The 144,179-nt window shown below is 40.9% G+C and overlaps 3 protein-coding genes across 27 annotated transcripts in view; 2 read left to right on the top strand and 1 right to left on the bottom strand.

Moving 5' to 3' along the window:
- psme4b (proteasome activator subunit 4b) overlaps nt 1-29,092 on the top strand; it is a 47,935-nt gene extending 18,843 nt beyond the window's left edge. Inside the window, exons 19-47 of one of the 2 annotated variants that reach the window (XM_026178405.2) lie at nt 1-127; nt 4,067-4,224; nt 4,496-4,591; nt 4,756-4,811; nt 4,946-5,002; nt 5,084-5,139; nt 5,242-5,340; nt 5,433-5,495; nt 5,775-5,870; nt 6,302-6,433; nt 8,324-8,533; nt 8,628-8,764; nt 9,382-9,435; nt 10,230-10,359; nt 12,940-13,021; nt 13,304-13,457; nt 13,931-13,997; nt 14,090-14,215; nt 14,463-14,615; nt 14,733-14,837; nt 15,796-15,887; nt 16,059-16,190; nt 16,386-16,588; nt 18,330-18,415; nt 18,588-18,716; nt 23,496-23,651; nt 24,582-24,720; nt 24,889-25,022; nt 27,833-29,092. The exon at nt 1-127 is cut by the window's left edge and continues 77 nt beyond it. In XM_026178405.2, coding sequence (XP_026034190.2) covers nt 1-127; nt 4,067-4,224; nt 4,496-4,591; nt 4,756-4,811; nt 4,946-5,002; nt 5,084-5,139; nt 5,242-5,340; nt 5,433-5,495; nt 5,775-5,870; nt 6,302-6,433; nt 8,324-8,533; nt 8,628-8,764; nt 9,382-9,435; nt 10,230-10,359; nt 12,940-13,021; nt 13,304-13,457; nt 13,931-13,997; nt 14,090-14,215; nt 14,463-14,615; nt 14,733-14,837; nt 15,796-15,887; nt 16,059-16,190; nt 16,386-16,588; nt 18,330-18,415; nt 18,588-18,716; nt 23,496-23,651; nt 24,582-24,720; nt 24,889-25,022; nt 27,833-27,967 — 3,364 coding nt within the window. In that variant the 3' untranslated portion in view covers nt 27,968-29,092. The remainder of the gene's footprint in view (nt 128-4,066; nt 4,225-4,495; nt 4,592-4,755; nt 4,812-4,945; nt 5,003-5,083; nt 5,140-5,241; nt 5,341-5,432; nt 5,496-5,774; nt 5,871-6,301; nt 6,434-8,323; nt 8,534-8,627; nt 8,765-9,381; nt 9,436-10,229; nt 10,360-12,939; nt 13,022-13,303; nt 13,458-13,930; nt 13,998-14,089; nt 14,216-14,462; nt 14,616-14,732; nt 14,838-15,795; nt 15,888-16,058; nt 16,191-16,385; nt 16,589-18,329; nt 18,416-18,587; nt 18,717-23,495; nt 23,652-24,581; nt 24,721-24,888; nt 25,023-27,832) is intronic. The other variant, XM_080305049.1, reaches the window with a different exon arrangement.
- A 1,877-nt stretch (nt 29,093-30,969) lies between these two features.
- Nucleotides 30,970-36,668, bottom strand: chac2 (ChaC, cation transport regulator homolog 2 (E. coli)). The gene is made up of 3 exons (XM_026178403.2): nt 36,305-36,668; nt 34,974-35,009; nt 30,970-32,854 (listed from the first exon to the last, which is right to left on the bottom strand). The coding sequence occupies exons 1-3, from the start codon at nt 36,437-36,439 to the stop codon at nt 32,456-32,458; spliced, it is 570 nt and encodes a 189-aa protein (XP_026034188.1). The 5' UTR covers nt 36,440-36,668; the 3' UTR covers nt 30,970-32,455.
- Nucleotides 36,669-68,302: 31,634 nt separating this feature from the next.
- On the top strand, nt 68,303-136,550 carry nrxn1a (neurexin 1a). Of its 24 annotated transcripts, XM_026178387.2 has the most exons (26): nt 68,303-68,673; nt 69,757-71,211; nt 78,816-78,833; nt 79,615-79,644; nt 95,131-95,432; nt 96,614-96,637; nt 98,521-98,682; nt 100,392-100,463; nt 100,720-100,944; nt 101,760-101,907; nt 104,182-104,312; nt 106,337-106,589; nt 109,973-110,176; nt 113,283-113,309; nt 116,170-116,292; nt 116,616-116,997; nt 117,391-117,581; nt 118,549-118,722; nt 119,012-119,038; nt 119,946-120,065; nt 120,920-121,101; nt 123,330-123,501; nt 124,427-124,516; nt 125,564-125,874; nt 132,953-133,031; nt 133,842-136,550. In XM_026178387.2, exons 2-26 carry the CDS (start codon nt 70,479-70,481, stop codon nt 134,141-134,143), a joined length of 4,482 nt encoding a protein of 1,493 aa, XP_026034172.1. In that variant the 5' UTR covers nt 68,303-68,673; nt 69,757-70,478; the 3' UTR covers nt 134,144-136,550. The 24 variants fall into 24 exon arrangements, with proteins under 24 accessions (XP_026034172.1, XP_080161164.1, XP_026034173.1 ...); XM_080305038.1 differs by lacking the exon at nt 78,816-78,833; XM_026178388.2 differs by lacking the exon at nt 96,614-96,637.
- Nucleotides 136,551-144,179: the final 7,629 nt, after the last annotated feature.

Here is a 144,179-nt window from a genome sequence, read left to right as displayed (position 1 = left end):
GCGCTGCAAACGGGCGTACACACTCGCCTGCAGTCTTCTGGAGCACACACTCCGATCGTTTTCCCTCATCTATCCCACTGAGTACCGCAGCACCTCTGGCAGCTTTGATACTGACCTCCCTATTTGGGTAAACACACACACACACGCACGCACACACACACACAATATGGCACAAAGAGATAGGAAAGAAAACATCGGCCGCCATTATTTAATCCTATAAAGTGATGCTGAAGTTAAAGTCAGCTCCTTGCCTCTAGTTCCACATGTTGTATGGTTATTGTTGAAATAATATAATATTAAATCTGTCGCTGGAAAACTTTGCCACTAGTTGGACTTTTCCAATTCTAACATGACAATCTGAAAGCCTTCATTAAATTTAAAGTAAATACACCGCTGGATTATACTGACTAATGCTGCTCCCTCTTCAGTCAGACAGCTGCTCACAGGTAGACATACGAGTGATGGAGGGGTTGAAACATCAGCCAAAAACCTAAAAAGCCAAAGAAATAGATGGGAAATTTTGCAGCATAAATAGACCACTAAATTGGGAAAGTATGTGACGTGAGGCGTGTATGATGTGAGCAGAGTGAGCCATTTTACCTGCCTATGCAGTTCCTTGACTCTAATTGCTTAGTTTCACCTTATGCCATATTCACTAACACCCGCGCAGGCGAACTGGCTGTTTTCACAGACATTAAAGTATTTAGTGAGTCACAGGAAATGATTAAATCTTCTAGGAAATGTAAAAGGCCGCAAGCTGAACCATTACAGCTGCTCTGTATTGTCCTTTAATTTATAATGCTATCTTACAGGTTTAATTATTGCAATGCAATTTCCTTTTGCATTTATAAAGCCTAGTTCACATTTAAATTAAATGGCTACACTTCTGGGCCATATTCTGGCCAATACTGCCCGTACTCTGGCATGAAAAATAACCACATCTGTGTTGTTCAAGGAAATTAAAAACATAGTTTCCCAAAGCTGGAAGTCACAAAAGCAAGAAATCCAAGGGGATCACGTAATTTTTCTTTCCACAATAACTTCTAATATTTGTTTTTTTGTGCAGTATTGAAACGTTACCTATTTATTTATAAAACAAATCCCTCAATACCAACATTTTGTGATTGAAAAATCCACAGTGGATGAGCCACATACCTCTCACGGATAGATCTATATATTTTTAGAAAGGAATAAACAAAGAAAAAACAGTTCTTCATGAAATAGGAAGCTGTGGTTTTGTAAAGGTCAATGCAATTTTATGCAATTTTTTGCTCAACTCCTCAAATTAAAGCTCAGTGCCACAGTGGATCATGTGCATCCATCTCCCCCTGTCCCTAGCAGCCTCCTCTGTAACACCAACCCTAAATCCATAAATGAACTGTAACTTGAATATGTTCTGTTAGAAAACTAAAAATAATAAAATAACAGTGTCCAAAAATGTGAAAAAGTGGAATAAGTTCAGATTCCATGAGCCCAAAAAAGCTGCAGAGTACACACTATGAAGTGCTAACACTCACTAATTTAATTCAGCCTGTCACTGATGACAGTGGGTTTACATTTAGAGGAAGGATTGTGGATATATTGGACAAATTATGTTGAATGTGGAGCTGTCAGGCAGGAAGAAAAGAGGCAGACCACAGGGAAGATTCATGCATGCAGTGAGAGAGGACATGCAGAGTGTTGGTGTGACACAAGAGGATGCTGGGGATAAGGTGAGACGGAGGATGATGATCTGCTGTGGAGACTCCCTAAAGGGAGCAGCCAAAAGAATATTATGATGAATCTGCTAGGTAAAAATATTTATTTAGTGTTAATCTGGACTCTAGGTAATACAGATAAATATGACAGTGGTATTTAGATATTTTGACTTAGCAGCCAGTAGTTAGCAGTAGTACTAAATTTTCAGCCCTGTGTTGGGTTTTGCTTTTTGTAGTTTGTGGCAGATTATAAAATTATTTTATCAGTGGTAATCTTTTATTGTGAAGCTGCATAAGCTATGATAAAGTAAAAGGACAATGAGGAACACTAAATAAATAAAGAATCGTTTGAAAGTTGGCAAAGTGGCTCAGTTACACAGTTTAGCTCTGTATATACAATGTATCTGTGTTTGTTATTCAGTTTATGAACTGAACAATGCATTTCTAAATTCTGAACACATTATCAATGACTGCTAAATGACTGTGATTTTTCCTTTCCACAATTAGTTCATACAACAAATCACACATTTCAGTTTTTCAAGCGTTCGGGTCAACTTCTGTTCTTTGAATGTGCAATGGGCTATAAATAAAATAACAAAATGACATTCAAAATTAAAAAGGCTCAAACTATTTTGCAGTTTCCCAAATTATAATTTATTTAACAGTATTCAGTGGGTTACATACTGAACTGAGGATAGAAACAAAGCATCAGTCCTATAGCGCTGGTATCGATCCACTACCAATACCAGCGTTGGTATCAATACTATGGATATTTGGGTCAATCTGCTCACCTCTAGCAATCAGGCTGAGCTATCTCATGAAGGTGATTATAAATCTAAAAAGTGAATACAGGGTTAACACAAGGTTTTCCAAATAAGCCACAAGTGTTGGATCTGACTGATTTTACAAATAAGATATAACTATACGATTTGGAAATATAAGGAGCTTACACACATAGTACAGACTGAAAGCAACACAGCTGCTTCTGACAATTTAGTGGTATAAGTGTCTTTAAAAAGTGTCTTTAAAAGTTTTTCCAAGGGTGGAAAACATGCACTATACTCATAAAATCTGTCCTATTTGCGGCCAGGAAGGAAAATCGGCAAAAATGCTGAGTGTGTAAATTAACAGGGTATCAATGCTCCCTGTTAATACTCAGTTGTAATTCCATTAACATTTAGAGGTGCGTGAGACAGTTTTAGTTTTTATTTGTTCATCTGCAGTTCCAGTGTCTGAGAGTAAAGATTAAATATTAAAGATTTAATTGTAATTTGCGCATTCGATCAACAAGTCAATTGTCAACAGGTTTTAAGATCATATATTAATGCTTATAGAGTAATGAAATTGTTTGTAGCCAACAGGAAAATGCAGCACTAAAGTTGCATCTAAGAATCTATATTTATTACTGATGCTCATCTGGGAAATGCTTTAGACGCTATTATGAAAGCAGATCCTCTTACAGTCTGTACACAGAGGTCTGAGGCATCATCACAGATTGGTGATGCTATATTCCAGATTATTAAGTGGTTAGTAGGCAGTGACTTCATACCTGTTGATCTTAAATCTTAATCTTAATCTTTTAATCTTGAAGATGGCATGAAGTTGTTATGGTAATGTTACCAGCTGAGAAGTGAATCGCCTTCATAACACTGAAAACCCAGGGTTAAATATGACGATACCTGGATAAGTCCAAGTCCTCTTTTTGTGCTGAAGTTTTCTCTTTAAAAGTTACGGAAAATTCCTGTAAGGCAACAAAATTACTACATTTTAATGCAAGGTCTGAAATGTCCTTTATACCTTATGACAGCTGGAGATTTGCTGAGCTCCTTCTCCTTCACTGTTTATTTCATTCCCCGAGGGAAAAAAAAATATGTCTGGATTACTCTTTTTTTCTTTAAAAAAAAAATCTTGATGATATTTTGGCGCAGGAGTGCTGGGCTCTTGTGTTTGTTTTGATGACTTGATGGCAGTAATTACAGCTATGTTCCTCTGTTGTTTTTCACTGCTTTACTTTCTTTTTTCATTTCTAATACCAACCTCTTTTCATTTGCAGTTCACGGTCACGGATTCTGTACTTTAAGATTCATTCTCCTTGAATTTCTGCTTAATTTCATTTCAGTGCTTCGCTAGTTGGATTCAGCTGCTTTCATATGATAGTAGACCAGTCTCTTGCGTCATTTTTTTCCTATTTTCCATTGAGTTTTGACCTTATGCTTAACGTGTTTAAGCATTTAAATACCAGTTGATGACACAAATTTGTGGTTTTGAGGCTGACTGGTTGTGCTGGTTTAACTGACAGTTCTTCCAGTGGAAAAACTGGCAGCCACCCTCTACAACTATCTGACAAAATGTTCTGCCTGACTTTCCAGGACTGGGGCAGACCAGGAGATGTGGCAGCGTTGGGTGTGTGTTGGCACGTGCCTGGACCGGAGGAGGAAAGCTTTGTTTTCCATCTTTTGTCCCACCTCCTGCACCCTGAGCTGCAACGAATCAAGGGCCACGTCTCTGGAGAGCAGCCAATGAGCAGGTGTACTGTCATTTCTCTCAGTTTTAAGTATTCAGACGCAATTAGGCAAACTCACAAAGATAACAAATAAAGGTGTAGCCTGTCATTAGTGATAAATGAGCTTTGCCTGCTTCCATAAATTACATGACTTCAGTCTTAAATATCTGTATTTTTTTAAGCCTAATTAGGGGTAAAGAAGGGGAATGTTAAATTCAGCTGCCAAGAAATTCAGAAATTCCTTGAACATATAAACACACGCGCTCAGTGAGCTCATGTGTTGCCTGATTCCCAGAGAGGAGTTGTTGCAGAGTCTCGCTATTGTGCAGCACTGCCTTCTTGGAGCTGGAAATCTGCTTCCCCCACTGGATGGACCACACGCATCCGACCTGTGAGCCCTATACCTGCATACACACATGGACACACACCCCCTACACACGCACACACACACACACACACACATGCGCACACACACACATATATATATGTATATATGAAACAAAAACATCATGCAATCTTGTCACGTTTTGCTCCTTACACTTTGCTTCTTGTCAGAGTTTCTTCCATGGTGAATCTTGGGGAGGTCAAGCTGTATATAGGTGTTGACTACGGTATGAAAACAGCCACATAACACATATTTACAAACACTCAATCTCCCATTAGTTTCTGTTGGCAATGCGGCCACTCATCCTGTATTCTGTGCCCATACGGGGCTTCTGTATTTCTTCTATCCCTCCCCCTCCAGATGCTTCACGGGAGAACTACCGAGAGTCTATCTGCCAAACCATGAGACTGCTGCTACGTGAGTGAAGATTTTAACTTCACCACAATCCAGTTGAAATGTCTTTGCATAATTTACCTGTATCCACTTCTCTTAATCCAGATCACATCTTAGAGCACTCAGAGGATGATACAAAGTCACTGTTTGTCATTATTAAGGTATCCTTCTCTTTTTATTCTTTATATGAAATGTTGTTAGTTTATCCTGCAGCAGGCCTGCAAAGGTCTCACAGCACCCTTTGTCTGTCTGCCTGACTGCAGATCATCAGTGACCTCATGTTTTTCCGAGGCACTCAGAAGAAGGAGTTTGACTCACGCTGGAAAAGCTTCACTCTCGTCAAGAAGTCCATGGAAAACAGGGTGAGTTGGAAAAGTACACAAACTTACTGGTTGTTTGTTTCAATGAGTCATTTACAAGGTGATTTCAATACTTTGCTTTTTTACTTTTGCAGCTTCTCGGGAAGAAGCAGCACATTAGAGCTCTACTCATTGACCGGATTTTGCTCCAGCATGAGGTTTGTTTAATAAAAACACTGCCTGGTCATGAAAAAAATATTGGTGGGTTTTTGAAAGGGTACACATTACCGGTGTAAACATAACTTTCCACTCATGATTCACCAAAACAACACAGTAATAATTTGACTGAGAACACTATTTTCTTCACATTTTTTTAATAGATATTTCAGTATATTATCATATTTTTTTACTTAACCACTGAAAGTCTGATGTCAAAAAAAGTCATAATTGACATGCAATCTAGAATTTAAATGAAGATTGTATTTTTGTGTGAATAGATGAGAAAGATGGTTGTGGAGGGGAGTGAATATAAAGTGGTTCATCAGGATCTGCTCTGTGATCTGCTGCTGCTTTCTACCAGCACGTATAGCCAGGTAAAAAAATAATAAAGTAAAACACACATTAAAAAAATCATGTAACAATAACATCATACGTCCTTCCTTATACACCATGCAAGAACTGAGTCTCTGGATCTGGACTAGTGTGTGATTTTTTTTTATATTATATTTTAATATTTGTTAATATTAAAATGTCCCATCTAACAATGATGACAAAATCTTCCAAATCGTCCCAATTCAGTTTTGGATCACCTCCAAAATGTGTCTGTCTGTAACTGCTTGTGCAGGCCTGCTAACCACAAATAAACAAAACAAATCACGTAACTTGACAAAGTTAATTAAATAGTTAATGAAGAACTGATCTGCTGACTTCTATATTCATGATGGCACTTTTGATATTAGCGAAAAAGTGTGAGAATGCATGCATGTGCATCTGTAAAACTATGTGTGCGTGTTCGTCCTTGCAGGTACGCAGCAGGGCACAGAATGTGCTTATGGCTGCCTTGGGAACCTATAGTTTCTCTTACAGAGACCTCATTCCCCGAATCCTACAACTGTTGTCGCCACAACACACTGGTGTCACGCAGCAGCAGTTTAAGGTACTGTGCATGCAAACACATAGGAATGCATCACTTGTTTGCCATACTGGTCACTCTCTGTGGTGCTGAAACGTCATCTGTAGTGCTAAATTTTGTCCTCAGTAGGTGGCCTCATTGTCCTGCACTGGTCACTGCTTTGGAAGCTTTACTGCTTCCTTTTTGGCAAGTAGGCCTTGACCCATCCTACATCGTTGCCTCTTTCTTTCTGATATCTTCTTATATCTCAAAAAGAAAATGTTTCAGTATAGGAGTCATTATTAACCTTATACAGCCATTTTTTTAATGAAACAGTGGGTCCTCTGTGCAATGTACTTAGAAAATAGCAATGGCAATGCGAACAACTCCTAGACAAAAAGTCACTATTATCACCAGCTGTGGTTTGTATACACGGGAGAAGCTTTGCAGTTTCTGTATTACAGCACTGGCCTGTGTAAGCCTGGTATTCTAAGCAAAAAAATGTGATTTAAACCATTTTCACACATTCACTGCAGCCCTGAACTTTTCTTGAACTTACCCAACAGGGGTGCGTATGAAGATAAAAATTTGACACTGTCAGATCGCAGATTAGCCGGTCTTTATCCTGCAAGCTCCCTCATACAAAACCTGTGACAGATTTCACTGTTGTACAATACGCTGGATGATTCACAGCTACCATATGTCATCCTGCGCACTTTTTCCACACTTTCACCACATGTATGAGTAATTCTAGTAATGTGACAAAGGACAAATGCAGCCTTATCCTGATATATTCATGTGTGAAAATGGTTTACGTTGCTGTTTCATTCTATTGTTTCCCATTCATTTGTGTAATTGGGCAAAAATAACTGTACTAGCAACATAATCATATTGTTTATAGTATTTGACAGAATATGTGGTTTTAAGCAAGATGCTTGACCTGAAATTCTGTCAAAATTGCATATATAAGGAAAAAACAAAAAACAAAAACAATTTAAAGACACTGTTCGAGGATTGAACAGTGCCCCTGGTTGCTCTGCTTCCACGTCTGCAATGTTGTTGTTTCGAATTGCTGTTTCTGTGGCTGTGATCAGATCCATCAGTGGGATTTGTCACAGTGCCACAGCAAAGTTCAACCGTTTTGCAAGGATGTTTTTCTCTGCTTGGGTGAGTTGTCTGTCAGACAAATTTTTCACCCACTTGTCCACATCAATTGTCATTGATCAATGGTCATTAATCAGTGGTTGTTGATCAATGGTCATGACAATTTGCATATTAATGATCAAGAAACGGACCTCACGGCCCATTATTTGTCAGTGGTGCTAGTTTCAGTCATTGTGGAGATGCACTGTTTATATTACTGGGGAAACCTGCAGTCAGCAGTCTCAGATGTTTCTCCCACTACATCCAGATGATAAGAATGAACTTTTTGTCAATTATCTAAAAGATTAACGAATTTAATTTAGTTTCAATAAATATGGGGTAACTATGTTACATGAAGCAGGTGACACACAGCAGCATTTTTTGGCTGAGGTAGTTTGTGATGCTGGTTTCTAGTGCCTTTAAAACACAATAAAATTAATAGTAATAATTCCACATGTTAATAACCCATACAGAGAATAACTGTTTAACCAAATAAAGATTTACATAGAGACGCCTTGAACCCAGAACTGTGAAGAACCACAAAATCACTCAGCACTTGCGGAGCCCAATGTAAACACGTAAATATTAGATTTAACATGTTTAGCTTCTTAAGCACATTGCAAAAGTGCACACTTACAGTTATCATCATCATAACTTATAGTATCATTACATAATATCACAAGAATGTTCTAAATATTTAAAAAACATGACCATCATTTGCAAATTTTTGAAGCTGCAAAGATACACCTAGTATCTCTTTTAATGTTTGTACACATGTGCATTTTTTCACAGGGTGCTCTGTACTGCCTTCTGGGTATGTACAGTGGTATTCCTATGGCCAGTGCAAGGGACTGGGAATGGGTTGGGCAGGTGTGGCCCGCTCTGGTCCGCTGCGGCTTATCACCCACAATGAGCCTGGAAAAACCCTCAATCGGTCGTCTGCTTGATGACATCACTGACAGGATCCTTCGCCAGCATGACACTATCGGAGTCAACTTCACTGTGAGCAAAGTGATCATTAACCATCAAAATGCTACCATCACCTGATACTTTTTGTAACTGTGTGCTGCTCCCCTTTGCCCACTTCTACCTCTAGGTGTCTGAGGGATGTGTAGAAGTAGCCATTCAGATTGCACAATCGAAAAATCCCACACCTTGTTTAGAAGCACCATCCAAAGAGGAGATAAAAGAAGGGCTTCAGCGTCAGCGAATTAGAAATGTGGTTGCTGCACGGTAGGGATAACAAGTAGATTTCTCTTGTTCATTGAAAGTCTTTTTGAAGTTTTTCGCATGATATCCCATGAAGATTCTATATTTTTGTCATATTGAACATGACACAGCCACCACTGGCTGCTAGGCCAAAATGTGTATTCCCTAACAGGTTGGCAGTGGCTTGTGGAGGTTGCTGGGAGAAATGGTTTGGTTTGCTGGTGGGTTGCCACATTTACCTGTAGTTTTTTTTTTTTTTTTTTTTTGGGGGGGGGGGGTAAATTTTTCTGCAAATACTTGCTAATTACTTGAAAATATATGAAGCAAACTGGAAATGCAGAAGGTTTGTGCCTCAGCGCCATAGCCAGTCTGGGAATACTTTCCCCCTCTACACCAGTGGTTCCAGGCTCTAAGTCTGTGTGACTGGGCCCTAATGCAGTTGATCACTTGATTGATGTTGGCACCATGATTGTCACATTTTGAAAATGGCAGACAAGTTAACATTACGTGATTAGTGGTCATGTGTCTGCAAAACCCGAATATTCCTATAATATATTATTAGGTTTGTAATATATAAAATTTTGGTAGTTTAGTAGCCGGGGGTGGTACTACTAACCAACACCTGTTTTTATTTTGTACAGGAAATATGAAAAGTTAGTCAATGACCTCTTGGACTGCCTTGAAGACAGAGACTTGTAGGTTTTCTCTCCAACTGTTTATGTGTTTTGAGATGTTAGAATACACTAAAGCTGTTTTCACACATAAACTTCCATTTCTGTTTACGCTACAGAGGTGCACAAAGAGCCAAATATCCAATACAGTCGGATTTGACATTGATCCGTCTTTGACCTGCCAAGTCCCTAGTACAAAGTCTAAGTGATGTTGAATTCCGCCATAAAAAATACATTGAATGTCATGTGTGCTACCTCCTGCAAGCTTTATCGAGCCATCTCTCTTGCCTAAACCAAGGAAGTATTTCCAGTAGTGCAAACATGTTTGAAACTGACTATTTCCTTCTGTGTGCTACATGTGAAACCTGGAAAATATCCAAACCAAGTCTCCAGAAAACTGTCCAAAGATTCTGTGTGAAAACAGCATGAGTAAGCTACATAGTACTGTAGGTCATCCAGAGTTGAGGGGACCAGAGTTGAGGGGACCTGCTAGTAAAAGCACAAGCACCTTTAGATTTAAGCTTTGAGTTTGGAGTAGCCCTAAGGGAACCACCTGAGGATCTAAAGCTGCAGACTGGCTTATACGGAGTCAACATTTCTGCTAGGGAGCTTGGGGCCAGGCCCAGACAAGCTTTAAAAGTGATTAGTAGAATCTTAAAATCAATTTGAAAATGTAGAGCCAATGGAAAGAAGCCAGGATGTGACGCTGTCTGCTTGTGCTGCTTGTAATGCTTGGCAGTAGAAAATAGAGCTGAGACATAGAACTGCATTTCTATTATTACCAACTCTTTATTTTTTTATATATGCCTGTGATTCAGACCCTGGAAGTTTGAGCACATGGCCACAGACTGGCTATCTCTCTTGTTGAGGGAAGATCACCCACTTCCCCCTGACGCTGTCCTCTACTTCACACAGAGCCTCGTGCATGATTCCATCAGCATACGCAAGGTCTGTGTGTATGTGTATATCTGTATGAGCTTTGGTTCATGTGAAGTTTCCAGTACACTGTATGTTCCAGACAAGCCAGGGTCAGATAGCAGGGAATCCGAGCATTTTATAGTAAAGCTGAACTATAATGAAAACCCAGATCATTATCAGAGTCATTATGGTTGAATTAATAGTAATTTTAGCTCATATGACTGAAGAACCAGTGAGCTCCTACCATTGCAAGGCATATTAGGCAGATTTTAGTAAGCTTGGAAGTAAATTTATTTATATAGTGCCTTTCACAAATCACATACAAACAAATATAAAATAAAATAAAATGAAATGCCACCTGATTGCTACTTTTAAAAAAATTAAGCTTAAGGTGTTTTTTGACATCTGCTCAGTTTATAGATGATAGAAAGGAAGTCAGTGTTCCAAAGAAGGGGGCTACAATTGCAAAGGCTCTGTCTCCTTTAGGTTTTAGTCTAGATTTGAGGATAACAAGGATAACAAGGCCTGATCATAAGACCTGAGAGTCCTGCTGGTGACATATGGCTACAAAAGTTCAGTTATGTTGGAGGGCACTTCACCATGCAAGGTCCTAAAGGTGGAAAACTGAATTTTGAATTGAATTCTGAATCTAATGGGGAGCCGTGGGGTCAGCAGAGGTGTGTTGTGAGAGCACTTGAAGGATCTGTTGCAGCATCGTTTTTGTGCAAGCTGTAGACCCAAGGAGGTTTTACTGAGGGAGACGAAGACTGAGTCGCAGTGGTTCAAACGAGATAAAACAAAAGTATGAGTTAGATATACATTTAGATATAATACGGGGAGGTTTACTGATATTTCTTAATTGATGAAAACAAAAACGAACCAGACCCTTAACCAGTTCTTTATCAGAACTTGCCCCCGGGTTGCTTATGTGTACTTTAACGTAGCTAGAGAGCAATCCTGGATTTCCAATAACCCGGGGAACCAGGCTGTCTGGGGCATAAATAATGATCTCTATATTTTTATTTTCATTCAGATGGAGTAAATAATCTAACATTCATGATTTTTTTTAACAGTTCAAAGATTTTTTAAAGATAAATAATAATAAAAAAAACAGGTTTAAAAGTGATGTAAAGCTGAATATTACTGGCATAACATTGATAAGTGATGTGAGTAAATGATCACAAAAGCTGACATAAAGAGAGAAAATGGAATACAAGTGAAACAGGATCCGGAACAGAACCCTGTGGAACACCGTGTGTGATGATTTGGAAATAGATGTGGCTGTTCACCCAAACTCACGGTCAAGGTTTTCCATTTCCATTTTCACAGCATAAACTGCACAATACTTAAAATTGAATTGTTTTTTTATTATATTATCACTGAAATCTGAATAAGTGAAAAATATCTCTTGTTCTTTGTTCCTCTCTTAGCAGCTTGCAAATTAGTGCCACAAAGACTAAAAGCAACTACACAAAAACAAGAGGAATCAGATTTAATCCTAGACCAGACACTGTGTTTTTGGGCATGAGTCAAGAATCAATTTGCTCATCAATACTGACAAATACACATATAATGGGATAAAATGCTAGATCTTTATAAGGCTGTGAGATCAGCAGAGGATCACGAGCACAGAAGGTGGTCACACTGAGCCAGACAGCAGTTGCTACACAACGTGAGAGCTGCAGGTTTTGAAAAACGCACATTAGCGCTCTGGCTAAAATCCCCTTTTTTATTTAACTTCTCTTGTCCTGCTCATTAGCTTGTTGGATAACCGAACACTTGCTGTGTAAAAGCGCTGTGCTCACATCAATTTGCAGGATACATAATTAATTGCTCAGCTGCAGACCATTAAACAGCATGTAAACATACCTGCAAGTGTCACTGAAATCCAGTTAGAATCTGTTGTGCTTTCAAATCACAACTTGCAACACAGTTTGCAGTTACTGCTACTTACCCAAAATATAGACAAAATACTTCTTCCTTTTTAATAATGAAAAAAGAGAAAATTTAAAAATGTTACAATGACTGCAAAAAGAGGTAATGAATGATCTTATGATTATATATATTTTTGCACTGCAGTCTAGTCATCTGCACATTCAACAACCATTTCTTTTTATTTATTTATTTTTTTCTCGGTAAAAGCGGCTCATGCAAAGTGTAGAATTTATTGAAAACACAGCTAGAGTTTCACTTTTACAGTTATTTGTTTGTATTCAGGTGTGTGATTGAGCAAAATGTCATACCTCTCCAAAGCATAACTGAACAGCGCAGACAAAAGAAAAGAGTGTGAGCTAAGCAAAAAGAGACTTGTGCAAAAAGTGCAATTTAATGGAGCTAAGACACAAAAACTATCATAAAAAGCAGAAGCAATTCAAAGATTAGCTACAACACTGAGACCAGGCTGTTCTCCAGTTCGCTATCAAACGACTGCCGGTAGTGTCAGCATTTTTTAATACCCACAGCACTTTTACTGGCCCTAAAGGATCCCCTGTGACTGTGGCTAAAACTGTCTCCCTGTAGAGGTCAAGTAGGGTCACTACAGTTTGTGGCAACACTTACGATGATAAACTTGTTTCACTCTTGTTTTGGGTAATATTTCCCACCTGTTAGGTTGCAATCTCGGCAATGGCTGGTATCCTGAAGCAGCTGAAACGACTGAGTAAGAAAGTGGCCGTAAAGCCATCAGATATCAGTGAGTTTATGTTCAAATGCACACAATCAACCACCAACTACATTATTCAGCTTTCATGTTTATTTCTAAAGCAGGATTTTTAGTTTCGAACTTTAATAAGATAATAGTTATAATCAGTTGAAATCAACCACTTTGAAACAATAACATCTAAATTTGCTTTAAAAATTGCTATAAACCACAAGAGCTTTCCACCGCAAACACACATCCCCCCACAAATAAGACTAATAGCACTCTTGTGTATGAGTGTAAAGGGTGCTTTCTGTTATTGCTTTGTATTTGTAGGTGGGATCGAGGAAACTGATGGGCTGTGCGTGGGGGATCGGGAGGGAAATCGCTGGCTGCAGTACGACAGCAACAACCTACCTCTGACTCAGGAAAAGTGGGACTCTCAGTGTTTTGTGGAGAAGACACACTGGGGATACTACTCGTGGCCGAGGTGAAGACCCTGACTGAGAGATGAGGCGTTGGATGTAGAAACTGAAAGGCTGATTAACTGCTTGCTTGCAAGGAGCTAAGTAGCTGATTGACTTAACTGCGTGGTTGATTTGATGCTTGGCTTTGTGGCGTTGTGACCACGTTTATGCGTGTGTGGCTAAGTGCCGGATGACGCGGCTCTGAGTGGATGGATAACTAGCAGGGTGTTGAACTCGCCTTCTGTCACGGCCTGTCCCAGATAAGGCTGACGGAACGACTTACTGTCTGGCCTAGATAGAAGAATTGATGTATAAGTATAGCGCTGGGTGCCTGTCTTCTGTCTTGGTATTCAGACGCCTTGCTGACTACTGACTTTATAATCATTCATTTATCCTTGCTGCTTGTTTGAAGACAGTATGTGTCTATCCAGATTTTTCCTTTGTGTTGTTATCTATAAATCATCGCAGCCTCTTCTTTGTCTCCTGCTCCTTTCAGAGAAATGATGATCTATGCATCTTCGGAAAAGCCAAAAGATGACCTGCCATACGAGGAGATGAGTGAGGTGCGTGCTCATACAGGGCCACACACAGAATCATTCAGCGAAGCCTCTCTATACCTATTATTACATTTTGGCTGTGTTTGTGTGTCACACAGGGTGAAAAGATCATCTTTGAATACTTCTCGGACCCAGAATTTATTGATCAGCTGATCGAGTTTCTCTCTCTGGAGGATCGGAAAGGAAAGGACAGCTTCAACCCTCGACGTTTTCTCCTCTTCAAGGTGCAGTTGTCATCCTCAATCGATCTGACAGACCTTATACAAAGTAGTGACGCAGCATAATGACACTAGCCAAGGCTGAATCGAACTCCACAGTGCTGCATTTTCTATCATCAACTTTTGTGATTCATTTTTCTCCATCATGCAGCGGTTTACTTGCGTCAAACAAAACCCTGCTTTCCTTTTTTCTCCCTTTTTTCCTGGTAAAAATACACACACACAAACTCACATGTTCATGCTTGATTGGCAGGGGCTCTTTCGTAACTATGGTGACGCATTCCTGCCATTACTACGGCCTCACCTGGAGCAGCTTGCCAGTGACCCCCATGAGAGCTCCCAGCGCTGTGTGTGTGAGATTACTGCAGGGTTAATCAGAGGCAGTAAACACTGGAGCTTCGGCAAGGTACTGGACACACACACACACACAGTGAGAAACGTACACACTGCACCACTTTTTGATAAGAAGAGTCAATATTAATAAAAACTTCCATTATTGTGTATGTGTGTGCGTGTGCCTCAGGTGGAAAAGTTATGGCAGCTTTTGTGCCCTTTGATCAAGACGGCATTAACCAACATCACAGTGGAAACCTACACAGACTGGGGAACCTGCATCGCTACTGCTTGTGTGAGTTGCTCACATGCATACAAATCCACTATAGTGAAGATAACTCAGGGCTTGTTATAAAAAGTATAACAAGCCCTGTTAAACAAAAAAAAAAAACATTTTTTTGTTTAATTGCTAAATAAGATGTTCAGAAGCTGATATTTTAAAAATCTACAGAGCATGTGAAAATTGTCAGATTTGCCTTGACGACACCTTTTAAAGCACAAACTCTTCCTTGCTATTCTATTATTGTTCCTTTATGGTAGTGCAGTGCTGGCTCACATTTGTACTATTGTATGCATTGTATGTGAAAACAACTGATTGACTATGTTTAGTGTTAATGCGAGTATGCTACCCTAACAAGTAAAACCAAGTTGAGATATTAGATATTAGGTCTGCTAAATCTGTGTTTATTAAGCATTTATACTCACCAGGCAGAGGACTGTACTCAGATAGGCTGCGGTATTTAAGCGATGCTTAGCTGGTACTAAGGGGCCCAGAGTGTAGAAAGAAATGCAGTCTGCCCGTTCTCCTGTGACATCAACAAAGCATTTTTTCCCAGAAGCTGCTGCTCACTGGATATTTTCTCTTTTTCAGACCATTCTCTGTAAACCCTAGAGATGGTTGAATCAGCTTTCTCCCCCATTCTGATTAAATTGATCTCTAGGTCACCTTGATCATGTCTACATGCCTAAATGCACTGGATTGGCTGATTAGGTATTTGTATAAATGACAGTCCATTTAGCTGCATTATTGACTGTGTTATTCATTACACATTCCTTTGAATTAAACAGAACGGCTTTGCTTACCATAACCTGTTCTTGCCTTTTCTTATTGGAGCATAAAACGTGCTGTTTGGAACAATGAGGGCATAAGGCTATACCTGAGCTATCCAGTTTTTTTATTATGACTATGCAAAAACAAAACAATAAAAAGCCAATGAAAATTATTTTTGTTCGTATTGAATGCTGTCCAACAGGAGGGAAGAGAACCCAGGAAACTCCACTGGCTGTTTGAGTTGCTGATGGAGAGCCCCCTCAGCGGAGAGGGCAGCTCATTCAGAGATGCCAGGTAATGTATGTGTGTGCATGATAACTGCATACAAAGTATTTGCAGTATTTAAGAGGTTTCTGATTTCAGGCTGCAGTAGTAACCTGAGCTGACGTATGCTGAGCAGACATGCCCGCAATAACACAACGACCCCCCATTCTTCCATCTGCCCCCTCTCTTTGTCTCTGTCAGTTTGCTGTATGTGCTTCAGGGAGGTCTGGCTCAGCAGCAGTGGAGAGTTTCTGAACTGCTGCACAGGCTGCTAGCCTACCTGGAGCCCAAACTCACCCAGGTGTATAAAAATGTCAGGGAGCGCATTGGCAGGTGAAGAACTTATTCTGCATTACATAATTGTGTCTAAATGAGTTAATCTCATTAGCTTGTGTGTACTGTTTGGGTTGTTCAAATTAGAGGCTCGTTATTTATCTCTAACTCTGTCTCATCTGCTCCCGTACTGTATTTCCCTCTCATCTCTCCCCTTTCTGCTCCCTTACCCTTTTTGTGCTCTTTTCTCTCCAGTGTCCTGACCTATATCTTCATGATAGACGTGGCTCTGCCCCACACCCGGCCCACTACCTCCCCCCATGTGGCAGAATTCATCACACGGGTCCTAGAGCGACTCAAGCCCCTCACAGCGGAGCCGGAGATCCACAACCACGTACACGAGGAGAACACCCAGGAGACAGATGAGCGCACCCAGGCTGTCAAACTACTCAAGACGGGTCAGAATGTGGATGAAAAGAAGTAAACTGTGTGTCTTTTAGGCAGGAAGGCCAGGGACAGACAGTGGCTGCATCTCTCTCTCTCTCTCTCTCTCTTGCTATATAAGCTTGTTCTCTTGGTGAAATAGACAGTCATACTAAAACTAGATGGACCAAATTAAAAGCTGTGATTCTTCATTGATCTCACCTTTCAAATTTATTTTAAACGGTAGTGAGGTGTAGATCGATAGGAAATTTCGCCCGTGTGTGTTCAAGCATGTCAAAAAGGAATTATGGAAAGGAGTCCAACTCAATATTTGGATAGGTCTCTTTAGTATAATATGTAATTTGTCCAGGTCACATGAGGAAGTCATTTAAACTACATTTCATATTGATTTTGCTTTCGTCATAGAGGCTAGTCTAATTTAACCAATTGTATTCAGGCAAAATGAAATTTCAAGCATTCAGAAGCAAATTGTCTTTTCGATGAAGGAGTGTTCCTGCATAACATTTATAGTGGAAAGACAATGCAGCAAAGAGTCAGAAGTATGAATTTGCCATTTTTGAGTCTAGCTGTGTTGTGTTGGCACAACCTACATAAATATGAACTACAATTTGATTACAAAGATAGTAGCTTGCTGAAATGAAAAGAATAAAAATTCAAAATTTGAAGTGATGTAGGTGAGCAATTGAATTTATTAGTTAATTGTATGGCTGAGTAATGTATTATCCAGACAAAACAGATAAAGAGTTGCAATTGTTACCAGCATTGATTAAAAACATATATAAGGTGTTACTAATAAAAATGTAAATAGCTAGCTGAAATAGAAATACGTGAAACGATCTAAGGAAAGTATGAAAACCTTAAAAGTAGCAGTTTAATTGTTGTGAATTAATAATCAAAATAGTTAAAACCGCTAATAGAATTACTGATTAAAAAATGAAAGTGGTATTTCAACATAAAGATAAAAATGAGCAGGCAGGTGGGCAGACGACATGAACATAGAGGTCAAAGGTCAATTATTTATATTATTGTGTATGAATTTTCTAATTTACTGAAAATCACATGTTAAGGGAGTAATACCTTCAAGTAGCAGATTAATCATTTAAATAGAAAAAAGTTAACAGTCACAGTCAGCTCAACTGTCTAACCCTAAATAGTAATTCACATTCAGTTATAATGAGGTAAAATACATGCTTTTGAACATGAGAGGTTTTTGTGATTAAATGATTCTTGAGACCATTATATAGATTACATTAGATGAAAGAGGATAGGCACCACTGGCAAAGTTTTATAATGTTAAATACTTTAAACTAATACCTATGCAGAATGTTTTTCCAGTGAAAGATAGAGAGACACATATGCAAACCTCTACATATAAAAATTACCTAGCGATTGAGGATAGAATGTTATTTGAACTTAAAGATTTTGTAACTATTTTTGCAGATTTTATTGTATTACAGTAGTCACGCCTGCTTCGTTTTTTTTTTGTAGCTTGCCACAGACTGAATTTAGATCTCATTTTTTTGCCTCAGTATTTGTGCATTGCTGCTCTTTCGGTTTCTGTTATTACTGTAATCTCCATTATACAGACAAATATCTGGCTGTGGAATTATACAAGTCATTAGATACTAAATAATGATAGATTGTGTTTTATTACCAGAGCCACGCAGCTCCAGTTCTGTGGGGGTTTTTTTATCATTTGCCAGCAATTCAAACTCTCCTTGTGTGTTTATGTGTGTATATATGTGCTATTTGCAGTCTTAAAATGGCTGATGACGAGTGCAGGGCGAACCTTTACCACTCCTGTTCAACAGCAGCTACAGCTCCTGCCTCTACTCTTCAAGGTAAGAACAAACACGCACACACACACAGGTTCTAGCACAGCATTATTACCCACTCAATCTTACTTGCCCATTAAACTCAATTTCTCTCTTCATTTACTCAAAATGGTGCGTTGCTCCTTGTCTTTCTACCTCTCTCCCTCTCTCTCTCTCTGTTTTCTCTCTCCCCCTGCAGATTGCCCCGGTGGAGATTGATGAGAGCTATGATGAGATGAAGCAGGATGCACGCACGTGTCTCTCTCTCATGTCTCAGGGCCTGCTGTATCCTGAGCACATCCCTCTGGTTTTGGCTGCACTGGAAGAGGTAATATGTACACACAAATCCAGAAATACTCGCAAAAGCACACACTCACAACTGCCTCACCTGCCTGCTGTCAATGTTCCAAGCCTAATCTCCCAAGGTATTGTGTTAGACTAAAAACAACCTACGCTATTTTAATTAGCTCGCAGATTTTCTGCGGTGAGTTTTTATGTGAGTGGTACCCCTGTTGTGAAATAGCGGTTCTAAAACTACCTTCACATCAAAGGGATGAGGAAGCATTGCAACATTTTTTTAGTTTCACCTTCACCTAAACATAAATCTTTTATGTTCTGGGAAGTCCTGGGTGTAAACAGTTTTTTAAAGGAATAGTTTCATTTGGTGGGAAATCCTTACTTTATTGCTTTGTTTTATTTTTGATCGAACACCAAAAGGTTATCATGTGGATCTGGTGCTGTGCACAATTTTATTTATTTATTAACCTTTATTTAACCAGGAAGATCCCATTGAGATTGAAAACCTCTTTTTCGAGGGAGACCTGGCCAAGATAGGCAGCAGCAGATGTCTCACAGTTACAGAAATTACTCAAACACAGGCAGCAACAACACACATGCAACAATAAGTGAAAGAATACGAATAAAATAAAAAATAAAATTCAATAAAATTCAAATAAAAATAAAAAAGTCAGTTAAAATGACAATCAATCTAATTGAAACAGTTACATGTTATGGACTTGGCCTCAAGGATTCGTAGTTTAGATTTAAAAGCACTTAATGAAATGAATTCAGTCATTTTCCATTCCTTCTGCAGTTTGTTCCAGGCCAAGGGTGCTAAATGGACAAAAGCTCTTTTACCAAGTTCAGTTCGGGCAAATGGAACAGAAAGCAATAAGTAACCATGCAGACGAAGAGAATACCGACCAGCATGTTTCATTACAAGCAGGGAACATATATAAGAAGGCAGCAACCCAAGTATTGCCTTAAATATAAAACTGTATAAATGAGAGTTCCTCCGACTTACCAAAGCAGGCCATCCTACCTGAGAGTATAACTCACAGTGGTGAGTCTGAAATTTACAGTTAGTGATGAACCTCAGAGAAGCATGATACACAGAATCAACCATTCGAAGACATTGAGCAGAAGCATTCATATATACAGTGGGGCAAAAAAGTATTTAGTCAGCCACCGATTGTGCAAGTTCCCCCACTTAAAATGATGACAGAGGTCAGTAATTTGCACCAGAGGTACACTTCAACTGTGAGAGACAGAATGTGAAAGAAAAATCCATGAATTCACATGGTAGGATTTGTAAAGAATTTATTCGTAAATCAGGGTGGAAAATAAGTATTTGGTCACCTCAAACAAGGAAAATCTCTGGCTCTCACAGACCTGTAACGTCTTCTGTAAGAAGCTTTTCTGTCCCCCACTCGTTACCTGTATGAATGGCACCTGTTTGAACTCATCATCTGTATAAAAGACACCTGTCCACAGCCTCAAACAGTCAGACTCCAAACTCCGCCATGGCCAAGACCAAAGAGCTTTCGAAGGACACCAGGAAAAGTATTGTAGACCTGCACCAGACTGGGAAGAGTGAATCTACAATAGGCAAGCAGCTTGGTGTGAAAAAATCAACTGTGGGAGCAATCATCAGAAAATGGAAGACATACAAGACCACTGATAATCTCCCTCGATCTGGGGCTCCACGCAAGATCTCATCCCGTGGGGTCAAAATGATCATGAGAACGGTGAGCAAAGATCCCAGAACCACACGGGGGGACCTGGTGAATGACCTGCAGAGAGCTGGGACCAAAGTAACAAAGGTCACCATCAGTAACACACTACAACGGCAGGGAATCAAATCCCGCAGTGCCAGACGTGTTCCGCTGCTGAAGCCAGTGCATGTCCAGGCCCGTCTGAAGTTTGCCAGAGAGCACATGGATGATACAGCAGAGGATTGGGAGAATGTCATGTGGTCAGATGAAACCAAAGTAGAACTTTTTGGTATAAACTCAACTCGTCGTGTTTGGAGGAAGAAGAATACTGAGTTGCATCCCAAGAACACCATACCTACTGTGAAGCATGGGGGTGGAAACATCATGCTATGGGGCTGTTTTTCTGCCAAGGGGACAGGACGACTGATCCGTGTTAAGGACAGAATGAATGGGGCCATGTATCGTGAGATTTTGAGCCAAAACCTCCTTCCATCAGTGAGAACTTTGAAGATGAAACGAGGCTGGGTCTTCCAACATGACAATGATCCAAAACACACCGCCCGGGCAACAAAGGAGTGGCTCCGTAAGAAGCATTTGAAAGTCCTGGAGTGGCCTAGCCAGTCTCCAGACCTCAACCCCATAGAAAATCTGTGGCGGGAGTTGAAAGTCCCTGTTGCTCGGCGACAGCCCCAAAACATCACTGCTCTCGAGAAGATCTGCATGGAGGAATGGGCCAAAATACCAGCTACTGTGTGTGCAAACCTGGTAAAGACCTATAGTAAACGTTTGACCTCTGTTATTGCCAACAAAGGTTATGTTACAAAGTATTGAGTTGTATTTTTGTTATTGACCAAATACTTATTTTCCACCCTGATTTACGAATAAATTCTTTACAAATCCTACCATGTGAATTCATGGATTTTTTTTTCACATTCTGTCTCTCACAGTTGAAGTGTACCTCTGGTGCAAATTACTGACCTCTGTCATCATTTTAAGTGGGGGAACTTGCACAATCGGTGGCTGACTAAATACTTTTTTGCCCCACTGTAGAATATCACCATAATCCAGCACAGGCAAGAATGTTGCAGCAACAAGCCGCTTCTTTGTATTAAAAGAGAAACACAACTTATTTTGAAAATAAAATCTCAGTTTTAACTTCAGGTTTTTCACAAGATTCTCTACATGTGGTTTGAAGGTAAGCGAGTCATCAATTAAGATTCCCAGATATTTATAGGTGTGAACCAACTCTATTTTATTACCTTCAAGAGTGGTTACTGATGGGATTGTTTGGGCTCGTCTCCTTGATTTAGAAAACAACATGAGCGTTGTTTTGTCTGCGTTGAGAAAAAGTTTAAGCTGAAGTAATGAATGCTGGACAGCAGAAAAGGCTTTCTGCAAGGAGTCAATGGCTTGGACAAGAGTTGAACCACAGCTGTAAATAACTGTATCATCAGCATAGAAGTGCAAGTTTGCATCTGGCACATGTAGACTAAGATTGTTTACGTAAATGATAAATAGAAGGGGACCTAATACTGTGGCACTCCGTTGTGCACTGTAACAAAGTCAGAACATAGACCGTCAGATTTAATGCACTGAGTCCTGTTACTGAGGTAGTTTGAGAACCATGCCACTGCTCTCCCAGAGAGTCCTGACTGGAAGAGTCTAAGTTTTAAAATACAGTAATCAACAGTGTCAAACAATGAAAAGTTGCAGATCAACAACTGTTTATGGTAATTTGTAGGCAGCAGAAATTTGATACAGACTTTCAGAATCGATTGTAGCAGGTTTTGTAACCTAACCCTAATACTGACTTTTCATGCAGTCATCATCAGGTCTGAGCTTTAATTTATTAAGGTTTATAAGCACATACACTACACTGAGAAAAGTACTGTTCTGCCTACAGTGCCATGAAAAAGGTTTATTTACCTTTAATAAATGAAATAATTTATTCGATATTAATGCCATTCACTCCTACATAGTTTACTGAAGCATGTCTTACCATCTTGGCTACCCCTCTGGAGTATTTATTTGTACATGCTGACAACTCACAAATCTGATTTGTAAAACAAAAAGCTCAGCACGGTAAACTAGCCCTGAGATGAGGCTTTAAACCTTTTTTCTTAGCTGCTTCATGTTTGGCTGCACATCCATCACTGATAAAAGCAGCTGAAATGAGCTTCCTTAAAGGGGAGGCTAGCCTTAGCCTTAGTGATAGGATGATGGCCTTGGTCATTTAGAAGGTACTTGGAGTAGAGCCACAACTCCTCCACATCGAAAGGAGTCAGTGTTCTGGATATGCCTCACCGACAGGAGGCAGAACAAGGATGCCTTGAGGACATTATGTCACTTTACTGGTTACTAGGAATTAATTGGTATCCCCCAGAAGAGCTGGATCAGGTGGCTACGGGGAGGGAGGTGTGGCTGTCTCAGGTAACCTGAACCAAGATGGATGGACAGATGGATGAAAATTTTTCCTCATTAAGTTATATTTTAGTTTATGGATACAGATGGTCAAGAGTCATGATAAGAATGCCTGTTTACATATTTATTATGATAACCATTGATTTGGATGATAACGAGTAGATATTTGTGAAATCTTGTAAACCCCAGCTGAGAAGCATCAGGAAACAACATAAATATGATATATATTAGCCCGTTTGTTTGTTTATTAGGTCTTTGCTGGTATGGCCAGCACCAGATTCCAAAATGTCTTTCTTCTGTTGCAATCTGTGTTTTTATTTTGCATTAAAATGTAGACAGTGTAACCAAATGCACCAAAGTGGTGTAGAATGTGGTATAGAATATGGTAGGTGTATACGGTATACCCTTATTTATACACATTCTGTGTATATTTATACTTAGTGAAATAGATGTGCGATTATGAATATGTTGGCATACTTATATTGCGCAGGCACAGCCTCACAGAGTCATCCAGATGCTTCTTGAAAGATTTTAATTGCATGAAAAGAGAAAGTATTACATATAGATGTTGTGTACTCGAGTTTATATATCTTTTATGAGCAATATATCACCTTCAGGGCCTTTCGGGCATCAGTACAAACTCCAACTTGTCTCTCATTATCTCATCCCTTCTTTCTCTCCTCTCTCCTTAGATGGCAGGCAGCAGGTCATGGCATGCACGCTTCTCAGTGCTGACCTACCTCCAGATCATGGTTTTCTACAATTTGTTTACTCTGCTCAGTGTGCCCGCTGAGGTTCTCCGCATTCGAAAACTGGTGATGCAGCTGCTGCTAGATGAGCAGCTTGAGGTAACGTATTCACAAGCGCTGGTTTAACACAGCCCCTGGGATCTCTGTCAGGAGATAATAAAGGGCTGCTTTTCTAACCTAAACCTTAATCCATCTTTTCCATTCACAGTTATTGCTTAAAAATAACAGTCTGTCTCAGTGCTCACTGTAGTTACAGGGATGTTGATTGAGTACTGTGGCTGCCTGAAATCTCTTTGTCTGTGGCAGCTTGGACGATCTAAAAATAAGATTCAAGCTAAACCCAAAATAATTGTTTATTTGTCTTGACTTTAAATCCTCTAAATTACTTACTAATGTTTATTTATTGAATCGAATAAAAAAAAGCTTTACAACTGGTTCTCGGAGAACAGAAGTCTCTTGAAATATTGAGTAATGTCAGCTTTTGAGCAATCAATGTCCCACTTGTCTTGCTTTTAAACCCTTTAAACTGTCTACGTTTATTGATCTGGATGTACAGCACAGGTGAAAATCAATAACCCCTGCACTCCAATTGAATTGTCTAAATTACCAACACAGGTCCTTCTCTTAATATTTTGTTAACTGTGTGAGTGTAGAGTTGATTAATGCTTTGTCCTCGTATCACTGTCTGTTACAGTGCCTCAACCATCACTCAGAGCTTATTCATAATTTATGCAAAGTGATGCAGGAAGGCAGTGATGTTCTGCAACTGAATTTTACATCAGCTCAGCTCAGCATCTATCCCTCCTCCTCCTCCTCCCCTTCCTTTGCTTATATCTGTCCCGTGTACCTTGCTGTTCACCGATCTCCTTGGGCTCGCCTCCCTTAATAAATTGCACATGCATTCCTTGCCTCTAAAAATGCCTCGTGTTCTCCACAGCACTCTTTATTTGTCAGTTCTGATCTTCAAGGACCTGTTTTTTCCTCCCTCTTTCTCTCCTTCCTGTCCCGCCTTTCTCCTTCTCATTGTAGGTGAGGGACATGGCATGCACCACCCTCAGTGGTTTACTGCAGTGCCAGTTCTTCCCTCTGGACTCCAGTCTGCAGACACAGCTCCAGACGCTGAGTCAGACTTCCCTCCCCAAGGCCCGAGGGGAGCTGGCCTCTACAGGTACACACACACACATTTCCGTGCACGTCACAATTGCACAGTGAGGCAATCACAATAATACTTGCCCTATTACCCTTTCTTATCCCAGGGGAAATGTGAACCTTGAGATTCGAAGAGCTATTTCAACTCTCCCTTTGTGTGTGTGTGTGTGTGTGTGTGTGTGTGTAGATTTAGTGCGGCGCCATGCTGGAGTGCTCGGCCTCAGTGCGTGCATCCTGTCGAGCCCCTATGATGTCCCAGACTGGATGCCTCAGATATTGATGGACCTGAGCAGCCATCTCAATGACCCACAGCCTATAGAGGTGCGCGCACGCATTAGCCCCACCACACACACTCATATATAAACATCTAGCTCAAAACAGTGTGAGCTGAAAGAATACAATTTCATTGTCCAATTGAGGAGAAAATTGTGTCTTTGGTCTTACTTCAGGCATGAAGAATACATACAATGTAATCCGTAGAGCAGAGTTTGAATAATACATTATAGTGGTGTGGAGCCAATGATGACGATGGTTTAGTGCCTCTCCCATAGGAAAGTGAAAAAGATGAGAAAGAAAATCCAATAAAATACAGTTAAAATATTGTATTTGTAAAAATATTGATTAACATGTCTGTTACCGGAAAGGTTAGTCGGAAAAAAATAGAATCTGGTAGAAATATTATATTTTGCCCATTATAGTAAAGGACACATATGTTGGTTACTGTAAATCATAGGCTGTATTTAAAAGGTGGAGATATCCATAATGATGATATCCGTATCCATGAGCTCCTGGTGTTCATATTTTCACGTGTCAAAGTAGGATCGTGGCCCCACATTTGGGGTTATTTGGAGTCAGAGATGTCAGTGTTTGGCAAGTCAACGGAGTGCTAACTTATCAGTCTATACTAGCAAACTTGGCTACCAACTTTCCGCACAGTGTCATCCTCACAGTCATGCTGCCAATTAGCACGATTGCTGCAGAATCACTAAACTACTGTGAACCACATCCATATACATAGGTAATCACAGATACAAGTAAAATACACGTAAAAAAAAAAAAAAAGTCAGGAAGGTGTTCTTATCATCTCATCATCATCAGATTAATTACTGACTTTCCTTCTTTGGCCAAATAACTTTATACTTCATTCTTATCTAACTAGAAACAACAGTTTCTAACAGTGTGCAATGAATAAATTATTTTTCCAAATTAGTTTTTAATTATTGTAAACAGTTTAGATCGTTGCTGCAAATATTTTCAGCTGCTAATCTGCATTTTACATTATGTGTCTCTAGATAGAGGATTTACCAGCCAAAACAGGAACTTTTGAATTTGCAGTTCATGTACTTAAACTTAAGTGTAGGCTTCATTGTAATAGATAGTGGCTGTAATCAAGGGTGGGTATGAGCGTTCACTGTTCAAAACAAATGAAGCAAGAAAAACAGTTGCTATCAACATTCGTTTTATTGCAGGACTTTACTACAGACTATAATGGAATTGTTCCACTACCGAGAAACAGCACATCACTTTGGGCTCATGTATATTAGTTTACATAAAAGTTTGGCCTTGAATCATGCATTACATCTTGTTTATCTAGAAGCCAAATATCTTTACATTCACACTTGAGAAATAACAATCCTATTTTCCCTGCTGTGGTTGCCAGATTAAAAATTATTCTGTTACCTTTTTATTATACATACCAGTGTATGGAAAAAGACAAACGCGGACAAACTCTCAGGCCTCTGGTACAGAGCAGTTAACAGTTATATAGACTGCATATACCACATAGAGCTATATACTGCATATTTTTTAATAAAAAATACTTGTTTGCATTGAAAAGGGGAAGATTATTAACTACTCATAAAGTAACTGTTTGTTAATACACTTGGATGTATGCTCTGTTGCATGTGTTGTGTGAAGGCACCATTTCTATATGATCCCAGGCATGTTTTTCTGCATTGTGTTCTATAAAAATCTAGGATGCTTTCACACTTGGTCCCTTTCAGCCCTCTTAACAACTCAGAGCTATTAGTCAGCATTTTTTGCGCATATGTAAACACTTCAACTGAACTCAGATGAAGGCATGAGAACACCAGGTATTTCTCTTTCTCCCACATGCACACAGCAGTGGAGGAAACATTGGCTCCCTTTAAGTCATTTTAGTCATACCAAACCTGTAAAAGCACTCTGCTGAAAATGCTGTTAAATTAAATATGATACAAACGCCTAACTAGTGGACTGCAGCTAATGATTATTATTCATGATGGATTGATCTGCGTCGTTTTTCTACTTTAGTCAATTTTTTTGTTTTATAGAAATTCTGAAAATAATAAGTACCATCAGACTGCCCTCGTTGGTCTTTTTTTAATTATGAAGACTGAGCTGTGTCCTTTTAAAAAGACTAATAAGTGATCGTGTCCCTAATTTCATGATACCTTCATTGGTCAACAAAAAGCAGATACCAGTTTATCTGTGATTGGTCGATATCAGCCAGCTGATGTATCACCAGGGCTTTAGCAATGAGGCAGATAATTGTATTTTTTCATGAATGGGATGTTGAGCTTTGTTAGCGTGTAGAGGACCAAATGTGCAGTGATGAATCATGCTCTAAAAATGATACTTAAGATGTATGTTTATTTTTATTCTCGGATGCTAAAAAAGTAGCTTTGCATAATTCATAGTTCAGATCATTACTTATTTACCAAATATTTACCATATATGTGGCCTTGTTGCCGCATCTCAGTTCATATTCTGTGTAAAACAAACTCTTTTAGGTCCCTTCCTCCCTCCTTTAAGCCATTTTTGTTCTGATTGGCTGCCCTTCACATGAAAACAGCAGTTTGAACAGGTCTCATGTGTTCACAGCCAAAGCGCCAGCCACTAGAGCTCTGTAGGATATCATACAGAGCTAAGATTGGAAAAAAATATTGCATCATAGAGATTTCAGTCTTCATACAGGTTTAATATGAGCATCCACCATGTTTTCGATGAAAGACAGCAGGAAAAAACCCAATAAAGTAAATACAGTAAAGCTGATAAACTCACTTGTGTTTTGTGGTGTTGTTTCTAAATGTGCACACTGCATTCACCTAGATTATGTTTATGTATGATGATTTTGATTTTCTTACCCAAAGATGACGGTGAAGAAGACCTTGTCAGAATTTCGGCGTACTCACCACGACAACTGGCAGGAGCATCGACAGTGCTTCACTGACGATCAGCTGCTCGTGCTCACAGACCTGCTGGTGTCACCCTGTTATTACGCCTAGACAGAAATTTCCTGCCTTCCCAGGTCTTCGTAAGCCATGTAGGACCACTACCAGAGAAATTAATTACACAACGGCTGGGAACTCCAGTCTTGTGCAGCCTGTAAAATAATATCTGATAATGCTAGCAGGGCGCTCTCCCGCTGGAACCTCACTTGCCACCGTTGGCCTTCACTAAACCCAGCAAGTAAGCAATCCTGGGCAAAATGGTTTCAAATTTTTAACTAGCATGGTATTTTTAGTCAAAGGTGGCCACTTTAGAGGGAAAGGTTTGGTTTATATTGAGAAAGTCTTTTTATTGCTAATCATCATTGTTCCGGTATGTACTTTTAAAAGAGTTCTAACTTGTGCACGTTATTAAATACAAGGAAGACATTCCTTCATGATAATGTTCATGTGTGAAATTATAAATATATATAAATGTATGCAATATAGGCAGCACGGTGGCACAGTGGTTAGCACTGTTGCCGCACAGCAAGAAGGTCCTGAGTTCAATTCCACCATCAGGCCGGGGTCTTTCTGTGTGGAGTTTGCATGTTCTCCCCGTGTTTGCGTGGGTTCTCTCCGGGTACTCCGGCTTCCTCCCACCATCCAAAGACATGCAGCTTGTGGGGATAGGTTAATTGGATAATCCAAATTGCCACTAGGTGTGAATGTGAGTGTGAATGGTTGTCTGTCCTTGTGTGTTAGCCCTGCGACAGACTGGCGACCTGTCCAGGGTGTACCCTGCCTCTTGCCCTATGACAGCTGGGATAGGCTCCAGCGCCCCCCGCGACCCTGAAAAGGATAAGCGAATGGATGGATGTATGCAATATATTCAGAAAATATTTGTGAAATTGTAATCTAAAAATTATCGTTGTTGTATTTCTACAGCTATATTGTATCCAACACTTATAAAGCTATCTTAAAGCACTCATGATATATAATACCTCATATTGACATTAATTATATCATTTATATAAATAAAAAGAAGAAATAAAAATTGTATATATCATATTAGATCATAAAAATCTGTGACCTGCAGTAACAATGGTGTCATATTTCTATAGGCCACATTTTGTCATGTTCTGCATTAGTTCTGCACTGAGAATTTACCGTGTCCTGTGAAATAAATGCATTATTTGTAAAGTGTGGTGCTTCTTTTTGAGTGTTGCATGTTTGCAGGGTTGGCTGACTGTATAAAGCACCAGCTGTTTATCTCTGTACAGCCATGTCACATAGCAGTACACTTCATTCTGTGCAGAGCTCAAACATAAAAGCTTCTTCTTGCGAGGATAGTTTTGTGCCACTGCGCCCTGTTACTAGAGCCTGTGCACATTAGCACCAGCGTAGCTAGACCCCTTTTACTGCTGCAGCCTAGTAAAATCTCAGGTCTGAGTTTTAACAAGTTCCTGTATGTCGCACAGGAGTCATTTAGATTTAGATTAAGACATGAAAAGAGCAGGGTTTTTGTTTTTTTGTTTTTTTGAATGCACAATGTCAAAAAGCTTTTAGTGCTAAAACTTGAAATATATTCTACAGTTGAATGCTCGAAAAACTTAAGTGTCTAAACTTTGTGTTTTGACTTATTTTCATAGATTATATATTAATAATTATCCATCTGTTTTCTTAACCCCTCATCTATGTCAGGGTTGTGAGGGACTAGAGCCTATTCTAGCTTTAAATTGGGTGAGAAGGAGGGTAAACAGTGGACAGATCACCAGTCCATCAGGATATATTTACTCACTGGCTACTTCATTAGGTTCGCTTGTTCAATAGCTTATTAACATAAATATCTAATCAGCCAGTCACATGGCAGCAACTGAGTTTAGCATGCAGACATGGTCAAGAAGGACTGCTGAATTTCAAACTGAGAACCAGCATGGGGGGAAAATGGTTATTTTAGTGACTCTGAACATAGTTGTATGTCTTAGTATTTCAGAAACTGCTGATCTACTGGGAATCCCTACACAGCCATCTGTAGGGTTTACAGAGACAGGTACAAAAACAAAATATCCAGTGAGCAGCAGATCTCTCAGTGAAAATGCTTTGTTGATGCTAGAGGTCAGAGGAGACAGCTTTGAGCTGGTAGGAAGACATAGTAACTCAAATAACAACTCAGTACAACCACAGTAAGGAGGAGAGCATCTCTGAACACACAACACGTCGGACCTTGAAGTCCATAGGTTACAGGACCAGAAGACCACACCAGGTGCCACTCCTGTCATCTAAGAAGAGGAAATTGAGGCCACAATTTGCATGGGCTCTCCAAAATTGGACAGCAGAAGTTTGGAAATATTGCCTGATCTGATGAGTCTTTTTCTGCTTTTTTGGATAGTAGGGTCTAATGTAAACTACATGAAAGCTTGGATCTATTCTGCCTTATATCAGGGGTTCAGGTGGTGGTGCAATGGTTTGAGGGATATTTTCATGGCACACTTTGGGCCCCTTAGTGCCAACTGAGCATTGTTTGAAACCTGCAGCCTACCTCAGTATTGCTTCTGATGATACTCATTTTTTTATGTCCACAGTACGCTAAAGACTGTAACATTATGACTGTAAAGTAAGCAAAGGTAGGTTGATGTAGCAGAAGAAATAGCCACTTGTGTCCCACTGAGTGTGTGTGTGTGTGTGTGTGTTAAAGATGGAATCACAGTTCGAGCTGTCACTCTTTTATTCTGCTTGTTGATGTTTTTCTGATGCAGTCGTGTTGAATTTGATGTGTTTACTGTGCTGAGACGGAGGCAGGCAGAATGAGAAGCAGCCGATGCCGGCTCCCCTGTGCTAGAACTACTAATCTTGACACAGAGTAAGTAAAGGTTAGACTAAACAATGTGTGTTTGCTTAAAGTGATTTTCATGACAACTACTTCATCATAGCAGGAAGAGAGATAGGCTGTATTTAGAAAAGCTGCATTACCAGATTGGACAATTTTTTTAGCTGTATTTATTACAGCGTTTCAACCGATTTGTCAAGTTTTAGATTTATTTTATTAAAGTTACTAAAAAAAAACAAGGAAAAATAACTGGGGCGTCATTATATTTTAATTGCAATAAGGTTTTATTTTTTAATAAACGGTTCAGTAGAATACTTCAGGAACACATTAGACTAACCATAGCAAGACAGAAAAGAAAAGCCTACACTGACAATGAAAGGCTGTCATTTGTCACAGCAGTGCATTGAGCTGAACACTAACATTAACATGCTCACGGTGACAGTACTAACGGTGCTGATGTTTCTAAAGTTCTAAAGTGAAATGTTTACAGTGTTTACCATGCTAACAAAGGTTAATTAGCACTTAATTTGCAGCTGCATCTGTCATTGTTTTTGTGTCTGATTATGAAACCAACTTAGAGCTAGAGTGTGCAAAAAACATGTGCCAACCCTAATTTCTTTACATTTTACTTCCAAGGAGCCAGATTTTCTTCAAATTCTTTAAAGTGAGCTTGAGCAGTAGTTCTCTAAAAGCCTTGTTCTTTGGACATGGGCTGCTCTTTCACTCACTTTAAGTCCAGTCCTTGTACCTGACCATTTTTAGAGGAATAAAAGAGCACCAGCAAGGTGATTTCCAAAGCGCTATTAGCTGAAAACTTGGCATAGCTTGTCATGAATGTGCAGTGTGTCCTATCGTTTGAGGGAAACTGGACAACTTGAGGAGAAAAGACAAAATATCTACAGCAGATAAACAGTATCTGAAAGTCATGTCTTAAGATATAGGAAAAAAATCTGATATATTCTCATATCCATCATGCGGTAATAGCTTCATTTTAATGATCTCACACTGCTAGACTGGCCTCTAGCAGTGTGAGATCAGCTTGACACAGAATAAAACAAAAGGCAGCCAACATCCAGAGAAGAGCTTTAAATGTCCTTCAACAAGCTCAGAGAACTATTCCTGAAGAATGCTTAAAGAAATGACGAGCTTGCCTAAGAGTTCAGTCATGTTGAATATTGACTTTCAAGCTTTATAGAATTATACTCTGCTTTTACATCCCATAGTATATTTCTATATTTCAATAAATCGCTGTACCCATTTCCCCATTTTCTTAACAAAATATAAAGAAATGAGGGTTGGCTCAAGACTTTTAGCTCTATATTTAATAAACGTTAAACCAGACATGAAGCAGCTCAGATTTGAGTGTTAAATGTTTAATAACTAATATGCAATAACATTAGCAATTCTTTCTCATCTTGGCTAGTCAACGCCAGATATTAAATACCTATATTTAAACCATATATATTGAAACTGTTCTGTAGGGATTTATATTGAAACTTAACTTGCGATCTGTACATTTTTGGTAATTTATGTTTTCTATACCAGTTTATGTGTTATTACTTTGAAGCAGCTTTCAGTGGATATTTATTTGCACTGAAATCCTGAACAAAATAACATTATTTAGTCAACTAATGAGGTCAACATGTCCCATCCTACATGTAACAAACATCTTTATTGGACAAGTTTACCTTAAACCCTGAGATCATGTGACGAACCCAGCCCAATATAGACATTTTTTAAAAATCAACTGCTGTTACTGAATTTTTCTGTCCGTTTTCTAGCCTCTCTCTTACTAAAGTTTCAAGAGAAAACAGATGTGTGTCTGAGTCCTCAGGCAGAAAAGTCCTCACGGCGTCAGCCAGCTGAAACAGGTACTCTGTATTTTTCCCGCTTGGACCGGTAGAGTTGATGATCTGAATGGCGATCTCCTCCAGGGGTGCGGGGCCGAGGTAGTTGGGATTGTCCTTGGAGCCGATGTAGATCAGCGTCTGGCTTGGCGAGCAAGTGAGTGATGGACGGGGGTGAAAGGTCACCGTGACGACCTGATAACCACCTTTTTCTCGGTAGTCGAGGTAGCGCTTCACTTCTTCCTCCCGGCCAGTCGGCAGTTTGTAGGCAACACCCCAAACACACCCCTGAGGAAAGCAAAATGGCTTAGAGGTCCATAACCTGATGACATTTTCTTAGGTACACCTGTTCAACTGCTTCTTCACACAAATCTAATTGGTGGCAGCATCTCAGTGCATTTAAGAATGTAGACATGGTAGACAAGAATACCTACTGAATTTCAAACTTACTGGTCTGAGTATTTCAGAAACTGCTGGGATTTTCTCACACAACGACCTCTAGGGTTTATAGACAATAGTTCAAAACAGAGAAAATATGTCAGTGTGGACCAAAATGTTAGAGGAATGTTTCCAGAGCCCTTTTGAATGTATGCCTTGAAGAATTAAGGCAGTGCAAAAAGGGTTCCAACCACTACCAATGCCCATGTCCTTAATAAAGTGTCCGGTAAATGTATTAGTATTTACATTTGATAAATGATGATATATAATCACCTTGTCTAAAGTCACAATAAAAGTCAAAATAAAAATAACTGACATAACCAATGTTATGTTCAAAAACACTAACCATACTCACACCCAGAAAATTATTATAATCAATTACTCTCTTGCTTCTACGCTGTGAGTATTTCTTATTGTATTTTATGTTTGCAAACATCCAAGGACTTTACCTTGGACTTCAAGAAACTATAATTGATAGTTTTCAGCATTTATTTCAAACTTATCACACTTATCAGTCAATTCTAAAAACGGATTCCTGCCATGCTTTACTACATCACAACTCATACTACAGTACTGTGCAAAATCCTCAAGCCACTCCTCATTTTTAGACATTTTGCTTTTAAGAAGTCAGACTTTCAAGTTCTTTTTTAAAGACATCTTGAGCAACAGTTCTTCAGGCTTTCTGAAGTCTTTCAAACTTTTTCCTTCTAGACATTGGCTGCTTTTTCACTCATTTTCATTCCAGTCGTTGATCATTTTCAGAGATTGTTGTTTTATTTTATTTGTTTGGTTGTCGCACCGAAACTGGATTGTTCAAATTGCCTTTAGTAAGTACAGACATGGTCAGGAGAGAGGTACAACATTGAGTATCTGTTGGCATCTGTGAAACACGGCTTAGTTGTGGTTTGGGGCTGCATTTCAGCCAGTGGTACTGGGTATCTTATCAAAATTATGTAATAATAAGCATTGAAAAGTACAGTCAGACTTTGATCCAACATAAAAACACTATCTGGGAAGCATTTGGCAACAGACTGCCACTGGAACACTATTAGACATGGATTGGCCTCCCCAGAGCCTAGACCTCAAGATTATTAAAGCAGAGTGGGATCACCTTGACAGAGAACAGAACAAAAGGCAGCCAACATCCAAAAAAAAGACTTCTGAAACATCTTTAGACATCTGGAGAACTATTCCAGAAGTCTCTTTCCCATTTTCCTAGCAACATAAAAAAATGAGGGGTCACTCAAGACTTTTGTACAGTACTGTCTATAAGAGGTTTATAGACAGTCTTCTTTCCTGCGCCGTTTTCACTCCTGTCTGCCTTGTAAAAGCACGAAACTCTGCAAAACTGTTTATAATTAAAGTATAGCACTTTCTATGTATGTAAGTGAACACAAAAAGTTCTCTCTGAAGTGGAATCCAATTTGTGCAGCTTTGTACACTGATCGCCTTCACACTCCAACTCTTGTCTTAATTATAGCCAATAAAACAAGAATACATAACAAGGTAGGTGGATTATGACCTTCAGGTAGTAATAATCTCTCATTACTGTGTAAATAACATGTAATTTTGTTTGCTTCCTGCAATGCAAACATCAAAGTGATGACAATAAAGGCATACGTCTTGTACCTATTATGTAATGAAGTTACCAGTCAATGAAGGAAAGAACAAACAAATGGGGGCTATTTTGAGTATGTAGTCCGTATTTATGGAAAAACATCAAGAATATGACCAATATAATTTCTTCTTTTCTATTATCGTTTCTTTCGTTTCCATTAATTTTTGATAATGAATGGTTCTGCTCATCTGTCAAGCTATTAATTGAATTTGTGGTTGGAATCACAAATTATTTCTTTCTGACATCATAAAGACTTTTTAATACTGACTGATTAATAAAGGAATACGTCATGGGCACACTACAAAGAAATTGTTATTGCACCCTGATGTTAAGAAAGGGGGTATAACTCACCTCAGGATTCTCCACGAGTGTCACAACCCGGCCAGGCTGCAAAGAACACACAAACACACATAATAAATGGCTTTGTCATTAAATTGCAAGTTGGTTAGCACACATATTGCAGGAAATGGGATCTTTCTGAAAGGTTACAGGCACGGTGGGGGAAATAATTATTTGATCCCCTGTTGAATTTGTAATGTTGCTCACTTACAGAGAAATTGGTTAAATTTTCATTAATTGGTTTTTATGGTAGTTTCATTTTAATGGAGAGAGACAGAATATCAACCAAAAGTCCAGGAAAAAAGCATATTACATAAACACTATAAATTGATTTGCATGTCACTGAGTTAAATAAGTATTTGATCTCCTATAATCTAGCCAGAATTCTGTGTTCATGTGGTACACAGATTACAATCAATCGATTACAGATGCGCTTGATTTCAAGTTATATTTGTAAAGCATGCTTGTCCATAAAATCGGGTTTTTCCATCCCAACCTCTCTACCTCCATAGGCAAGACCTAAGAGCTGGATAAGAATGTAAACCTCCACAAAGCTGTAATGGACTGCAAGTCAATCAACAGTAGGTTTGGTGAGAAGGTGACAACTTTTGGTGACATTATTTGGAAATGAAGGAAATAAAAAGATTATCAATCACCCTATAGAAAATCTGTGGGGGGAACTGAAGTTTCAAGTTGCCAAGTACTAAGGCATGTTTTGCTTGGCGATGAAATACTTCTTTCAATCAATGACATGCAAATGAATTTATAGCTTTTACTTCTGAATTTCTGGTTGATATTCTGCATCTCACCGTAAACAGTTCGAGACTGTTTATTCCGTTGTGTGTGATCAAAATTACAAATTCAGCAGAAAAACAAACAATTATTTCCTCCACTGTATAATATCACCTGTACACTTTATAATGCAGTGGTTGCCAGACTGTGAGGTGGACACGTATTGATTGGCAGCGCTTGGCAGACCAGGACAAAAAGAGTGGATAAAATTAGAATTACATTAGAAAATGAATACGTTTTCTAAAGCTGGGCAAACAAAGAAAAGTTGTGGTTTTAATCCGATATAAGATTACAGGAGTCTATAAATCGCCATATTAGGGGGAATATTGCTAACATGGATTTAAATATTAAAGGGCAACATCTAGCCCATTTATAAGGAATAAAGGTTAGGACATAAAGGCGTTAACTTTGTAATAATATAAGCCGAAGTGAAGTGTCTTCAGTAATGTCTGCCGTGCACTAAAACACACTGTAGCAACATTGCATCAGGTAGTACTTTTTTCATTCTGGCCGCTATGAATCAGTTCCCAAAGCCAGCAAGGTATACTCACCTTACCCGGTACACCTCGATGGTCGGTACTGCCTTGCCAAAACCGGCGACTGAAGCCTTTTATGTACCCAATTCTCTTTTCCTCGTAAGGAAAATCTACTTTCCATATCAGTGAGCCGTAACCGAACACCCACATGATGAGAGGTTAGGCTAACAGAAAAGGACGGGTGAGCTGGACGAAATAGTCACCTGTAATCGCGACGCCTACGACTTATAACAAGAGCTACAGCATTATAAAAGCTGACGTGTTCACCTGTATGAGTAAAGGTGATATCTAAAAACAGGAAAACGTGCTTGAAGCACCGGTTCCGTGTTCAGCGGACAAACTGTCAAGTAATACGGATTACGTAAGTTCCTTCACTTCCACTAAATACCTTTCAGTTTAAATGACAATTCTGGAGAATCTGCACATTTTTGGCCAAGAAAGCTAAATTATGACTTTTCGGTTGTTGAATCAAATGATACCCATTCTTTTCGCACCGTGTTGTGCTTACAGCATATGCCGTATCACTTTCTTGCAAATGCTTTCGGGCCACCTGCTTTTAATTTGAAGGTGAAGCCACAATTCCGGATGTTTGTAGCTATTTCTGTGCTGGTTTTAGTTAGGCCAAACGGTACAGATAAGCAAGAAACGCTGTCATCGTGATGTATGTCTAAATAGCAAGAGATTATAATTTTGTAATAAGTAGTTTGAATATGTCCATGACTTCCTTGTTACCGTTCAGTACAGTGGGATAAATTTAGTTTAGGTTCACATCAATTTATTTCAACAAACTTTATTTTTTTAACTAAAAAATAAAACAAACAAGACAGAAATATTATTAGATTAGTCTACTATTGTATGATATTAATCGTGGACGTTAACGATTAATGGATGTGTTAATGTGACCTTTTCTTGTCAAAAAAAAGTCACAATTAACTCTTAATAACATACAAAACTTTTGTTTCCTTCTTTGTTTTTATTTTTTTAAATCTCGTCTTTTCTCGAATGTTGGGTTCACCTATTACCCGATGTACCCTAAACCCCTACAAGATTATTTTATTTTAGGCTATGGCTCTCATGATTTCTTTTCAGCTCATTTCTTCTTTTGTGTGGCCTTTTTTCCAAACATGAGCTGGGACAGATAACACAGGGCTTTCATCCTGACACCAGGGGGTGCTGAGTTTCTATTTCCCACAGTGTGTCATGGCACGCTTCTTTCATGTATGCCGTGAGAGCACTGATTCAGAACCAAATTAAGTGGACAGCAGCAATATGGTCTCTAATGTCATGCTCATTCCCCTGCCTCTGAGAACAGCTAGTCAGCAAATCTTTTATCTGAGACTCCAGTTTGGAGATGCAGCTCAATAGCTGAAATCCCCAGCTGTGGTAGCTGAGGAAATATCCACCATTTAGATACCCTTATTCAAGAAACCAAAGCCAAACTTGGGGTAGCTGAGCTGATCGCTGAGTGACAGAAGATCAGAAGTCAGCTCTAAACTGGAAAAAAAAAATGGAAACAGTAACTGTGTTGGTCATAAAACCTGTTGCCATCTACTCAAAAACATATTCTTTTTGCTTTTTAGCCCCCCGCATGTTATCTTTTACTTTTATAATTAAAGTATGTTGTTTTGTAAATGCACCATGTGAATTGAGGTATTTACACTCATCTGCGATTTAAGCACTCCTTGGAAGTATTGAATGGACTCCTCTTTGACTTCAAAAATGCCTCTAATTCTTTGTGGCACAGATTCAGCAAGGTGCTGGAAATATCTCTCAGTGAGTCCATAATGACATGATAGCTTCACACAGCTGCTGCAGATTTGTTAGCTCATATCCCTGACATGGTCAAGAAATCAGTTTGAGATGACTGGACTGGATTGTCACATGGTGTGTTATCAAGATGGAAGCGGCTATCGGACGATGGGTACATTGTGATTATAAAGAGATGGGTATAGTTAGCTACAATACTTAGGCAGGCTGTGGGGTTTAAACAATGCTTGATTGGTACTAAGGGGTCCAAATTTTGTCAAGCAAATATCCTCCACACCGTTACACCACCGGATTGATCTATGCTTTCATGTTACTTACAGAAAGTTCAGACCCTACTATCCAAATGTTGCAGAGAAATGGAGATTCATCACAACAGCAAACATATATTTGGGGCGATTGTGGCTCAAGAGTTGGGAGTTCGCCTTGTAATCGGAAGGTTGCCGGTTCGAGCCCCGGCTTGGACAGTCTTATGTCCTTGGGCAAGACACTTCACCCGTTTCCTACTGGTGGTGGTCAGAGGGCCCGGTGGCGCCAGTGTCCGGTAGCCTCGCCTCTGTCAGTGTGCCCCAGGGTGGCTGTGGCTACAATGTAGCTTGCCATCACCAGTGTGTGAATGGGTGGATGACTGGTTGCAAAAAGTGCTTTGGGGTCCTTAGGGACTAGTAAAGCGCTATACAAATACAGGCCATTTACCATATTTTCAGTGTTCTTTTATCCAGTTTTGGTGAGCACCCATGTGGTTTTCTGCTGTTGATGTAGTCCACTTGCTTCGAGGTTCAGAGGTGCTCTTCTGCTTTCCTCAGTTAAAACAAGTGGCTATTTAAGATATTTAAGATTCTTCTTAGTTCTTAGTTCAAAGTAGTCTAGCTAATCTCCTCTAATATTTGACATCAACAAGGCGACTGTGAATCAATGCCACAAATAACTTGCAAACTGTATCTCTATGCTGTATCTATCTTTGACACTTTTATTAGTGTGGCGAGGTGTGGTTTGTGGCAAAGCAGCAGGGGAGGGGTGGAGCAGTGGGTTCGGGGTTTGGTGTCAGCGGAAGACCAACACAGCTGATTTCCATCGTATAATCACGCCTTCCCTATTAGAGTTAGATGCCAGGACCTGACGGGAGAGCTGCGTGTGCTGCACTGGAGATAGACAGCTGTAAAGATGCCCGACCGAAGTCACTGGAAAAATTATAAATAAACATTCAATTACCTGCAAAGCTACGTGCCGTAGAAAATATTTACTTGTGTTAGTTCTCGTTGTTTGTTACCTTTGTATTCCAGTGACAAACAACATAGACATTTAGGCAAGTCTAAACAGTTTGTTCTGCATCGTGTTTGTGTTCTAAGAAAAGAAGCTAATTCTTTTTTCATAATGAAGAACATGTTTTATTTACTCGACTAAAGAAAACACATGCATTTCCTCTCTAGGTGAATTTGTTGTGTCCTGTTTGGTAGATGGTAAACAAAGATGTTGTAGCGAATGTGAAGATAACGCATGAGAAATGACTGGAAATAGCGTTTAGTGTAAACGTTCTGTTCCTCTATCTAATCAGTACCAATCTGAAACCCATTTTCCCCTTTAACACATTCTAGTACAGAGCATAAACATTACATATCTTATAAATTAAATCTACAGTAATCCACCCTTTATTCCAGATTTAATCAAAAGACTCATTATGTCAACAAGATAATCAAAGCAAATATGTCATCATTGCAGAACAATCATTCTGTGCTGGTATGTAGGTGGCTATGCATGCACAGCTTCACTCTGTGTTATTTCTTCTCCCAGTTTCTCCATACACGTTACATCAATTTGATTCTCTTAGGCTTTCTTCTTCTCTGACAAGCATTTCCTCTCAGTCTCCTTCTCCCCGTGCTCCTCCTCTCTTTGTGTTCCCTCTCCAAATGCAGAGCTGCTCCTAAACCTTCCTGTTCTCCTCCTGCAGAGTATTCTGTTTATTCGACAGGGAGGTGGCCAAGATAGTTCTTTACTCGATCATTTCCCTCTGAATTTTGTTCATTTTTGCAAGCCCACTTTCACGTTGGAAGACTGCATTTGAATCAGAATTGTGTTATTTGATCGTTTTTTTGCTCTCAAAATTGTGCTCGCTCGCAAAAATTCAACCTGCCTGGGTCAGTTTCCTTGACATGATGAACCCTACTGAAAAACATGTAGCAAACACACCAAGGGGTAAATCAGATAATGCCACATCAGGTTGAATCTATGTGGATGGATCAGACTGTATCATGCTTGACAACTGACAGAGAGCACTGGTTTCCTTTAACCTCATAACCACCAGTTTTTCCCTGACCTCACATTTGATGTTGTAGTCGTGTAAAAGAGGTTCAATACACTGTGAATCCTAATTTACTGATGTTATCCTTTCCTTGGAAATATCAGAACAAAGAGCTTTTCTTTGCTGTAGGTTATGAACTGATGATGTAGTTTGACATTTAATTCGAAGGACTTGTTGACTAGAAAGCTTGCGTTAGAAATCATAAAAGCATGGCAGTTGAAATTTTGGGGCATTTGTATTCATTTCTCATGGTGAATTGGGGACTGAAATTTAGAATATTGTATATGAGGCTCTGTTTTACTTACTTTTAAAAAAATCTGTGACTTGTGAGTGTCTCAGCTTTAGGGGGGCACATCACCAAATTACAGGAGTGCTCCTTTAAGACGAGTTACGCTCCCCATGGTCTATTTACTCGTACTGTCTTTCCAGCTCTGAGTGGGTTTTCTTGTTCAGACGAAAAATCCAGGAAAATGTGTCTGTTGCCATCTTAGTCCTTTGTATTTTGTGCCAAGGCCTCTTTCTATTTAAGAGGCCTCTTTCACTGCTGTTCTTTGTTAAATGGAGCTCTCAGCATTCAGGACTTCTTTTGATTTTGTGTGTTCTAGCAAAGAGATTTTAATACTGTGTGAGAGATTCTGGCCAGCTTTATTATTTGCACTCAAGAGTTTTTATTTTTTTTACAATAAATATACCATCCAGTTACCAACAGTTTTTTTCTAACTAGGGAGAGAGAATTACTTACATAAACAATGTTGTAAGAGAGAGATGAAGATTTCTGAACTGGAATTTAAGAGCAAATTCCAAAACAGCACGTTGTGGTAGGACTGTATCTTCCGTGGGATACAAAGCTCTTTAAACTTTACTTCAGGGCAAAGTTTTTATGTGGCATTCGCTCACATTTGTCTGTTTTTTCTATAGGTGCTCTGAAATGAAATAAATCCTTCAAAACTACTGCCCAAATAAGTGCCGAGAAGCGTTTTTAAGATGCCTGACAACTGTCTAGTCTTTCTTCTAGAAAAAAAAATATTTTTAATCATTCTTTGGTGTCAAATTGAAGAAATCCAACATGTGAATTTCATTGGTCATTTGTTCTTATCATTTTCTTAAATGTAGAGGTAATGTGATTTTACTACCCACTTTATTAGATACACTAGTTCAGCTCCTGACTCTCGTGACAGTAACACCATGCATTTAGGTATGTAGACATGATCAAGACGACCTCCTGAAGTTCAAACCGAGTATTAGAATTGGGAAGAAAGGTTATTTGAGTGACTTTGAATGGGGCATAGTTGATGGTCTGATCTACTGGGATTTCCCCACACAACCATCTCTAAGGTTCACAAAGAATAGTCCGAAAAAGAGAAAATGTGTTGTTCTCTGGATGAAAGCGAGAATGGCACGACTACTTCAACCTTATAGAAAGGCAAAAGTAATTCAAACAATTGTTATAACTTTGGGCTTTGCACTTTGGACCTCTTAGTAGAAACTCCTGCTGACCATCTTAATCTCTTTGTGACCACACTGAACCCATCTTCCAATGGCTACTTCCAGAAGGATAATGCGCCATGTCACAAAGATCAAGTCATCTCACACTAGTTTTTTTGAACATAACAATGAGTTCACTGGATTCAAATTGCCTTCACAGTCACCAACACTCTCCTAGCACCTTGTTGAATCTATGCCAAAGGTGGAATTAAGACACTTCTTAAGACACGAGGGGACAAATCTAGTTAATAGCAAGGTGAAGTGTAAGGTAAGTAAGAAAAAATGAACAGAACTACTAAAGCTACTCTTTTTTTCACTTATTGATAAAACCTCTAAGAAAATTACAGCTTTAAGGAGTGGCTGATAAAACGTGTTATACTGCATGTGTAGCTGTATGGAGCTGTGTACCTGTCTGCTGACTGCAGATGGAAATTAGCTAGCGGGTAAATCTGGTTTAAAAAAAAAAGGCTTATTTTCTCTGAGGAGATCAATGTTTCTGTGAATGGGCCCTGACAAAGAAAAGGAATAAAATGAAAGCAAAGAGAAACTGTACTACAAAAATGTTCTACTGCCTTCATTGGCTGTCAGATAGAAGGCAAATCAAGTAAGTTATATCCTTACTGTGTTTACAAGCTTCTTTCAAGGAAAGCCAAAATTTACATCTTTCATGCTAGTCAAATATCATTCCCAGATCTAAAAAGAGTCTTTCTGTTAGCTCTTAACAATATTTGGATGGTGGGGTGGGTGCAGTTTTCTCTGTGGTGGGGTTGGGTGGACTGTCCCGGGCTCTGTGGGGCCGGGAGGCGCTGCTGCACTGGGCCCCGGTCTGGATGGGCCTGGGCCCCCTTTCCCTGGCGGGTCGCGGAGTATGGGGGTGCCTACTGGGGTCAGCGGGGGAGCTGGCCCCAGGGAGGGGTCACTTGCCCCTCCCTTCCTTCCCTCCCCATCTCCAGCTGCCTCCCCCTTCCCGCTCCACCGCAACCACCCACACATGCAGGACCTTGGAGTAGGGGTATGTCACCAGGGTGCAGAGGAGGCTACCCCCCCCTTTCCCCTTCTGGCTGCCTCTGCCTCAATTTTATCCCACAACTTAGACATTCACATTACTCACACTCTCATTACACATACATATAGGATCTTGGGGGTGGGCACGATACACGGAATCCAAATTACCATCAGGCTGTGTTCTGGGGGCCTCTGGATGTCTGGAGTTTTGATCTCCTCCATACCTGCTTCATGCCCTGGAGGACGGGGCTGTGGCCCCCCCACACCCTCTAGCAGATCATTACATGAAGGAACCTTTTAAAAAAACAAAACAAAACAAAAAACAAGCGCGTCCATGCTCACAGGTGTACACACGGGTGATCACACCCACAAACTACACCCTTTTTGGCTCCTACCTCAAAGCACACTGTGTTCTGTTGATCTTATGTGCTGCACAATAATGTTTAATATTTAGTATTTACTGTCATATTCCCATATATCATTGTGATGTTGTTTACTCTATTACTCTTGTTCTCTTCTGCTTGTTTTCTTTTTTCTTTCTCAGCAGGTGATCCAGGTGATTGATATATGTATTTCTTTGTCTTTTTTTTTCTGCCCGTTCCGTTGGTTTTTGTCTTTTGCCCTTCTCCCCCGTCCCTCTTCTCAGCTGTTTCTCTTTCCCTCTTTCTTTCTCCCCTTCTTTCCCCCAGTCCAAAAAAAATAATAATATTTGCCCAGTCTTAAGTTTCCACATTTATATAAAACCCTTTGGATATATTCCAAGCACACATAGCTTGACATTTAAATGAACTTACGGGGACAATATTGATGACAACCTCTGGACACTAAAGTATAATTTTGTCATGCGAGTATTTAGTGCAAACATCCATGTTATACACAGGTATATGATAAAAGCAATGTGTCTGCTAGCTGTTTCACTGTTTTAGACCCATTTTTCCCTCAAATCCTGGAGAAGACAGAATAATTGAGCAGCTCAACTTAAATTGCTGTTTCCAACTCAAACAATCAGCCAGAAAAGATCCCTTCTGAATTTCCTATCTACAGAGACTATTTCTTTTATTGCTCATAATGAGCAGACATGCACTACCACTGTTGCTTTTTTTAAAGTGTCGTTTTCTCGCTTGTTGAGATTTGAAAAGAGATTTCTTCAGATAGTTGAACCTTTTCTTCCTACCATCCACCTGCAGGATCATCTAACTAACCTGCAATATTTAGTTGCTCTCCTGCAGCGATTGAGGTCTACAAAACGCATCCAAAAGGTCTCCTCCATATTGACTCACTCTGGCATCAGTGGTTTTCCACACACAAAAAAAGCTCTTGAACCCCTGACTCCATCTCAGCAGCCAAAGTGAAGAATTGGCTTGCTGAGCCATGAAAAGTCCACTATATGTAGAGAGCAGAGTTGAATGGGCCGTTTTGGGCTCCGAGATCTCGAGACAGTTTGATCCTGAACTGCTCATATGACTCGTCAGAGTTCTCTCACACGCTCATGCTGAAATGAATGCAGCCACATCTATCACAGCTGTTGTTCTTGCCCGAGAATGTGAATCTATTCTGGGTATAACAGCTAATAATGATGATATGAAGGACTGTTAGATAAGGAAGTCATTATTACCGAGTCAATATTATCTATTTTGACTCACTTTTTGCACTGAGACTGCAAAGACCTAATTTATGAAAGTGTTGGACCAGCACAAGCATTGATTAATTAAAGCAACAGAATGAGAGAATCATGTTCGCATTGGCATTACTGATATTCTCCCTCTGTCTTCAAACGTTGTAGATGTAATAATAGAAACGATTATAGGCCTATAAAGAAAAAGTTTTATGGGTGATGAGCGCTGTTTTCTCCTTTGTCTTATCAGTAACAAAAGGCAAGTATTTGGGGTCCATGTGATGATAGAGGCGCCTGTTAACACATGTTCTCAAAAAATTAATGTAAAGTTCTTTCCAACTCCGAGTAGTTCTATTAAGAGAAAAAAAAACCTAAATGCTGATCATGAAAAGAGAGAAGCAGAGGTGATATCACCTTACATCTATATCAGTGTCAGCAAAGGTTGTGTCATTATGTTAAAAAAAATTACTAGGATGGATGGACATGGTCCGCAACAATACCGCAACCAGGACGGAGCCATACTTTCATGTTTTTTACACCAGATTCTGACCCTACCGTCCAAATATCACGGCAGAATTCGAGACTCACCAGACCAGGCGACTTTTCTTCAGTCTTGTATTGTCTAATTTTGGTGAAATCATGTGAACTGTAGCTTCAGTTTGCTCTTCATAACTGACAGGAGTGGACTGCTGTAAGAATCAGTGTCGTGTGTGTTGAGAGATGCTCTTCTACATACTTTGGTTGTGAATAAAGATTATTTGAGTTACTGTTGCCTTTCTGTATGTCAGGTCTGTGGTAGCAGACGATGGGAAGTGAAGAGTGCAAACAAAAGGCAAAGGGAGACTAAGATTAAATTAACATTACTAAACTAGGAAAAACTAAACACTAGATCCATGGAACATGAAAACCTGAAACATGAAACCCAATACCTCAGGACAAAAATACAAAACACTTGTTCACATGTTCACGGGCCTAGTGCCATGACACTATCTGCTCCAAGCAGTTTGTCCTCTCATCTCTGGCTTCTGACATTTTCTTCCAGAGAAAGGTTCCTCAATGGATATTTTACCCTTTTTGTGTGGGGAAATTCCCAGCAAGTCTTCAGTTTATGAAATAGACCAGCCCATCTGGCACTGACAACCATGTCACCTTCAGTCATTCAAATCAAAGTTCTTCTCCATTCTGGAACATCTTACCAGTTGGTGCCATGTTGCAGTTTGGCTGATTAAATATTTGCCTTAACAAGTGGTTGAATAGTGTTAAATCCTCCCAATTCTTTTAATCTTTGGGCTGAAGGAAGGACAATACTCGGTGTATAAATGCTCAATCAACAATCTTTTATTCCATACAATTCAACACTTTATGAGCATAAACCATCCAGATGGGGAGACATGCATGAAGAGGGTCACAGCAAATCTCAAAAATGGTGGCGGGTTACTCAACCTCTTATAGCCTCTGTTGGCCCCCACCTAGTCGTAAAAACCTAAACATTCACATTCTTTCTCTCTTACGGCGCCTAAGTTGTGACCTTGGCTTCCTGTGCAGTATGTTCTGTTCTTTTCTAATCAGACAAGTAAGGCGATGACTCTCTGAAAACAGTATTTCTTATACCTCAGCAGTATAATTCATCATAAAACAATATCATTCATTCACAATAAATCAGCAGTCTAATTCAATATAAATCAATTTAACAAATGTAATAGTTATCACCTTCTTCTAATTCAGGAGAATAATGCAAACTAAAACTACATAATGATTTCACAATCTTTAATTAAGGGCTAACATGGCATAAGATAATATAATGATCTCACAATAGATGTACCTAAAGAAGTGGCCATTGAGTCTACTTTTGATTTAGTGCAAAAAAAATATTACAGATTTTGCTATAACTTCCGAGCATTTACCATGACACTGAAAACCCTTCTGGGTTAAGGGTTAACACTGATTCTAAGAGCATTTTAAAATGATAATACACAGCCTACTTTTTCTCCTTGACTGATGGTAACACATAATACAGCAGCACAGTTAAACATTTTCTTCATTTACATTTTAAACTGTGCACATTTGTAGCAAGTAGCAACAAAAAACAGCTCTGCACTCATCCCATTTGTGTTTTTATACTCCCTGCATATGATGATGGACTACTGTCATACACAAATTGTTTGTTTTAACAACATCTTAGTGTTCATCATGCTTGTGTTGACTTTTTATTAGATTGTGTTTATTGTCTAAAGATATTTTTTGATAGGGGACATCTGTAAGAAATGTTCTGCGCCGATGTTGCAAAGTCTTGGCAGGCATTAGATCTCTTGGCAGGTGACGTGATATTAAACAATCTGTTAATGTTGCATGGCCAGTGGTTTCGTGGAAAACAGGATGTTCCAGTCAGAAACAGCTGGCTCGGAAATCTATTTACATGTCTGGGCTAGGATGATGGGAAAGGGAGCAAAGTGTTCTAAAGCAAATTATGTGAAGGAGTAAGATACGGATGAACTAAGCTATTTTGAGCTGATTCGTTTCTCTTTTTATTAACAAGGAATTTCCTTCACACTACAAAGAAGCATATCCGATACATGTAAATGACGTTGCTGAACAGATCCAAGATGTTTTCTGCCAAAGATGATGTAAATAAAACTTCAGTCCAGTCATCTTGATGCATTCTCAATCATCCAGGAAAGTAAATCTCCAAAAGTTGATTCTGTTCATCTGGACGTAGCGTTTTGTGGGAGAAACGTTTCGTCACTCATCCAAGTGACTGAAGACCGAAGGAGTCACTTGGATGAGTGACGAAACGTTTCTCCCATAAAACGCTACGTCCAGATGAACAGAATCAACTTTTGGAGATTCAGTCCAGTCAGTCTAGTGATATTCTTAAAGTACCTTGAGTTGCACTCAAAGCTATAGCTTAATCTCTAAGTTCGAGTGAGACCTGTGCCGTGCCACAGTGCGGAAAACCTTTGTTTTTTGGGGCTGGATAAAATTATTTATTTATTATACAGTTGATTTCATACACAGTCCCCTTTTGTCAGAGGCTCACAGTTAATTGGAGAACTGTCTGACAAGTGGTTTCATGGCCAGCTGAGGCCTGTTCACTTGTTATTTAATAAATGAAGCAGACATAAGATCTGAAGTTGTTTCAAAGTGTTGAATTTGCTTTTCGTAGCGTTTCACTGTACATTATAATATGAGGCCAATAGAGAGGGGCAAGTGAGGGAATCCATCATTAGACTGAAAATTAAACATATCAAGGAGGTAACAAAAGCTTTAGGTGTGGCTACATTAACACTATGGCCTGTATTTGTATAGCGCTTTACTAGTCCCTAAGGACCCCAAAGCGCTTTATACATCCACCCATTCACACACTGGTGATGGCAAGCTACATTGTAGCCACAGCCACCCTGGGGCGCACTGACAGCCAAGTCGAGAACACTCTCAATGAGGTTGGTGTATCATTGACAAGGTATACAAGAGTGATCTTCATATGTAATGGCAAGGGGATGTATGGCAGCCAGGGGAACCTGTGGCCACTGGTATTTACTGCCGATGTGACTGCTGATAGAAAAAGCATGATGGCTTTTTATAGTCCAAATGGAAAACGACCCAAGAGTTTCTCAAGGTAAAGAAATGGGATGTTCTTCAGTGGCAAAGTCAGTCACCTGATCTCAACCGAACAGAGCATGCTTTCCAGTTATTAAATAGAAAACTGAATGCAGAGAGACCCACAAATAAGCAGGAGCCGAGGAAAGAGAGCATTTGATGACCCTGGGTTGTAGACATCAGCCTTTTATACAAGTATTAAAAACTGCCATTATATTTAATATTATATTGTTTTGTCCAATAAGTTTTGAGCCTATAAAAGCAGATGACTGTGTATGTAAATGGTTATAGTTCTCAGCATTTCCTAACTTTTTCTTTTATTAAACCTCTTGAATTAAAGCTAAAAGTCTGCGCTTTGATCACATAATGACTGTTTTAAGAGCCACTGTGGAGGTGCAAAGAGGTGAAACTACAAAAAATATGGCTTTGTCTAAAAAAGTAACACATACAGAATCTAAAATGGTGTGAATTACTCAGATGTCGTGATTTAAATTGAAAAAAAAATGCAACCATTCAGAGCACGTTTTTAAAGTAATCCAAAATGTAAAAAGCACTCACTATACATTGCCAACATTTTAAAATAGATGAAGAGCCACTTGATTGAATGAGAATATTAAAAGATAGAGGGATATGATAGCTTTACAAGCTGTTAAAAAATGTTTTTGTGACCTCATCGTGATGGAGTTAGAGACACCATTCAACATTTTGTTTTCTTTTTTCCCTACTCTGAAAATAAGAGTAAGCACCAAGGCCCTTGTTTCCAAACCACTGACACTCAGGTTCGTGTTTTTGGAGTGATCCTCAAGCAGAAATGAAAAGTATTCTCTCACACAGAATTAGTGCTATTGTAGTAAAGCGCTGGATAAATGCAGATAAAATTTGACCCAAGGGTCAGCCTTGCTGTTGACTATTCACACTGAACTCTGAGTAGAACAAATACCTCCATTCCAGGAGCTCTGTGCCCTTGTGTGTACATTACTGTGCAAAAGTGTTGAGTCACCCTTTCTTTCTTTATAATTTTCTGGGAAATAGAAAATGTTCAAACATAAATGGAAACAGAGTATTACTTAATGTAAAATGGAATTTGTACAATTCTAACTATCTTGAAAGGGGAATATTTGATATTAACATCTTTATTGTTATTCTATAGTTCCATCAAATCATCTGCTAAAACCTTGGTAACATTTTCATCAACAATGGAATTTTGATTTTAACATCTCAAAGCTCATCCAATCTTGTTTATTTCACCTTATGATATAAAGTTATTATTAATATTACTATTGTTATTATCAATATTGCAGCATTTCTTGTTGTGTCCATTTTTCACAATAGAGAAAAATCAAGGTCTAACAGGAATGACTATTCTGCCGTGGCGTGTCCAGCTGTGTCTGTGCTTACAAAAGAGTATAATGTCCAAGTTAAGTATACTTTTTTGTAGATGCAGACACATCTCCACAGTTACGAAAATTTGTTGACGCACAGACATTAAAGGTAAATGCTAATTGTAGCAACTAGCTTCATGCTTAGGTTTGTCCTCCTCTAATTTAACCACTGAACTCAACCTCTTGATTTGTTTTTGTGTCTTTGATGCCTTTCGGGTTTTGGAACTATTAATTAATCTAACAAATAACAATAATAAATTATAAAAAAAATATTTGTCATTTAGCATTAATTAGCATGTATCCGTGCCTGTGCAAGGCATCCATACAATTCGATACATCTTACAGATGGTAAATTAGCATACCGTCCTCTAGGTAAATATGGCCACTTCTTGCTCCAAATAAAAAACAAAAAGGGTTTTAATGGCCAGAAATCAAAGTTTTTAATCAACGAGTGACTTTACAGTACTACTTTCAACTTGTAGCTTCAACATTAAATATTTTCTTTCTTAGCTTATTTGTTTTTTGTTTTTTTTTGTTTTTTTCTTTGCCTGTCCCATTTGGTTCTTTAGCCGTCAGAATTGTTGTCTGAAGACCAACAAGGATACCCAATGGATTTATTCTGTCAAATGGATCATCGTGGCATTGCCGTATTGGTCCATTTGACCTTGGTTTTTATTTTTTATTTTATTTTATTTTCAGTTGTTACAGACGGGACAGACATGAGTGAGGGATAGGAAAGGGAGAAAGAAAGAGGAAGGAAAAGAAAAACAGAAGGGGAGAGGGAAAGTAAGAAAGGGGAAAAAAGTAAATTAAATTAAATAAAATCTCCTGGATCACCTGTTGAGGGAGAAAGAATAGAAAACAAGCAAAAAAAAAAACAAAGCAACATACTAAACACAACACCATCGCATTAATCTAGCTAAGTGTAAACAGCAGTAAATACTAAATATTCAATGTTGTTGTGCAGAACGCAGGACAGACAGCGCACAATGTGCTTTGAAGTAGCAGCCAAGAAAGGTGTAGTTTAAGTCTACGAACAGTGAACACGCGTGTGCACACCTGTGTGGATCAGCGTGCTTGTATTCAAATGGTTTCCACATGTAATGGTCTGCAAGAGGATGTAGAGAGCCATAGCCCCGTCCCCCAGAGCATGAAGCAGGCATGGAGGAGATCCAGGCCCCAGACATTAGCTTATTTGTAAAACTTTGGCCTTTTCGTGGTAGGATTCATTATATGAAAGTTCCTGATTATAAAATAGTTCATGGGTGTCCTACTGTTAATTTTGTTATTTGAGTCTGTATTAAAGTGGTGGACTGGACAAATAACAATCCAAGATTTTCACCCATCCCATTGTTAATTATTCAGGCAGAACTTTGGGTGGGAGAAGAGAGCCTTAATACTGTACTGTCAACTTTTTGATTGGAAAGCGGAAACGCTTGTGCTTGAGGTTTAAGAGCAGAGATGAGTCAAAGCCAAAGCTGGTGGACAGCTGGCATGGAGTCAGGGCCAAAGTGGAGTTATGGCCATATTTGAGCGCAGCCGCAGCACAGTGCTGTCAATCTGGTTGAGGATCCACAGAGGAGATGGAGATGAGATTTAGTCAGTGCCAAAGAAAAATTTGAGCAGAGATAGAGCTGATGCCCATTCTTGTGATGAGTGGGAGTTTATGTCAGTGAGGGAGTCTCGCTTTTACTGAAGAAGCAGGAGTTGATGACGAAGAAGAGGATGAGTGGAGTCTGAATTGCGTCAGAGTGGAACCAACCAGATAATTGCTGGAGACGAGCCAGCATAAAGCTACTGGAGTCTGTAGTGAAGTCAGAGAAAGAGCTGGAGAGGGGGAGGAGAAGCGAGATGAAGAGGTGTTAGAGACTGGGGATTCATAAAGGCTTTTTTCCCTCACTATTTTATTCCTTTCCGATCGTTAACTGTGTTTATTTTAGAAGCACACGACAGTGTGAAGCTGATGCAGAAAAATCGCTCTGTCAATGAATTCCTTGAGCTTGGCAGATAAAGAGGACTAACTTGATATGATGAAAGAGAGACTGTCACTCTGGCTGGACTCGGAACATTTTGCTCTGGACGCTTGACAAACCGACGGCTGGTGGCCACAGAAAAGAACGTTTGCTATAAATATTGTCATCTACAGTTGTTACGCTGACCATAAATGAAGCAACCATTTCAAAGCACGAAATCATAACAGGCCTTTTTTTGAACTTCTCTGTTGGCAAGATAGTCTATGCTGCCTTCTCTAAATTAAAAAATGAATCGCAGCAAAGAAATGATATGTAGATAAAACAGTTTGTTGGTTGATAATTAATTAAACCAATAGTTAGTTCCCTTTAACAAACCATAAAATGATAATTATTAAAGTTAAATAACTGAAAGTCGGAAATTGATGTCGTTAAAGTTTGTTTTAAAGCGCTCATAAGGTGCAAGCTGAAGTGGTATCAGCCTCCTGGACGTCTCCCCCTTTACTGGGCATATCCAACTGGGAGGAGAACCCAGGGCAAATCCAGGATACACGGGAAGGATTATTTACTCATCTGGCTTGGGAATGTCTCAGTGTACTCCCAGAGGAACTGAGGTGGCTCAGGAGGGGGATGTCTGGGTATCTCTGCACAGACTGCTCCCCCTGCAACCTGGACCTGGATAAGCAGCAGAGGATGGTTGGAATACCCAAGTTGGCAAGAGGTGTGGCGGTGATATAAATCAGGATTATAAACCTGGAGGCATATGGTTTGTGTCCTGTTTAACTCACTCTTTAATTACACAGAACTGGAGCCTATCTCAGCTGACACTGGGTGAAAGGCGGGATACACTCTGGACAGTTCATCAGTCCATCACAGGGCTAACACACAGAGACAGATAACAACTGATCCACACCTACTGCCAATTTAGAATCACCAATTAAGCTAACAGGCAGGCTTTTACACTGTGAGAGGAAACCAGATCATCTGCAGGCACGGGGACAACATTCAAACACCATACAGAAAGGCCTCAGTTGGCCAACAAACGGTTAGAAAATTCCCAGAAAATTATTGCTGAGGCAAAACTGCTAAGGAATAAATCACCGCGCTGCCCTATAGTCTGTCGAAAAGATTGGAGTTTTGTACAGACATTGCAAGTCTCCAGAGGATAAATCCTAATGACTTCAGTGATCCACAACTACTTCTTTTCAAGCCATGTGCATCAAACTATACAATTTCCATTCACATCTTACACCATCTTCATTTTTCACCTTGGTGGCCTTGCTGAGGTGAATGTCTAAAGCGCTTTACTGATAGTCTTTTAAACATATTTATTTCTTACTTTATTTTATTTCATAGCAATGAAGTCATTTTCATCTCAGAATCTGCTTTTAGAATTTTTACTGATGCATCTCAAGGTCTCTATCTCAATAAACCATTCTTTTCTCCCTGCCTCATTCCAAGCAGCTGCATTCAAGACTGTTTCTTTCAGTGTTCACTCTGTAGGACTGACTGATCAGTGCAAAGCATGAAAGAGCTCGGTACAGTGTGCTCTGTATAGGTATCATACAGTTACAAGACCTTCTGAAAATGCATTATGACAACTTCCTTTGGTAGCAGTGCTTTACTATAATGTAATATTTGTAATTCATAGCTGTCATTAAAATGAAACCTGTACTTCAGTGCCTTCTGAGCTGCAGTGCTGACTCTTGCTCAGAAGGTAGACGGAAAATAGAAAATCAGTAATTTGATCATCGCTCCTTTATTCCCCCATCAAAGTGTCCTTGGGAAAAATGCAGAAATGGTAATCAGTGTATGATACGAAAAGCAATTTCTAGTATACAACAGGGATGTGAATGCGAATGGGCGAACGTGACTGTGTATGCTATATAAATGCTTTCCATTAGCTACTTAAAATTAGCCTGAGACCAGACAGAAATGCCCACTTGAAACTTCATTTTCATCTTCAACCACTTTCCATGGAGAGCATGGTTCATTTTTTCCCTAACAATCTTATCCACCGGAATCTAATGTCATTTCAACTCAACACTGATGCATAGCCATGGCAACATACAGGTTTTGCCGGGGTCTTAAGAGCCAAGCAAAGCAAATTAAAAACAGTTCTGCTTGTTCCTCCATTTCAGTCAGCACCAATATAATCAAAAGAAGATTATTGTCTTTTTAATATGTGGCAGTTTGGCTTTGTTCTGGGACCTCTTATTCCTTTCACACGCATTATGAGGAAAGCTTAAGGTTGAAAGAGCAACAACAGCAATCCTCAGCACAGGTCAGAACAAGCTTCTGTTCTGTCTCATATTTGCTGTCATTACATGTTGTGATGGCGTCTCATGTTGCAATGACAGTAAATATGATACTTACTTAGATTTGACATGAGAGGAGAAGCTGGGGCAGAGGCGGGTTACAAAGCAGCTTGCAGATGTGTGGCTTTTGAAAGATTTCAAATTGGGAGCAAGGAAGGCTAAACCATCAGCTGATGTGGGCTCCTGTTGTGCCAGGACTGGAGGCTGAGCTTGACCTAATGGTCTTCGTGAACTAATGCTATGTTTGATATATTTTGTACTGTGGCCATGCTTCAAGGGTGCCAGAAAGAAGCAAGCACAGGCCATTTAAAATATATGTGTGCCAGCATTACAGTACATGACATTAATTTGGCAATGATGTTAGTCCTAGCAGGGCATAGATTGGGTGATTTTCCTGCCCTCTGTTGTTACATGTTGTGATGCCTTACAAGTCAGACCACTGTTTACATGTGAAGATTCAAATTCTGCACCCAGGTAAATTTAAAAGTTTCTTCTTAAAAGATTCTGTGTATCAAATGTTTGGTATTTTATTGATCTTTCATCAATTAATGAACACTATGTTTCAAGAAAAATGAGTGTAATTTCACTAATCTTCTCTATGTCATCAGTCTTTTGCAAATAAATCGAAATGTTAGACGTGTGCAGTTCCTTGGCTTAACCACCGTCCTTCAGTGTGGTATGGTGGGTCATGGTTAATGACTTTGCCAGCAGAAAAGGCTTTAAAGCTAATGATGATTCACACCTCGGGCTCAGATGACATTTACAGCTTTCAAGGTGGGATATAATCTTAAGTAAAAAAGCAGCATTTATTTATGAAGTCCTTTTTCAAAGAGCAGAAGACAAAATCACAAGAAAAACCCAGGACACAGCAGATAATACTAGAATTAAAGGAAAGTAAGTTGTGGCCAAAGGTTTTTGTGGGGGCACTGCTGCCCAAAATGAAATTTTGATTTATTTCCCATAAAAAATACTTATGCAATGCTATTGATTGTCATTATATCATTTGCAAAATCTGAATAAAAACTGAAGTGCAAATGTGTACTACTGGCAAAACACTTCGCCCTGTCTGTGCACAATTAAATAAAAGACACAAGAATAAAAAGAATGTGAAATTTAAAGGACCACTCCCCAAAGCAACAGGTCCCTACAGCTTCCTGGACAGTTGGTGGGCCTTAAGGAGGACGAACCTATGTAACTCACTTGGGCTTTGACCACTCAGTCTCCATGGAAAGGCCTGGCCATCAGGAACTCAAATGAACCCCTCCCCAAGGCGTTTCTGGAATACTAGTTGTCATCTTTACAAGGCTCTCTTGAATCACACTTACTCTGGCCCCTCATGAAAGATCAGTTTTCCTTGGATGACCCTACCAGGACCAGAACATTAACATAGTTCCTTGGATTACTGGGACACAAAGCCCCTCCACAATGACAAGGTAGCAATGGAGAGGAAGTCAGTCATTCAAGAAGATCTCAGAGTAGAGCTGCTTCATCTGCTTCCTCTACATCAAAAGGAACCAGCTGAGTCCATATGAACACCTGACCGGGATACCTCCCTCCTGCACACCTACTAGGTGAGGTTTGCAGAAAGCAGAAAATGGACGGACGGACGGATGGAGGGATGGATGGATGGATGGATGGATGGAATTTATAGAATTATATAAAAATTAAAGGAGAAACACAGGTATTAAAAGCAGTACATACTTGAATCTCAAGCAGACTTGCTGTAATTTTCACTTTTCCTTTCAACCAGATTTGGACCCTTTAAGAGGTTGATTCTCTTCCACAGTCTGTATGTTTGACAGAAAGTCGGCTGTACCACCTCTACAGCTCAGAAATTACTATATAAGATCTTGTTTGTTTAATCTCTACAAATATGAAAGCATAAAAAAATGTAAATTGCTTCACAGGAATAGCATTGCTCATGAAGAAAACACACATCCAGATGTTTGATCATATTCCTTGTTTGTTGTTTGTTTTTAATGAATAACAGAAAAATCAGTGTAATCATGCAAATGCCAGGAAATCCTTTTTGCTTATCTTATTATGATCACGCTCAAAATATTCCAACTAGAAGTTTCAAGCAGTCTTTTTAGACAAATATTTGATATGGTAACATCAAAAGTATTAAGCTACATGATGGCATTTGTATGTGTTAATAAAAATTCACTTCCACATTACGCCACAATCTCAGACCTTTTGGTATTTATAATATTTGATGCCTCTATCCCTCAGACCACCATCTTCTCCTTTGTTTCATTTCATTGTGTGAGCGCAAGTAATAAGTGGAGGCACAAATGGAACAGAGCCAGTTTCTACCTCGCGATGATGAGGTGCCTATGACTGTGTTATGGGTCAGATTGGAAATTTGGCCTGGCCGCCAGGGAAGGTAATTGTTTTCCATGGATGGCAAGGGTTAAATGGGAAAAGGAAAAGGAGGAAATGTGGAATGAGAATGGGAACAGTAAAGGGAGGGTATGAGTAGGTAAGCAAGATAAAGAGCCATTCCCTCCTCCTCTTCCTCTTCTTCTGTCATTTGTATCAGCGTGTCCCTCCTCCTTTTTTATCCCGATCCTTGTCCTTATCAGATAAGCGGACGCCTTCTTGCTAAAGGTGCTACTAGCCATCTCTAATAACTATGTGTGCATTTATGTGTGTGCCTGAGTGTGTGTTTTCATGGCAGTTATGGGAGCTTGTCATCGCGCTCCCCTAGATCAATGGAGCACAGTTGCCTAGCAACCTGCTGATCGGGAGGAAGGAGGCGGAGGGGAGCGAGAGAGGGAGAGAGAGAAAAGTGAGAGCAGCATAAGATTAGAAATGAGGGAGATGGAGCAGTCTGGAGAGAAAGAAGGAAGAGAAGTGGGTGAGATCAACAGTAAAGAACACTGTGGTTGGATGACAAGAATTAAAACCTAAGACAGTAGCGCTTAGCGTGTCAAATCCTTCTTTGTGTGTACAGTAAGAATAGAAGGAGGAGGAGGTGGGATGGAGTTAGTGGAATGTGTTGTGTGGATGCAAGAATTGTGCATATGTGTGTGACTGTGCGTGAGCAACAGTAGTTTGGGACTGATGAGTTGATGTTGATAATATAGTGCTGAAATAGAACATCAAAGTGGTGACGCCAGCAGCGCAGTCTCTCTCATTTAGTTGCTGATTTAATTATCTTTATCTTAAAGGGGAACAAAGTGGTTAAACGCAGTGCATGGGGAGGGAGCGGTGGTGGAGATAAACAGCAGGAGCGGTGAGAGGGAGGAGGGAGAAAAAATGGAGTGGGGAACTTGGAAGGAGATGAATTTGGACAGGAGGAAATTGAGGAGAGGGGGGAAGAGAGCAAGGACGAGGCAAATGAAACGAGAGTCTGATGATCAGGTGTTGGTTGGCCTCATGAGAGATGCACACATATGCTCCAGATCCTCTGTGATATTTACATAGTCTCCCTCTCTCTGCCTGTGATGGCAGAAGAAAGCAGGAAGGAGATGAAAGAGTGTGAAGGGAGGATGGGGGTGTCATTATAAATGAAAAGAGAGAGGGAGAGTGGAATAGCTGTACATCCCAGAGGTATACTCTGTGAATGAGTTAGAATAACATGTGGAGGCAGAGTGGCTGTTAAAGTTTATGGAGGATTGAAAATGGACAATTAGCATCTCAACGATCTCCGTGTCACCTGGAACTTCTCCCCTGTTGTCATAGTAACCCTCCTCTCTCTGCTCACACTTCCTAATTCATGCCCCTCTCTAACATGGCCTGAGTGTTCACACTTGCACCTGCATGCTTGCACACACACACACACACACACACACACACACACACACACACACACACACACACACACACACACACACACATACAGAGCACATAAATGGGGCACTTCATGTGTGTAATCAATACAAACTACATTTTGTGTGCTTCTGGTCTGGGGTGGTTTTTCATTACAGGAAATGTTAATGCTACACCACACGATGATCTTGAATGATGAGACAATTGCAAAGTTCCTCTCAAGCAATCATATACAAAGCACGGTCTGGTCAACGTGACTGGCCTGCACAAAGCCTTCACCTCAACCCCATCTGTAACCTTTGCAACAAACAGTGAGTCAGACCACGTCAACCAACATCCATACTCGACCCTGATTCCCCTCCTTTGGCTGAATCAGGGCAAATCCCATCAACCAGTTCTTAAAATCGTGCGCAAATTCTTCTTACAGTACTATTCAAAAGTCTTGAGCCACCATTCACGTTTATATTTGCAAGAAAAAGGGGGAAACAGGCACAGCATTTTATTGAAATGTGCAAAAAACACATATGTGAATACAGTATATAAGGCAAAAACAGAGTTTCTTCAATTCTAACTAACTTAAAAGTCAATATCTGCTAAGCCCACCTTTATTCTTCAGCACAGCCCAATTTCTCTTAGGCAAGTTTTCATGCCATTTCTTTAAATAGACTTCAGGACCAGTTCTCCAGGATTCTTGGAGGACATTCAAAGCTCTTCCTTGGATGTTGGCTGCCTTTTGTTTCATTCTATGTCAAGACGATCTCACACTGCTTCAATACTCCTGAGTTCTGGGCTCTGGGGATGCCAGTGCATGACTGAGAGTGTTCAATTCTGTGTTTTTCTATCTATCTGTTTTTACTGCATTGGCTGGGATTTGGGGATCACTGTCTTGCTGGAAAATGAAGCTGGGTCTAGTCAGATCCTTCAATACAGAATTGCATGATAGATGAAAATCTGACTGTATTTTTATGAGTTCATAATTTCATCATTTTGGTGAGACTTCCAACAGCACTGGCTTAAATGCAACCACAAACCATGACCACTCCACCGTGCTGTACAGATGCCGGTAGACATTAATTATTCTGCTTCTCCCCTGTACATATTGATGATGATTTAAAGCAGACATTTCAAATTTGGATTCATCACTCCAGCAGACCAGTTCTTGTATAATTTGTCATATATTAGCCTTTTCTCCCTGTTTCCCTTTCTTAATAAAGGCTTCTTGACAGCCACCTTTCCTCTGAGACAATTTCTGATGACGCTTCAGTGAACAGTAGCTGGACCAGCTGAAGGACCAGATCCATCTCTCAGGTCCTCTGTCAGATTGTTGCTGGATTTTGCCCCCCATTTCTTAACAAATATTATTCTCTGCCACTGTTCCTTTGCTGTAGATAGTTTTTTAGGTCTGCCACTTTTTCTTTTTTCCTCCATTTGTCCAGTTTCTTCAAATATTTTAAAGACACAAGATATGAAAATTTTTTGACTAAGGGCTCTTTAGGATTCTCGTTGTAAAGTTTATTGAGCACTTAAAACACAAAACATGTCAAACTGTGGCATCGTTGACATTGTAGAACTAAATAAATGGGAACAAATTTTATGTTTATGCAACAGTTACGAAGTATCTAAAGAAACAATTTGAACTTGCTGAGTTACTATTATGTGCAGACACAACACTGGTCCTCTTTTGAGTTGAGGGCCATCGTATGCTTGATTGATTCATAGGTGAGTGCTAAGTAGTTCAACAAACTAACAAACTAACAAGAATAAAATATTTTTCTGAAAATTGTCAAGTACAAGGACTCTAAAGAAAAAGTGTCCGAAGAAAAAGTTTGAAAGACCTAAGGCTAAAGCAATATTGCTCAAAGGTTTACAAGAACATCTGGCTCTTTGGAAGAAAGACTCTAGATTTTTGTACTTTTTTTGTACAAAGCCAAACGTGCCTGCCACTATAACCTAAATCAAGGTACATTTGGCTTTGGCTGTTATAAAATCCTCAGGAATTACCCATGCTACACAGCTTTTTCTGGACCTATTAATGATGCTTCTTCCTCATTAAGTGTCCCAGTAGCCTACCTAACTCAAGAAAGTGTGACAGTAAAAAAGAAAGAAAGAAAGAAAGAAAGAAAGAAAGAAAGAAAGAAAGAAAGAAAGAAAGAAAGAAAGAAAGAAAGAAAGAAAGAAAGAAAGAAAGAAAGAAAGAAACCTGAATCCACAAACTAAGGCAGTTATTATTTTTAAAATGTGCCCTAGTCCTACTGGTCTTTTTAAATGAGAGAAATAGTTTGGGGGTGTCTGTATAGTTTATTTGTCATTTTGTGCAATGATTCCTGTATCTCATGATAACTAGGGGTCCATGGAAATATTAGCTTAAACAATCTGAAAGAAATGCTAACAAATAACGGTAAGACTGGAGAAACAATAAGATAAACTTAATGGATAAACAGTTAAAACTGGCTGCTAAACATTATGAAAGCTGCCTAAACGGTGATTAAGCTGATGCAGTCATTAACTGTAGATGCTAAACTGAAATTATTCCACATTCAGTTTGAAATGGGTTCAAATTAACATATTTGAACATGAGCGGTGTTGCTGATGAAGAGGTTCTTGAGTTGACTGGGTTGTGGTGGTGTGTAAGATGAAAAAGCTCGGCAACTGCTTATACAGTGTATGAGATCCCATTGTGGTGTGTGTGTGTGTGTATGTGTGTGTGTGTGTGTGTGTGTGTGTGTGTGTGTGCTGAAGGTGTAATTTACATGTAAAGTGCATGCATGTTCAGGTACTTGGGTGCTGCAGTGTTCTCAGTGCGTGGTATTTCAGAGGCCACAGAGCAAAAGGTAAAAGTTCAGATGTACAAGGTGGCGGTGTGTTCCTCGTTACTGGTTTTCTCTTTTATTATTAACTCTGAAAATCCAGTCCACTGCTCAGAACTGCTCTGAGCCTTGACCTCTAACTGTAGGCCATGGAGTGCCGCAGGCTGTGCTGAGCTGCATGACAACCAGTCGCTGCTCTGAGGTCAAGAGTTATGGTCATTTTGATTTTTGCAGACACACAAAAAGCTCTGCGCATATCCACATTTACAAATGTGAAATCGGTGATGCAAACCAAATTTACAGTGGATCTTGATTTTTCTTCTTTTCTCCTTTTTTTTTTGGCCATGCAATACATAGCCTCACAGACACTCACTCTCTCCTGTCTTTCAACCTCTTCACCCACTTCTCTGCAAGCGCACACACAGACACACAGACACACAATCAGACAGGCTTTGTTTGGTACTTGTCGGTCACTCTCCATCTGCTGGTCAGATGATCAATGCTAATGCCTGCTGAGAGTTCTAATGACACACAGATCCATACACAGATGGACTTGTGCTCGATGTGTGTGAGTGCGTGTGTGTTTGTGTGCGTGTCCACCAGGGGCATCCATGTGTGCATGTTTGTGCACACGAGCTAATGTTATTTGTGTTTCGAAATTGCAATCCTTTGATGAGGACAGGTCAGCGCTATTGTTATAAATGAGAGTAAGATTGCAGGGAGGTGACCTCTGCTACCTCCCACGCAGAGACACACCCATACACACACATATACGCCCATGCACACACGTGGCTGTTTGCACTATTGGCAAGTGGAATTAGTAAATGTATGAGCTACACAGAAACTCATTACAACACGATTAGAGACAAACCTCCCATTTAATCTCATTTAGAAAAGGGTGGTTGCCTGTCAAACACACTCACACATACACACACTAACTCACTTATGCGCACGCACAGATACACACTTTCACATACACAAAGATCACCCTCTCTCCATGACAGCAGTGGGCCTGACTCAGAAAATCTTACCATAATAATCATATTCTCACACCACTGTGGAATTAAGTGTTTTAAATGACGGGGAAAACTCCCCTGCATGCGTATAATCCCACTTTTATATCGCATCACCGCTAAAAACCTGCGATTTCAACACGCTGTTTGTCACCATTCATGGCATCAGCTAGGTAAACCTCGTCATCTGAAGCTCAGAGCTCCAAACACAGCGGCGCAAACTGACATAAATGCAAGCACAAAAATATGGGCACACAAACACACGCACTCACGCTGGATGCTGACAGATGAGTTTTTATTTTTGGCTGTATATTTTCTCTGCTGGCAGCCCAGACACATATTACCCGCGCACAAGTGCTGCCGCACACACGCACACATACATAAAGGAAATATGTATACACACCCACACACATATACAGTGACCTTCTCTTTGCTGAGTAGGCAAAGAGTCAGGGGTCACTGCCTGCTGTCAGCCTGTCAGAGGGAGGAAGAGAGAGGGGAAGTTAGAAGGAGGAAAGAGAGGAAGAAGGGATGTGGATGGAGATATGTACAGAACCTCATCATTCAATAAAGACTAATGCAATCAGAGGCGGCCCATATCTGTCACGCTTAATGCCGGCTGATAGAGTCGCAGCAATTTAAAATGCTCATGGTATAATGCATTTCCCTGTGCCTCTTACAGACTGATGATGCATCACATCGCGTCTTGATGGCTCTTGTAGAAACAGATAACCTGCTCTGCAGCATGCTGAATTGAGCCTCCTCTGTGCCTTTCCATTTTGCTCATTTCTATCTTAATCAGCTGAGAAGGAGTTTCATCCCGGGTTCATCCATTAAATAAAACAGAAGTCGCGTGAAGTTTGCTGCCCAGCCTTTTAGAATTATCGCATGTAATTATATGAGGGTACCCATCATTAAACTTTGAATCCGAAATCTTTGCTGGAAAAAATATCCATATATCCATCCAAAAAAAAGTCTGAAAGTGTTTCTAATTTCAAGCATCTTCTAGAATCAGGAACAATTTTTATTAATTCTAGTGAGAAAAAAAGCAGTCAGGAACACACTGTAAACAGAAACTGCTTCATCAATACTTCATTCAGTGACTGCATGTGAATGAATTTGTTTATGCATGTCACACTCTGCACTAGAAACGCTTACCACATCTTCTGTGGTGTTTCTTTATTTCACAGGGGAACACAGGGAGGAACGTTATTATTTGATAATGCCATTTGGTCCAAAAGGTCACGAGGATGGGAGGAGAGAGCGAGAAGAAGGAGGAGGAAAAACGAGTAGTATGAGGCAGTTATGGTGGAGTGGTGTTGGTGGTCAGTCCAATGGGAAACCAGGTGCTGATGTTGGGATAGTTTCCATAGTAACTCCTCCTCCTCCCTGTCTGGTTCGCTCCTCTTCTCTCGCCAACACTCCCGTCACACATAAGAACACCCACTGAAACAAGTGCACAACTGCTCGCTCAGACCTCCCATCTTTACCTCATCGTGGGCTTTCTGCGGTTTTGCTTTGATATCTGTTGCTCAAATCAATTTGAGCCTTTGTGTGGTCATATTTATTTACCATAAAGCTGCCTTCTTAACAGTCGTCTGCCTTGGTGGAGCAAATGTGTACATAAGCAAATATCTCAAACAGCAGTCAGATTGTGCAATCTTCTCCAAACAAACACAGCTAAAGATGGTAGCTAGCGTACAAAGACAGGATTAAAGATGGAGTGCATTTAACAGCTGAACATCAGTGTAAGGACTCCATTCAGTGTTTCTTTAAAGTGCATCTTGAATCAGCTCCTCCAGTAAGGTCAGGGCTGTTCTTTTTACAGGAGGCGCCAACCTTCAGCTGCCAGTTTCCTAGTTCTATAACTCATTCTCCTTCCAGCACCTGATGAAGGTGTCGGTATGACAAAGTAGTAGTATGGCCAAAGTATGGCTTGTACTCTCAGTTGAAATTTAATAATGCCTATGTCAAGTTATATGTAACCAAAGTCCTTCTAGAGGACATTTAGTGACACAGCAGTCATCTTATTAACTCCCTTTATTTTGAGGCTTCTATCAAAATTATACTATACCCATATTAACAGCAGGCAGATACAGTAGGCCAAGATTTTTTTAAAAATACACTGGACTTCATGTTTAGTATGTAACAAGAAGATGTGCATGCTACTGCACAGTTGAAAGGGCTCTAATCCCTTAATAGTGCACAACTAGATGATTGGCTCATATGTTTTCCAGTTCAGCTGTTGATTGGCTCCTTGGGGGCAGAGCGAGGACAACCGCCATCCAGAACTGTACCATAAATTTCTATTGAGGATTCTTTGTTCCATGTTAATATGAGTGTGGTTTTCAAATAGAGTCATAACATAGATATGAGATATGAACCTCAAAAACAAACAGCATTCACATCACCATCATGCCTGATTAGAACAAAGAAAATCATCTTTGGCTTTGGATATTTGCTTACAATAAACACTAACACTTCACACAAAGACATGCATTTGTTCTTGACATACATGAAGTTTGAACTATTTGCACATTGTGAATGACAATAATTACCTATAGGTGTATGGAAGTCAATTTCAGATGTTTTCATTTTAGTCATTTTGTTCTTGAGCTGGGCTTGTATATAGATCCAGTAGAAGAGAGAGAAGAAGAGCAGCAGCAGCAGCTGGCCCAGGGAGCACAGAGAGAGCACCTTTGAGCTGGGCTCAACACAGCTGGAATCCCCTCCCTCCCGGGGATGGGCTGGAAAAAAGTGTTTGCTCTGCATGTGTGTTTGCTGAGGAGCTTGGATGGGATCCCAATCTGTACATCTAGTTTACACCACATGCCCCAAGTATGTGGAAGCCTCAACTTTTGCGAATTTCAAAAGTGGATGCTAGTGCATGTCTGTGCATTACACAGTTATACATAGTGATGAATTAAAACTACAAATTACACTCATTTTTATATTTCAGGGTTTTTTTAAGCCTCAGTTATCTTACAAACATAAAAATATTTCCATTTTTTGGTGGAAATGTAAAGCAAAAGCACTTTTTGTTGCCTGTTTTGGCATCTGGAAGTGCAACTTTTGTGAGTTTTGCCACTTTTGTCTAAGGTTTCTGTGATTCAGTGCTTTTACTCAGACCAGTGAACAGCCTTGCTGACACTGGATTAGACCCATTTTACCTTCCTTGCATGAAATGTATGGACATAGCCCCTGTGAGCTCACACAATGTTTAGAGAAGTCCTGTTAGAAAGCCTTGTGCTGAGCTTTTTGATCATCTACATATTGGTGTTTTTTTAAACCTGACATGACATCAGAGAAATGGTTCTGACTAAAAAAAAACAAGGACAGTGCATGCCACATCCCCTGGATCTTCCTCCTTTACCCAGGTCATAGAGAAAGGGTGCTGAGGAATCTTTCCCATCGCCTTGGTTTTAAAACCTTGTAGCCTTTTTGCAACCTAAGAAGACCTCCATTATGGCTGTTAGAAAGAATGCAGGTTCAAACTTCATTCTTCAGAGCAGGAACCCAATCCATCTTTTATACTATCTATGAATACTTGAAATTGTATTAGCATTGTCCAACTTTTCCCAACAGATCAGGGACTTAACACCGCATGCTTCTCTGTGTCTGGCTGCAATATTCCCCACAATCTGACAATGGTGCGAATGGATTTTAGCAAAAGTCATTTGTAGGAATTTTCCTCTGTATAAGAAATGAATGCATACAAAGTCCTGGCACAGTAAATTACCAATTCCATCATAACTTTAGTGCTTTAATAATGTATGGTTGGCGCACCTGAACTTACCTCACGGCACACTGGCGTGCATGGGCATACCATTTGAGACCCACTGCATAACACACACAAATCATGAGTCAGGGGGATTTCAAACACTGTTCTGAAATATATGCACACCGAGGTTGCTAACTGAAACAAAAGTTGAAACTAAAACTAGTTGTGGAAAAAAAAGTTACACAGAGTGCTTGTCATGTTTCGGCTGTGTGAAGGCAGGCAAAAAGGTGGACCCAAGAGCAGGACTCACGGAGACATAGGTGAACTCAAAACCCTCAGCTTTATTGAGGAAAAGCAGACTGAACAAAGAACTCGCTAGACTGGAATGCAAATAAACTAGCAGGACGGCAAACAGAACACACGGGGGGGGCGGGGTAAGAGGATGAACAGACGTTAACGACGCGACACTGACACAAAGACACACTGGGTTTAAATACACTGAGGCAGTAATCAAGCGATTACACACCTGGGGAACACACCTGGGGAAAATCACAACTGACGAGGCAGGGGAAACGTAACCTGAAAACACTCACATAAGACAAGGACCTTCAGAATAAAACAGGAAACTAACAGACACAGAGGACCAGACAAGACACCCTGGACAGACAGAGGGACATACGGGCAGAGAAGACTAAGCACAGGCAACCTAAACTAAAAATGAGGGCAAGATAGCAAGACCTAAACCAGAAATAATCATCATCATCATCGGATAGCTAAAGGAACAGAACATAATTATAATCAAAACAGTATCACCAGAGAATAAGAAATGATCCATAATGCAAAAATAAACTAAAACATAAGAAACTCAAAATGCTGGGTCGAACCGACCCAGGACCGTGACAATGCTGTAAAAACGTATTTGCTCTCCTCCTGATTTATTCATTTTTTGCATGTTTGTCACCCTTGTTTCAGAGCATCAAACTAATTTTAATATTAGACCTGAGGAAATACATGGTGCAGCTTTTAAATGAAGTTTTTTTTTTTTGTCTAGCATGAACAACCTGTTCATGCTAGACAAAACATTCATGCCAAAGCATTTCAACCTGATTTAAGTCAGAAGTTTAAATAGGCCACTCCAAAACCTCTTTTTGTTCATTTTCACTTGTTTAACATTCAGAGGTGGACTTGCTGGTGTGTTTTGGACCATTGTCCTGCCACATAAACTAAGTGAACTTGAGCTTCAGGCTGGACATTCTCTTTCTTATATAGAGCAGAATCTATGTTTCCATCAATTACAACAAATTCTACAGGTGCTGAAGTAGTAAAGTAACCCCAGACCATCACACAACCACCACCATGTTTGACTGTTGGCATGATGTTCTTCTTATGAAATGCTGTGTTAATTTTATGCTAGATGTAGCAGGACTCAAAACTTCCCTGAAAACATTATGCCTTTGTCTCGTCAGGCCACAGAATATTTTTCCCAAAATTCCCAGGGATCATCAAGATGTTATTTGGCAAATGTGAGACAAGCCTTTGTGTTCCCTTTGGTCACCAGTGGTTTTCTACTTGGAACTCTCCTGGATGGGTCGTTGATGTGCTCTTTGAGATATTTTAATAGCCTGGCCGCTTCGGGGAAAGTTCACCGCTGTTCCAAATTTACTCCATTTGTAGATAATGGTTCTTACAGTGGTTTACTGGGGTCCCAAAGCTAAAAGTGGCTTTGCAACCCTTTCCAGATTGATAAATGACTTTGTATCTCATCTGTTCTTGTTCCTTTAGATCGTGGCATGATGTGTTGCTTTTGAGATCTTCACTTCGTCAGACAGTTTCTATTTAAGCAATTTCTTGAGTCAACGGATCTGGCGGCAATCAGGCCTCGGTGAGGCTAGTGAAAGTGAACTCAACTTTCCCCCAAAAATTGGATAATTAACAATAAAGTTAATTAATAATTTAAAACCGGGAGGCAGTTAATCTGTCACATATAGGGCCAAGTAGGTCTGGAGAGCTTTATTCTCTTAATAAATTCAATAATCTTTTTAAAACTGCATTTTGTGTTTGCTAGGGTTATCTTTGTCTAATATTAAAAATTGTCTGATGATCTGAAACATGCAAGTCAGACAAATATGCAAAAACTAAGAAAGAAATACTAAAATCCACTAAAACAAAACATTGTGCTCATAAAACTGGAAAGGAAATGTATTTCTTTTTCAGCTTGTTGCATTTGACAACAACCTGCCCATTGAGGTGTGGGTGCATCTCTTTACCTAGACCCAGGATTTCAAGATGAGTGTGATTCAACTGTGTTTGTTTGGAATACCTTTTGTAAGGTTCTTAAATCTTGACCCTGACAAATACCCTCATTATGACAAATAAAAAGACTAAAACTAAAACTGAAGCTAATGAAAAGACAGCAAAAACAAAGTGTTTTAAAACACTTAAAAAGACAATTGAAACAATAAATTCCACTGTGGGAACAATAACTAAAATCAATTAAAATCAGAAACTGAAAATAAAATAAAATAAAAATAATAATAATGCTCAGATTCTTATCTAAGATATGGCAGCCATAAATTATTGTTGAACATCTCAGTCTAATGTGCTGACACTATATGGTTGTGGATTTGTTCCAGTTCAGTCACTAGAGCGTGAGATTAACACTCCTGGCACAGTTAGTAAGACACTGGTGGGCTTTAAGGCCTGACACAGAAATGGCACTAGCTCATCCCAAAGGTGTTGGAAGGGGCTGAGGTCAGAGTGTTCAAGGGCCTTATCCACCCTGAAGGTTTCTCTTAACTGGAACTAAGGAGGGTGTGAACAGTAATATGTCCGTGTGGTGTCTGAACACCGTATGTAATCTATTTTCAGATGGATTATGTTTTCTCTGTGTGAGAAGAGAAACAGATTGAGAGAGATCTGTAAACTGACACGGCCTCTTCAATCCGTCCTTTCCCCCACAGTTCACTGAATCGCTGTCTTTACTCTCGCTCCTGTGGCGCCAGTGAAGTAAAGGCCATCCTCACTGTCACTCACGGATTTAATCATTCGGATCTACCCAGGCTCTCGCCTCATTTTCTGCCTCCGGTAATAGCGTTTCAGCTTCGTACGGGCGGTGAGTGCGCCCTGTCCAAGGTGCTGCAGCGGCGCGCGGCCCCGCCCATCCTCTCCTCTCACTCTCTCTCTCTTACACACACACACACACACATACACACAAATACACATTCACACTCCATCGTTCTCCTGCGACCACGTGACGTTCCCTCTGTCGAGTCTCGCGGAGAGCATCAGACTGCACCTTTTCCTCCTCAGGAGAACGGAGAGAAGGAGAGGGGGAGAGCGGCATTGAGTCACAGAGAGAGAGAGAGCGAGCGAGCGAGAGAGAGAGAGATTGAGCGCGAGAGAGGAAAGGGAAGCTAGAGAGAGTGTGTATGAGAGAGAGAGCAATAGCACCTTGTCGCCTGGAGGCGATCCTATGATAGTTTCGTCCCTGTCCGGTAGACCGACTCAGTCTGCCACCAGGCGCGCGCCTGCTCTCTCCTCTCTCGCGAATTCGGGGGAGATTCTCCTCAAATGGAAGGGAAATCGATGAGCCGCGCGCGGCACTGTTGCCACGGAACCACAGGATGCGCGTGAGGTAGGTCGGTTTTCTAGTGTAATATGTGCCTGAGCTGAGGGAACACCGCGGTCGGTTTGCCTTTTATTTACCGGGGCGAGGCTGCCACGACACTATTACAGGTGTAATTCCAATTAAAACAGCAGGTTAACCGTATAAAGAAAAAAAATAAGTAATTAACATGTAACCGGTGAGCTAAGCTGTAGTTAACGTCAGGCGCTAAGGGCTCAGGTGATGAGACCGAACCCCCGGTGTAGTCGAGAGGGAGAAAAAAATGGAGAGAAAATATAGCCGCAAATCGAGAATCGATATTTCAACCGCATTCATTCACCCCGTCTATCAATAACTGTGATGTCGCCGCTTTTCGCCTCTCAAAGACTCCGAGAAGACGCTACGTGTAGTCCACTGTGCGTGTGCATTTGCTGCCACTGTGGGGTTGTGCCGTGTGTGCGCGTGTGAATGTGTTCAACTGTTTGAAATGGGCTCTGAAGCCGTTAATTCGATAAAAGCGAGGCGGTTTGAGTCATCCGCCGCAGCGCGCGGTGCTGCTCCCGCTCTTTGTGATGAACCTAACACGGTGTTTGACGGTGCCGCGAGGTAGCCTCGTTAAACCCATTTACAAAATAAACTGAAACACGAAAGGTGTTGATTAAAATCTGTAAGAATACCGCCAGTGTCAGAGTGGGTCCAGCTGTTCTTTTTGGACATTAAGGCCGCCGCAGGTATGCCACCTTATAAAAATCTCCTGCGGCATGATGGGAGCTCTGCTGAAGGAGGTGCTGTTTGTGTATGTATGTATGTATGCGCGTGCCTATATACTGTATGTGCTTGGCTTAAACCACTGCCGTGTGGGCTGCGTGGAAGTAAAAATTCTACGTGTTAATCTGTATGTTTATAAAGACTTATGTGGGCCTGCTCCTTGTGTAGTGTGACAATATGATGTCTTTGTGTGTATGCGCGCAGAAATGCACGAGAAAGAGTAATCTGAGAACAACAGCGGGATCAGGTTGTGTATGTGTGCGCGAGAGTTTGTGTATTGTATATATGTATGCGTGAGTGTGTGTGTGACCCTGGTTGATTGTGCCGTCTCTGTTCTCTCTGTAGGTCGCTGGAGAGAGTGATGACGCGGCAGTGAGAGACACACATACCTCACTTGCACACACACATACATTCGAACACACACAAACACACACATATTTTTTTTTGCCCACACAGACTTTAAGTCTTGCCCTACTAAGAAAGGGAGGAGGGGGAGAAAATACTGCTATGACGGTGTCATTTCTCTCCATTACCAGTGTGTGAGACACACACACACACACACACACACACACACACACACACACACACTTGCACTTGTACTCCGTGGGGAATTGCCTGCATGGGGGATAAGGCCCTATCTAGGGCACAAAGATGGAGTTCACATACAATTTGTCACATATCTAACACTCACACAGACGTTCACACAAACACACACACCTGGAATCTCATATGTCAGAAGATAAGAATAAAGACTGAATGGAGAGGAGACACTGAGCATCTCAGAGACGACACAAACAAGAGGCCAAGGGAAAAAAAGATGTCCAAAGCATACTGAAAGGATGGCGGGAGCCGCTGTTTGACCCCCTCCCTTTCCTGGAGCTGAATCCTATAGGAGCCAACCTTTGAAAGGAGCACTTGCAAGATAGAAGGGTCACCTGAGAAACCCATAAAGAGTTCTTCACAAGCCCCTACAGTTGTCACCATGAGCTGTAGGCTAGAGGGAACACCCCAGCTCTAGCCACTATCTCCTCCCGTGTGTGTGTGTGAGTGTGAGCGTGAGTGTGTGTATGAGTGTAATGGCGGTTTGTGTTTGGGCGGCAGCCCCACTGCTCTTCCTGGGGCTCTGCCTGTGCAGCGTGGGGGGCCAGGCCCAAGGTGAGGTCCTGGAGTTTGGAGGCGTTTCCAGCCAGTGGGGGCGGTTCCCAGTATGGAACGCTTGCTGCGAGAGTGTGCTGAGCTTCAGCCTGCGGACTCACAGCCAGGAGGGCCTGCTGCTCTACCTGGATGACGAGGGATTCTGCGACTTTCTGGAGCTGCTGCTTCTCCACGGTCACCTTCGGCTGCGTTTCTCCATCTTCTGTGCTGAGCCGGCTGAGCTGCAGTCAGGTGTGGCGGTGAGTGATGGGCGGTGGCACGCAGTGCGTGTCAAGCGGGATTGGAGGAACACCTCGTTGGAGGTGGATGGGCGATTGGAAGGATGGGCAGAAGTGAAGAGTAAGAGAAGAGACATGACAGTATTCAGTCATACCTACATGGGCGGGGTGAGCCCAGAGCTACATTCTTCGCCCCTCCGCCTCACCTCTCCTTCAGTGCGGGAACACCCTGCCTTCCGTGGCTGGATCACGGCAGTGAGCATCAACGGCTCACTGGTGACACTAGACGGCTCAGAGGGCGTCACAGTAACAGCTGGCTGTGGCCCAGACCATCAGTGCCAGAACGGAGGGGTGTGCAATGTGGTCAACGACCAGGCTGTCTGCGACTGCTCCGACACCGGCTACCAAGGCAATGACTGCAGCGAAGGTAAGGCCCAAAATCATGCTGACCCATCATATACATCCCATCCTTTACACATACACATGTACACCTCAAAAGACACATGCACATACGCTTACATATGTGGACATATATGTATACCTCTCTTTACAAACACCAAGTCCTTCAACAAAGATATCTATTTCTCATTCACACCTTCACATTTACCTTCAATTTGTGTGTATGGACCAGGAGCCTTCACAAACAGTGCAAGACATGCATACTGATTATGTTTGAGATTGATTTCTTACACCTGCCGGTGGCTCCCAGTTTAAGTGAGCTCCTCCAGAACCCAAAATTAAGCCCACTCCCAGGAAGAGAAGTCAGTGTAGTGAAGCTGGAGAAGAGAGCTTGAAAACAATTTGAAACAAATTCTTGAAAGTCACTAAAATGGCTGGCTGCAGGTTTTGAGGAGCTCAGTAGGTGCATTTGGCAAAACACAATAACTATATAGATCAGTTGTGGACATGGCTGTTGGCTCATGTTGAGAAACTCTAATTGGAGCAGGGCTTAGATGCTGGAAATCAGTGGTTGTTATATGGCCGACACCTGCCTGCCTGTGTTAATGGATTTGCATTGATTCTAAATGGCCTTCAGAGGTACCATACATAGGGTGCTGAATGATGTGTGTACAATCTATCGCCTGCCATTAATTTGAACAGCTTGCAGCCTGTTAAGATGCTCTGTTTGCGTCTGTGTGATTGTGTGTAATGATTTTGTGTCAGTGCTTTTATGCATAATAAAAAAGGAGACAGTGTTGTGTTTATAAAGATGAAAAAGTCAGACTATAAACGCTTGTAAGTATGCCGCAGATCGTTTTATAACTGCTAGAAGACCTTCTCTTAATACTTCCAGTAGTGCCTTTGGTCACTACAAGTGCCAATACATTGGGCAGCGTACTGATGGCTGTTACAAAAATGAAACAGCTGCTTAATGAACTCAGCTACCAGGTTATGGTTATCATTGCAAATTCGTTAATTTCCCCCTTCTAAGTTGTGTGTGTCTTCAGATTTGCTTCAGTTCATTCAGAGATAATTTGCATTCTTAATCGATAGCTCTCTAAAACGAGTCTGTGCTTTTTTGTTTTCAGCACCAGCGATACCAATCAGGGCCCCCCCCCCCGGCAATTGATTTTTCTTCTTTTTCCTCTTCTTTTTTTTAAATGACACAAATGTATCAGCCAAAAAACAGCCGAGTGGCCTTCCATCATGGCTAACCTTAAACCCCACCCAGCACCAATTTCAACATCACACATCCCCTTTAGCCACCCGTCATATCACACCCTAGCATTTAGTGGACAGTAGGCTGGCTTAGGTTACCATGGAAACAGGACTAATAAGAAGACACGATGAAAGATGCGTTCCTAACCCTCCTGCTTCCACGCCTCAGCTCCAGCCTCCCCCCTTCTGCACTCGTTTGTACCTGCAGCTCCAAATGACTTCAGGCATCATATCTGCCACGCAGTCTTTCCACTCTGTTTACACGCATGTGGCAGTGAGTGGAGATTACTGCGTGTTTAATCTAGGAGGCATGTTCACAAATCGGGCCACCTGTCCTACAACAAACAAGGGAGATGCACACAAACGAGGCAATTAACAAACAGTTAATTAAAAAAAATAGGAAGCATAAGAAGTGAACCTAAACTAACAATGACAGGTTTAGTTGTAAAGTCAACACACTGGCTTCAGGTGTTGCCAGGGTTGCCTGTGTTGTCCACCTCTAGTACCTGGAAAGAAAATAGCCACACACATTCCATAGCAGGTGCAGATGGGCATTTTAAGCAAAAATATTATTCAGTACTTATCAGTTTCAATGGTGTCTTTACAGATTTTGCATTGGACCTTGTTTTCAGTTGTTTTTCTTCAGAACTTTAACAGCTGTTGCATTTTGTGGACTCACAGAAACATTTGATTTCCCCATGTCTCACATGGTGTAGTGGTCTGGCGATGGTCATTAACATCTGTCCATCTATTTTCTTAATTGCTTATTCAAATGAGAGTCATGTTGGAGGGCTGGAGACTATCCCAGCTATCATAGGTCACACTGGACAGGCACCAGTTCATCACTAGGCTAACAACAGGGAGACAGACAACCATTCACACTTACAGTCACACCAATGTCCAAATTAGAATCAGTTAATACCTTAACATGCATATTTTTGCACAGTATCGGCACAGGCAGAATATGCAGACTCCACACAGAAAGGCTGTGTTACCTCCTACCAGCCACTGGTAAAAACAAGGTGATATCTAAATGTTTTAAGACAAGAATCAGTGACATAGTCTATTTATTGATTTAGAATTTAATGACTTTGAAATGACCTTATTAACCACTACAAAAGGCAACATATGGGCTTCTTTTCAATATACTTTTTTGCTTCCTCCCCTCACATCTCTTTCTCGCATCTTAGCTCCTCCCAGTGAGGATATAAGGTGAAGATGCAAGGACGAGATGCAAGGACAGCGGTGCCGAAGCTTCCATTATACAAATCCATGGATCCATAGTGCCAGCCTTAAGAGCTGCTGGTTACTTATAACAGGCTTCACAGTTGGACGCCCTGTCTAACTCATTCATAAAGATTTCCTAGAATCTTCTATAAGGAACAATTTTAAATTTTACCTTTTAAAGACAGATGGATATGAAAATCTCTTGTTTATAAATTCATGAAATATGAAAGTTGTTTAATACATTGAATTAGCTGCAGCTATAATAGTAATTAAATGAACATTTTAAATCCTCTAATTCATGTATAGAACAGTGCTGTTTGTTCTGAATTGTTACATTATTATTTGCACTAAAATGCGCCACGTGGCTTCATAAAAATGTTTTCGATTGTAAATGAAAAAACAAATTGGGGCTTTGCTTGACGGCACAGCACAACAGTGCATTGCGCCTCAGTATGTGCTTTCTGTCAATCCTGTAAATGACACTACAAAGCAAGCACTGTAAAAATAAACTGCTACATGTGGAGTTTTCCGGGTCATCGGAGGAGAGGGGATGCGAGGAAGCAAAAGTTAGTGCAATTAAAAATCAGACGCAGCACGGAGAGGGTCGTCAAAGGCAATAATGAAAGTCTTGACCACCACTCCTAACATGCCACGGAGATAAAAACGGTATTAAAGTAGGTACGTTTATGTTCATTTGTGAGGAAATAATAAGTCTATATGAGAGAGAAATAAGAAGAAAATTAATTAGCAGCTGTTTTGATGATTAAAAATGAATTAATTAGGAAGAAAATACAAAGAATGTCCCCGAATGTAAGCATTTGATGTTTTTCTTTGTCATATATGAAAGTAAACTGAATATTTATTGGGTTTTGTACCGACTAATAAAACAAGCAGAGTATCTTACCTTGACTATTATTTAACTATTTTCCAATATTTTATGAGCAAAAAGCAATTAATTGGGTGAGTCATCTGCTGATTAAGTAATCATGAAAATGTGTTTAAGCCACTTCTAAAGTAGAAATGCCAAATATTCCCTTGATCTAGTTTCTAAAAAGTGAGAGATGCTGTCTTTTTTGTCATTTGTATCATTTTACATTTAATATATTTATGTTTTGGGCTGCTGGTCAGAAAAAATAAGAGTTTAAAAGCATCATCTTGTGCCCCGGTACTTAACGCCAGACAATTTTTAGTATTATTTAGTAGTTTTGGCATTTTGCAGACTAAATCATTAGTGCTAAAATAAATAGCAGTTGTTGGGCTTTTGTGCTGCACGTGTGTTCAGGAAGTGAAAGGTGAAGCTATGATCAGCTCTGTGCAGAAACTCAGTGCTGCACTGAGAATTAGGTATGATCCAAGCCAGTCTAATCCAGTCTGCTGTTCTGCTGCTGCTGCTTAGGGCACAGTGGGAGACAGACAGCAGTGGCACACGCATACCTGCACAAACACGTGCAACACAAAATATACAATCACACAGAGAAACACATTCACACAGTGCACTGGCTCCAGCACCAGCATTAGTCACAATACCACTGAGGTTCCTAACAGCGGTGTAGCTTTACAGGCTAAATAAGAGGTGAAGACATTTTATGGAAAAGCTCACACCAGATACAATATCTACTTTTCTCTGGCACTCGTCGCTCAACAAGAGGCCACTTATTCCTTTTAAGGGGGTGTTTTATATTCCTAGTGTTGGACTCACATTTCATTTGTGAGTGAAGCCAATTGTTTTGGAAAACATGCGCCAGAGTCATGTTTTTTCTCTTGGCACCAGTGGCTGCTGTTAGTAATTGTAGTCACATAAATTGTAGTCTCGAGTTTGGAGGTCTGCTTAGACGGATGTGCTTCAATGTCTTAAGTAAGAAGCTTTGTAGCATTACATGGTTAAAATAATGTGGAAATTCTCTTTTCAAACTAAATTGCAGCTTCAGAGAAAACATATTATTGTGTTTTACTTTAGAGCTGAAATTTGCTCTGAGACTTGGTATTGTAGCTTAGCATTAAGTTTTGGTGTAAGCAAATCAGTTCAGACTCTTCTCTTTTTATTTTTGTAGATTAAGATTTCAGAGTTTAGGCATAAATGTTGAATGAAAATGATGTGCAATTGTAACACAACATTTTTCAATGTTTTCATTATTTTAATTATTAATTTGCATAAAATTGCAAAACTTCTGGGTTAAAATGGCCCCCCCAAAAAGAGTTAAAAATTTCACTGGCTGTCTGACCGGGTTGCACCCCAAGGCATTTGTAGCTTAGCTGAGCCAGGCTTTCCCCTCATAGCCATGAGGTTTGGCAGATAAGGATATAGTGCAAAATAGCATGCCTTTTATTTGCAGTTTATGCATCAGAAATGGGTTGATACGCTACGTTTTGGGGACATAGTTTTGAGAGGCATTTGCAGACAGTGAATTTCAGATAACAAACACTGGAAATAGCATAGCTGTTTTTGTGTGCAGCTGCATTTTTGGTTTCTATATTTGGCCAGCTTTTCACGTATAGCGTCACAATTATTAATTGCTTTTGGATTTAATATATTAAATTCTTTATGGGCAAAAAAAAAGAAAAGAAGAGGCAAATTCTATACCCTAAATTCTAAAGCAATCAGTCAAAGGAAAACTAGTTGATTTGTGCAGTTGCTAGAAGGGGGGGAATCAAATGCCTTGATTGATAGGAAGGACAATAACAAATTCTGTGAGGGAGGAAAATGCATCAGTTTGTTATGTGGAGGAAACTGCAGTTAACCAAAAGGGCAACTCAGCAATTAAAGAAAAATGAGAAGGTGGGTTCAGCTGTGTCAAGCATATCAGCAGCAGTTTTTTCATCTGTCAATTTCATCAGTGCACATTAGGCACAATAATTTTTTTTTTAAAAAGCCTAAAGAAGCTTAACAGTCAGCTCTTGAAGGTTAATTGAAATCTTTTTTAGTTACTTACTGGTAGTAGTATTAAAAAAACTCACAGACATTAGTTCTGGAAACAGATTTAATGGACTGAGCTTTTCTACTGAAAGTGCAGTCTTTCTTAGCCAGCTAACCAACACACAGACCTTGGACAGAAGAGTGCAACGCCATCTTTAAATTCTCAGAATCATTCTTGGTTCAGAGATATAAAGAAGTTGGTGAGGAAAAACTGAGCAGATGATGTGTTTTCTTTGGATAGCCCACATTTTCTGGAGGGCTATTTTGTGTGTTCTGGATCTATAATATTTATTTTTAAAAAAGCTGGCCTCATGCGCTGTTGTTCATTTTGGTGTGACAAGATACCGGCACTGTGGGATATCTCAAACCCCAGGAACCGCAGGCTGAACCAATATATATGCATCAGCAACACTAGCAGTGAGTTACTCTTACGGATTTATAGTTTTTCAAAGGAAATTCTCATTCTAGATGCACTGACACACTTTAGAGGAGATAATTCTCAGTTTGTGTTTAAAATTAAGTGGATGGCTAAAAAAGAAGGGGACTAGAGGCCCAGGTCTCTTTGACTGAAGCAAAAACATGTTAATAGCATCTAAGGTTGCAAATATGTTGATTGTAGGTTGTGAAAGAGTTGTCGCTTTCAAAACTGGGATGATCATTATTTGCGAGTATATGAGCCGACACTGTGTAGTTGTTTTGTGTAGAGTCAGGCAAAGCCGGGCATAAAGGTTTATCTTTTATATGGTACCTTGAAATTACTGTGTTATTTTGAACCCAGCAGCCTCGGTGTAGCTGCACAATAAAGCTTTGAGATAAAATTATAACCCTCTAAAAATTAGAAAAAAATTCAGTTATGAATCTTTAATACAGAATGAACATGCTCTGCTAGAGGAAAATATGAATCCTTAGGACTATGCTAGAAATAAGCAATTTAGCTGTGGCAGTCTTAGTTTCCGTACACGTTTACAATTACACAGTATCTTCAAGGCTCCCAAATGATCCACTTTTATTCCTGCTCATATTTTTGCAGATTTGTGTCAAGCCTAGAAGTATTTGCAAAGCGTAATGTTGTTATTTACTGTAGGCATTCTCAGCCCTGAAAAAACTGCAGTATATTACATATTTAATACCAGTGCAATGAAGGAACTATTTATGAGGGTTTTGTTCCGGAGCACATCAATATGTCACTTTGGTGAAATAAAATGATTTGAGATACTCAGAATATAGATGTAGTAAGTGAAGACAGTTTGAGCAGAGCCCGTGCATAAATGTAATTACTGTCTAAGTTATTTTGCCCTCCAGTGAAGGCAGAGTGAACCTGGCTTGTTAGGCCTGGCCTGGCTTGCATTGTCCTTGAGGGCAAATCACTGTTAGCATGCTAATGGTTCCACCTGTTTCTGCCATGCCACCGGCACAAGGGCAGAGGGAAGGAAACACTCACATGAACACAAAGCTCAAGACTCACACATCCACACACAGGCGCCCAAAGTTTCATGTACACACAAGCACACAGACACACACACTCTGTCCCAGTATTGGACCATGCATGCCCCTTGTCTTCCTGCACTGCTAATCCATCCCTACATGTTTACCCTGCTATTTCACATCATTATTACTGCCATAGTCGACGTTGGTGTGAGTGTGTGTGCGTGTGTGTGTGTGTGTGTGTGTGAGAGAGAGAGAGAGAGAGAGAGAGAGAGAAAGCGAGAGAGAGAGAAGGAGGGGAGAGAGGTAAAGAGGATGTGGGAGAGATTGCGAGATTGAAAGTGTGTGTTGCATGCTATATGTCGGGGGGCTCCGGGGAGAGGAAGCGGCTACAAGGTAAGTTATGGGGTAAATGGCTCTTGAATCCAAACCTACAGGTAGGACTGTATATTTACACCAACACCCCCTCCCCACCCCTCTACCTGAATACCCCTACCTCCACCCCTGTGTACCCTACAAGTGTGGGTGGGCGTGTGTTTGTTTACGCTCTTAGATATGTGTTTTTGTACCCGCGTGGAGTCGTAGAGAGACTGTTCATCTGTATGTATAGATAAATCTCAGTTTTGGCTACCAGTGCAGCATGGTATCCATTGTGTCCGTGCGTGGACTTTTGCATGTGTGTTGCCGCGGTAACCCCGGACAGGTGTGCATGTACAGTAAGTAGCCATGGTAACCCAAGGGCTGAGCATGCATGTTAATGAATGTCTGTCTCTCTCTCTCCTCGGCCGGCCGCAACACCTTTCCAGAGCACAGCTACACTCCAGGTAGGTTGTACTATCTATCTATCTATCTATCTATCTATCTATCTATCTATCTATCTATCTATCTATCTATCTATCTATCTATCTATCTATCTATCTATCTATCTATCTATCTATCTATCTATCTATCTATCTCTTAGTTCAAACTTTTCCTCATTCTTCTCGCTTCTTTTTTCTAATCGACACCTTTCTTGCTCTTCAGTTAACTCGTAATCATGATCATCTTTTCTTTTTCATCATTCCTCTTCTCGCTTTCACATCTTTTCCATGTCAGTATTACCTTCATCTCTCACTCAGCACATTTTCTGTTATGGAAATACATTAGTAATAGATAGCCAGGTTAAAAAAAGGTAACCAGCCTAGATGTATGTTGGTCTGTGTGGGTATGTAGGGGTTGGATGCTGATATCTGGTAAGTACTACATCTCATGCGCAATCATCTGAAGTGGCTCTTGCCTCGAGGTTATGTAGACGCGCAAATACTGTAAAGTGTACGACCTAGTTTATGGCTATGTGCAAACGTCTGTGTTCATACCTGTTTGTGCGTAGGATCGGTGCCTAGGATAAGTAAGTGTCTTCAAAGCGAGGGTTGTTTTGGGTTTTTTTTAGAGATTTTGTATAATTTAGATGACTCATGCACTCACAGATACACACACCGGCACAGAGAAATTTAGCCTTCATCAGCATGCCATTGACAAACTCCTGTATCACAAAATCACATACATGCGCACACACAGACCCCATGATCCTTTACTGTGCTGACTGTGCTCTTGTCTTCCTTTAAGGTCTGGCACACCTGATGATTGGCGACCAAGGTATGGCCTCCTCTTACCTCACTTCCTGTTGTCCTCTGCTATACCATCACCCTTCCCTCCCCCTTACCTCTTAACTCCCCCTACACTCCTCCAACACTCCTTGTATCCCTCCCCCACCTCATCGCCACCTGGAGCCGAAGAAAGTTGTCTCTCTAGGCACTGAACGAAGGTCAGTTTTTTCTCCGTGATTAAGACGTTAAACAGTCCAGAGTTTTAATTTAAGCTGAAACGAATGCAATTTGCTGAAACAGTTAGACCTGAACCATGCCTTTGAAGATTATTTTAGGTGTTAAGTGATGAATCTGAGAGAAACTTCTTCTAAGATATATATTCAGTAGTCAAGGCTGGAGTAACGGGAGGGTGTAGATGGCTGCTGCTTCAGCGCTTGGTTGGATTAGACTTGGCAGGGCTCCAGGTCATGGAGATGGATCTATGGGCCGACTGACCGACTGACAACATGGATGGTTTGATTTGGTCTTTACTATTCACCTCATTTCATTTTCTCTCATCTGTGTGTAAGAGTTTGACTGAGAGGGATGTGAGTGCTGAGTGTGTGTGTGTACGATGTAGCCATACATGTGCATGTGTGCTCTTACAACAGGGTTTGAATCAGTGACTGGAAGCTTTCAGAGAAACGCACATCCGCACTCCTCCATGGCTTTTCATCTGCTTCCAGCATGTCTCGCTCTGCCGTTGCCGGTGCTCACATGGGCTCCCGTTAATACGTTGGCGAGCGCATGTGATTCTGAACAGATGTTCCTGCAGCATATGAAAGCATTGCTGCTACACCTCAAAACACAAGTTGCCCAGTGTTTTTGAAGACATCCCCAAAAACAAGTGCCACTGGTCTGCTTGAAAACTGTTCACTGATGGCCAAAAAACTCACACTGCCACACCTCTTTTCTTCTTGCCCCACCCCCTTCTCCTTCTCCTTCTTTGTTCCTGCCCTCTTACACTCTGTGTGGGACACCACCCTTTGTGATTTTAGGAAAGCTCAGAGGTACCTCCCATACTTTTTTATGTATCTATGGCTAATGAGCTATTCTGGATGGTTTTGAAGTTGAATGTATTGACAGGCTCTTGAATGTATGGTAATTTCAGACTTAGAGCTGTTCAGCTTCAAATTCTTATGTGCAATTGCTGTTAAATTGGAATGTTTCATTTTTGGTAAGGTAAGGTGTTGACGTATGAGTGTGTGTGCATATGCGTGCGTGAGCGTGCTGTTACTTTTGCCTGCATGCGTGCGACTGAATAGAAGCTCGAGCCTACCGTGCTTTTGAAAATCGGGAAGGTAGGTGCTGCTCGATCGGTCGGCTCTGCATGACGCTGATGAATACACTGATTGGCCCACATGAAGACAGGCTTGATCGTGACAGGCTGATCTGCGTCTATTGTGCTCTTTGATTGGATGAGAGAGACGATGTGATGACGGCTGTCTCCCATTGTGACAGGGCTGCCGTGCATTCGCTGAAATGTGCCATTTATTGAAATGTTCATCCTAGCTAGCAGATAGAAATATCTTGAAGAGAACAAATGATGTCTCTAAACATCTATCATGTAAGACATCTCTATTATGACAAGTATATTTCTATCTGGGCTTTTTTTTCTGTGTTTTGATTGCTAAGTAAACTCACATTGCTGAAGTTTCTGCCTTAAAATGTCTGCCGTGAATCATCCAGGTGGCAGTGAAAATTTAATGGCTTCATCTGGCTTATGCTCAGCATTTTAAATCACCTACTTAAGGACAGACATGTATTAACATATGTTTCCAGCATTATTACACAATGTATTCAGTGTATTTGTGTATAGTGGATGCCCTCGCTATTACGGATGTTTGGATTGTGATAGGCTAAAAAGTAAAACTGTTTCTCTTATTTATTTTTTAAACCTTTGAAGCCTCTTTCAGACACTGTACACATGAAAAGGCTGCGTGTGTGTTTGCGCGAGTGTGTTTTTGCTCTGCATACTGAGATGTAAAGGCTGTCAAATGGTGCAGACGAAGCCTAGCTTAGGTTAGCTCAGCGTAAAGAGGCTTTTTGAGGAGCCTGCAAAGCTGAAATGAGTTTCTTTGAGGGGGTGGATTGGTGTGGGGAGGGGTGTCTTAGAAAGATATATAGCATATGTGTGTGTGTGCGTGTGCGTTTGTGTGTGTGGGCAGGAGAAATTGAGAAAAAGAGACCGTGCCTGTGAGAGAACAGCTAAAGGAATGAATGATAGAGGGAGCAGAGAGGGAAATAGGAAGCGAGGGAGAGATAAAGTGAGTCGTCTTTTCTCCTGTGATGTAGAGCAACTGCCTGTATCTGCAAAGGGACAGCGGTGCTCCTGTCTGCCCTCCCAGCCCAGTCATTCACCAAGGGAGATCAGCCCTGATGGGGAGCGCTGGACCTTTCCCCTCCTCCATAAAACACAGTTATCATTCTCCCTGGAAATGATACCCACAGATCACTAATCACTTTGAGTGGGTGAAAATGCACGAATTGTGGAGGGAAGAAAGAAAGGAGGGAGCCAAATTGGATTTTCATAAGTATCGAGCAGCCAAAGGAAGAGGGGGGAAATGGATTTTTTCATGAAAAGTATTGAGCAGCAATAATCTGGATGGAAAATGTGCTTAAAGCCAAGTAGCAGATTTTGCCCTTTTCTTTTCTCTCTGTCTCTCCAAGAATAGACCGTGAAGGGTTCTGGGTGAATGAATGATTGTAGATTCTGAATAGGATTGACGAGTGGCTCTTGGTCATAATTGGCAGCTATGCTTGTTTATGATATTTGTATGTTCTTCGAGCTCTGAAGCCGGCTGCCTAGTTAATAATGGTTGTTTGTCTGCATGTCCAAGTGTTCTCGATATCAATCCAACAATCTATACGCTACACAGACAAGTGGTCAGCCTCGCTTGAAGTGACCTTTAAAAATGCGTGTACGTGAACGGACGGACAAACAGACGCAAACTCACACACAATAACCTTTAGAGAGTGCCCGCTGAGTAGGTGAGTGAGTATGTGTTCAGTGTAAATATGCATGAGTAAGGCTGCCTGCACATATTCTTCACGGTCAGTGGATGAAGGCAGTGGAGAGCGAGGTGTGTTTGCCTGTATGTCAGTGTGTGTCTTGTGTGAGTGCATGGGTGCATGTTCAGGGGAGGTGGATTGTGAGTCATCAGTTGTGACTCATAAAGCGTCGGCAATCAAAGCGGCTCATTTTAACACATTGTCTTATGGTAAAAACACGCAGATGGACGCACACTCCTGGCTGTGCACACACATGCCCAATATCACAGTCTTTGGATTTCTTTTTGAATTGTCTCTTTTGTGCGTTTCCCCCCCCCGCCTCTCCACCCCCTTTTGTTCTTTCATGGATAAATGCGCTTTTTCGGAAGAACGAAAAAAAAGCACACATGTACACACACATACACATACGCAGTGGACGAGCTCCGTGCTGACTCCACCATATGTGGGGTTGGGAGTGGTAGCAGACGCCAAGACAAGAGGAACCAGTCGGTACCAGCAAAGTACAGCATGTCTCCTACCTCTTACTCATCACCACCAACAGCCCTAATAATAAATCATACAAGAGCTGTTTATTTTTTAATAAACTACAGGCCTGCTGAAACAAAATTTAAATACATATTTTTGTTAGTCTAATTACACTTGTATAATTTCTCAGCACACTCTCATCTTACTCTGTTATTTTAGGTGGTACTGTTGAAATGCTTCGCCCCTCATCAGAAGATTAATCAGCAGCAGTGTAAATTATTGATAAATGATGTGTTGCTCTTAGCAAAATGCCTTCCTTTTTAGTTTTAAATAATTTAGGTCTACAGATAATGATTACTTATTGATTAATTGGCAAGTTAGTTTTTTGATCAACAGATTCTGGTGCAGTGCACTTTTATTTATATCATGCCAAATCTTTTTGCCAAATCTCAGCAAAAGCCACCTAAGGGTATATTATAGAAAGAATGTGTAGTGTAGCCATTTACCTCGACCAATTGGTGGGGCTTCTATTTTTATCTATTTTCTTTTTTTACCCGTTACATTAAATGAAATAAATAGAAATGTTTTACAGCCCAAGTTGATGTCTTGGATTTGTCTGACCAACAGTGAAAAACTTCAAAATATTAAGTTTATTCACATGTATGACAAAGCGAAGTAGATACAAACTCCATGGCATTACTAGTAGTATAATCAAACAAAAACATTACCAAGATTGGGCATTAATTTCAGATTAATTAGCCTAGTTAAACACAATATGTTTTGGTTTAGGCTGGTTGATCCATTGTTGACATTTTACTCCCATGGTGAGTATTTTCCACCATATTATGACATTTTAAAATGATTAATCAGCAAATTAATCATCTCCAAAAATTTTAGTTAGTGTCAGCGCTGTCAGGAAGCAGTGAAAGAACAGGCCCTGCGTTTATGCTTTTAGGTACAGTGAACAAGTATCAACTCAAAAATGTAAATTCACTCAGTTATTGTTTGCGTTGGCCTGATTTCTGTTCCTCCGGCTAATCCTAGCAAAGTACAATGAATGAAAGATACTCATCAGACGCACATTAGCCGCTGATGTTGTAAAGCTTACATAATTAACAAGACGGGCAAGTGAGCAGCCTCCAACTCGAGGTGAGAGAGAGAGATGCTTAGTGTTAGAAGGCAAGAATCTGATGATTGGCTGCCTGCCTTACTGACTGGCATGATTTTGTTTCCTGATGGCCTCATCTTGAGCTGTGAAAAAAGAAACTGTGCGCCCTCTAGCAATCAGCAATGGTAAAGCAATTGCAGCAAAGTTTTTATTGGAAAATTGACAATTATCCCAGATATAAACTCTCCACTAATGGGACTAATTCTGCCTCTACTCTCCACTACTAACACCCATTACGCCACTGTACTACAACACTCATTAATGCTTAACACCCATGCAGTTCTTGTAATGAAAGTCACAGCACCACATACAGTGCTCAGCCCCCACATTATCAGGGAGATGCAGTTACTGAATTCAACATGGGAAATGTGCTGCAATCCCACTACTAAATGTATACTTTTACTGGTAATTATATGCAATTACCAGCTCATTAGCAAGCGTACACATTTACATTTTTTAGCATTCACTGCAACGCTAATAGGGAACACCCAAAGCCAAAGCACCCTATAATGGCCTAAAAATAAAGACATCAAACGGACTCTCCATTTGCAGAGGATGAAGGGGAAAGATAGAGCGGAGGCTGGCAATGAGTATGTAAGGGAGGGTGGGAGGACGGGTGGATGGGGTAGGGTAAAAGAGTGCAGAAAAGTGATGGTGACGAAAGATAGGAGCGAATTCAGAAAGTGGGAAAAGAAAGGTGGAAAGAGAAGGTCGGCGACGCATGGGGAGACAGGAAGGGAGATAAGACTGCAGCGTTTCTCAGCAGGAGTGCTGCATCTCTCCTTGGGCTCCCCGACTTGACAGAGCCTCGCATCAGCCGGCATGGTATTCATCAGTGATGCACGTACCTCATCGAACACGCACACTCAGACACACACACTCCATTTTTAGAAAGAAAGAGAAAGAAACAGGGTACTTGGTGCTCCAATTGTTTCTTACTTGTCTTAGCAATTTCCATTGTGCCTGGGTGGGAACCGAGAGTAGCGGCCCAATTGGCGATTCACTTCACTACCCCATCTGGCATTTGAAGTTCATTTCTTCGCTTTTTGCCAAAACGACACATGAACGAGCATACGCACACTCAAAGGAATCGTGCATGCATACACAAACACTCATTTACTTGTGGCACTTGTCTGGCGTAACTATGACAATTAAAATAGCCAAAGTGTTCATTAAAAACCCATCACATTACCTTTATGAAAAGAGCTCTTTATGTGCTTGTTATTTGTTAACAACATGCCACAAGAGGGTTTCATTAGGTGCGTGTGTGTGAGAGATGTTAAAGCATGTGTGTGGATCTAAATGCTGCCAATTGTCTGCTTTTTACACATTTTTCTAATTCTGGTGCTCTTCTACTTTACTGTGCATATGTGCCATGTTGTATGTACTGTATGTGTTTGTCTGCATGCCGGTGTGAGTGTGTCTAAAAGGGATGAAACTGACTCTGATCTTATCCAGCTTAAGACAAATACACTGTTCTGCCTGAAGACATTGTCATGGAAACAAGCCAGTTTCCCTGGGTACCAGAGAGAAGGCCAAATTTGAGCAAGACAGAGAGAGAGAGAGAGAGAGACAGAGAGATATGAACACAGATAAAAGGAACAAAAAGGGACAAGATATAAAGGATTGAACACAATGGCAAAAAGTGTGCTGTTCATAGTTTTTTTCTTAACATGGAAATTGAAAAGGATTTCTGATGTACGGTATTATTTTTTTTATGCTCTACTTCTTCTATTTCTATCTCAAAGAAATTCACTTAAATGATTGTATCTTCTCAAAAACATTGCTAAATTTAATATGATTTGCAATAGTCCTGAGATGGACCTTGTTGTTGTTTGTCCAAGAGGTTGTCTGGGGAAGCCATGGCTAGCCCTCGGACCACCTTGCACAACTAATGACAAAGCCTGATGGGGGGGAGGGGGCTACATGTAGAACTGTTAATACATTTAATACCTACTGACCATCTACGTGTTTCTCTGACACATTTAAATGGCAATTATCTTATGAGCCTTATCTTTATCAACAAGATAAATATCTTACACAAGCTCCTATAGTGCATTTCTTCATTGAAGTGATGCCTGAAAAAGAAAAGAAAAAAAAAGACTATTTAGGCTACATTAATTTAACACATAGCAATAAAACCGAGTCATCCATTTCTGTGCCACCCCGGCGTTTGGTTTGACACTGGCCACCCCTATAAAAAATGTCTGGCTCCTCAGTGGCGCCAGCCGTGGGTTCAGACCTTTTAATAGGCTCACTCCACCACATTGACTGATGAAAACGCTAGTATAACGGTTCTGTTTGATAAACAGCAAACCATCCATTCATCGCTAATGGATGGTGCGTGGATGATTTGCTGTTTATTAAGCAAAGGCAATCAAGCAGTCCTTTGTTTTTAATATTCTAAATAAGTTTTAAATACACTACATGGGACTCAAGGAGACTCATATCTTCTTACAGATATAATTCTTTGTTGACAAAAGGACTGCTCATAATGATTCTTTTCAGTGCTGTTTAATGTGCTGCTCTTCTTTTCAATTATTCGATCAGAGCTAATTAATGGAGTGCTTAATCAACAGAAAGCCATCATTCATCCAGGGAATCAATTAATGAATAATCCAGTATCGTAAACGATAATCTCTATAGACATACACCTGAATGCGAATTTACATAAACTGATGGTGGGGAAGATTTTGGGATTTGTTAGATTAAGGTCCAGATTAAGCTTGGGTTTTCTTAACCAATCATAGTTAAGCAGGCTTTGGTAGCTTAGAGATAAGTCCAAGAGTTATTGGATTTATTATAATCCATTCTCAAAACCATAATTTATTTTATGAAGACATTTTGACTTTTTATTAGCTTTGCACTAGTATCCAATGACCGATTAACAGGATTGGCTAAACCTTAAATTTTGACCTTTGACCTCAATAGTTGTGTTGTGAGCTAACTAGTAAAGTAAAGTAAAAATGTATTTATATTGCACCTTTCAAGATAAAATCACAAAGTGCTTCACAGAAACTAGAACATAAAACAACATCAACCAAAGGCAAGTTCGTCCCTACAGCCCTGTCACTGATTATGATTAACAGTAAAGGTGTGCCGGACTTGCTGGAGTATTCTGAAAGATTGGTGCCGCCACTCAAAACCACTGATCAGTGCTGCTATAGGACAAGAAGTCAAAATTCTCAGTAAAGGAATTGTGGCATTTCTTTCAAAGCGTTCTCCAAAACGTCTTTTTAAGTTTTTGCAACATCCACATCCGTATAATCTATAAATCTCCAGGCTTCTGCATTGACCTGTCATTGAAATTGTAGCACCAACATTATCACACATTTGTGTCTTCAATCCACGCCAGCAACGAAAGAATGCAAAAGTTTCTTTCTTTTCAAAAGTTATAAAATGCTGCTGTTCACTGTTAGAACGTATATAAAAATTCTTATGACTGATGATCATGATTATGTAGATAACACCTGGTTTCAGTTACATCTGATTCTTTCAAGTCAATGAATCACTGCAAAAACAAAAAGTTGGCTTTACTTAAAGTAGTGTGAAAATTCAACCTGAAACAAGTGAATTGTGCCATCTTGTAAGGTTTTTTTTTTTTTAAAAAGCCAACTTAATGCAGTATTAACTCCCTTATTCACAACAGGCCACAGCCTGTTTTATTCATTGGAGCAGGATCTTAATGAAATGGTCTAATGCCAATCACTTGTTAGGCAAAAGTGTAAACCACTACACTATGGAGCCACTTCCAACTTAATATAGTGTACGAAGGTAAAGGAGATATTTTTAATCTTTAGTTATATCATGCACCCAGAGCACTTGCATGAAAATATATGACCATTATTTGTTAAGCGGCAAGTTTCAGTTTGTGTACCATATACCACAATGTTTCCAGAAAGACTTGTTTTACTGACATCACATTGACTGGGAGTCTCTGCTATGGTGGTCTATTGCTACATAAGCACTTGAAACCACCCTGCATATCCAGAAGAACAAAAAGTGTAAACATGACATAACATAAAAAATGATCACAACATTACTAGATTAATTAGCAGTCCTGTGAGTCTTACATTCCTGCTATTGCAGAAATTATATAAAACCTTCCTATCATCAACGATTTGCAAAAAATGACAAACATTTAGAAGAAACCATTCAGACAGGTGTCTATATTGTTGGTGATTTTTCAACTCAATCACAGTTTCTGCACTATTCTTCACTTTTAGGTCAGTATTGTATTTTTCTGTGCTGGTGTAGCATTTTTTAAAGTGCATATTTCATACTGGGAATAAATGCTTTCAATTGAACAACAACAACAAAAAAGAAATAAGACATCAACATTGCAGACGAGCAATCTGTCACTTGTGTCCTGACAGTAATATCCTCCTCTACAGTATTGCTCCCTTGGCTGTGATGTGATAGCCCAATCGCTTTCAAAGCCAGATGCTGTATATCACCGAATAGAGATGGAAACGGCATTTGCAGCCTTTAGTGAACTCGACTGTATGAATTCTCACACTTTAACTTAATATGGAAACTATGCATATGTTAGCATACATTTACATACATTTCCAATGCTGGTCATCTATCTGTATAGTGTACGAGTGTATAGTTAATCCACCTGTCTGTTATTAAGAAGGGATGCCTTCGTGCAGGATGCTTGAGTTTATGCTGCGTGTGTGTGTGCATGTGTATTTGCATGTGTGGACAGTCTGAGAGGAGCTGATAGCAGAACTGCATGGTGGGCTAAAAACGAGGTGCAAGGGAACTGCAGCGTGCTATCTTCAGAATGACAGGGCTGCCATGATTGAGGCTTGCTACACTAGGATTTAGATACACCAGCATTTTTCTGTCTTTACCTCTCTCTAGCCATCCATCCCTCCTTCTCTGCCACTCCCTTTCCTTGTCTCGTCTTTCTTTCCTTCTACCTTATTCTCTCTTCTCTTCCATTCTGCATTGCCCATCTCAGTGAGTCTCCTGCTCCCTCTTTTTTTATTCCTTCTCCTTTCAAATTCTCCAATGCATCTTCCTCTTTCCCTGCTTCTTTCCATCCTGCTCCCTCTATCAGGTGCTGTATAATGTAGGCTCCCCCGACGTGCTCCCAGCCTCCATCCGCCATTTTGATTCAGTACAGCTGTCCATGATAATGTACTGTTCACTCAATCACTCTTTCTCTCTCTCGACCTCCTTCTCCATCTCTCTTCCTGTCTCTCCCCCCTCTCTCTGTTTCTGTCTCTGAAACACATGCATGCACAAACACATTCATATTTGGTGTAGCCCCTGTAACAGTGGGTTGCCATGGAAATGACAAATTAGTGTGCGAAACGCTGAGGACGCACATGAGCAGAAAAATGCAACACACACTTGCCATGAGAGCGCAAACAGACAGAAACATCCAACTGATGTGTGTTTGATCATTGGAAGGGTGGTACAGCTGCAGCTGGTCTCTGAAGCAGCAACCATCAGATCAGTTATTCTCGCTCCCTCTCTCCCCCCTCGCCTCCCCACGGACTGCTTTATTCATTACAGCAGTAGCTTAACGATAGTCTTCAAGAACTAATGCCAGTCACCTTCCATCTTTACATTTATGCTTATTCTCAATCCTTGCATAGCCTTCAAAGTTCACTTCATTAATTTTGTACAAGTTCCTTTCATATTATCCTGTTCCTAGACAGACCTCTCCTTCTGCAAATGCAGTCGCTGGAGTGTGTTTTGGACCATTTTGCAACCCACATATATTCACCCCTGACAGCCAGCTGTAGAAAGGCTTACTTTAAAGGTTCAACTGATAGCTGGAATCAATTAATAGTGACATATTTTCACAGCTTACCAGGAAGTCGCTCGGTTTTTTCCAAACCGTCACTCGTTTTTTGTTCTTTCTTTCTCTGTGTATGAAAGTGAAGTAATTGAAAATGCAATACAAAAGCCTGTCTTCCTCTTCTAATTGTCAGTGCTGACAGATGATGGGAGAATCTCAGCTGATAGGCTTTTGCATAACAGTGGCAATTGTATGGTGATTTTTTTAGTGAAGCTTTATGCCTTGTGTAAATTTGTTTTAAGGTGCATAGAGTCTTTATGTAATTGCAGTGGTCTCATTACACCATTAGTTAGAACAAGAATTGAGAAAAGCATATTTTGGTAAGCTGCAGAACATTTTCTTTGTTTATTTTTTTCAAAGTATTTGAGCCAACCACAGGGCCCATAAACCAGATTATTCCTAGCGTCCTGTCCAAGTCTGGATTAACAGGGAGGATTGCATCAGGAAGGGCACCCAGTGAATAATCTTTGTTCAAATTAAACAAGTGAATGAAAAATAAGATTTCCAAACCAGAGCAGACGAGGGCCAGGCTAACAACAACCACTAGTTACTAGGTTACCAATGAAAACTTTGCTACTGAGGAGGAAGATAGTGAGAAGGTGTGTTTGGAGACAGAAGGAAAACTGGGAGTGTAGAGGTGAGACTACGGACTTAAAATGTAGGTACTACAATATCTGGAGCTTTAGTGTGACAGGAGACAATGTAACAGATAGGGTGTGAAGGAAGGGAAATAGATCGTTTGCTATAGTGACCCCTAAAGGGAGCAGCCAAGAGAAGATTTGATTAGTCACCGAGGTGCAGTGGAGGAAGCTGTTTTTGATTTAGTTGTATTTTTCCTGGTAAAAAGACATTTCAGGAAGTGTTTTACCCTACTGACCTTCATTAGAGCATATTTTTTCAATAGTTTGCTGTTCAGTTGCTGCATATTTCAACACGTTACAAACCCCAGCAGTGCCGCATCCTTGGTGTTTTTTATTTTATTGATCATTGAGGGTTAAAAGATGAAATTAAAAATTATTGTTGGATCTGTCTACCAACAGTCGGCTTGTGTGAATTACTTACACACGAGAAGTTTCACAGCTCTGTGTCTCTCCAGTGCTCACAGCTGGAGGAATTCAAAAGAGAGCCTGCTTTGTTTTTAGCTAAAAAAAATTGTTGATACAACCACTTATTTTATAAAGTGGTAAATAAAATAGTAAATAAATACATTTAACAGCTTCCCAGTATCCAAGAAAAGAAATCTCCTTATTAATAACTTTGTAAATTCAGTGGTGTAAAATCCCAACGTATTTATATGACCCAAAGAATAGAACATTTTAGAAGTTTAGGCCAGCAAATGTTTGGTATTTGGTGACAATGAACGGCCAATTAATTTTTTTCGACTAAAAAAACACAAGAAGAATAGATATAAAAACAATTTTTACAGTTTTCTTCAGAAATATCCTTTAATTAGCTTTAAAGTTACCCAAAGCTAATTAACTTTAAAGAGTTTTCTTTTCCCTTCTTCTATTCACTCGCTTTAATCAGGTATAATTTAGGACCGTTATTGCAAAAAGTGACCTCAGAGATAAAGTAAAGCTTAGCTTAGCTGTCCAAACACGCAGCCCACGAGAAACAATTCCCACAGTAGGGGTGGGTGATATAGACACAAAATGATATCACAACATTTCAAGAAAACTTCTAGTATTTTTGACAAAATAGAAAAAACTCCTGAACATTTTACTGATGCTAGCAGCCTGCATTTAAGTGCAAGTTAATGACGAGTATTTTTCCATCCTTTTTTCAATTGAGTCTACTGAACCAAAGAGCCAGCAGTAGCAGCAGCCATAGTGCAACAGTGGTGACCCAGCAGTACATTAAGTGACACCACATAAATCAAGCTGCTTTGCTAGTGTTTTCCCTGGAAATTTAAGTAATTTTATGTTAAGCAGGTATCTTAACACTTTTATTGAATGGTAACTAAAGTAACTTGACCTTGTAACTTTTCAAAAGCCGCACAAATATTATCAGATAATAAAACTGGAAAATATTTTCTACCTTTGATGGGTTGTGTCTTGGGTCAAGCTTTTAAACCAGCTGCTTAAAATTTCCATCCACTCCATGTGACCTTCCTGTCATGTGGAGTGCAGCTAGCTATGAACTAGCGAGTGCAAATACCCAGCACAACTAGTCAGCGCACCAACAACACAAGTGGAGTCATGCGCCTATATCTGGGTTGACGTCCAATCACCAAATGCTGGAATCTCCTACTTGTAGCCTGGTTATACTCAACAGTTTGTTTTTGCATCCAGGGGTGAAACGAGTCGTTTTCACCTTTTGGGGGAAACATTTTCTTGCATATTCTGCAAAGCACTGCTCATGATCGAAGGTTATTAAAACAGCTACTCTTTTAGATGCTAAATTATGACATGGTGCTGTTGTGCTCTGATGTGCCTGGGCTAGTTTGTGTTATGTTGCTATAGCAATGATATCAGAATAACGATAGTATTTTCAGATATAATCAAAGATTTAGGGTGTATGGCCCAGCCCTATACCAAACTTCTACAGTACATTAATAAATATAAAGTACTAAAAATTCTCCACAGGAACATTTTTATAATTCTCATTCTTAGGCTCTCCTTTTCTTTCCCCTTCATTTCTCCCTCGTTCACTGTATTCCTCCGTTCTCCGACTCGCTTGTTTTGATCGACAGTGCTTTCCACAGGATGAAGTGTGACATGTGGTGTGTATGTCAGTGTCTGTCTCACTGTTTACTCTGAGCTAATACTGACTCACTCCATTAATCTGAGCTACAGAAGATCCACTCCAACCTGCCCACTTGAGAGCGTGTGCGTCTCTGTGTGTTTTAGGTGTGTCTTCACAGTGAACACATGCACGCACGTCTTCCTTGTGTTTGTGTCACCCAATATGCATTTTCCTGTCTGAATGTGTGCGTGCACGTCTGTTGTGCATGTGATGTAATAGAACGAGGAGTGAGCGTTTGCGGGCCAGAGCTTCCAGATCGATGCAGAGATGCTTTATGTGCTCCTGTCTGCTCTAATGATGTGTCTGTAAATTAGCAACAGAATGGTGGAGCACTACACTGAAACCTAATGGCACCTCTGTAAATTACCGCTACAATGCTGCTGGACGGCTGCGTGTGTTCCCATTGTGAACAACACACACCCACCCCTTCTCGCTCTGCCACCTCATCTACATTTGGCTCCGTTTGCGTGTGTGTGTGAGAGAGTGAGTGAGTATGTGTGATTGTGTTAACATTTGTGGCTGGTCTTTCTGTGTACGTTTGTGTGTGGGGGTCTCCTTTTTCTTCGCTCCTCTCAGTAAAGACTAGCCCAAGGCCCTGAGTTGGTAATAGCTTTTCTGACAGCAATACACCAATATTTACAGAGACCAGCACCCACCCACACCCCCGCACATTTCATGCACACATAAAAAGCATATAGTTGTCTACACTTTCAAACGCTTGAACGCGAACTCGCACGCAGTTTTTCTTTTTCTCTTTGAGGCATGCAGACACATACTCTTAATTAACATGCTGGGAGGGAAGGAATCACACAACACAATGTGTTGTTTCTCACTCATATATTGGCATTCACACTTTGGATTTTTTTTTCATGCAACTAAAGCAAAGAAAGACAATTTGCCACAATTGGCCTTTGAATTGTGATATATTCTCACTTTTTCCTTCTCATTATTCTCTCTGTGTTATATTCACTCAAGTGCTGCCGATTCCATTTCAACATCCCTCTCTCTGCCTCTCACTACCTTAATAACCTATTACACTTCAGTCTATTCATTATATGGCATCTTTCCCCCCCTCTTCTCCTCTCCAGCGGTTCCTCACCAAGTGTCTCTCCTGCTCCAGCTTCACCTAGCGTGTGCTAAATCCTCCTCTGTTCCCCTCGTCATTGTGAACTACAAGATGGTGGTTATGCCAGAGGCTCCACAGAGCAAAGAAAAAGAGGCCAGTGAGATGTGAGGAGAGGAATGGTGGCATGAGGCCAGGAGGGAGGTGTGAGAGCTATAGGGATGGTGGTGAGGAGAACGCTGGAGCAGATGCAGAGGAAGGGTGATGTTTTTGAAGGTGGGGGGAGGTGAAGAGACAGATAATGTCGCCTCTACTTGTCTATGGCAGCACGATAGTATGATCATTTTTGCGGATGTGTGCGTAGGTGTGCATATTTGTTCTGCTGCTGGCTTGCGTATAGAGTAGTGTGTGTAGGTGTGAGAGCAGATAAGTGAATGCGAGCTTAAGTATGATGGATTGTAAAACCTTGGTCTAGTGTCCTTGTGGGTCACTAAGGGTGTGCAAGGTAAGTTGCTACTGGCTGTCTGCCTGTTACTGAATTCTAATTGGCCACTCCTACCTGCTTTGGCTGCCATTATGCTTGCAGGCTGCTCTTCTCCATCTTCATCGTCGGTTTTTGCCATTCACTTTTAAAACTTCCCTAACCTTTGCTGCCGCCACACACACATACGCAGACACTTACACATTTCTGGCATTTAACAAACATCATGAAAGGAGCCATGTTGTCAAACAAGAGCACCTCACTTTAGACTGCCAACACAGCTGTTCTCTCAAAAGAGAGACAGGTTTCGTAACGAGTTTGGAATGCTACAGACTCACGACTGTCTCCCGCACATCCACACTGTTTAATCTCTAACCCACATGAATGATCAAAGCTTGTTTACACACCACTCTGTGGTACAATTAGAGGTATGGAAGGAAGTGTTTCTTCCAAGTGCTGGCATCAGTGAGGCTTTGCTTGACAATAACAGCATTTTCAGCATCTTAAACAATATGTTTTGTACTGCATATCTGAATCAAATTTAACCAGGCCCAGCTGAGCTTTGTTTTACTCAGCTGGCTCTGATGAACACCCACCATTTTATCATCTTTGAGCATTTTGTGAAGAGCAGTGTGGGAAGAAGCAACATAGCTTGGAAAATGTACCACTCATTATGATAATGCTTTGGCAACAACGTAATGGTTCCATGCTTCTGTTTCCTCCTCCTCTCCCTTTGCCTCTCAGCTCGCGAGGAGTACGTCGCCACCTTCAAGGGCTCAGAGTACTTTTGCTACGACTTGTCGCCCAACCCCATCCAGTCTAGCAGTGATGAAATAACGCTCTCCTTCAAGACACTGCAGCGCAATGGCCTCATGCTGCACACCGGCAAGTCAGCTGACTACGTCAACCTGGCGCTCAAGAATGGGGCAGTGTCACTTGTCATCAACCTCGGCTCTGGGGCCTTTGAGGCTTTGGTGGAGCCCGTCAACGGAAAGTTCAACGACAACGCTTGGCATGACGTCAAGGTCACCCGCAACCTGAGACAGGTAACCAAACAACAGGAGATGGAGGAGTAAGCGAAACAGAGAGGAGAGGAGACAATTTATGTTACTGATAAGGCTTTTGGGAAGAAACATTTTCAGTCATGTAGAGAGGGACATAAAGATAACAAGGATGAATGGAAGTTTTACTGATAAAATGCTTGGTAAATGGCAGAGTGAAGTAAAGCACAATTTGAAAATATTTTAAGATGTCAAGATAAAAAAAATACTTGTTCCAGCTTCTCAAATGTGACAACATTGTGATTTTTTTTGTTTTTTTACTTCATTAGCTTGTTTGTGAAGTTTAGACCTCAGCTGGGGTTTTCAGAAACTTTGCATTTAATGTCTCTTATTGTACAGGATTGTATTCAGGCTATAGGTGCGGGCAACCCAGCACTCCTCATATCTCGTGGCACTGATTCTCTGACGAGATGCAGAGAAGCCAGAAGAAGCAATGATTAAAAAAAAACAAAAAAAACGTGCATACTAAAAGGCTACGCCAAAACAATAATTTCGTTTGCCTGAGAAATAATTGACTCATTAACCAAATGAAGATGTTTATTAGTTGCAGAATTAATTCTGACTCCTTGTTAAATAGATTCGCTCTGTATTTGACTTTGATGAACCACAGTGCAGGTGTTCCAGGGCCACACGGGGCTGAAAAGACTGTAGTCAGCAGAGGGAAGCTAAACAGTGTAGAAACCATGGTCAGTGGTCTGTTGTCCAATTGCAGTGATGCTATGGTAGTAAGAAAATACCTGAGGTTTTGGTCTTAGTTTACAGTGGCTTTACCAGCAGACCTGCACTGCTCTCAGCTCTAGGTGAGTGCATTTTCAATTGTGTGTTTGAGTGAGTGAATGACTGAGAGAGTGAAAGAGCGAGGGAGTGGACTAGAGAACATACAGGGTCACTAGCACCCAGGTGCTTGTAACCTACCTGTGCCCTGCCTCTACCGTTTGCCTGTCTGTACTACTAACTTGACTACTAACTTTACTAACCTGCTAGTGAAACTAACCACCATCCATGGAATGATTCATTCTACTAACCTAACCTGTGCCCTTCTCCTAGCGAAACCACTCCAACCAACCTACTAACCTCACCAGAGGCCTTCTAGCTTTCCTTTTTTTGTTCCCGAGGTTGTTCTGTTCACAGTTTTTTGCTTTCCTTTCTCCCCCTCTCCTACAAAGCACTCAGGCATTGGACACGCTATGGTAAACAAACTCCATTGTTCGGTAGATATCATTCTAATTGTTTCTTAGTTTGGGTTTGCCCCGTGTCTATTTCCTTTTGAACCATAGACATCAAAACTAAACCAATAACAGGATAAATGCGGTTGGTAATCTTTTACGCTTAAAAAGCCCACATCCACCTTCCTTGCCAACCACTTTTTTTCTATAAATCCTTTCCCTCCCTTACTTCTACTGTTTTTATTTTCACCCCATCACTTTGTGACTGACATGTAGGCCCACGCTGATTGGCTCATCCCTCACCTGCACGCAAATGACGAGCCCTCCCCTTCCCCCATCCTGCATGGCGTGACTCAAAAACCCTTCCCCTCTCTAATTGGTCCGTAAAGTGGATAGAGAGGTTCCTTCCCTTCTTTTTTTAAATTCTTTTTTCTTTTATTTTTCACCAATCCTCCACTGCATGTTCTCCATGGTGCCTCTAACTCATCCTGTCGTATGTTGTTGGAGTTTTTTTGTATTTTATTATCTATTGTGTCCTCTTTGCCAGTGCTTGCATGCAGAGAGAGGAACAGACTGCATGTTTGTATATTTATGTGTGTGGAATGAGGCGTAACCCATCTAACACCTGTGCGTGTGTGCATTAAATCTGTGTGTTTGTCATCCTGATTCGCTGATCTAACAAACCCCCCCCAGACCACTAACTAACCAACTAACACCATCATCACAATTCACCCTAACAACACAATAACATAACATCATCACAATGACTAACAGCATTGAAATCATGAACCCTGACCTCAGTAACCCAACACAGCTTGGCCTGACACAAGTAACACTTCTGTGGCTGCCAACAGTGCAACAACTAACAACTACTAACAAGTAAATAGTACTAACACCTTACTGCATAGCACGAAGATGCCTGCGGAGACTTACTAACACCTGACTGGCTGGGCAAGTTTGCCTGGCAATGATGAGCACCAGCAGTCAGAGGGAACTTATTGTAGTGGGGAAATAAAGAGCTCACAACCTTTATGGGCAGCCAGACATGGTCAGTAATGTACTGTAGAATATCAGAGAGTGATAATGTACCACTAACGGTGACTTGAGTGTGACAAGATTGGATATCAGTGACACCTAAAAGCCTCTGTACAGGCTATTACACTCCAAAATGAGCTGATTAAATTATAAGAGCACCAGTGTCACTTTAGGCAAAGCATTTAGGAAAAATCTTGTTAGCATATTAGGAAATAAATCAAATTGCGTCTTCTGCCTAGACCGTAAAGCAGCTTAAGCGTACGAACCATAAACATAAGTTGGAAAATTTCACTGATATGGGTTAAGTTGGCTTTTCCTTTAATAAACAAGGCTAACCTTTTAGCAAAATCACTATGGTTTAGTCTATTTTTTACCATGCAGTCACAGAATAATAAACTGCCTTTGAAGTCTGGGTACCGAGAGAATTGTGGCCCTGAAGCTTTGGGTTTCAGCAAAACTTTATTAATCGCATAGAGAATTTACAATAGACTTTTTGCTCTTGATAGGCCGAAGATAGAAGATTATGCCGTTTTAATTCTCAGAGCGCACAAAAGAAAAATGAGAGTTTACCACTACCTGCAGGAGTGAGCGGTATTTAGCAGTGCATAGTTACATATTTCTGAAGCCGGTTACATCAGCAAAGCCAAGAGGCGACACTACTCAGTTACACCACACAGCCAGCACTGATCCAACTGCTGCGAATCAAAGTGGCCAATTCCCAAAACCAATCAGGCCTTCTCCCTGCCAGAATGCATATAGATTGGTTACCAGAGCAACGGGGGCTAATTTGGCTGGTCAGCGCCTAGCTAGCGCTTAGCGCTGCCTTTGGTGTGAGTATATAGCGTGTCCTTTCCCTGTGCTTTGTTGTGTAGGTGACCATCTCTGTGGACGGCATCCTGACCACCACGGGCTACACACAGGAGGACTACACCATGCTAGGCTCTGATGACTTCTTCTACGTGGGAGGAAGCCCCAGCACCGCTGACCTGCCTGGTTCTCCAGTCAGCAATAATTTCATGGGATGTCTGAAAGAGGTGGGGCACATGCTTGATAGGTAAAAAAAAAAAAAAAACCTAATTATTGGCATAGGATAAAACTTTGCATGTGTAAAATGTCTTTCCAAGTGCTTAATGCTGTCCGCTTTGACCTAAGGTTTAAGAAATATTCATTTAAACTAAAATAAATCTTCTTTTCTTTCTTCTGCCACGCATCACACAAACATTTTTACACACAATATCTTATAAAGCACACATACACCGACATGCTTCCATTTGGCAGACTCACACAAGTAGTCCCAGACGCACACGCACACACCCTCCCCAGCATCAGAGAGAATCAGTGATGAGTGTAGTTGAGAGAGTAGATACAGAACTAAGCACTAACATGCTAATTAGGTACGCCACAGAGATGCTCCATCCATCCACTGTGCTTGAAATGGGCCACAGCACCACAGAAACAAAAACTCACAATGCACACATGCATGCATGCACAGAAAACACAGTCGTAGTGTAATATTATATGCCCAAATATTTCCGCTGAAACAGTTGCTGCACGCAAATAAACATACGTATGGATACCCAGAGCTTGATACAACGAAACTCCCAAAGACATCCTCACGCCCATCGGATACACACCCTGCCTGAGTCTCCCTTTCATTCACGCAGATTCACACAGAGGCATAAACAAACAACCAAACAAGCCAACAGATGATGTGCCAAACAGAGAGCTATCTGTATCAGTAGTGAATGCACTCTGTGTTGCTTCATTAAGAGTGATGATGTTTAAATGAGGCTGCCGCTGTCAAAGTGAACCCTCCACTGGCACATTTACATATTTAATACGATGATATGATAATCCATGTGAGCAAATTAAGATGTATGCTGCGAATCATCATATGCATGAGCAATCACGGCTGTAACAGTTTTGTGCATTGGATGCAGCACAGGCACAATCCTCCCCATAAACACCCACACCGTAAGACCGTTTGAAGCACTTATTGTGTTCAAGAGCCACCCCCTTGCCTTAAACACACACACACAATAGCACCTGACATGCAGAAAATTAAAACGCAGAGCCAATGCAGAGGAGTATTTGGTTGCTCACAGGTTATAGAAGGAGGTCTGGATTAATAAAGCAGAGCCTGTGTGCTCATCTCTCAACATCAGAATGCTCAGCACAAGCACACTCTATACACTGAGTCAGAGAGCGGACTGTGTCAGGGAAAGCAAAGAGAGAAACAGTAAAGCAAAGAAAATAGAAGATGTAAAAGCAATCATGCAGGTGGCAGGGACAAATGGGAGTTTGAAAAGATGAAGCCGGAGTGGATGCTGGTCTTTAGGTTCTTGCTTTCATATAAAAAACCCATCAGAACATTTGAATAGAAAATGTGTTTGAATAGGTTAAACATTAATCGATGTGCGCTCAAAAGTCAATCAATCTTACTGTTGCTGAACCTTTTCATACATTTTCCCCCAACGTTATCCTGGGAACTGTCACGTGTGTGTTCCCTTACAGGGAAACAGTCTAGCATCATTGTGTGTGCTAGTACATAATGTTTGGATAGCAGAAAGCAGATAGAGGGATAGTGAGACAGAGACGCAGCGAGAGAGATACATTCCTCCAGCTTACTAATAAGAATTTAGCATTACTTTAATAATTTCTCTATCAGAAATGTTATGTGTGTTGGTTAAAAGTGAAGCAGCATTCAGATATCATTATTTTCTTTCAATCCCCTCCCCTCAAGGTGGTGTACAAGAACAACGATGTACGGTTGGAGCTGTCTAGACTGGCTAAACAGGGAGACCCCAAGATGAAGGTATGTGCTTTAATCAACACGTCCCAACAAGCCAGACAATGCTGGATCCCCTCAAACACCTCATGTCTCGCCCTGTGAGACTCACACTGTAGCGATGTAAATGGGATTATATATTTGAGAGGTAGCCACAAGCTTTTATCTTTTAGCCACTTCACAGCTGGAATCTGGCTTTATTTCGGTCTCAGACTACAAAGGAACCATACTGGTCCAGATAGTCACTACAGCAATTTAACAACTCAACTGTTTTCTGTACCAGGTAAGTGGGGTGGTGTCCTTTAAGTGTGAGAGTGTAGCAACGCTAGACCCCGTGACCTTTGACACCCCAGAGTCTTACGTGGCACTGAGCAAGTGGACAGCGAAGAAGGCGGGATCCATCTCATTTGACTTCAGGACGACAGAGCCCAATGGGCTGATGCTTTTCAGCCACGGCAAACCCCGGCAGCAGCAGCGCAAGGATCCGCGCACACCTCCAACCGTCAAGGTAAAAAAAACATTCTAGGCTAACTGTATAATGTATAATGTATAATGTTGAAATAAATTTTAATGACAGTGTTGATGTTTAGCAGCTATATTTTGGGTCACTATAGTACAAAGTGCAGAAGTTCATATGAGTTACTTTAGTTTTGAAGGGGTGTAGCCAAATAAACAAAGTATTAGGTATTATCAAAGTATACATTTTTCAAAATTCTGATGAAATAGTACAAAATCCATTTATGAAGAACAGAAATTCATTTAGAATATTTTTTGTAGAATATTATTGGCTGACCACTCACATACTGCAAGGTGGCTAAATTCATCTCATTAATCTTTTTAGTCTGCTGGATGTTGGAATGATTATCTAGATAGATATGAAGGGATGTTACTTATGAAGAAGGTGGAATGGTCCACTAGTAAGTATACGAACAGTAAGTGGAACAGCGTGCGGGAGTTCAATTGAGCTGTTTTAATGAAGTTTATTCCTCCAACGCACCTGTCGCTTATTAATGTGTACAAAGATTTTGCATCTGAAAATTCAGTTCATTAAAACGGCTACCTTTAATCATCCTCTCTAACAGGGCAGTGACTTTATAATCGTGACTGATATTCTGAGCTTTAGCTGCAGAATTGAGATTTTAAACAAACGAAAGTCCCCACTTCTACAAATTCAAGATGAATAGTTCATTAATGAGAATTCAAAAAGAAGTAAATTGAACAAATTGCACTCATGTCACACCTGCAACTATAATTTGCATTTTCACAGCTTGCACAAATGTTCCTGTTTGGGTTTTTTTACACCTGTCTCCGGTTCATCTACAGGTGGACTTTTTTGCTATTGAGATGCTTGATGGACACCTGTACTTACTGCTGGACATGGGCTCAGGAACCACCAAGACCAAGGCCATCGACAGAAAGGTCAATGATGGAGAATGGTACCATGTTGACTTCCAGAGAGACGGACGCTCAGGTACAATCGCAGCTCTTTTAATTCTGAAGCTAATAGCAAAAGTTGAACTGACAGTAGCTGTGCACATTTTGAAGCAAGCAGCAGATTAACATGACCATTTTTGCAACCATCTGCATTCTGTATGTATTTAATTCACCTGTTTCTATTGAATCTGACTTTAAAGGGTTTTATTTTGACTATTTTAACCCAATTCATATACAGCAGGTCTGTCAAGTTTATTGTTCATGTGCTGGTATAATAACACTCAGACTAAAATTAAAGCTTTTGGTGGCCTGTTTCGTATCCAACTGGTAGACCCATTAATGCTACTTGACATCATAATCACATTTGCTCTAAACCTTTCCTTTCTGTCACAATTACTGTCAGTCGGTATGTAAAACATACTTGCACAATGTCTTAAAATCATTTTGCAGTTACAGTTATGTGCAAAAGTCTTGAGCCGCCCATCATTTCTTTATACTTTGCTGCTAAGGACCCAGATTCTCTGGTAAGTCTATCGAGTGCTGTGCAAAGTCTTGAACAACACTTCCCCAGGCTTTCTTAAGTTTATCATTGGACATTCATTGCTTGTTAATTTATTTTTAGTCCAGTTCTTGTACTTGTACTTGTACTTGACCACTGTCAGATGAATTGGTTTTTTTTTGTTAAGCAATTTAAGACTGGCCTATGAATCACTAGATTTGTTGTGTCTATGCATAACAGAAAAATTAGCAAAGAACCCATTTTAAATTGTATCTTTAGGGATCTTTAGGGTTATTAGCTGCCTGTTGCAAAAATACATAATTTGTTCCAAATGTTTTTAAATTTAATCAACTCAAAATACCAAAGATAATACAATTTGGGAGGCATAAAATAGTATTTTTGCACCAACAAGGTGATTCCCAAAAGAGCCAAAAACTTTCCGTATGGTGCGTACTGTGTTGTAAAAAGTGTAGGGACAAATTGGACGAGTGAGGACAAAAGAAGAGGTGGAAAAAAACTATCTACAGCATCTGAACAGCATCTGACAGTTATGTCATAAGAAAAGGAAACAAATCCAGATACAGGACCTGTGAGATCTGGCCTTTCTGCCAGATCCATCTACTTTCCTACTCTTCTTACTTGTAATCTGACAAGAGAGAGTTACACTAGTGAGTGTCTGTAATTGATGGAGGCTCTGTCATGGTTAGTGACTGCATTTCATCCAGTGATGTTGGGAATTTTGTTAAAATTGATGGAATTATGGAATTATTAAAACACTGAAAAGTACCATCAGATTTTGATCTACCATGCAATACCATCTGGAAAGCACCTGATTGCCAATGGCTTCATTTTTCAGCATGACAATGATCACAAAAACAAACTACCTAAACAAACTAATGCAGTGAAAGCATACCTGGATTAAAAACACACAATGAAACACCATCAGTCATTGATTGCACTCCCCAGTGCCTGTACCTCAACTTTATTGAAGCAGTGTGGGATCATCTTGACTGAGAACATTGCAAAAGGCAGCAGACATCCAAGGAAGAGGTTTGAAGTGGCCTTTAAGAAGCCCGGAGAACTATTCCTGAAGACTGCTTAAAGAAATTAAAAGAAAGCTTGCCATTGAGTTAAGGCTGTGTTGAAGAATAAAGGTTGTCATGTCAAACATTTACTTTTAAACTCATTAGAATTGTACAAGTTCTGTTTTTGCCTTACACATACTCTATTTCCATGCATTTTTGCAGGTGTTTCAATGAACTGGTGCTCCTATTTTTACATTTTCCTAGCAAAATATAAAGAAATGAGGGGTGACTTTATACTTTTGCACAGTACTGTACAGTTCTATTACAGATGGGGATGTTTTACACATGTCAGCCTGTTATGAGCATATAGTTATTGCTTGAAACTCTGTGTTAATTACAGAGGTCTGTAGAAGCTGCCTTTCCTCTCAGTGGGAATCCTATTTGTTTGCTCCAACCGCGCGTTACTGTTCCAAAAGGAAATATATTATTAGCAAAAAAAATGTTAAATGTGGCATTTTTTAACTCACAGGGACTACCTGAGGACTGTGTAGAATTTCAATTACTTCTGATTGTAGCTGTGATTTGTAGTGGTGGTGGTGGTGATGAGGAGGAGGAGTACAAAGAGAGGCGCAAGGATGATGATGATAAAGATGATAATGATGGCACTCATAATAGTGGTGCTGGTGGTGATGGTGCTGGTGATGACAGTGGTGATTGTGATGAGGATGTTCACGCTGAAGGTCATAACAATTACTGATATTGTTTTGATGTCTGGCGACGTGTTCAGGAACTATTTCGGTGAACAGTGTAAGAACAGCATACACGGCCCCGGGAGACAGTGAAATCCTGGACCTGGATGACACCTTGTACCTCGGAGGTTTACCTGAGGATCGTGCTGGACTCATCTTCCCAACAGAGGTTTGTGTGTAGATATCATGTGCTATGATAAGCATTCTAGCTCAAATAATTAAAAGAAAATTTCCAGCAAACATCAAACATTCCTCACTTTTTCCTGTGTTTTAATATAGTCAGTGTGGGTGTTTAGGACTGGCAGATGATGTCAACTTCAGCTCTAGTAAAGTGTGGCAGTTGCAGACAATAATGAATAACCTAAACTCTCCATATTAAAATTTTTTACCTACATTAACAGAATGTCTGATTCTGCCGGCAATCTACTTACAATATACAGATTTTTTTCTTCTTTTTTGTAACATTGACCAAGTTAATTTCAATAAAGTCCAGCATTCCAAAGCTGGAGGAGAATGTGCGAGAGAGCTGTTAACAACCCGTGTGCAGCCTGTTACTTGTAATCTGACAAACGTGTAGGTTTTACGCGTGTTTCTCCCAGGAAACAGCATGACATCACAGACCAACAAGAAGCAGTGGAAGTTTTCTGCGGTGGGAGGCGTTGGAGGAGGTGTTTCACAAGTTCATTAAAATACATCAAAACAGCAAGGTCCCACTTCTTACAAAGAAGTAACTTTAACACCATTGTGGGCACAGTAAAAAAGTGCCATACAGAGAGGAAGTTTAAAATAGATGCTATGACCTAAAGAGGTACACTAAAAAGAAGTCATTGTTTATAGTGCTTGTATGGTTGGCAGTGATCTGGGGGAGAAAACTGTGTGCTGTCCATGGTCCTGAACTGTGAAAAAACAGCAGGGAGTTTGAATGTCATGAAGCTGATTTTTGGGTGCCACATAGCCTTAAAAGGATTTATGAAAAATAAATCTTTGGAATTTTAAATCAAGAACCAGAGGGCGAAAAATAAAAGTTTGAAAGAAACATTTTGGTTCCACCTGCATTGAATGCTTTCTTATAGTTCAAGGTTTCAGGTCATTTTTGATTTCCTCCAGCAGATTACGGAATAATTTGCCATGGCAATCAGCATGTCTTCAATTCTCCTGGCATTCAAATATATTAACACAATTGGAGAAATTTCTTTAGCTTGCAGCATGTGCTCTCTGTTCTTGGCAACATCTAGCCTTGTCAAGCACAGAGTGACTTAACATATCCTTTTTTATTTCTTTTGCTGTCTTTCACCTCTTATTGTTAGCAATTTGGTAGTATTTTACCTCCAGGGTAAAACTGACCGTAAGTCTCCAGTACTTAATCAATAGTGATTTAATTTACTGACCACAACTTACTGAGTGAATTTACTGAGCAACAACTTACTGAGCACTTGTGTCTGCTAATCGAAAGGTCGGCAGTCCCTAGCTCTTCCTGCCCACATGCCGTAGAGTATTTACCAAAGACACTGAACTCCAAATTGCACCCACCAGAGTATATGTGAAAGTTAGAAAAACGTAAGGCATAGACTAAAGAGCTGCATGAATGGGTGAATTGGGCTGGTATAATTACCATTTAAAACATATTCCCAAATATACAGATTATTTTATTATTATGTTCTTGTTTTTGTTGTTTATACTTCTTTCTCCTTTTGGCATGGACATGGAATTTTCATTTGTTTTTCCTGATGTTTTATCAGTTAATTGAGAAAATAACTGGCGGGCCTATAATTGAAATTGATTTTAAAAAATTATATTTGGGGAAATTTTTATGTTAACAATATTAATAGGTATATAAAAAATTATTAAACTAACTTTTAAAAAAATGCAGCTTATGCATTTTGCAGTCTTGGAGCACAGATGTGCAACCAGTGTTTAGAGAATGATTTTCAGCAAAAGGTTTTAGTAATTATAGATGAAACAACCAAGTTTAAACTAATTTTTTGTTTTTAGATTAATAAAAAAAAAGATTACCCCAATACCTGTTTTATGCAAAGTGTGTAAGAAATAAAAATACATCATGATGAAATAAATAAAAGCTGTACAGTGATGATACAAACATTATTTGTTTGTATTTACTTTTGCAACACACACTGCAAGAGTTTGGACAAATATCCAGTAGTCATGACTCAACACTGGCATCCTCTTCTTCAGGTGTGGACGGCGCTGTTGAACTACGGGTACGTAGGCTGCATCAGAGATCTATTTGTGGACGGGCAGAGCAAAGACATCCGGCGGCTGGCTGAGGCCCAGAGGGCGGTGGGAGTGAAGCCCTCATGCTCCAGAGAGCCGCCCAAACAGTGCCTGTCCAACCCCTGCCAGCACAACGGTATCTGCAGGGAGGGCTGGAATCGCTATGTGTGTGACTGCTCTGGGACGGGCTACCTGGGACGCTCCTGTGAGAGAGGTGAGAATAACAGGGTAGGAGACTGGGGACGAAGAGCAAGAGAAATGCTAATGTCTCCTTTTCACAATGGAGATGAGTAAGAGAGTTAATTAAAGTCAATGCACAGCCACATTGGGTGAAAATTTAATAATATGTCATGATGCAAATTGTAGTCATCATGACAGCTTTGTCATTTGCTTTTTTGCCTGAGAACACTGAGTAATGCCAAAGGCATGAGTGACAGATGATGTGGGGTGGAAGCACAGAAGTCTTAAGATCAAAAATAAATCAGCTGCTGAAAATATGTTGTGATCACTTGGTTGTAAAAAATTTTGGTTATTTGTGACTTTGAATTATGCTTTTTCACTCATAGCAGGTTGAATTAGCGTGATAGGTGCATTAAAAAAGGTGCACTTGTAAAATAAAACGGTAAATAAAAATGTGACTAAAGCATTATTTCATTTTTTTAATGCTGAAATCAGATGTCCTGATGTGTTTACTTTGCACTAAATCCCTGGTGATGGAGTGTAGGAAGCTGAAAATAAAAAGAGGAGTAGATACTGTATGGATGGGTGAAGATAAAAAATGAAAAAAATTAGTCTACTAGCTCACCAACAAAAATAATAACGGTGCAGGTTTTCTATCTTTGGCTGTATTTTCTGTACCAAAGAAAGAATAGTGGGAAAGGAGAGAGGGAACAGAGGTCGAGGAGAAGAGGTGGGAAGAAGCAGGGCTGCAGACAGGACTATTGGAGTGCTATGGATGCAGTGACTGGGAATCGATGGGAGAGGAAGTGTGCAGAAAGCAGGGAGCAGGAGCTGTGACAGAGGAAGGTGGACTCACCGGGCTGGAACCGCCATATGACAGCGGGTGAGGAGATGAGGAGGAATGGGAGATGGGAGAAGAAAATCTGACAGAGAGAGAGAGAGTTATGAGAAATGGTATGAGACCAGGGCGGGGGAGAAATGGAAAGCAGGAAAGATTGGCAGAGGGACTGATACAGGCCTGTTTGAAGAAGCGAGATGGGCGTCAGACAAGAAGAAGAGAAGAAATGTTGTTTGCGCCATAACCGCTGATGCGTCTCAAGTGATGATTGTACTATCATCTAGCAGGAGATATGCCCATGCAGACTCACACACAGGCTTTCTGAAAGGAGTTGATATGAAAATGTTTTATTTCATAGGACAAACATCCACAGTGTGTATGTTTATCATAGCAATGCAGCATCTATCGCTCTCTTTTCCTTAGCTCTGTGTATATCTTACTTCATCCCACTCTGTGTGCACTGAGGGGTCACTAACTGGTGGTTCAGTGGATTAAAGGAAGCCCAGATGGAGAAGCAGATGGAGAGAGTGATTGGCCATGTTTATGCCTTCTACCTGCGGTGTCTCCCTCCCTTTTTTCCCCTCCCTCGTTCTCTCTCTCTCTCTCTCTCACTCCTTTGTTCCCCCTCTCTCTTCATTAATGAACAAAGATGCTCGCCACGCTCTGGCTCCGAGATTGCTTTTATTTTTTAATGACACATTTTAATGGCGAGTATAATGGGAGTAGTAAAATGACGAATTTGAATTTATGGCTAAGAATTATTACTTTTCAGTCAAAAAGATGACATGTCAAGATTTTCTAGGATAAATTGTGCTTTTTTAAATGTCAACAGGGGTTGATACTCACATCACCCTGCTGCTAGGGCGGTGTGCGTGAGTGTGTGTGAACTCTGTGTCAAATAGTGGCTATTATATTTTTATTGTTACATTGTGACCACTGTGCAAATGTTAGCAGATGTTTAGCCTGGTTTTTATTTATTGAAATGTTTTGGGGGGGGGGTCAGTTGCAGATAGTTTAGTTCATATTAGTATTAGAGTACAAGTGCTTGAATCCCAGTGATGTAGATATCCTGATCCCAATACCTTGTGTTGGATGTGTCGACAAAGTGACTTAAAGTAGCCTGACATGTTTTTTACTTAACAACTTTGCAAGAACAAATCAATTTGGAAATGAGGTTAAGAAAGTTAGAAGGCATTGAGAGATGAGCCGGGATCTGATTTTGGGATTTTCGGGGGATCGATGACATGAGAAGAAAAAATGCAGAATGTGACTGGTCTTATCCTTTACTTATTCTGTTTGTATGGTCCATCTGGTGTGTGCTACAGGCGTCAAATGATGCAACAGTATGTGACACAGCCAGCGTGCATTGTATCGTCAGTCTTTTTCTTTCCCCAGCATGAACGGGCTTCCATACTTTTCTTCTCACCAACCCTCTATCCCCTGTTTGCCTGGTAGTGAGTCAGGTGCTGTGATGAGGAAAATTTAGTCAGCTGTCTCCCTTATCAGAAACGTGTTCATGTGTGTGCATGCGCAGGGGCGGGTGTATGTGTGGCTGTTAGTTATGTTATGTGTGATATAACAGGCCAACCACCTTCTTTTTTTCCTCAAGTTAATGAGGGTTCATTTGCATTTTAGCCAGGAGCTTCTCTCCCTTTCCCCATCCTCCTTTCCCTCTTTCTTGCCCCCCCCCCCCCCCCCCAGCCCCACTCTCACTTTACTAAACCCCTCTCTGTTCACACTTAAATTCACTCACTTATTCTGACATGCACGCACACACACGCACACTGTCTCTCTCTTTCCCTCCTTCTCGGCTCATCAGTATTCATGACGCCTTCCTCTCTTCCTGTTCTCTTGTTTTTGCCTTGGCTCAAACCGTCTCCCACAGAAACAGGGAGAGTGAAAAGGGGAGAGAAGGCAAAGGAGGAATGGAGTGGAGAGATATAAGAAGAAGGGAAGAAGGAGGAGAGATAAAGACACAGAGGCATGGAGAGTGTGTTTAGCTGTGTATGTAATTGGCCAATAAAAAATAGGGTCCTCAGAGGTAAACAGTTTAGCAGTCGGGGATTGGCCCCAGCAGGAAGCAGGGAGAGAAGATTATGAATATGCAAATGAGTATGCAAAAGACATTAAAGCAGGTTCACCTGAGCTTGTTACATTATGACTCCAGGGTCTGAGATGTCAGTGACGATGGCTAACACATTCAACACCATGCATTCTGATTGAACCGGATAATAGGGCCAGCCAACCAGCTGCGGCTATTTTTACATACTCCTCTCAAAGGCGGAGGGAGTGATGATGAATTAAGAGTGGAAAGCGATGGGATCATTTTGTAGAAAGGTTTTCAACATGTATTGGCGGGGGAACCAGCAAAAGTATAACCACGCAGTAACATACTTTGTCATGTTTAAATCTGATTCATTCAGCATCAGATTGCCTTTCCCTCCACCCACCTTATGTGTTTTTTCCTTGTCAATCATCCTCCTTTTTTCTCTTTCTACCCACCTCACCCTCCTCTGTCGTCATCTCTCTCTTCCTTCTCCATATCTCTTTTTCTTTCTCTCTCTGTGGATCATGTGCAGATGCAACTATCCTGTCGTACGACGGCAGTAAGTTTATGAAGGTGCAGTTGCCTGTGGTGATGCACACCGAGGCGGAGGACGTCTCGCTGCGCTTTCGCTCCCAGCGGGCCTATGGCGTTCTCATGGCAACCACTTCCCGTAATTCCGCAGATACCCTTCGTTTGGAGCTGGATGGGGCCCGTGTCCGACTTACTGTCAACCTAGGTACACAGATGCTCACAAACACATAGAATCTCAAGCATTACTTTAATTACCTGTCATGGGAATGCAGCTGATACTGGCCTCTTGGTAATTTCTTGCATAGAAATGTCATTAACTGTTGATTAATAACTTTTTGTCCCGGTAAACTCAAAGGAGCCCTATTATGCTTTTCTTATTTTCTGTCATATATACATATATACTGTTGCAATGGCCAAAATTTAGTGCTCACCGTTACTCTAGTGTGAGCACAGAAGCCCTACCTGACTGCTTTTGTTTGTGAGGGGCAGCCAATCAAAAGAAAGTTTTTTTGAAGAGAAGGAGAAGAGAGTTAAAATGAATTGTTTTGGGAAATGGGTAAACCGGGGACTGTGCAAAAGTTGAGTATTAGATAAAGGAACACAAATTTGAAATATGAATCATGCAGAACTCATTCACTACCTAGAGTAATGGAAAAGTAGAGCACCAGAGTCCGAGGCTAAAAATATATAGCTGGAAATGAGCATGAGATGTCTGTTACACCCCGGCCTAGGCAACCGGAGTGCAACACGAAAAAAGTAAAAATAAAGAAAGAAAAACACACAAAAAAAAACCCACTAAGGCTCTCCACCAAAATCCCAAAAAGTGTCTCAAAACGAATTTATTTACATCAAAACACAAAACGTCAAACTATTTACAACGGGGGGGAAGATCGCGACCATGACATACAGAAACACAGGGCTTAAATACATAGAAGGAGCAATCAGGGAATGGACCACAGGAGGGAAACACAGCCGGGGCAAATTAGAACTAACGAGACAAGGAAACGTAAACTGAACACACTAAGATGACACAGACTTTCAAAGTAAAGTAGGAAACACATAACAGTCACGCAAAAACAACACATTACCAACGCCAAATCGTAACATACCCGGAGGAGCACCTAGACACTCAAATCCCCACACAGTTACGGCCACAGTCGTAACACCCCCTTACCCAAGAATTAACATTAACCCCAAAATGTTTAATTCAAGGAGACAGTGCTCTAGACAGGGTGTCAGCCAATACGTTAACCTTCCCTTTCTTGTAGCTGATCTCCAAGTTAAAAATCTCGCAACAACAAGGACCAGCGCATAAGTCTTTAATTGGAGTTGCACATTCGGGAAAGGAACACCAGTGGGTTGTGACCGGTAAACACCTGCACAGGCAGCACACTTGACCCAGCATAGACCTAACATACCCCCCACCCAAAAACAAACATTTAAAACATACAACCCCAACAAAACATGTTCGTTCCATGTCCAGCCCATACGGCACCGGCCACCGTCCCGCAGGCGACGCTGATGACTGGACGGGTCCTCCAGTGGAAACGGAAAACCGGAGCGGGCCCTCGGATCCTCCAGCGAAGACAAACGAAGCTGATGAAGGCTGGAGCGGTCCCTCGGACACTCCAGCGAAGGCGGATGAAGGCTGGAGCGGTCCCACGGACCCTCCAGCAGACGACGAAGGCTGAGGCGGCCCCTCGGACCCCCCAGCGAAGGCAAATGAAGACTGAAGCGGTCCCACGGACCCTCCAGCGGAGGCAGATGAAACTGATGGAGGCTGGAGCGGTCCCCCTGACCCTCCAGCAGACGACGAAGGCCGAGGCGGTCCCTCGGACCCCCCCAGCGAAGGCAAATGAAGACCGAAGTCTAGGGGTATGATTCTCGCTTCGGGTGCGAGAGGTCCCGGGTTCAAATCCCGGACGAGCCCCCATATGTTACACCCCGGCCTAGGCAACCGGAGTGCAACACGAAAAAAGTAAAAATAAAGAAAGAAAAACACACAAAAAAAAACCCACTAAGGCTCTCCACCAAAATCCCAAAAAGTGTCTCAAAACGAATTTATTTACATCAAAACACAAAACGTCAAACTATTTACAACGGGGGGGAAGATCGCGACCATGACATACAGAAACACAGGGCTTAAATACATAGAAGGAGCAATCAGGGAATGGACCACAGGAGGGAAACACAGCCGGGGCAAATTAGAACTAACGAGACAAGGAAACGTAAACTGAACACACTAAGATGACACAGACTTTCAAAGTAAAGTAGGAAACACATAACAGTCACGCAAAAACAACACATTACCAACGCCAAATCGTAACATACCCGGAGGAGCACCTAGACACTCAAATCCCCACACAGTTACGGCCACAGTCGTAACATGTCCCTTTTAAATTAGAATTCTCAGTAATTCCAATAAATATTTCAGCTAATTTTGCTGCAAGTATGCACAAGAGATGGATTTCACTGCTTCAGCAGATATGTTGCACAGATTACATGCACACATGCAAATATAAACAGCTAAAGGTTATTGGTTTTGTGTTGAACAGAGGGTCAAGCCTCAAGCTGCATTCTCTGCTCACTCCCAGCAGACCTGTGCATCCCCAACACCTTCAACAAACAACACAAACGCACACACACATGAATACTTTGCACATTTCGCAGCCATTTTTTCCACAGCCACACACTTTCACGTGAATTCATTTACATGCTAACACACACATCCTTACAGAGGGGTGCATGTGTTGGTCTCTGGTTGTCTGCAGCCACGTCTTTTCTGTGGTTGACGCCACTCGACACACCAAGGCATCATGGGGTTTTTTTTAAAAAAAAAGGTACAGGGGCTGAATCTTCCAACCATTTACGGAGATTCGCGCTCTGGATAGGCGACAAAAATTATGGGATGTGTTCAGAGTCGTTAGACAAAACTGACACACATAACCCATCACAGTCTACCCACGCTTTTTATTGGTGACTGAAGCTGTCGCTCAGGCCAGAGCAGCCAATGACCACACCAGTCATGCTGTGACACACCGCTCTCTTTATTGTGCTCAAGGTAAAAATCCATCAGTCTTTATTCAGATTTTTCCTTTTATTGGCTACAAAATAAAAATCGAAGAAACTGCATTTGCTGCACATTGTCCAGGTCCAGCTTGTGGTCCTGTGACAAACGAGGGGCGTGTGTTTTCTCAGCATTGTGTGCGTGTTTGTATATGTATGCAGGGTGTGTCGATGTGTGCATCCCCAGGGCGTGGAGAGTATGTGTATGTGTGCAGCATTAACCCTCTGCTCTGCTCTCCCTCCAGACTGTATCAGGATAAACTGTACAGCCAGTAAGTGATCCTCCATCTCACCTAACTCCCCCCCCCCCTTTCCTCTACCTCCTCAGAACGTGTGTGCGCCGTTGTGTGTATGTGCTTTTATAAATGTGTGTGGCTGTTTTTCACTCTGTGTATCATGTCAGTTCATTTAATCTTCTTTCAACATATTTTTGTACCATTTGTCTATGTGCAGATATGTATGTGTGTGTGTGTGTGTGCATGTGTGTATGTGTTTGACGGGGGAGGTGCACATATGCGTGCGATGTTCAGCTACACTGCAGGAGAGGTGCGATTTTTGCTGAGGGCCAGGGTTTTCCAGGTCGGCCATTTTAGCAAAGAGGGATCGATGGCAGAGAGAGAGAATGAGAGAGGATGGTGGGGGTTGAAGGAAGGAGAAAATAAAAGAAAAAGGAGAAGAAGAAACCCGGGCATGAGGTGTTTAAGTAAAATTAGGTGTGCTGATAAATAAGAGGTACGGAAGTAGAGAGTGGAAGCTGGTGGATGAATACAACTTAGAGCTTCAGGGTAATTACTTCTCCTTCATGCCGGAGACAAAAGACGTGTTATCCCTCTGTTTCTCTCTGTCGCACCTTCATCCCGACGTCTGTCGGGTTGTTTTCTTTGTTTGCTTGTTGTTTCTTTCTAAACTGTACATGAGGGATTTTTGGGTAGTGTTTCATTTAGTGGGTTTTGGCGTGTGTGCTTGTGTGAGTGCCTTTGCATTCTGTAGTCTTTTCATTGCCCATCTGTGTGTCTGTGTGTGTGTGTGTGTTTTCTTTAGTGTGTGTTCCTGTTCATGCTGCTGTGAGTGGAGCTGAATCCCTGATGAAGTTTAATTCCCTCACGTGGAGTTTCTCTCTGTCACGACCACAGAGAAAGCAGGAGAGTGAGAGAGAGCGAAAGAAGCGGATGCTCTGTGACGGCAAAGAGGTGGTGAAATGGACGACTGCTGTTGCCATAGAAACCCTACTAGCCACACAGCACTGTTGCTATTCCGCATGTCTGCTGGCCAATTTTAGACCAGTTGTCTCAATGAACATTTCAGTAGGCAGCCACTTTTCTGGCACACCGTGTGCATACAATAAATTATACATATGATATTCAAGGGGGAAGGGGGGAAATGTATTTAACAGGCAGGCGCCAGTGAAATAGTCCACTCAGCAGTCAAATAAAAGCCTCGGCATGGGAGAGATTTGAGGCGTATCCTTCAGAAAAGCCATTTGTTATTTGGAGCTATTGAAATATGAAACACTTTTTTTTGTTTTGTTTTCATTGTCCTGCTTTTATAATGTCTCGCATGTCATTTGGCTTGAATTATGTTTTCCAAGCAACAATCAGCCTCCCTTGTGTTTTTTTTGTTTGAGTCATTTCTCATCTTTTGCTTTAACCTCACAGGCTGTTTGCTGACCGCCACAGCCTTCACTAGTAACTCACTGAATGGCTTTTTAACGCTGACCCAGAATAGGTGTGTGTGTGTGTGTGTAGGTGTGGGTGCATTTGTCTCTCCCTCCCAGGTTAACACAGATCACTGCTTCACTGTCACATCAGTCTGCTTGTTTTTTGAGTATTCAGTTACTACTCAAAAAAGTCCACGCATACACACATGATAAACTCGCACATACATGCACATACTCTTTCCCTCACTCAGTGCAAGGCAATGATCCATGGTAACAGGATGAGATGCTCATGCCCAGAGCACAGCTGAGTCTCCTCAGGGGAACCCTCTGTGCTCTCCGAGTCCACCAACACACTCTTTTAGCTTCACAATTGCACACACACACATTTCACACCACATCCATTTTGATTGACTTAATTATGATTACGTGTCGGCAGCCTGTACATCTACATTTCTTTACCTCTCTACCTGTGTTCATATGTGTGTGTGACTGTGTGGGACCGTATGTGTGTGCCTCCGTGATTGATGTCGGCATGCTTGACATTTTCTGCAGCAGAATTCGTTCGGGTCAGTTTGCTTCTCACCTCCCCCGTCATTACCGCCTATAGGTCACTGTAAGCAGACTCTCAAAGCAAGTAGAGGGAAGGGGAGTATGTGTAAGTGTATGCCTGTGTGTGTTGGGAGGTAGTGGGAGTTGCGCTCAAGGTTGGTGGGGTGCTTGTAAAGAGTAGAAGCAAGGGGACACTGAGGATTGGGGAACAGTCAGCCTGTCAAATGTGTGCAGTCAACTATGTGAAGATATGAGCTGGTAGATGAGCAAAGAGAGAGAGAGACATCACGAGAGGACAGCTCAGCTTCTTTCATTCTGCAGCACATCAGCACCTTGGAGAGCACGCTGATGTTCCACTGTGTGTCTAGTGCCACCATGAGGCTGACTGCAGCATTGCATAAGCAAATCTCCTACATTCAGGCACCTGAACAAGTATAAGTGTGGAGGCGAGAGGGCTGTTGGGTGGTCAAGGGGGTCTGAATTTGCTGTCTGTGCATGTGTGGGTTGTAGGAGAACGTCATGGCGGTGCGATCTGTCCACAGATGGATTGTCTCAGCGTGGGCCTGTTGTGACTCACAGTCTCCAGTCTTAGACACCCCCAACATCCATTTATGTTAATCCTTCTGTCTGTCTGTGTCACGTCATCTGTCTCTCTTGTAAATCTGCAAAGAAGCCTGTCTGTCTATATGTCTGTTTGTCTGGAAAGAGTGCGTTAACACTGAGGTGTTTGTCTCCCCAGGGTATGAATGGCTCCTTCCCCTGCTACTATTAGCTTCCATTTTCTCAGTTTCTGTCCTTAATTTTTTACTCAAACTATCTGGCTCTCTTCTTCTCCTTCTTCTGGTTCTTTCTCTGTATCTGTTTCTCTTTCTGTCTCTCTCCTCATCTTTATGCAATATGTTAATGGTGCTCTGGGCTATGTGTAGGTAAAGGCCCAGAGACCATCTTTGCTGGGTCAAACCTCAATGATAATGAGTGGCACACGGTGAGGGTAGTCCGGCGTGGCAAGAGCCTCAAACTCACCGTGGACGACCTGCAGCCTGCTGAAGGTAACCACAGCAGCCTGACTTATTTTTTGTTTTCTCCCCATAAAATGACACTTTTTCCAGGTCTTAAGTTGGAGTGTAGACATCCACTTGAATTCTGTGTTGAACATTAAGCGGTTTATTTCTTTTTTAGAGAGCATCTGTGCCTGAAAGCAATCATACTGAATTGTGATTGTGGTCATGATAGTGTCTACTTTAGTATTAGTCTGTCTTTTATTCATAGTGAGGATGTTGAATAAATAATATTTTTAGTTTTAGTGTTGAACAGTTCCACCTGAAACCCACCTTTCCAAAGCCCTCACCTCTTAAGTTTACCCCGCCACCAGGTCAGATGGCGGGTGACCACACCCAGCTGGAGTTCCATAATGTGGAGACGGGCATTGTGACCGAGAAACGCTTCATGCCTGCCGTGCCCTCCAATTTCATCGGCCACCTTCAGGGCCTGACGCTGAACGGCATGCCCTACATTGACCTGTGCAAGAACGGCGACATTGACTACTGCGAGCTCAATGCTGTTATCGGTTATAAGAGCATTGTGGCCGACCCCGTCACCTTCCGATCCCGCTCCAGTTTTGTCACCCTGCCCACGCTGCAGGCCTATTACTCCATGCATCTCTTCATGCAGTTCAAGACGACGTCCCCAGACGGTCTTATCCTCTTCAACAGAGGAGACGGCAATGACTTCATAGTGGTAGAGCTGGTTAAAGGGTGAGCTGGACAATAAGTTGTGTGTGATTTACCTTAAGTCAGTCATCGTCAAATAAAATATAAAATATTACTCATAAAAGGCAGTTTTACTTGTTCATGTTAATGTTTGTCCTGCAGAAATTTATAATTTACTATTAAGATCATCCTCGATGAACAAAAAAATAAAATTTTCTTGACTTTAAGGTTGAAATGGGCTGTTAAGTGTACGATATGAAAAATGCACAAGTCACGCAGCTCTTTTTTTATTCTTGTAATTAAGCTTCTAAAAGACAGATAATAATGCCCCGGAGCGGATGACCCTGTGTTGTTCTTCATCACAAGTACGATTAATTTCCCTTTTCACTTCTCAGTTATTTAATCCCCTCCCCTCTCTTTTTCTTTTTCCTTCTCTAGCTACCTTCACTACATCTCTGACTTGGGAAACGGAGCACACCTCATTAAGGGCAACTCTAACAGTCCTCTTAATGACAACCACTGGCACAACGTGCACATATCCAGAGACACTAACAATCTCCACACAGTCAAGATTGACACCAAAGTCACCACACAGACCACCATGGGTGCCAAGAACCTTGACCTAAAGGGTACGCAAAAATAAAGGCATTCAAAGTTAGCTACAGAAGCTGACACGAGATAAATCTTAATTATCTGCATTATTAATGAGACCGTATACTGTAATACGCGCACCTCTTTTTGTTTTAAACACAAACTAGCTGTTTTTTGTGGAGGTTGTGTGCCAGACTACTTCTGAGTCAATGAAGTTGGAGGTGTTGTTACCTTGAGCAGAACGAGACTAGCCGTATCTCCCTGTTTCCAGCCTTTGTAGTAAACAAAGTTCAGTCAGACAGCTCACGTTTAAACTGATTTGTTACAGCAGCAGCATGCAGCTTGGCAGACACTCTCTGAGCTCATCACTCCATTGAATATGTTAAATATAAAATTGGGAAGTGATGAGTAAACATCCCCCCGGAGTCTACAGGTGGATGCTGGGATGGTGAAGGGATTGCAAACAGCAGACAGTGATGTAGGGCAGTAGTGGCACTGACATGTCAGAGGGAAAGGTAAGAAATTTTGTAGCTTAAATAGACTACCAAATTGGGAGGGTGTGTTTGGTATATGATGTGAGGAGAGTTATGTTTCGTGTACATGAGGCAGCGCAGATCCAGTAGTCTGCCCGAACCAGCTTCTGGAGGTAGCTACTTATTACCATACAGATATGAGAGTAGTGTCTTTTATTATTCTAACTCTAATTAAGAAAGCAATTAAACAGTTTTATAAAAAAAAAATTAAAGGGTAAAAACATGCAAAAACAATTAACCTAGTGTAATTTATCAAGCTAAATTAAATTGGTACTATATATAACTAACTGACTAACTGAAGATATTTGGCTGAGCTCACTGAACTTGTGACAACACTGCTATGTGATTAGATCAATTAGTTGATAAAGTAATTTATAATTTATTGCAATTAAATTATTGATACAGTCATGCAAAACTAGACAGTTCATGTTTGCTTTGTGAAGCTGCCATTCACTATATTGCTCCTCGACAGGTGATCTGTACATCGGGGGCGTTTCCAAAGAGATGTACCGAGACCTGCCTAAGCTTGTCCACTCCCGTGAGGGATTTCAGGGTTGCTTAGCAACAGTCGATCTAAACGGACGGCTCCCGGACCTTTTGGCTGATGCCTTGGCAACCATGGGACAAGTGGAGAGGGGCTGTGAAGGTGAGGTGCAGACAAAACGGCAGATCTGCTCCTGCCCCGTGTCCCAACTGCTTTTTCTTTCAGTTTTCATTTAAATCATGCTCTCTGTTATTAGCATAACCCACTAACCCAGCTCCTGGCCTGTTAGATGTAAACTTTACTCTCTTTCTTTTCATCTCCTCCTCAGTCTTTCTGCACATTGTGTTTTCTCTCTCTGATCCACTCTTTCAGTAGTTCACAGGCATCTGTGTGCATTGACTAACCATCTAACTTAATTTGCTTGTTTGCTTTTTTGTTTGGCTGACAAAAGTTACATTGATGAAAGCTGACTTGCAAGGTATATCGCTTTGTGCGAGCATGTAAGAGACACTTGTGTGTGTGTGATGCTGAGGAAATGTGTGTGCGCGTGTGTGTGAGTGTGTGTGTGTGTGCGTGCGCGCGCGTGTGTGTGCGTGTGTTTAAAACTACCCAGTGGTGTCCAGTGTTGTGTGGATCCCAGTGATCCAGAGTCAAAGGTCAGAGGAGACCTATCCTCTCCTAGCCACCGTAGTGATTTCATCACAGTAGCAACATTACCACTGCTTGACTTGAGTTGACCACAGCTCCACCACCTTGCAGCATGCTCTCTAACCTCTCTCCTACTGACTCCTAACCTCAACTTCAATACTCAATTTGTGAATCATTTCACACTCTTTCCTCCTTGCCTTGTGTTGAGGGCAACGAAGGAGAGCTAAGTTTAGCACTTTGACATTCTCCTCCTCCTGAGTCGTTTAGCATGAAGCAGGGAGAGAATGGTGACCGACTGCTCAAGGAAGAGTATTGAGATGAAGGCCTTTAAACATAACTCTGCTCTCTTATGTTTAATTTCCCCTCCTGTCCTCGCCCCATTCATTTAACCTCACCACCTGCATGCTCTCCACATTTGGCTCTTTTCACTGAATAACACACTTTAGGTTCATTCGTGTTTATACTGGATCCTGTTAGTGTAAAGCTAAAGAATGGGAGCCTTTCCACAACATCCTAGTCTGACTAATACTACTAATAATAACGTCATTACAGCACAAAAAGCCTATTCAACCATTTGAAACTGCAAAGTTTTTCAAGGAAATGCAGTTTAAAAATAACCACACTGTACTCTAATAATGTTGTAAACACATTGGGCTCCACACAAAACCAAATCCATGTGTCTTTTTCTATTTCCCTAACTTTTGCACCCTTCCACCCAACCACATCTGTCACTGCAGGACCCAGCACTACCTGCCAAGAAGACTCCTGCTCAAATCAGGGAGTTTGTTTGCAGCAGTGGGAGGGCTTCACCTGTGACTGCAGCATGACTTCATACGCCGGGCCACTGTGCAACGATGGTGAGTCTTTGCTTTTATGGTCTTTCCCAGGCCCAGGGGGGATTACAGTTTTTTTTGTGGTGCAGACAGCTCAAGTGTAGAGTTTGTTATCTGCTGTATTCAAAGTAGATACCAACTTGAAAAACGTTATCTACCAGCATTTGGATCATGCTGGTTTCATCATGCATTTGCCTTTTGTTAGCAGGTTTGTTATCTGATTTAACCGAGTTAGGTGAATCACAGCGGCTGACTCTCTAAACTGCAAGAAATAAACCTAATCAAATCTTCACTGTGGTGCAGAACTGCAGATGTGAAAATGCTGCAGTCGAATGATTTGCTTTGAAACACCAAATCACAGCATCATCTTGTGCCTTTTTTCTCAGCCTCCACAGGAGGGCACTGTCAACTGTTGATTTTGATATTGTAAAAAAATACCAATCCCTCAACTGGCTGTTCTATAGCGTGTCTATGTGTAACATTAGATTAAAAATGTCTCCATGCTCTCTAGCTTTAAACATTAATTCATCCTCCAGAACCTTAGAAGAGAGATATATGTTGGTTTTAAGTCACCCTATGAGTCAAACAATTATATGATTTGTTATTTGGTTGAGTCACTTATACAGTCAGCCTCCTGCAGTAATGGTGATAAGTAATTTGGGAAACAGCCTGGAGAAGGACTTGTCAGAATAGAAAAGGCCAGTCAGCTGTGACATTTTAAGTTTTTTGTTATTATTTTCCAATATGCTCCTTGTGTTTAAAAGATTTACCAAAACATAGATTTACCAGCTGGAGTGGTCGAACTGTGATGGCAGATAACACCATCACAACACACAGATTTACCTGTAATTACATTTTTTTTTATCTGTGTCGACCAGCTGGAACCACTTATATCTTTGCCCGTGATGGAGGCTTGGTGATTTACACATGGCCCCCTAATGAGCGTCCCAGCACCAGGGCTGACCGGCTTGCCCTCGGGTTCAGCACTCAACAGAAACATGCCATTCTGCTTCGGGTGGACAGCGCATCCGGCCTGGGAGACTACCTTCAGCTGCAGATAGTAAGTACAACAATTTGTCAAGGTTTATGTGATTTATCATTCTCATGTAGTATTTCTTGTTTGTATTCATTTAGTCAGCTATTGCTACAGTAACAACACTTGTAATTAGAACTGTGTGCATTCAATATCTATTAACAGTATTCACTCTTCATCATAATACGATGGTCCACCACTCCAAATGACACATGTAATTATGGCAAAACCTTTACAGATTGTGTATTTTCCTTGTTTAAACCAAAAAGACTTGTTATGAATTCTCATAAGGAAATTATATCGCACTATGAAAGAGTTGAACACGTTTATTCCTCCCTTCCAGTAACAGAAGCTATTTGTTTATTGATTTCCGGGCTGCATAATTACATTAATTGATTTTTAGTGTAAAAATTAGTGATCATGCATAAAATGGACCTAATATACTAATTTCCAGCTCCTTATTTATATTATAGAAGGTTTCTATGAAGTACCTCAGTTCAGCCAACAATCTGGTAATGTTCTCTCTTTAAGTCAACTTTCTTCTGATTGGCTCTCTCACAAACAGAAGGTTTGGAGAGCCACCTGTCCGAGATGACTATATCAGGGATATCCCCCATAAAAGTAGAAACAACTGTCTTTAGCTGAGCAGTATGAAGCTTTAGCTTTGGGATCATGAGGATTCCTTGTTCATAGCCTGACTTCATTATTTGAAACTTAAGCCATGTTTATGACCGTGAACTATTGTAGCAGTATGTATAGGACAGAAAATAAGACAAAGCACAACATGTTCTCTTAAAATGATAATTAAGTATAAATTAAGGCCAACAAAACTGCATTCAGCTGTGTATTTTACTGAGGGTCTTGGTGCCCTCAGTGATCAACCTTGTCCCAGCAAGCTCTCATAAACTTTCACTTGTACAGTCATAACAGACACATGGACATTATTAAACATCCCAGCATTGGGTACTTGACAAGTGGTGAGCAATACCTCCTAAAATAAATTCTCACATTTATCTCTACAATGGTTGATAACACCTTCACAAGATTTCACATCCTCATAATCGAGCTTTTATTTGTTGCACGGTAAAATATCAGAAAATCGTGAAATATCACAGAGCAGTTTCAGTTTGAAGCATTTGTTTGCTCAAATAGGACTATGAAAATAGCACTGTTACGATCATTAAAATAAGCCATCAACGATTGCTATAGCTGTTATTTTATGTCATCATTGGTATAGTTTACAATATAAAACAACCTTATTTTGGCAGGAAACTGATGTCATCCTCGAGACCAAGGATCTCAAAGTTATTTTAACATTGAGGACCACATATGGCTCATGTCGATTTTAACTAGGCTTTATGTTAGTGTAAATAACTTTAATTACACATTTAAGCCCTGAGGTATCTTAATATAAAAAAAAAGAGGTGCAACAGTATGTCTCAATCTTTCTACAGGATAAAGAAATTCAGCTGTAGTAAATGGAAGGATGTGGAAAGTTGGAAAGGTTTCGTTAATTTACAAAAAAGTTATCTTTTTTAACTCCTGACTCATTGTAAAAACAAACAAAAAAACAAAACATAAATTATTGTAGTCAATAGTTAAAAAAACAGGAAATTTTCTGTCATTTAATTGTCAATCTGTTACTATAGTATAAATGTCCGTGGTCTTAATCATTAGGAAAAAGTGTGAAACTTATGAAAATACAGTTAAAAGTCCAAAATGTATATCCTCCTCCAAAACTGTTCACTGGGCCGGATTGGAGTTTTTCCCTGGCCATTATGTGTGACAATTCTGTCTAGACTATGACTGGAATGCGAAAGACTGATTCCTTTACTGATCCAAGATGAAGTTGGAAAACAGCATAACTTGTCACTAACCTGAGCAGATTTTGATCCAGGTTCAAAGGTCATCTACCCAAAGCCCAGCTCTATCTCAGCATTGATTAAATAGTTTTATCATTCTGAGTAAACAATTGAAGTTATTTGAATCAGTTGCAGCTGCTGGTTAAGCAGGCATGGGCCAAGTACTTAAATTCACCATACTTAAGACAGCGTTGGTTTTCATTGTCCACCCCTTTGTTTGTCTGCTTTCAACTTTTGGTTTTTGGTGAAACTTATCAGGTCCTTTTACACCATTTAATACACAAATACGTGGTCACACACACTCTGCTGTGCATACCCAAAAGACATGAAACTGGTAATATCCTGACCTTTACACATCTGATAAAATGTTGTCATACCTCTCCTCCTCCTCAGGACAAAGGCAACATTAGAGTAGTGTTTAATGTCGGCACTGACGATATCAACATCGAGGAGAGCTCCAAGTTTGTCAACGACGGGAAGTACCACGTAATTCGGTTCACCCGCAGTGGTGGCAATGCGACCCTCCAGCTGGACGACCTGCCGGTCATAGAGCGTTATCCCTCAGGTAGGCCCTGCCCCGCACGTATAGGCCCAACCCTCTGACTCATCACACCACTGCCTGTCCTGGGGGCAGCGCCAGCTATACTTTATTCCAATTCAACTCACTTTCTAATCAGTGTTTTCTTTCAATGTTTATATTCAAACACTGAGGTTGAGACATATAATTGCAGCTTTGTTTTATGTTATTGTGTTTGAAATGAAATATGTGTGATCTGACATGAAACATGACTTTTTAAACCATAAAATGAGGTCGTTTTTACAATAGCTTGTATACTAGCCAGCTATGTTATGTTAGGCCTGTTAAATAGTGTTAAAGGTAATTTATGAAAATATTCAATACAGTTGTTTTTTCTCACCATAAAAGAAAATAATAACAGCTGGTGCATTTTTGGTCAAATAATAATTTAAAAACATGTCATATTTGGAGATAAATGTTTAACTAGAGTAAAAAATAAGAAAAAGAAAAAAGTGTATTTTGTTGAGTATAGTATTTGTTTTTATATTTGTTGGGTTTTATATTTAAAGTGGTAATCTTAGTTAGTAGTCTTTAACACAATGAGGCTTTAGGTAGCTCATAGCCAAAATGCTAAATGCTAGTTGTTGTGAGGTGTGTGTGAGTATGTAACACTAAACTCAGTCAGTCATATAGGCAGTATGTGACAGCTGTAACATTATTTCCCTGTGCTCTTGCAGATGTTAACCCCTGAAATGTCTCTTTAAATTAAACCCAATGAACAGAGAGTAAGAGTCCGCTCAGTGGAAACGTAGTGAATTCAGCTCTTCTTCTCTTCAAGCTGACCTTAACACAGTGACATGCCAACAATGAGCAGACCATTACTTTCTTTTCATTGCTGTTCTTTTTGTATCCAGCTCCTGTACCAAGTTTGGATGTGCGTAATTACTACTGTGTTTTCATCTCTAAATTAAAGGCAACATTGATAACGAGCGCCTGGCCATCGCCAGACAGCGAATCCCCTATCGGCTCGGTCGAGTAGTTGACGATTGGCTACTCGACAAAGGTAAAAACCCTGATTAAAATTCCTTAAAACTTTCAGCTTAAAAAATACAATTTGAAGACAGTTGACTTATTGTGCACCATCAACTAACATCTAAAAATCTAAATCCATAACTAAGTATTTAAAAGTTGGGCAGCTGTAGTGTGTAATACTGTGTAAACTGTAGTGCCTGTGAACGTATCTTGTTAGTGTGTATCTGATAATATCAGGTTAAAGGGACGATGGAGAGATTTAAATGTGAATAAATCAGAAAATAGAAAAGAAGTACTGATAAAAGATGCTTTATTAAATAATTTTGTTTCCTATCAAATTGTAAACGATAAAGCATTTTACTAAAGACTATATGTTGAAAAAAAATTTGTAATCAAATTAAAGTACATGCAAAGTATTGTGCCATGTAAGAATTATGTAAATTTGAAATGACTAATAGAGCAATTCTTTTTGAAAAAATGTAAAAGTTTTCCTCCTAAACTTCAGCAGAGCTCCTTAAATTAGACTCTAGTCCCTTTAACAGTGAGCAGTGCTAGAGCTTATAACCTGTGCATGCTTCATAGGGCTGTGACAACAGTTCTCTAGATCTCTGTCTCTCTGTCTGCCTGTCTGTCGCTCCTTCAAATACAATGTCGTGCCGCACAGCCATCACCATAGCAACCATCTGTCAGCCCCGTCTTCTCGGGGCCCTCTGACTCCTCTCATCTGCTCACTCTTCCTCCTCCTCCTGTTCTTTGCCTCTTCATCCTCCTCGTCAACTTCTCAGTCTCTTCACCCCCTTCTCCTTCTCTGGTTCTCCGTTCTCACTCTTATCTCTCTCAGCCTCAGCCTTCTCCACGGTTCTCCACGGCTTCGATTTTGCTCTGCCATGCATAATCTATCCCATCCTCTCACCATGGCTTTGGGGTGGTGGATTGTGTAACACTTACTTTGTGTGTATGTACGCACGTATGTGACCACTGGAATGTGTGTGTGTGTGCGTGTGGCTGTATTTGCGTGCGCCTGTCCACCTTTTTTCTATGTGTGTTTGGTTGCGGGTGTTTGTGTGTGTCTGCGTAGGCCGCCAGTTGACCATCTTCAACAGCCAGACAACAGTGCGCGTTGGTGGAGGCGAGCGAGGTGCAGCCATGTTCCAGGGACAGCTGGCTGGCCTTTACTATAACGGCCTCCGCATCCTCAACATGGCCGCTGAGGGGCACCCCCACATCAAAGTGGAGGGGAGCGCGCGTCTTGTCGGCGATATGCCATCCTCCTCGATCACCCCGCAGTCCAGCGCTTCGGCCGGAGGCAACCGTTCAGACTCCGCCCCGTCCATCAGTGACATCACAACCACCACAGCCACTAACAGGAAGCAGGGTGGAACACCGCAGGTCAGAGCACCATCAAGCTTTTCTTTGTCATCTCATGCGAGGAAAACCTATTAAATCCAATCTGTGTGGTCACATAAAGATCTGCTGTTCCAATGTAATTCCTCAGATATCTTCCTTTCGTGTGGCAATAGGTAATTAAAAAGTGGTAATTTGCTTTGATAACTTTCTTTTAGCACTCAGTAAGAGGATTAGCATGCCGCAGCCCACTAATCAAGGATGGAAAGATATAACAGGAAAAGTGGAATTGTTTTATACTCCGCTCAGAGCTCCGCTCACTTTACTCATGGACCACGTTTCATATGCAGTGTTTCACATAATAATAAGAAGCACTGGATAATACGTCAGATTTCTTCTACTTTTGACTGCTCAGTTCATTTCACCCTATCCCTAGCATCATCCCCTTTCACACCAACCCTCAGTATGTCCTCCTCCTCACTACATCTATTAATCTTCTCTGTGGTCATCTTCTTTTCCTCCTGCCTTTCAGTTCCATATTTAGCATGCTATTATCAGAGATGGCAAAAATACAGACGTTCTTTAATGTCTGTAAAAGGTAGAGCCTCTGAAAAGTAGCTCTTTGGACAACGTTTCTACAAGCTATTTTTGTGCAAAGCTAAGTGCTATATTAATATAATAATAAAATAATATTAGTACATGGGAATGCAGACTTTTTTCACTTTGCCTCCATACCCAAACAGAAAAATGTGTGCCGTCAGGGTTTAAACTGGAGCTCCAGGAGTCTTTCTTAATGTACAAGCTGTCATCAGCTGACCTGTGCTGCTGCTGAGGTTGACTGCTCTTTGTGGGTTTTCACAAATGAATTCAACATGATGTAAGCAGATATATTCAACAAGCTATCTTGACTGATTTCCATCCCCTACACTGACAGCATACTGTTTGTGCTGTCTTTATACAAGACAATATACAGTTAGATGGAGATTGAACTTAAGTGAATAATTCTAAGCATCATCAGCTAAAATTCAAATTAATCTCTGCTACCCTTTATGTAAGCTAACACTGACCAAGAACACCAAGCCACTGTGCTCCAGTCCAGCACAGTGCTTTACATTCACCACATTACAGTAAGCTAAACTTTTTATCCTACACTAAACAGCTGAGTATTTTCATATAACTTTGAATAATACAAAGTTAGAAATACGTCAGTTTGTTTTGCAGAATGTTGGAGCTTGAAGCCTTTCAGGTTGTCAGATATCACTGATCTGTCCTTACCTTCAAATATAACCTCTTTTCTTTCTCTCCCATCCTGTCTTTCTCACATCTTTCTCCATCTCTGAGTGAAATACAGTAGCTGTACTGTTAGCTAGCAGACACGCTGTGTGACAAACTGCACACAAACATTTTGTGCGTTGGCTGATATTTGTTGAGCTGATAGAAATGTTGCGTTTGAAATAAATTGCCACTTAAAAAAAACAAAAAACAAATTTACTTCCTTTATCCTCTGTTTCCGTAGTGCTAGCTAGAAGTACTGCAATCACAACTTACAGACTAGTCTTACCAGATTAGTCTCACCAAGAATGCTGTTTCAGATCATTCTAGCTATTTAAATCCCTGAGTATAGACTATAAATGATGCATAAATTACTATAAATTTCATCTATTTGTATGCAATAAGCCCTGATGATGGATACACCCATAGGGTTATCTTTTTTGAGTTATTCCCTCCATTGTGACTCATATCATTTTGGTGTTTGAAGGTGTGCTCTGATGTGAGGTGATATCTTCTTTCAAATGTGTTAAATAAAAAGTAATGAGCCTATTTTTAAAAAAAATAGACTAGTAAAGTATAAATACCTGAAAATATTAAAGTATTTGTGCTTCATTACTTCCCTTCTGCCTGCTATATATTGTCCTGTTAGGGCGTGCATTACCCATCGTAGATTAAAATTAAAATTAACTAGAAGCACAAGGTGGACAATGATGACTCCTCAGGGGCTACTCAAAGGCAGATGAGAACTGAAAAAAATAGTTTTTTTCTCATGCATAGCAGTAATCTGACAGGGTGTATAGCACAAAAAAGTTTCCAGATAAAACTCAGATGGTAAATATAATAATTACAGCGTCAGCTCCTTAGGCCCCTTGGGCATTAGGATACTCCAGCATCAAAGTCTTTCACCTGACTTTAAAGGGAATCAAAGTCTGAACAAGTCTTATCATCTATAAGTCTGCTGCAGCCACAGACTGTATATAAAAGTTGGACATAGCCACTGTGATATCACCCTGGAGTTTCCCATTTTTAAACTTTGATTTGAGCGTGTTGGCTATCCTTGGCACTGCAAGATATGGTATTCTGTAGTGCTATTTAACAGCAACAATTGCAAGGTAGATTAGACATAAAACGCCAAAACCCAGTCGAACCCTATGAGCAGCACTTGGCAATAGCAGGAAGGAAGAACTCCCTTTCAACAGGGAGAGACCTCGTGCAGAAACAATTTGAATATAAATTCATAAATAAATTCATAAATAACATAAATTCATCAAATTTATGTTGTAAACTGCAAATTCATCTTTGTATGGGGTCTATGATTGCGGCTCATGGGATATATACAAGATTTATTTAGAGTTATATATCCGCAAATAGAGGAAATAATGCCACAAAACTAAAAAGTCCAATATCTTTAAAAAAAACATAGATTTTGCTCCAGGAAATACCATAGGCACTTTTCCTAATTATATTGGGTGATTAATAGGTTTTTATTTGCCCTGCAGCACTGTTTGTTTGTCTTTAATGGACAGAAGGCTCACTTTTTGCTCCAGCACAATCACAGAAATAGACTAGATGGCAAATTTACCGCTAAGTGGTCCCTCCCTTCTAAATTACTGCAGGAGAATTGTTTGTGCCAGTGGAGGATGTAATAGCTTTCCCATAATATGTAAACTGATGCAAATGGTACAATAGAAACACAAAATTGTTATTGTGGCATTTTTATAGCGGCAGCAGCTGAAGAGTCGATGCTAATGTCAGAGGATACATTGTGAGCAGGTACACCGCAGACGCCTCTATTGTTCAGATCACTACAGAGATGTTATCAGGCTCTTAGTGGGCGTCTGTGTGCTGCAGTTCTCCTGTGTTATAAAACTGTGCGCCAGCAGCACTGAAAAAAAAGATTTATTTTTTTTTTCTAAGTGATACAAGTTGCCATGGAGATAGTGAGCCCCACTACCCGCTGCTTGCTTTCTTTCTCTCCCAGCCAGTCTCCCACAGAGACTAGCTCCTCTGTGTATAAACCGCCAGCTGTTTCAGACATAAATAATAGAACGCAGAGAGCTGTGAGCTAAGCCTCAGGCATCAATAATGGATATGAGAGCTGGAGGGATAGTGCTGCAGAGTGACAGTGCTGTCACAGGGCCTTTCTTTTCACACTCTTCACTGCTCAATTTCTCAATGTGTATGCGATTTAAGCGAACTGTTCCTGCGCCTGTGATTTACTGATGTGAATGCTGAATCTGGGATGTGGAGCTATGCAGTGCAGTCAGCATGAGAAGTGGGTCAGACCCACTATATGCTCGATATACCGCAGCACGGGCGTTTGCTCGTCTGTGCAAGTCAAATCACTCCAGTTGCCCCCCAAACTCTATTTTTGTGAGTATGTGTGTTTGTCTTGTTTAAGAAGAATCTACAGCTTCCCTATTGAGGCTGCCTAGTGTTGCCTGGCAACCAATCTGGCCTTAATCAAGACACACATAAAACATTGAATCCACACACGCGCGCGCGCATACACTCAGGTGGATCGGGAACAATAAGTTGTATTGCAGCACGTTGCATCAGAGGAGGGGCAGTGAGAGCTGTCTTACAAAGGTGCAATGGGTCCGAGCACTTTGCCGGTTTCTCGCACACGCCTCAAGTTTGCGTGTGTCTCTCAGTGGATCTGCCTAAGTTACCCCATGGGTTTGCTCCTGCCGTCAGTGCTTTGTGCAGTAAGAATATGTTATGTGCTTCCTCCTGACGTCCACACTGTGTCGAGGCTTTTTTCGTGGGGTTTTTTTGCGTGTTGAAAAGTGGAAGGGATTAATAATGCATGACAGCTGAGCACCAGCGAGGAGAAGAGAGGGAGAGTTTGTGTGAGTGTTTATGCTAGAGGCTGCGCTGAGTCACAGAGCTCGAGTTTGGTTTTGATGTTCCCTGTCTGTCGGTGGATGTGTGTTTGCGCGCATTCATGTGTTTGTGTGTACCTGTGTTTGATGGGAAGACTGATGGAAGAAACTCGAGGCTCGGAGCTCTGCCCAATTGGCTACAGGAATCAGCTGACCCAGGCACTTCCACGTCTCATGCCTCGCTCGCTCCTCTCCTCTCCTCTTTCTCCGTCTGTTTTTTTTTTTCTCTCTGCCTGCATCGCTATCTATACATCTTTCACATCTTCGTCTCCATCTTGCCTTTCTTCTACTTGTTATCGATCTTCTGGTGATACTTTCTCCCTCTTCCCTCGGTTATTTTCGCTTTCCCTTTGCTCTTTCTCTCCCTTCATATCTTTCCATATTTACTCGTCACCCCCCCCCCCCTCCTCTTCTCCCTCCCCCTCCCTCCCTGTCTGTGGTTGAGCTCCAGTGATAGGCTGTTAATGCAGGCGGTGTATGAGTCTATCTCACCATCTGCAGTAGTGGAGCTAGCTCCTCTCCTCTCTCGTCAGGATCTCTTCATCAGCCTGCCAACTTCAGCCTGATCTGGTGTATGCTCGCGTGTCTGTGTAGATGTGTTTAAATAGAACTAGACCAATGGAGCATGTTTGGCTGTCATAGAGTTTGTGTGAGTACATGTGTGTGTGATTTCCAGTTGTGAAAGTAGCAGACAATCTGTTGAATCTTCTGCAAGAGAGTGTGAGGACTGAGTGCAGCTACTATGTGTGAACTAGGCAGTCAGGGAGGCATGGATGGTCGTTGGCACTGTTCGGCGGCTCAGGTAGAGATTTTACTCTTTAAGCATGCAGATATTCTTCTTGTCACGCTCGCTTTGTCCACCTGTATCTATTTTTTCCTCCCTATCAGTGTTCATCTGTGTCCATTATTATGTCAGCATGCTCTATTGATAGACCGTGAAAAGATGGGAACAAAGAAGGAGGGTGAGGCAGAGGGGCGGAGGATCCTCGGGCATACACTTGCTTTGGCAGATTTTCTCTGAACTTCTGTGGGTAATCAATGCGATTTAAGTTGTGTTTGGCATGTCCCCATTTTTCTCTTGTGTTCACTGCCTCCCTTGCGATAAGTGGATCAATACTCCAATTGACACCCTCCCTTTGGATGGGGTGGTCAGCTGACAAGGTGATGTCACAGATCAGAGGAGGGACATTGTAAAAATGTGCTCCTCGGCTTTTGTTTTAGCTGAAGTCAGGATTCAAATCAGGTGTCTGCGGAGGGCACATAGGTGTCTTTGAATCAATCATCAAGCACCGTGGCTCAAAATTGATCGCCGACAGGTGTCAGGGGTGGTGTGTTTCCTGCGGCCTGATTGGTTCATGTGCTATTTCTTGGCAAAGGCACAGAGGGTTTATTGACTGGCTGAATTCCAGAGGCTAAGCTCGCCCTAGCAGCATTTGACAGTCCAGTGGGCAGAACTGATTGGAAAGGCAGCTGAGGAAAGAGTACGAGTCAAGCATCAGTAACCGAATGTAACTTTTAGGCCAAACTGGACTACAGCAGACTTGTAAGGCCAGTGCAGGCTTTTTCAGAGGTTTCACATCTCCGCTACTCACACCAACTGTGCTCCTACAGGAAGAAGAGACTGCGAGGTTTAATGGCAGTTTAATGAGTTTCCGTTTGCTATTCTTGTCCTAACTTAGACATCTCAGCGCTTTGATTTGGTTTAGATTTCTCCTCCACTTTAGTTTCCACCTCTGTTGCTCTTCTCTCTTTTTTAGCTCCGCTGCTCTCTCGCCTCTCTTTTATTCCGTGGGTTACTAACATCCACTGCAATGCATCACAATCCAATTTTAATTTAATGCTGGCACTGAGCACCCAGTGTGGTTAAAGCACACACACGCATGCACACACACGCTCACACATTTAATATCTCTCATGCCGAAGCGTCAAGGCGGGCGATGTTTAACAGTAGTTCATGAATATGCGGAGCACATTAGCACCGTGTTAAGTAAAGACCGCAGCACTTTGAAGTGCTCCTCCTCCTCTCCTGTCTTCTTTTCTCTTTCTTTCTCCCCAATAGCCTCCACCTGAAATTCCTTTTATCCATCCATCTATCTTTAACTCCCTCCCTCTTTTCTCTCCTTTCTCCTCGCACTCTGGCTGGAACTGCAAATCAACGCACAGGTCCCCGCTGAGGGTGCACACTCCCTTTTTTTTCCTCTTTTTTTATTCCCCATCATTTCTAACAGCCTGAACTTAGAGTTGCCATGGCAACAAGAGGAGCAGGGACTGAGAGGAAAAAGGGCGCCTTTTCCATTGAGAGGGAGCAAAGCATGGAAAAGGATCGGTCGTTGAGTGTATTAGTGGATTGGTGTAGGTTAGAGGTGGGCTATAAGTAGAAAATCAACATGGTGCTCGTGGAGAGGTTTTGAATAAAAGAGATTTAAATAAACTATCAAACGCTTAACAGATATCTAATGAAGGCTGGTTTTATTTTTGTCCTCAGCCTCACGTATGAGCATTTGCCAGTATCAGATGGAGATGGCAGAATGCAGATAGAAAGGCCAGAAGAGAACAAAGGATGGGGAGGGTTGAGACAGTACTAGATAATAACTAAGCAGTCTCCTTGTGGTTTTAAAGGGATTCAGTGTTTCTCTTCTCCTTCTTCTTTCTTCTTCTCTCCTTGGCACTCAGGTTTTGGCCGCCTGCTATTGCTGGGGGCTGTAACAGGCAGAAGTGTTTATGGTCAACTGAAAACGGGTGGGCGAAAGATTGGTGCTGTGTGCTCACACATACAGGAAATAAACAGAAGGGGTGTGGGGAACTGATGGTTTCTGTCTTAGAAATGATGACGATCATGAGTTTGTATGTATATGAATGTGTGTGTGTGTGTGTGTGTGTGTGTGTGTGTGTGTGTGTGTGTGTGTGTGTGTGTGTGTGTGTGTGTGTGACACGTTTGCCAATTTTTCTCCATCTTCTCTTCTCAGTCGACAGACGACCTGCTGGTGGCATCAGCTGAGTGCCCAAGCGATGATGAAGACATTGACCCATGTGACCCCAGTTCAGGTGAGAAACATTAACTAATATACATGTGAAACTGCCTTTACGCAGCTTTTATGTCACTCGTGGGCAAAATACATCCCCCGGGCCCTCTAAGTCTGGCCGCCAACATCCAATAAGTTAAAAAAAAAGATTAGTTATCAATATACATGCTCAGTATGTGGCCCTTGGAGAGAAAAAAACAATGCTTCCTACCTGTTTTACATCCTCCACTCGCACTGCTACCCATTTTTATGCTCTCCAGTTAATTTTTTATTTGCGCTCAGGTTTCCACCCTCGGGCATTACCTAACACTCTCCATCTCTTCCTATCTTCCCATCTGTATCCTGCTCTTTGTCATTAAAATTTCATTTTTATATATCCCATTTTATTTACCTCCTCCCTCCTTCACCTTTTTCTTTTCCATCCCCTTATCTCTGGACAGCCATAAAATTTGATATTTAAATTCTTCCTTATAAATCATTTAATATGGTGTGAAGTCTCACCGTACTGCAGCTCTCTCTGGCTGTTGTAAAGTGTCAGAAGTATGTAATAAAACCTGATATAACGTGCACCTGTGCTCTGGATCCTCCTCTAAGCGATGTGTACTGTAATCTAATTACGCATTATGTGATGATATGTAAACAGCTTTGGCTCTAAGCTGTAGCTTTCCCTTACCAGCGTGTAGCATTATGCAAAACGCTTGTCAAATAATTCATCACCATGATGCATTGTGTCTTCCAGTTCTCCTCCCACCATCATCGCAGGCAATCCAAATTAATAATGTATAAACTAAACCATCATATAACATCAATTTCCTCCTCTCTCCCCTCACAGCCCGCCCTCCCCTGCCAGAGGTGAAGATGTTCCCGGGTCCGTCTGAGGTGGTGCGGGAGAGCAGCAGCACTACGGGCATGGTGGTGGGCATTGTAGCAGCTGCTGCCCTCTGCATCCTCATCCTTCTCTACGCCATGTACAAGTATCGCAACCGCGACGAAGGCTCCTACCACGTGGACGAGAGCCGCAACTACATCAGCAACTCAGCCACACAGCCCAATGGCAGCGCTAAGGACAAGCCGCTGGGCATCGCCAAGATCTCTAAAAACAAGAAGAACAAAGACAAGGAGTACTATGTCTGAGGCGGATGACTTCTTAAACACAGACATATACGCATACACCTTTATATATATAACGGTATATGTACATAAATAGATATATTCTCAAAAAGAAAAAAAATACACACAAACACACATGACATAGACATGCTGATCTTAATGTTTACTCCCCAATAATCACACCTGCACACATGCTGGCAAGCACAAACATGCACACAAACGAGCCCAGGCACACACACACTCAAGCACAAACATACACACACAGACTGGCCTGAGGGCATGAGCCCTTACTGTACAGTATTTACCAATGAGCAGAGCCTCTGTGAGAGGCTTCTTTTATGAACATTAACACCATTCCAAATGATTTAGAAAGCACCAGTTCAACTCCCAGTTAAGAACCATTTTGGGTCAGCCTGATAAGAAAAAAAAAAAGAGACTCCCCTGCCACAGTTGGACCTCTTCAGTTGGACTAAGAGAGGTCAAGGAAGACTTTAAGTGAAGCACATGGCAGACAGAGTGTTTGCGTGAGAGGCAGAGCACCAGAACAAAGATGTAAAAGCACCAAGACAAGCACCAAGTGTCTCTCTTCCAAGCTTCTTGGCCTTTCTCCCTGTTAGCAGATGGGGCTAGAAGAAGCAATGAGGATGCTGAGGAAACAAGCACACCAATGGTCCAAGTCTACCCCCAGACAGCACGGCAGGAATTCAGGGTGTAGCCAAAGAGAGACAGTGAGTTGCGAGTGGATAGGCAGCGGCAGGGCTGGTGCACCATTAATATAACGGATGGGCTGTGGTTGTTACGCTGCAGCGCTGCTGTTTTATGGCACCCTGAAAATCACAAAACAGTGTAATCAGTGAAAAACTGAAAGATGTTTTCCTGGACAGGAGACTTCAGATGCTACCTACAGGCACCAGTCTTGCACTGTGGTGTCTTGCACACACACACATACGTACATAGACTACATACAAACACACACATGGTAAAATTAAAAAGGATCTACACATGCAGACATACACTTACCTGCAATGCTAAAAGCGCAGCATATCTTCATAACTGACACTGAAGACTATACAAGAAGACATTGGTGAAAAAGACAACGCTCATAATGATAACTGTTATGGCAACGATAATGATGAATATGAGGAACATTTGGGCAGTATAGACTCTGGGGAAGGGAGGGGGGGGATCTTATTGCACGTGAATTATCTTACTCCGTGTGATTTATACCGCGTTGAAACTCCAGAGGTTACATCGTGACGCACCACCATCATAAACTCACCACCTCGGCTTGAAGTATTTCTGAGTACGCACTTCAAATGGTTTTTCAGTCTGTGGGATACAACAATGATTTCAGTCGCCAAATCGACTCTCAGATCAAATCTTCATCGGCAAAGCGTGACCATCTCGAGTGTGCTGCATGCCCGAGCTGTGCTGTGGAGTGGTGGCGTGTCCCACTAAGTCCAAAGGTGGTAGGTTTGTCTGCAGGTGGGAAAGGAGGAGGGGGATGTTGTGGGTTGCCGTCGGACACGTGCGCCCCACGACAGGCCACATCCTGTTTCCTAGCCTGATGTCTTACAGGTCACGCCCACTATACCTACGCTAACCAACCACCTTTTATAGCAAAAACCAGCTGAGGAAAAGAAAAACATAACAAAGTAAATGTTACCATGTGTTGCTAATAGATAGAAAAGTCCAGTTCTTGATGCCATTGGCTATACGACAACTTGAGTTGCTTTGATTTCATTGGCTCTCCCTTTTCTCTCTTTCTCTTTGCGTCCTCATGTATTCATTGCTGTTGGTTGACAGATGAATCAATACTCGTGACATGTCCCAATACGGGACAGACGGATGGGTTTCCCATGGGCAATGGCGAATTATCTGTTTATGGACTTTTTGCAGTGTCTGAGCCCTCTGCAGCTCAATAAGTGTAGCCCCACAAGATACAAACAGTGCCATGACATGAACAAGCCCCTACAGTTCTTCCAAGCAATGTAACTAACCAGTCGGATGCATGCAAAACAGACCAGGGCAAGGAAGGACATGAAACAGACTGTGTGTGAGATTTCAAAGTATAAATGTCAAAATTAACTTAACATCTCCCCTTATTCTCGCCATCCTTAACTGGCCTTTTTGACCTGCCTCTTTCGTGTTTCCCTCTCGTTTACTACATCTCCCTCTCCTCCATGTCTGTTGCTTTCCTTTACCTCTATCTCTGTTGTGTTGCCATCTGAAAACATAGGAGGCGTCTCAACAAGTGGGATTATTCTACATCTAGGTGTTCATTAACCATGTTTATTTTCTATATGTACAATTTTTCTACAGTATTTACTTTTATTTTTATTGTTACGGTTCTTTGATGAACATAAAGTGGAAATTTATTATGAAAAATAGTTTTGAAGATTAATGAGTAAATAAAATATTACCCAAGTGAGCTTTTTGCGTGTTTGTTTTTCACTTCCCATCTGCCTGCGGACATCATTAAAGCGCCTATTATCGCACCCCCCTCAGCTATGATGATATCGGATGACTGTCTAATTAACACAAGTCAAAAGGTAGCAGGGAATCAGAGGGCAGATCTTAGAGGAATAGTTCCCAATAAAAAGAAGATTGATGTCAGGCATGTCTTTTAGTTCCAGCAAACCTTATTTAATGGACATAAGAGACTGTCATCAGTCTCTCATGTAACAAGTACAGAAATTAAGGGCATTTCTGTAAATTCCGAGACCATAAATTGCACATCTATCCACATTCTGTTTTATCCTTTCAACTTTTGTTTCATCAAATTAAGAAAAGAAAGCAGCTCTTCCTTTCTAGGTCCCACACCATTTTACTGGGATAGCAAATGCACAAATATACCCCACTGCACATACTAAACAGGGCTTTGAAGCACAACTCTGTGCTGTAAACGCAAAGTCTCTGCAGAGTTGCTGTTTGCCGGATGAAAGATCCCTGAGACTGCAGAGCTGAACTTGCATCCTCAGGTGAAACATACAAAGAGCTGCTATTTCAATAAACACCTCCCCAGTTGCATTATCTTGTTCTCTCGCTGTTTGTCTTGCTTTCTTTTTGTCTTTGCAGAACAGTCTGTGCTCAACAAAAGGCTTGTGTTAGGTTGTAGCCATCTGCTGCTTTGCTGTCCTTGGCCACAGACAGCTAGGACAAAGATAAAGACAGAGCCCTGCAATATTTATGGAGTGAATACAAAATAACGCTGTTTCTCGACAGTGTACAATAATCTGATTGTACAACACACAATCAGATTATTAGTATTAGCAGCAGATAATCTGAATTCTTTAAACAGGTTGTGTCACTGAGATTGAGATCTGTTTTTCAAGTAAGATGACACACAGATAGATTGTACATGTTCAGAAATGCAAAAAAGCATGTGCAGAGTGATTGGAGAGTCATAAATATAACCTTTTAACAAATGTTGCAGTGAAACAGGAAAATGTAGCTTTGCATTGTTTGTAGTTTATTATTATGACAATGTTAGAATCCAAGTTTTTTTTCCAGCTTCAGTGTGAATAAGAAGCACAGTTAATGACAAGTTTTACATTTAAGCAAATAAAAAATAAATAAATAAAAAAAAACAGGCAATCTTGCAGTAGTGCAACCCTGTAAATAAAAGTAAAAACAATACAGTGTAAAAAAAATACTCACTACTTCACTAGGAAAAATTTGCATTTATTTATTTAAGGTTACATTTTATTTATGTGACTCCAGCTAAATATTTTTGATGTGTATTGTTTTTGCTGAATATTTTTCTAAATGTGCGAATCTAGGGACGTGTTATATGGAAAAAATAAAAACATGAGAAATGAGTATATGATTGTATATACTCAAGTATATAATTATGTGCCATTTAAGTCTTATTTGCAAAAAAGGATCAGAAGTTTGCTTCCTTAACACATTTTTTTAATAAAATGTCTGTGTTTGTATGTTTGAAGTAAGTTGTACCTATACAGTATTGTGTATTTAAGTATTTTCACCTCTCATTTCTTTATATTTTTTCCAAGAGCCAGACATTCTTGTATTTTGAAGTGGTCTGTTCAAGTTCTTCAGGTTTTCCGTGGGTATTTCAAATAATTTTGGGGGGACATTGACAGTGTTTTCATTCATTTTCAGTCCAGTCCTTGCACCTGGCTATTTTCAGAGGAATGTTTTGTGTTTGTGTGTCATTCAAGCATAGAAAAGGACACTTGATTCAAGGTATGAACCAGTGTTGTGTCTACACATAACAGACAACTTAGCAAAAAAAATCAATTTTAAGCACTTTGCTACTAGCAGCCTGTCACAAACACATGTTCCCAGTTTTTAGCTGAATCTGTGAAAAATGCCAAAGATAGCGTACAGTTTGACAGGCATAAAACAGGATTTTTGCACCAAGAAAGTGATTATCTAACGTGATTCCCAAAGATCTACTGGTTGAAAACTTGAAAACTTATATCTCAGCAGTTTGTCTCAGTATATCTCAGTTGTGCAAGTGGGTCCTTAAAAATGTGAAGGAGCTGGACAAGTGGAGGACTAAAGAAGTAGTTGCAGGCCTATAAAACTATCTACAGCAGACGAACATTCATGTCATTAAGAAATATGACAGACCTGAGAGAGATGCATCTGGCGCTTCAGCTGATCCATCTATGGCATCAAAACCTCATCAGAAATGGTCTCAGTGGAAAGGTGGTTGCTTAACTACACAAGAAATGGACTAAAAATCAGTGGTAACAGGGATCATGGAGTGATGAATCAACTTGTTATCAGTATGTATGGAGGTGGTCAAGAGAGACATACAGCATTTAATGTCTACAGTCATCTGTAAAACATTGTGAAGGCTCTGCCACTGTTTGGGGCTGCATTTCACCCAGTGGGGTTGGAGGTCTTGTTAAAATTGATAGAATTATGAGTGCCGAAAAGAACCATTTGTCACAAAAAGGCGGGCTGGTGTGTTTGTGGTGCCGACCCAAAAGCTGATATGGAAGAGACTAAAACTAGGCGAGCCATTTATTTGGCTGAACAAGAAACAAGAACAAGAATACGAAAAAAGGCACAGTGAACCGGGGCGAAAACTATAACCTAAACTGGGAAAAACAAAACTATGAGACATGAACATAAGATACCTGAAAACCTGACATGAAGGGAGGAAAACAGACACACCAACACTTTATTTTACTTAAAGAAATACCTAAGGGATTTCGGACTCTGTTGAAGAACAAAGGTGGTCACAGACTTTTTGCACAGTACTTAAAGCATAGAGTTTGTGATGAAATGTAGCTAATATCTCTGTTTTCCTAGATGCCCCTGAATATAACAGGATAATGTTAGGCAATGTCACATGTAGTCTGTGGAATCAGAAGGGAAAATGCCATTCCAGCTTAGTTTTTTTCTCTTGCTTTCATCCTAGCTCATCCTCATCAATGTCTGCACACACCTGTGTTGGTATTGTTCAGCTCGTGCTCCACAACATCCTCCACCTCACCATCCTCATACACCCACATTTATATGACTGACTTATCTGATAAACATATTGCAGATTTAAAATTCTCTTCTTGTTTGCTTCATCATAATAACTGTTCAAATTCACCGCCCACTGATGTGTCCCTTCTACTTTTGTTGTGGCCTTGGAGCCAGACCATGACACATGTCATTACAAAAACAGTGGTAAGGCCTTGTTTGCAGACAGAGGTAACAACATCAGAGATGATTGTGGTCTATGGGGAAAATTCTTTGTGGGACAACAGGGGATTTTATTTGCTGCAACACACTGATATATACATTCTCTATTAGGTTAACAAAACCCGAAGATAATCCAATTCAGATACCCTCAGAGTTATCCTTAGTATGACTTTTGCACTCATTCTGTGGAATTATACAAGTTACAGGCAATCAAAGTACCTAAGGTGTGCTTTTTAATTTATCATTTCAAAGCACATTTGAGCCCTCATATCTACAAGAGATGGACGCATGAAATTTTTAGAGCCAAATTCATTTTAGCTGCAACCAAATCCATTTTACACACTCCAACTGCCAAAAACCCAGAATCCTGTTTTTGTTAAGCACATTATTTTTTTGAGTAACAATCTTTGAGCATCAGTATGATGGAATATGATGACAGTTTTAATAACAAAGCTGCAGCAATCTGGACACTTTTCATTAGTATTCACTTGAACTTGTACACACTACTACGGTACTGTGTTGGACCCCTTCAGGAACTTCATTCTTCTAAAAAAGTGTTGGAAACATTGACATGATGACTGTACATTTGTCGGCTGCACATCCATGATATCCGTGACATCCCAAAGATGCTCTTCCGAATTGAGATTGGTTACTGTGGAGGCCATTGTCATGTCCAAGAAACTGGCTTAAGATGATTTAAGCTTTGTGACTTGGTCTTTCATCCTCCTGGAAGAAGTCATCAGAAAGTTCACTGTAGCGTAGATATGATAGCAACGATACTTAGACAGACTGTGGCACTTAAATGATGCTCAGTTGATACTAAGGGCTCCAAAGTGCAAAGAAAACCCCCACAGCATTACATCACCTCCATCAAGGGAGCATAAATCTAGGCTTTTATGTTGTTTACACCAAATTCTGACCCTAGTGTCTGAATATTGCTGAAGAGATTGAGATTAATCAGTTTTTCAGTCTTATATAGTTGAATTTTGATTTGATTTGATATACCTTTATTAGTCCCACAAGGGGAAATTTCATTTCATAAGGCTGCCGACCTATTGCACGCAATGGCGGCGCCATCTTACCCTCCGACCATACATACATTACACAAAACATCACATGGGGAAGACAGGTCAGAGAGGTATAACAATGGAAAATGCACCACATGAGGAAAGATAAGGAGAAACAAATAACTCCCCCCAGACTGAGCTCCAACAAGGAGATCAGTTTGAGAACAGAAAAAAAAAACCTCTGCACATAGCACATGAAAAAACTCTTAATACACCAAAGAAACACATGACAAGCAACAGGGGAGGGTAAAGGGTGAGGGACAGCAGATTTAGACAGTACATCCGGGCCTGCAGCCTGTGCGCTGGTCTCCTTGATCCACCGTCAGCATCGGAAGGGAATAAGCATCGAAGGCGTTTGGAAAGGGAAGGTGGATGAGTGTGCGCATATCAGTGTATATGTATGTGTGCGTGTCCAGAGTTCAGCTGAGACAGTGTCCTTCGCCCTGCTAGGCTAAGTAAACAGTCTTCCAGCCAACCCTAGGTTTTAGAGAACAGACTGTGAGAGAGTGTTCCAGGGAAAAGTAATACAAAAAACACAAGACTAGACAAGGACATAAGAGGCTAAGCAGGGAAGCTAAGGGAGAGGAGGAGGAGGAGAGGGTGACCCTGATGACCCTGTAAAAATTTTAGCCTCAGTTTTTAGTTCTAGTTTTGACATTCTGTGCATTCAGAGGTGCTCTTCTGCATACCTTGGATTTAACAAGTGGTTGTTTGAGATACTGCTGTCCTCCTATCAGCTAAGACCATTTTCCTGAGGCCTTTAACTCAGAAAACTGCTGCTCACTGGATATTTTCTCTTTTGAACCATTCTCTGTAAACTCTACAGAGGTTGTGTGGGAAAAATCCAAGTAGATCAGAAATACTCAGACCAGCTTGTTTGGCACCAACAACCACGTTACGTTCAAAAACAAACTTTCTTTGCAATTCTGGTGCTCTGTTTGAACTACAGGAGGTCATCTTCACCAATCTATACATGTGTAAAAAATGCTTAAAAAGTGCAATTTGTGTTAGATTTCATGGTTCATGTAACCATGTAGGACAAAAACTAGCGACAGCATATGAAAGGGAACCCTTAGAGATGCACGGTGTGCAATACACTGGAATTGCAAGGATGTTGAAAAAAATCTTCAGGATATAAAAGTGTTTCATCAATATGACTATATTACAAAATGATTTTGACAGAGAAAGAATCCCAGTTAGAAGATTGGCCTGGTATGAAAATGTAAAAAGAAGGGAAAAAAAGAAAAAATATATATTTTTAAAGAAACCTTTCACAGTTACAGTTGTTGTACAAAGAAAACCATCTGATTCTGAGGGTGTCTGGTGGGAGGCACTGATTGATTTTTCAGACACACTGTTAAGAAAGGCTCTTTTCTAAAGCTGTTTGTTCAGCATCATCATTAGTCTACCTTTTCATTTTGGCTTCTCACAGTCACAATCAAAAGAGGACATGGACACAATTACAGTGGCTTGCTGTCCCACTGAATCTGTAGCAGACCGCAGAAATGAGATTGCCTAAATGGAGTGCAAAATATGTGTCTCAAAAAAAGAATTTTTAATTGAAAACACACACAAGAAAAAGAGCAGGAACTCCCTAATATTTTCCACCTCCCTCACAAAGGTGTCGAGCAATCAGCAGCAGATTGATCCACAAATTCAGCTGGAGCGCACACATGCACACAGGTGCTGTACAGCTTCTCCCTGCTTAGTCCTTCATCTCTACTCCCTCCAGCTGTGCTTGTTAGACTCTGCCTATCCTTTCTTTTTCCTTCTCTTTCCTTTTTTTGCCTTGTGTATAAGCAAGCCACTGTGGGAGAGTGTATCCTTGTGTGTGACAGAGTGTGCGTGGTCGTGTCAGGAGCTCAAGGCTGCATTTTTCTTCCTGCTTTGGAATAAATTACAAGGAGCTCTTTTCCTCAACCACATCAAATTCCCACAGTCCACACAAGCACACACGCGCGCGCGCCTGTATGCACACACACACACACACACACACAAAAAATGTATAAATACAAAAGATGACAACATGAATGGAGAGCAAAAGCCGAACATTAAAAAGAAGAAAATGTCAAAGGGAAAAGAAACTGTATATGGTATTTCTTTTTTAATTACTGTGTGTGTGTGTGTGTGTGTGTGTGTGTGTGTGTGTGTGTGTGTGTGTGTGTGTGTGTGTGTGTGTGTGTGTGTGTGTGTGTGTGTGTGTGTACCTGAATCCTGAATGTCCTTGCAAGCTGGCTGCGTGTCCTGCTGACGTGTGAGGAGAGTGTGGTAGAAAAGAATATTATGTCCACTATTATCGAAATGTGCTCATCATTTACAACAAATATGAGACAAGAGACAAAACAGATTCACACCTGGTGCCTGTTCTAATTTTTACTGTTAGTTTTCTGGCACGACTTAATGCTTAAATGCTTTAAAAAAACAAAAACAAAAGATAAGTACATGTAGGTCTGAAACAGTTCCTTACTTGGATGTGAAACTAAAGGCAAAAACAAAATATAAAGGCATATGTAGATATCTAGATACCACAGAGACCTGGAACATTCTAATATAACAGAGTCGTTAAACTAATTAACTGAATATTCTGGTTTTAGGTTAAACTCCAAGCATCAGCTACAAGCTTTGCCTTTCATATCAGCTGACTGTCCTGCTTTGTTTTTTGGTGTTGGCACCTGCCAGTACGGAGGAGATGAAGAAGACCATGGAGAAGATTCATTCATGTAGTGAAGGAAGAAATGCAGAGAGTTGGTGTGACAGAGGAGGATGCTAGGAATAGGATGAGATGGAGGCAGATGACCTGTTGTGGCAACCCCTAAAGGGGGCAGCTGAAATAAGAAGAAGAAGAACAACCAAGAGGACTGTGCAGCTGAAACTAAACTAAAGAAGCTTTTTGTAAGCCTACTTGTAACCAGTAATGATGTAAGGATATTCATCTATACACTAACAGACACTTTATTAGATACAACTGGCTGGTACTGCCTCAATTCTTTGTTGCATAGATTCATCAAGGTACTGGAGTAACTTCTATGTGATTGCATGATTACATATCTGCTTTACACAAACTCTCAAGCAGGTATACATAATAAAGTGGCCACTTATGACCAAATGCCGAAAGGCAAAATCGAGTAACCTGAGATTAGACTCCGACCGAAGGCTCTTTGCTACATGTCTTTTGCCACTCTTTCTATTTCTCCCTACTTTACTGTCGCCTCTTTACTGCACTATATAATAACAAGCGAGTGTCTGACGAGTGTATAAGGTACTGCATATTTGGCAGCAAGAGTGTTTTTAAGAAAAGCTGTCGTAACGTGCACTGAAGCTTT

This window comes from Astatotilapia calliptera, chromosome 8, assembly GCF_964374335.1.
Source record: "Astatotilapia calliptera chromosome 8, fAstCal68.1, whole genome shotgun sequence".
NCBI lineage: Eukaryota > Metazoa > Chordata > Actinopteri > Cichliformes > Cichlidae > Astatotilapia > Astatotilapia calliptera.
This window is presented reverse-complemented; position numbering and strand designations above follow the sequence as displayed.

Bases quoted from the DNA above. Each gene is read 5' to 3' on its own strand.
- nrxn1a (XM_026178387.2), top strand. From the start codon at position 70,479: ATGAGTGTAATGGCGGTTTGTGTTTGGGCGGCAGCCCCACTGCTCTTC. The intron at 95,433-96,613 runs GTAACCAAACAA...TCTCCTACAAAG, and splicing joins TCACCCGCAACCTGAGACAG to CACTCAGGCATTGGACACGC. The intron at 118,723-119,011 runs GTGAGGTGCAGA...GGCTGACAAAAG, and splicing joins AGTGGAGAGGGGCTGTGAAG to TTACATTGATGAAAGCTGAC.
- chac2 (XM_026178403.2), bottom strand. From the start codon at position 36,439: ATGTGGGTGTTCGGTTACGGCTCACTGATATGGAAAGTAGATTTTCCT. The intron at 35,010-36,304 runs GTGAGTATACCT...TGTTCTTTGCAG, and splicing joins ATCGAGGTGTACCGGGTAAG to CCTGGCCGGGTTGTGACACT. The intron at 32,855-34,973 runs GTGAGTTATACC...TGCTTTCCTCAG, and splicing joins CACTCGTGGAGAATCCTGAG to GGGTGTGTTTGGGGTGTTGC.